Source organism: Oryza sativa, chromosome 7, assembly GCF_034140825.1.
Source record: "Oryza sativa Japonica Group chromosome 7, ASM3414082v1".
NCBI classification, from domain to species: Eukaryota; Viridiplantae; Streptophyta; class Magnoliopsida; order Poales; family Poaceae; genus Oryza; species Oryza sativa.
In genome coordinates, this window is record NC_089041.1 from 27489512 (window position 1) to 27603991 (window position 114480).

The window sequence follows — 114480 nt, forward strand, 5'->3', positions numbered from 1 at the left end:
AGAGGACAGTTCAGATTGTCAGCTGGCAGTACCTTCAACCTCCTTCAAGGCTGAGTCCCTTTCTGCAGCCAGTTCTGCTTTGTCTTTTTTCAAGGCTTCTATTTGCTTCTCCATTTGAGCCATCCTGGTGGCTTGCGCTGTTTGAAATCCAAATGTTTGAGGATCCAGTTATGACAGCATAAATCAATGGAACAGATCTGGAAGATTACCTTTTGATGAACCACTCAGCTCGAAGTTGGAGTCCTGGAGCTGTGCAATTCGCTCCCTTAATTCCTTCTCCGTTTTCTTGGCATGCTCCTTGGCCTCGTGTAGCTGTTCCCTAACGGCTTCAAGAGTTCCCAAATGTGGAACCAGCTTTTCTAAGGTTGCAGTCTTGGCTTCATTACGAAGATGGATTCTCTGCACGGTGGTTCATGGATTAGTTTTGCTAACGAGAAAACAAAGTCATCAAAGGCAGTCACCTAGAAGACTTACATTCACAATGCGAGTGGCTTCTCCAAGTACTTTCTTCAGCTGGCACACTTCCTCATCTTCTTTTTGGCGATTTATAACAATGCCGGAAACTTGAGAGTTCTCGTCCCACCATTTGAGTAAGATAGGAGGACGAGAGTCATTAGCTGCCTTTATGCGGAGAATTTCTTCTTCGTCGCCGCCTAGTGGACCTGATGTATTCCCAAGACATTAGACGAACAAGCTGGAGTTATTCAGAACGGCATCACTTGAGAAGATGAGTTACCTGAGGATGTGCCTGGCTGAGCGCGAGGTGATCCTTGCTCTTTATCTGGAGACCCAATCACTGAGTCATTACCAACTTCTGGTCCTTGAGAAGTTGTCTGCGCTTCAGCTTCAGGAATCTCTTGATTTAGATCTACATCCGACTGGTTTCCAGTCGGGGGCTCTCGGGTTGTTGCAGTTTCAGTTGCTGCCGACTGGTTTCCAGTCGGCGGCTGATCACTCGGATTGGCCTTGTCGTCCGAAGCTTGGGCGCCAGTCGGCTGACTTTCGGCAGTCGGCTGGCTTTCGGCAGTCGGCTCAGCATCTTTGGATAAATTTGGCTCTGTGGCAGCCGGATCAGGTTCTTTTCCAGTTGGATCTATATCGGATGGTTTCCTACAAAGTGTCCTTTCGATATTTAGCATAATTTCTATGAGAGAAGCATGCCGAAATAAAATGGTATCGAGAGGTTTATACCTGGAAGATGTTCTAATCTTTGGCATTTGACGGCCAGCCAGTTTTTTCCTGGGCATGGTATGCTTTGGGAGTTTGTTGGGTGTTCCTTTGTCCCCAGATTTGTTGCTGTCATCGTCTTCGTCGTCATTAAGCACCAGCTTTCTCTTGCGAGGACCTGTCTGCCCAGCCGGTTTGGAGGTTTGAGGTTGTGGGTCTGACCTGATTGTCGGCCCTCCACTTCCCTGAACGGTGTGCTGGCGAGGAGATCGGCGCTGAGCAATTGGGGGATCAGATTTCATCAATACGTATTCCTGAATGAGATGCTTCCACAGTTAGCTAACTCAACATGAAGATGAAATTATGTTTTGACCTTGGGATGAAGATTTCAGATACATACCTGCGGAGGCGGATTGAATGCGTTGTATGGTACAACTGGCAGTTGATGTGAGTAGCTGACGACAATAGCGTTCGAGAATATCTTGTACATCCTCTCCTTCAGGATCTTAAAATCCAAAGAATCTGGGTCTTCACGGTTTGGATCATGCTTGCCGTCAAACTCAAATGCTGTGCGGGATCTTTCTTTGATTGGAGCTAATCGGCACTTAATGAAATGCTGAGTGATTTGCTCTCCCTGTAAGCCTTGCTCTTTGAGTTTCAGCATGCGTTCCATCAGTTCTAAGGCTTGGGCAGCTTCATCTCCCATGGGAAGAGAGTTCCATGTATCTTGGTATACTGGGGGAAGACAGGAGTACTCAGGAAGAGCGGACTCGGGATTTTGAATATAAAACCAGTTGGCGTGCCATCCTTTATTTGAAGTCTTGAAAGGCATAGAGAAATACTTCTGGCTCAGAGTGCCCCTCAGTTGAAATCCAGCCCCACCAACTACGCATGGTTTGTTTTTGTTCGGTTGAGGCTTAAGGAAAAAGATTCGGCGGAAAAGAGCAAAATGAGGTCTAATGCCCAAAAAAGGTTCACAGACATGGACGAAATTTGCAATATGGACTATGGAGTTCGGATTCAAATGATGTAAGCTGATTCCATAGAAATTTAGTATCCCACGGAAGAACTTCGAGGTTGGAAGAGCAAATCCACCATAAAAGAAATGAGAGAAGACCACGACCTTGTGTGTATCAGGGGTCGGAAAAGCCTCACCGCACGCTGGCCGCCACCCGATGATCTCCTTGGCAGGGAGAACGCCGTGCGCCACCATCTCCTTCAGGTTCTCCTCCGTCACGTCGGACGGCGCCCATTGGCCTTCGAAGCTTTCTTTCTCTTCCGCCATCGATTTTCCCCGAATGTACTGATTTGATTCGAGGGATGGCTTGGGAGAGGTGAGGAATTGAGGCGGTGGATCACGGGAAGGATTTTGATCACTTTTTGAAGGTGGATTTGAGTGGAATGGTGAACCCTAATTTGCCGGCGCAGCTCTGTACTGTAGCAAGGAGTGGGGAAAATGGCGAGAGTTCCGGCGGGGAAGACGAAGTGACGCTTGGATCTCGGAATTTATTGTTAAGGGTATCGAAGGTGCAAATGGGCCTAGGCCTGAACAGTACCTCAGCCCAATACTTTTAACAGCGTGGCCCATTGTGTTCCTTAGGGACTTAGGCATTTTTTGCTTTGGCAATTTATGCGCACAATAGTGTTGCCCAATGCTGACAAAATCCTTTTTATGCGGTCATATAATTCTTTGGAATTATTGCAATGCAAATTAAAAGGTGCCCGACAGAAAGGTGTTATACTGCTTTTTGTCAGCTTTTTTAGGCGACAAAAGCTGTCTGGGTTAACTCGGAATGACTTGTTTTTATCATAGTCATTTCCTTGGTATGTTATATACCTATTTCCATTGTGGTAAATAGTCATAGCCTAGGCTATTAGACTTATTTGTTACCATAATTTTTATAATATTTGGTGGGTAATCTTTAGAGTTTTTATTCGGATGCCTGTCAAGTGTGTTCATTCGTGAACCTTTTAGAGTGTAAACCACTCGGGTTCTTTTTATTATGACTAAAAAGCAGTCGGCTAGAGTGCCTCTTTAGGCGCCGTGTATGCTTTTGTCATGTGATGCGCGATTGTGCTATTATTTTGTTCTCAACTATATGTTTAGCTTGTTAACTAATCACATAGTTGGGGGCTACACCTAATTAGGTGCATCTATTCGATGCACCATATTCTTTATCTTTTCGCCCTTTACAGTCTTCGTCTTCGCTACTCGGCAGGCTTTGGCATGACAAGTCTGAAGCACTCGGATTATTATCTTTGAGAAGGCTATGATGGTTGACTGCAAAGGTCTCGGGGGCTACTGTGGAGATTATGGATATCCCATATCTACACGGCGATGATATTTGGGCTGAATATAGGATACCGAATATGGATAGAATATCTTATGTGTGTCCTGAGTTTGTTTCTTAGCTTGTACATCAAGGAAACACCTTGAGACTTAGTCGGTCACGATTGTATTTGATCTGTATCTGTGTATTCCGTTAGGGATATGGATTATCTTTTGTAACCCGGACTCCTTCCCATATATAAGGGGGGTCCGGGCGCCTCTAGGGGCAGATGTTGGATTTTCTCCAAATCATACAATCAATAACACACTCGGCGGATTCATCCCCGGACAGGAGTAGGGTATTACTTCTTTTATAAGAAGGCCTGAACCTGTATAAATCCTTTGTCTCCAAACCCATACACTTTCCTAGCTTGATAGCCACCCCCTTTTATTATTGCCGAAATCTAGTTTCGACACAAGTGTAAAATAGATGATTGAAAAACACATGAATGATTGTTTGATTGAACAATAGGAAAAACACAAGAATTGGATGAGATGATTCAAAGAATTTTTTTTGCGAACTTTCATCCTAAATCTCTATAGGATTACTCATCCCATAGCAGTTTGAAAGGATAATATAAGATCCAATCCCTTGTTTCAAATGACTGTAGGAATTTTTTCACAGGATTATAATCTTACAATTTTTTTAATACTTTTCCTACAAACCAAGGGGTTCCCTGAGGAGGCGGTGCACTGTGCCTTCGACCTTCTTGACTTCACGTTGCTTGGGTTCGATCGGTGGCGGCGCATCACCGATGGTGGCCACAGCCCACAACGCACTAGGACGGAGGAAGAGAACAAGCCTGGGTATTCTGGTCAGCCGCAAAAAAAAAAGATAAAATTTATTTTGTTTTGAGAAGAAATTGTTAGAATAGGTGTCGAATATACTAGTCCTATTTGGTTACAGTTGGACTTAGAGTTGTAATAGGTGTTAGGGGGTGGAGTTAGAGTCGGACTCTGTAACCCGACATAAATAGAGAGGGGGCACCACAATGTAACCATGGTGACTACAATGTAGCGTAGACACGCAGGGAGATGATGGTGGCGTGGCCATGAACTCGTAGCGGCTAGGTGCTATATTGGTTGGGGAGGAGCGCCCATAATCAGAGCCCCGGGGATGTAGGCTTCGGCTGAACCTTGTTAACAAATATCGTGTGTTCCTGTGTCGTCATCTGGCATGTCTTGGGTGGTCAATGATTGAGGTGGTCAATGATTGAAGCGATCGGGAAGGTTAGTGTAACGCTCCACTTTTCGTGAGGCGTTAAAAACTAATTCGGCAAAAATCCTAATTGCGAAAATTTTCGTTCTTTGTGTGCGAGTCTAAGTTGTGCCAAGATCTCAATTCAAATCCGTCCTTGATCCCTCTCGTCACCATCACAAATTTGCCCCCTCGAAATTCCTCTTCCGACTCAAGTCTCCAAATCAAACTCTGAAATTCTATCCCTCTCTTTGAATCATCGCCAAATACTTCCCCAGATCCAAAATATCCAAAACCCCATCTTGAATCCTCCGTCTACTCCTTCCTCTCATCGAGATCCCAATTCCAAAATCTAAGTCAAATTCCAAGTTCAAATTCTCTTCGAATCAATCCCCTCCGAAAAAGTCTATTTTGCCTCCCTCGGATTTTTGTGGGCCGTTTTCTCCCCCGGCCCATCTCCCCTCCCAGCCCATCATCTTAACCCCCCTCGCACGTGCGTTGCACGCATGTGAGCCGAGAGAGAGCTCTCTCGCTCTCTCGTTCTTTCTCTCTCCCGTCTTCGCTCTCTCTCTCTCTGCTCTCTCCCCTCCCGGCGCCGATTCCCGCCGTCGCCGCCCAAAACCCGCCACCGCCTTCGCTCTTTCCCGCGCTCGCCCGCGCGTGGCAGACCGCCCGGTCGCCGCCGCATCAGCCCTGGCCGCCTGCGCCGCACGGCCGCCCATGCCGCCCTGCCGCTCGCCCCCACCCTGTGCGCGCGTGCGTCCAAGACGTGGAGGCAGCACGTCTCTCTGCCTCACGCGCTCTCCTCTCCCTCTCCCACCTCCTTTTTCCCAAACCGGCATGGTAAAGCCCCCCCTTTCCACCGTCCTCCCTCTCTTTTTCCCTCCCAAGCAACGACGCCATGCCTCCACTCCTTGGCCGCTAGCGCTCGGAGGCAGAGACGCAGACGCCAGCGCCAGCTCGCCACCCCCACCTTGACCGCGCCAGCCCGCGCTAATCCTCCCGCTCCCGCGGTTCGATTTTCCGCCGCTCGATCCACCGCCTTCGCCGCCCAACGCATCCACACCGTCACCTCCTTTGCCACCCGTGACCGCCTCTGTCACAACTTGACCGCGAGTCCGCCACCGCCTCTCCTTGATCGCCCGTGCTCGGTTCCTTCCCCTCGAAGCTCCACATCCCGCGCCTATAAAACCACAGCCGAGCCCCTCCCCTCCATCTCTCTCGTTTTCGCCCCCCACCGCGCCATTGTAGCCGAACAACCATCGCCGCCCTGTTGCCGCTCGACTCGATCTCGTCGTCGCCGTCCGCCGCCGAGCACCGGAGGAACCGGTGCGTGCGTGGGCGCGTGACGAGGAGCTCCGGGCGCCACCTCTCCTCTCTTCCTCCCCGGCCGCGCCCACCCGGTGCCGTTCCGTCCCACCGTCGCGACCACCTCACCACGACTCCCTCCGATCCGCCGACGCCGCTTCCTCTTGTCGGTGAGCTCCCCGCCGAACCCTTTCCTCCTACCGCTCGCTATGCCGCGCCCGCCGCCGCACGCCATAGCCTGCCGCACGATGCGCCGCGCGCCTCGCCGTTGCTCTGTTTCCGCCGCCGCGCGCAGTCGCGCGCCGTCGTCGGGCCCCAGCTCGTCGACCACCCTCGCCAACACCGTCCTTGAGCTCCCTAGGACCTCCCCAAACCATTCCCTAGCACCGCCGTCGCCCGGCATGGCCTCACCGCCATTACCGTCCGCTCCCGGAGGCCGCTGCTCGTCGCCGGCCCTCCTCAGTGCTTCTCCGCCCCATCCGACACCGGAAACGGATTCCTTGAACCCCGGAGATGCTCCCACCCCTTTGAATCGAATCCTCGTCGTCTCGTTGTGTTTTCCCCTTTTGCTCGCCGGTGATTGCCGCCGCCGCAATCGACCGCCGTCGGCACCTCTCGAGCCGATTCCTCTCGCCGCCACGCTCCCGGAGATCCCCTTGAGCTCCCCCTGACTGTCCCTAGGCCGCCGGCCTTCTCCTTTGCCTCCGCGCCGTGTCGCCCCTTCCGCCGCCGCATAACGCCACCGCGCGTGCGTCGCCGGTGACCATCGGGTCCCGCGTCACCGCGTGCGCGTCGCAACCCCATACCGGTTCGGCGAAGCCCGAGCCCGCGTGCCCTTCGCTCTTCTCGCGTGCGGCCACGTTGGCGTGTCGGCGAGATTGGCCGCCGCCGCCGGCCGTCGTCGCGCGTCGTCTTCCCGATCCGAGCCGTGGAATGAGTTCCCCTTCTCCTCCTCCTGCCGCCAGTGCTAGCCGCCCCTCCGGCTTGCCGCCGTTCGCCGGATCCCGCCGCACGCCGTGAGCCGTCCGATGAGCCGCCCGGCCTCCTCTCCCTTCCCCATCCGACGTGACGTCCACGTTGGCGCCACCTCAGCCGTCGGCCCCACTTGACCAAGTCAGCCGACGCCCAGTCAGCAGCCGCCCCCTCTCTCTTGCTCTTGGGCTTGGCCCAGTAGCCACCCTCCTCCTCGGCCTGATAAGTAAGAAAACAAAGTCCACATACACTCCCTTTGTCCAAGCCCAGTGTCCATCACCCAAGAGCTAAAAGTCCACAATTACTCCCTCCAATTGCTCCTCTCTCTCTCACCTTCTTATTGGCCCCACGTGTCAATGAGTCAAAGATATTCTTGGGAATATCTTTTTCAATACTCCACACATATTTCTCTTTTCTAGAAATTCAATAAATCATTTCCTATATTCCAAATTCCATAAACCCATCCTCTTAATCCGGAGATTCCAATAATTCGTCCCCTCGAGCCCGTATGTCAGTGGATGTCAATAATATTCTTGAGAATATTATTTCTATAAATTCCATAAACTATTTCTCGTATTCCAGAAAATTCCGACAAATCGTCTCTTTGTCCAGAAAAATTCCTTTAAACTTCCAAAATTCATATCCCTCGATCCGTTCGTCCGATTGCCTCCGTTCCACTTCCAGTAATTCCGTAAAATTGAGATCTATTTAATGGCACTACTAATTAGTCTAAATAGGATCCCTCTTTTGGTCTTTTGCTTAGGTTTTCAGTTGTTTGCGTACAGTTGCGGTTACCGGATTTTCGTCGATCGCGGGTTTTCTTGAAGATTCGTGAAGCTTCGTGAAGACTTTGAGCAAGGCAAGTCACCCTTTGACCAATTGCTCCTCTAATTGGAAAATCATTATTATTTTGTTTGTAACTTGCATTATTAGAATCACACACTTAACTTGCTTGGCCTCGGTTTGCGTGCCAAACCGACGGACCTACCCAGTAGTCGCACTAATTTCCGTAGGTCGTATTACCCTGATTCCTTGTCGCTCCACCCTTGTGGTACCTCGGTATTCGTGCTCTCTGAGCGCGTATACCAAATATCCCACATACACCGTTGCTTGTCGAAAACTTGGGAAATGGGTTTGTGAAGCCTTCAAAACCCGACATGTGGTGTCGGTGTGTTTGAAAATAAAATGAATTGTGAAAACTCGCGATGCGGGGGTTGTGCCTATGTGGCACTGTCCCGTATTCGCATATAAGGACCGATTCCTGTGGGAAACTCATCGAACATAATCAAAGTGCAACCACAAGGTGGAATGGGACACCCTGGCTAAGTAGCTAGTCGGTTCAGGGAAACCTCGCATGCCAATAGTTGGGAACGCCGGGGCGGGGTCGGTTGGAGCCAAACCGGTCTCCTGGTAAGGCAAGAACGCGAAGCTTGCCAGATTACCGATCGAGGTGGTTGGAGTTTGATTTGTGCACGCCTAAAATGGCCTATGTTTATGTGAGGATTTGATCCTTCTATGTGGCATGAGGTATCCCTGGGTCGGCTTGAGAAAGGCTTTGTCGCGAACCTCTGACACCGGCCAGTGTCTGGAGTAAGTTCGTGTCTTGTGGGTAAAGTGTACCCCTCTGCAGAGGTTAACAAACTGTTCGAACAGCCGTGCCCACGGTCATGGGCGGATGTGAGGTGGTTCCCGTTGCGTAGATTTGTTTGCCTGTGCTTTGTGAAAAGTTGTTGTGGTGTGGGAATCGTAACCAGAATCAGCCTATGTGGCAGATGGATGACCTGAGTGGTCAGAAACGAATCTGTGTGATTCGGGATGTCTGCGGGCATCATAGACTAGGCTTCCCGAGTGGAAGCGGATTGTTGTGCTGCTGGGCAGCTGGACTCTGGGAGTCCGAGAAAATGAAAAAAGCTCTGGGAGCCGAGAAGTAATGATCTGACCCGGGAGGTCGGTACGTTACTAAATGAGCTGTTGAAAAGCATCTCATAAAGTCGAATCGAGACGCAAGTCTCTTTTCGCCCAAACATAGAAAGAAATAAATCACTTAGTGATTTCAAAATGTCTTCAAATAAAAGATTTGCAAAACAACCTTGCCTCTCTTCCAAGCTTGCATTAAACACCTAGGTTCCCGTGACTTGCTGAGTACGAAAGTACTCACCCTTGCTCTATATAAATATATATAGTTCCTCCGTCCTGAAGAGAAGATAAAGGGAAGTGAAGATTAGGGTTTCGTCCTGGTTCCCAGCCGTCGCCTGTGGTGTCGGGTGTTAGACCGTTGGTTCTGCTGCTGCTGCTGCTGTTGTTGGTGTTCGCCTCGTCCGTGTCGTCGGTTGCATTCTCGGGCTGTCTGAGCTGCAACCTAAGTTAAGGTAAATAAGTCCTCTATTTATTTTAAGGATTTGCAATGATTCATATTTGTCACCGTGGGTACCAGCACTATGTCCTGGGACTGGTACTGAGATCGCGGTTTCGTAGGAAGCGGTTCGCGCTGTTTTTCCTACGACACGCTCCTATCAGGTGCCGTTGTGCGGCGGTGCCGGATTGGGGTGTGACAGTTAGTCGTCATTCCGCTATATCGACTAACTTTTATAACAAGTGGTATCAGAGCCCAAGGTTTGGAACCGGAATAATTTCCATGGGTCATATGGTTGGTAGGCCAGATAACAAGTCTTCGGGGTCACATGGGTTGATGTGACGGGGGAGATTGTTAGGCCCGAGGCCCAAGTAACAAGTCTTCGGGGTCACATGGGTTGATGTGACGAGGGAGATTGTTAGGCCCGATGTATGACGGGGGAGATTGTTGGGTTTAGTCCCACATCGGTAATTGATGGTAGGGGAGCATGACTTAAAAGGTGGGGGCGGTCCTCACCCATCAGACTAGTCTTTTGGGTTGTGTACGCTCAGGACCTAAAGTTGTGGCTCCGGTTGCGCCTGTGGTGGAGCAGGCCGGCCGGCATTGAGCTAGCGAGCTTGTTAACTACTCCCGCGCTTTTAACTGTGAGCGAGTCTACCATACATCCTTCTCGTACGTCGGCTTCCTGAGCTGTGGAAACCGACAGACCAATCTTGCTGCGGCACTGCTACAGTGCAGTAGACAACGACCACTTGACATTTGTGAGCTGTGGATGTGGTTTACCGCGTCCATCTTCTGTTTCCATACACCGATTGATTGTGCTATTCTCAACTGGGCCTACAAACGTCTTCTCTAGGCGTCATGCTTTTTGTGGAGATTATGGATATCCCATATCTACACGGCGATGATATTTGGGTTGAATATAGGATACCGAATATAGATAGAATATCTTGTGTGTATCTCGGGTTTGTTTCTTAACTTGTACGTAAAGGAAATACCTTGAGATCTAGTCGGTCACGACTGTATTTTATCTGTATCTGCCTATTCCGTTAGGGATATAGATTATCTTTTGTAACACGGACTCCTTCCCATATATAAGGGGGGTCCGGGTGCCTCTAGCGGCGGATGTTGATTTTCTCCAAATCATACAATCAATAACACACTCGGCGGATTCATCCCCGGACAGGAGTAGGGTATTACTTCTTTTATAAGAAGGCCTGAACCTGTATAAATCCTTTGTCTCCAAACCCATACACTTTTCCAGCTTGATAGCCACCCCCTTTTATTATTGCCGAAATCTAGTTTCGACAGTTGGCGCGCCAGGTAGGGGTAGCGTCAAGCTTTTCGCCGATCAGTGCAATGGGTCCCGTCACCGGCATCGACGACCTCGTCTTACCACCCGGGCAGACGTTTCGGTTCGGCAGCCTCGACTTCGTCACCAACAACTTCGGCAAGATCTCTCTCCTTGACTCGGAGTCGGACCAGTCGGGAGAGAGCCGGATCTCAGTCCCGTTTGGATTCCCAAACGCGGCTGAGAGTTACTTCAATACCATCTCAACCGAGTCGGCTTCAAACCACTCGGCTGAGATCGCATCTTCTCCAATGTCACCAGATCAAGATGATGGGGCTTACCCACCGATCCTGATGAAGCTCCCCGACGATTTGACGGCCGTCTCCATCACGACAGCGTCTCCTTCCCGTAGGCCTAGGCGGAAGTCGGCTTCGACACCGATTTCGCCTAGCTTCAGGGAAGTTGGCGTCATCCTCCAACCACTCGGCACGATTTCGACGGATCAGCTAGATGGCGACTACAGCTCTCCCACCGTCGACTCGCGCCCCACCGACATCGTGGAGTACGACGAGTTTAGTTCTCGCTACCACGACCCGGATCTCGACGACTTCGACGGAAGCCTAGATGACAACTACACCCCTCTCTACTTTGGCGTCTTCATGGCCAATAACGAGACGGAGGAGCAACGCCAAGCCCGGGAGACCGAAGCGCGTCGCGAGACTGAGCGCCGCCGACTGGAGGAGGAGCATCAAGCACAAGAACAAGAACGGCTACGGCGTGAGCAGCAGGACCGTGAGCGGACCGCGAAGGAGGCTGAGGATCGACGGCAGCGAGCTTTGGAAGCAGGGCGCCGAGCGCGTGATCTCATCGGCCAACAAGATGTTGAAGGGACACCGGTTTTCCGCACCCCTCAACAGAATGCGGTTGCCGCGATCACCCTCCTCGACACCCTCCTCAGGGAAAACGAGCTCAATCAATCTGATCACGTCGTCAACATCTTGAACCAGACGAAGACCATGATTGCGGCTTCGGTCCCAGTTAACTCCGAAAGCGTCCACACGCCGACTGGTAGCCGAGTCCCCCACTTCCGATCTCATGACTACCGTCATCCAAGCCTCAGCATCACCGGCGCAGGATCCAATCGCAGGAGCAGGGGCCACGACGAGCGGTCTGTTCACTCACCTCCCGATCACCATAGGGAGCGCCGAGTGGAACGGCCTCGCTCACCACCTCGTCGCCGCCCCGTCGATCTTCGCGACACAATCATACAGCGCCGAGCAGCACGAGGCTATCTTCACTCGCCGGACCGCCACGACGACGACCTTGATGGAGTAGCAGCCTTCACCGACGACCTGCGTCGAGTGGATTGGCCAGCCGGCTTCAAGCCGACTGGAATAGAGAAGTACGATGGTACCACTAACCCAGAATAGTGGCTTACCGTCTACGGTCTCGCAATCCGCGCAGCAGGAGGAGACAGCAAGGCCATGGCGAACTATTTACCAGTGGCTTTAGCGGATTCCGCCCGGTCTTGGCTCCATGGATTGCCCCGTGGTACAATTGGATCTTGGGCCGAATTACGCGACCACTTCATCGCCAACTTCCAAGGCACCTTCGAGCGTCCCGGCACACAATACGACCTCTACAACGTTATTCAGAAGTCCGGAGAATCCCTTCGAGATTACATCCGGCGATTTTCTGAACAACGTAACAAGATCTCCGACATCACCGACGACGTCATCATCGCCGCTTTCACCAAAGGGATTCGCCACGAAGAATTGGTCGGCAAGTTCGGGCGCAAGCCTCCCAGGACAGTCAAGCTCATGTTTGAAAAAGCCAACGAGTACGCCAAAGCTGAAGACGCTGTCACCGCATCAAAGCAGTCGGGCCCGAGTTGGAAACCAAAAAAGGATACGCCGGCTCCGGGAGGAGGTGGAAGTAACAATCATAAGGACCGCAAGCGTAAGCCTGCGGAACTTGTTGCAACTGCTAGTCACTCTTCTCGACAGCGTTCGCGCGTCAACACGTTCGACAAGATCATGAACTCCCAATGCCCGCACCATCCTAACTCCAACCACGTGGCCAAAGATTGTTTCGTCTACAAGCAATTCGCGGATCAATACACCAAGACTGCACGAAAGAACTCCGACGAAGAACAAAGCACGTCGAGGAAGAAGGACGACGGCGACGCCCCGACTGGATTTCAAGACCACCGCAAGGAGCTCAACCATATCTTCGGCGGCCCCCTGGCTTATGAGTCTAAACGGAAGCAAAAGTTGACCGAACGGGAGATCAATGCTGTTCATCCCGACACGCCCCAATTTCTTCGATGGTCAGAGATTGCAATCAAGTTTGACCGCTCGGATCATCCTGACCGAGTGGTCCACCCGGGGCGGTACCCCCTGGTACTAGACCCAGTGGTCCGTAATGTCAAGCTTCGCAGAACCCTCATCGACGGTGGCAGCGCACTCAATATCCTCTTCGCCAAGACCTTGGATGATATGCAGATTCCTCGCTCTGAGCTAAAACCAAGCAATGCGCCTTTTCACGGAGTAATTCCAGGATTATCCGCAACTCCACTCGGCCAGATCACTCTCCCGATCACTTTTGGCACTCGGGAAAACTTTCGCACAGAGAATATCAGCTTTGAAGTCGCCGATTTCGAGACAGCATACCATGCCATACTCGGACGCCCGGCGTTAGCCAAATTCATGGCCGTCCCGCACTACACTTACATGATGATGAAGATGCCTGGTCCCCGAGGAGTCCTATCCCTACGGAGCGACATCAAGCAAGCCGTCACATGCGACAAGGAGAGTTGCGACATGGCCCAAACCCGCGAGATGACGTCTGCCCGAGAGGAAATCCGACTGGCTGCAGCCACGGCGAGCGAAGGAGAAGTGCCCGCTACCAAGACTTCAAAAAGTGGAGAAAGCGAAGCCAAGACTAAGAAAATTCCCCTAGATCCTTCTGATCCTACTAAAACTGCTGTAATAGGCGCCGAGTTAGATTGTAAATAGGAAAGCGCGCTCATCACCTTTCTTCAGAACAATAAAGATATCTTTGCGTGGAAACCATCTGATATGCCCGGTATTCCTAGAGAGGTGATTGAGCACTCCTTACATGTCAAAGAAGACGCCAAGCCTATCAAACAGCGACTCCGCCGATTCGCACAAGACAGGAAGGACGCGATCAAGGAGGAATTAACCAAGCTGTTAGCAGCAGGCTTCATCAAAGAAGTCCTTCATCCCGACTGGCTGGCAAACCCGGTTCTAGTTCGGAAGAAAACAGGGCAATGGCGCATGTGTGTTGATTATACTGACCTCAACAAATCCTGCCCTAAAGATCCTTTTGGGTTGCCTCGCATTGACCAGGTAGTCGACTCGACCGCCGGCTGTGAGCTTCTCAGTTTTTTTGGATTGCTACTCGGGGTATCATCAGATCCGACTGAAGGAATCCGACTGCTTGAAGACTTCATTCATCACGCCCTTCGGGGCATACTGCTACGTCACCATGCCGTTCGGACTAAAAAATGCAGGAGCAACTTATCAACGTATGATCCAGAGATGCTTCTCAACACAGATCGGCCGCAACGTTGAAGCCTATGTGGATGATGTAGTTGTCAAGACCAAGCAAAAGGATGATTTGATTTCGGATCTGGAAGAAACCTTCGCGAGCATCCGCGCTTTCAGGATGAAATTAAACCCTGAAAAGTGCACCTTCGGAGTACCGTCAGGGAAGCTGCTTGGTTTTATGGTGTCTCATAGGGGCATCCAAGCCAACCCGGAGAAACCGCCAAGTACCCAGAAAGATGTTCAGAAGCTGACTGGGTGCATGGCGGCGCTCAGCCGATTTGTTTCAAGACTTGGCGAGCGGGGGATGCCCTTCTTTAAGCTGCTGAAGAAAACAGACGACTTCCAGTGGGGACCCGAAGCACAGAAGGCCTTCGAAGATTTCAAGAAACTCCTCACTGAGCCACCAGTCTTAGCCTCACCACACCCGCAAGAGCCGTTGTTGCTGTATGTATCAGCCACCTCCCAGGTTGTGAGCACAGTCTTGGTTGTTGAGCGCGAGGAAGAAGGCCATGTCCAGAAAGTCCAGCGACCGATTTATTTTGTCAGCGAGGTCCTAGCCGACTCCAAAACGAGGTACCCTCAGGTTCAGAAGCTGTTATATGGTATTCTAATTACTACCAGGAAGCTATCTCACTACTTTCAAGGTCACTCGGTAACGGTGGTCACATCATTTCCACTCGGTGATATATTGCACAACCGCGAAGCAAACGGACGGATTGCAAAGTGGGCTTTGGAGTTGATGTCTTTGGACATATCATTCAAGGCCCGAATTTCGATCAAGTCCCAGGCGTTAGCCGATTTTGTCGCCGAATGGACCGAGTGCCAGGAGGATACCCCCGCGGAGAAGATGGAGCACTGGACCATGCATTTTGACGGATCAAAACGACTTTCGGGCACTGGAGCAGGAGTGGTTTTGATTTCCCCAACTGGAGAAAGATTAAGCTATGTGCTTTGGATACATTTTTCGGCATCCCACAACGTCGCCGAGTATGAAGCACTCCTTCATGGACTACGGATTGCAATTTCCCTAGGGATAAAGCGTCTAATAGTTCGAGGTGATTCACAGCTGGTTGTCAACCAGGTTATGAAAGAGTGGTCCTGCCTTGACGACAATATGATGGCATATCGACAAGAGGTACGCAAATTGGAAGATAAGTTCGATGGACTCGAGCTCAGTCATGTTCTTCGACACAATAATGAAGCCGCCGATAGACTTGCCAACTTTGGATCCAAGCGCGAGACGGCACCCTCTGATGTTTTCGTCGAACACCTTTATACGCCGACAGTACCTCAGAAAGATACTACTCAAGTTGCGGGCACTCGTGACGTTGCTATGGTTGAAACCGACTGGCGAGAGCCCCTTATACGATTTTTGACTTCTCAAGAACTTCCCCAAGACAAAGATGAAGCCGAGCGGATTTCAAGGCGGAGCAAACTTTATGTTATGCATGAAGCTGAGTTATACAAGAAAAGCCCTTCGGGAATTCTGCAACGCTGCGTATCTTTAGAGGAAGGGAGACAATTGCTGAAAGACATACATTCTGGGATATGCGGAAACCATGCTGCTGCACGCACCATTGTTGGCAAAGCTTACCGGCAGGGTTTTTTCTGGCCTACTGCAGTGTCCGACGCCGACAAAATTGTGCGCACATGCGAAGGTTGCCAATTTTTCGCCAGACAAATTCATCTACCAGCTCAAGAGTTGCAGACTATCCCGCTGTCTTGGCCGTTTGCGGTTTGGGGGCTCGACATGGTTGGCCCGTTTAAAAAGGCAGTCGGCGGTTACACGCATCTCTTTGTGGCCATTGACAAATTCTCCAAGTGGATTGAAGCTAAACCGGTTGTCACAATCACAGCTGATAACGCTCGAGATTTCTTCATCAACATTGTGCATAGATTTGGAGTGCCCAATCGAATCATCACTGATAATGGCACACAATTCACTGGTGGAGTTTTTAAAGACTTTTGTGAAGACTTCGGAATTAAGATTTGCTATGCTTCAGTGGCACACCCCATGAGCAATGGACAGGTGGAGCGAGCCAATGGCATGATACTCCAAGGGATTAAAGCACGTGTTTTTGACCGGCTAAAACCCTATGCCGGCAAATGGGTGCAACAGCTGCCATCAGTACTTTGGTCTTTGCGAACTACACCCAGTCGGGCCACAGGCCAGTCACCTTTTTTCCTTGTCTATGGGGCAGAGGCAATGTTGCCGAGTGAAGTTGAATTCGAGTCTTTGCGCTTTCGAAATTTCCGTGAAGAACGCTACGAAGAGGACCGAGTGGATGACTTACACCGATTGGAAGAAGTCCGTGAAGCAGCTTTGATTCGGTCGGCTCGATACTTACAAGGGTTGCGGCGTTATCATAATCGCAATGTTCGATCCCGTGCCTTTTTAGTCGGCGACCTGGTTTTGAGGAAAATTCAAACTACACGGGATCGGCACAAGTTATCTCCTTTATGGGAGGGGCCATTTATCATCTCTGAAGTTACCCGACCAGGTTCTTATCGACTCAAGCGCGAAGACGGTACTCTCGTCGACAACTCTTGGAACATTGAGCATCTTCGTCGTTTTTACGCTTAAGTTTATCATTGTACTTCCCTATCTTGACTGTCAACATCAAGTTTTCTTCTTGCCGTTGTCAGTCGGGGGCTATCATCATAATAATGGAGTGTGATTTTTTATCAATTCAATTTGCTTGCTCGGTTTATCATTGCCTTGTTTGGTTTTTTCTACTTAGTCTGCGAGGACTGAAAGTTTTTAATAGCTTCTTTGGGTTTTAGGCTCAACAAAGCTTGATAAAAGCTTTTAAGAAATCAAAGACTTGGCTAGAACTATCAAGCACAGCATAAATACACCAGTATTGTACAAATTGAGCCTCCATTTGCTACATTTATACTCAGTCAGAATCAGTTCTTTCATCATCAGAGTTATTGTTGCTCGGCTGAAGGTCGTTGTTGCGGAATTGATCTACAACATCACTTGCAATCTTGTCAGCCGCACTTTGAGCATTACTGATAAGATCAAGAGCAGCCTCTTCGCTTGTCCCGTCTGCAAAGCCATCAATGGTGTCAATTTCAATTCTCGGGTACAAGGATTTGGTCATCGCCAATGCCATGCTAGCTCCCATACTTCCAGCTTTCTTGATATTCTTGAAGTATACATCCGGTGCAACTCTCAGCTTGTCAAAAATTTCGGTTGCGTCAAGTGCACTTGTGTCGCGACCGGGAAAATTGCCTTTTCCCGAACGCTAGTGTATTAATCCCCGTCCCAGGAAAAGCCGGGGTACACCATACAAACATGATATAAAAGACACATCTTTATTATATCGATAATATTTACATTATTACAAAGGCACTTAAGGCCTGACAATCAAAAATAAACAGCAGCGGACTAGCGGGCCTACGGCTCCATCTTCACAGGCGCTCAACTGGGGTATAAGCCAGGACTCCACCTAAGACATCTTCTCCAAAGCTTCTCTTACTGAAGAGGGGAAGGATTGAGCAAGAATGAGTACAACCACAGTACTCAGCAAGCCACACCGGCAGATGCATGATTAATGCAAGGGGGGTACAAGGGGATAATAATAGGGGTTAGGTTTTGCAGTAAACAGCATTTAAAAGTCACTTAGTTGCCCAAAGCCATTTTGTAAAGACGATCCTAGAGCTACACAGTATTATTAAACAAGGCCGTGAACCCTCACGAACCTGCCTTAACCCAAGGCCTACGATGATTTGGACCGAACTGGCAACCCGACCTGGGTCCCAGCTCGTCCCAAGCCAACCCAGGCCAACCATTCCATATTTTAGTTGTTGAGCAAATTTTAAGAATTAAAACACTGACTTGGGTACATTGCTCGGCTTGCCCATATCCGAGGGCTCGGCTATTCGAATAGATTTACTCTGATCAGAGGTGTACATCTTTACCCACAAGACACATCTTTACTCCGCATTCCATGGCCTTGGAACCCGTCGTAAAGATGTGACATAACCCTTCACCCATCCTAGCCGTGAACAAAAGTACCGACCCAACCCTGCCTACGGCCGGTATCCCGGGACAGGCAGGCCAGGGTTGAGCCCCTAGCAACAAGATCTAGACCGGGTGCGCCACACACATAGGGGTGAGGCCACCCGCGTACTAGTCCAGTGCCATGGCATCTCGACTAACGGGCACCGACCCGTGTAGTCTTCATTTGCCTAGACATCTCGATTACCGAGCCGCAGCTCGCGTAGCCTTCATTTGCCTCAGAGATATCCATCGTCGCAACGACTTCATCCATCTCTATCCGTGTCCTTTTGTTCAGGACTAGACTGAGCACCGAGTTAAGCCTTACCCATTAGACATGTGGTTAGTACGGTAGTGCTTTGCAACAGAGGCCCGAGCTTAATCCTTATAGTGGCCGGGGTGCTACTTCCCATAACTGGCATGCACCCAAACCCCACCGAAAACAGGTTTTGGGGGTTTTGAAAGAGAAAGAGAGGTGTATGTCCAATTCCACCATAATCCAACAATTCCATAGTGTCCAAATGATATGAGAATTCCCAAAGTCTAAAGTTATAAAACCACCTAATGTTGCCTAATTATTCAGCGAAGCATCTACCTAAATTTATACTAGTGGAACCATGAATAGAGTACCCACTAGTTGGGGTTTTTATTTTCCTAGGGTGAACAAGGTAATAATAACAATAGCAATAATAATGTCATAACAAAGGTAAATAGGCATGGCTAAATAAAACAGTGGTAACGCGGGAATTTAAACAAAGCGATAATGCAATAATTTAAATCAAAATAATTTTATAAACTGGGATTCAATATGCTCAAGGGTGATGTGACTTGCCTTGCTCGCTTTCCCAAACGCCGGCTTCAACTTCCACGAAGAGCGGATCTTCCGAAGCTGCAGCGTCTACACGACCAACGGAAAAGAAAAGGCTTTTACTCTAATAAACTCCACACAACAAGCAGGAACAAAGCACAAAAATGGGTTCTTTACTTCTTAAGGAAAAATTAGAGACTTGAACGGTCCAATTCCGAGTTCAAATGGCCAAGATATGGCCATTTGAAGTTTATATGCTCTTTAAATGGATATTTGCGAATTTCTTCATTTAAATTTTAATTAAAAAAATCGGGTTTATTGCGTCAGCCGAGGGAGAGGGCGCGCGGACCGGGTCCACGGGAGTGGGGCCCACGCGTCAGCCCCTCGGTCCACGGTGGACCGGGAGCACGCGGCTGGCGGCGGCCGGCGCTGTGGGTCCCACGCGTCAGCCGCACCCGCGGGCGCGGGCGGCTGACGGCCGGGCCCACTTGGCAGCCGCGAGGGCGCGCCGAAGGCGGCCTCGCCGGCACGGCCGACGGGAGCGGCGCACCCGCGCCCCGATGGTCGCCGCCGGCGACCAACGGCGCGGCGGAGCGGCACCCGAGAGAGAGGAGGGAAGGGGGAAGCGAGGGGGACGGTCTTCGGCTCACCCCGGTCGACGGCGACGACGGGAACGGCGGCCGAAGCGGAAGAAGGCGGCGGCGCGGTTCGGGATGACGATGACGACGGTGCTCCGGCGGTCGGCGGGCGAAACGGAGATGCGGACGGGGTCGACGGGAACGCGGCGAAGCCGATGGAAATGACGCCGAGTCGGAAGGACGTCCGGAGCGACGTCGGCGGCGAACCGAAGGTCGACGGCGACGGCGGAGAGAGAGGAGCACGGCGCGAGCACGAATCCGACGGCGAGAGCGAGCGGCGAGCGGCGGAAACGGAAGAGCGAAGCACGGGGATCGAATATATAGCAACGGGAGGGGGAGAGCGCGGCCGGGGAGAGAGGAAACCGCGCGCGGAGATCTCGGGCGCCATTGAAGACGCCGGCGAACTTCGCGGGATGAATCCGGACGAATCCGAGGGAGAGAGAGAGGGAAAAGAGGGGGAATCGGGAGAGGGAAACGCGGGGAGTAATTCCCCCCTCTTTAATGCGCGCGGGGACGGCGGGATGCGGCGGAATCCGCGGCGGCGGCGGCGCTAGGGCACGGGCGGGCGGCGGGAGCGGCGGGAGGAAGGCGATGACAGGTGGGCCCCACCCGTCAGCGAGGGCGGCGGGCGGGCCCGCCTGTCAGCGGCGCGCGCGCGGGGGAGGCCGATGGGCCGCGGGGGAGAGGAGAGAGAGGGAGGGAGAGTTGGGCCGAGCCGGCCCAAGAAGGGAAGGGGGGGAAAGAAGACTTCTTTTAGGGTTTTTCTTTTTATAAAACCTTTTCAACTTTGTTTATTTCTTCTCAATTATTATTTGTGCTCTGAAAATTCCACTAAAATTTGAGGGCTCCTTTTAGACCAAGGAGAATTTAACAAAAATTCTCCGGGTCACATTTGAATTTTTCTTGTACGTATTTTAAGGTTTGCCAATTTCTTTTCGAATTTTAATTAATTCTATTATTCCTTTTAGAAGATGATTTTTATTTTGGGATGAATTTATCAGGACGTGACAAATCCACCCCCCTTACAAGAATCTCGTCCCCGAGATTCGAGGAGGCTAGCAAGAAGATAGGTTGGGCGGGCTTCTCTTCTTGTCTGACTTCTTCCGTTGCGTCTTGACGAACTTCCAGCAAAACTTTACCACTCGGAACTGCTTGGCTTGACCTCCTGTTGCGGATGGAATCTTCTCTTCACCTGACTTGGACCAGGGTGCACCTTTTGGCTGACTCAGACTAGGTTGCGGTAGTTCTGTGATGCTTCCGTTCCAGAACTTCTCATGATTCATATCTTCGGAGTCAACCTCGGACAAGTTATCAACTTCATGTCATGCGTCGTAACCTGCTTGTCATTACTAGGATACCATGCTTGTTATTTGCTTCTAACTCGCCACCAACTGCCTCATATTAGCTTCCCTGGTCTCCGGGTGATAGCTACTTCTGCTATTTGATGCAAGGGTCAACCACTCTAACTATAAGTTATGCTTCCCAAGAGAACCAATTCATCCCACTTGACATACTTTGACGTCTTCTTCAATGGCTTTATTGCTGGATTTGTTATTGTCTAATCATTACCCTGTCGAATCTGAGGCTTCGTTGTTAGATGTGCTTTTAATCTGACCTCTGTAGATTATCTTCGAACATATCACTTGGTTCATAACTGGGAATAGCTCCCACGAACAAGCAACTCAGATTCACTTTCTTTATGTTCAGTTTACTTTCCGCTATTCTCTTCATGTTGTCATCAGTTAGCACTCAACGTATTCCTTTACACCTTTAACCTTGATGAGTTCTTTCCCGTTGGATCATCTCCCAGGACATGGCGTTGCCTGGTAACCGGTGCTTGCATTTTTCACTCCGTGTAGCATCTGATACCGAGTGGAAGATTTCACTCTTTGCCTTCATAGAAACACTTTTACCTAGGTCATCTTGCTTACTTAATGACAAGGTGACTGTTGCGGGGCAATTACAATCAGGGGTCTTCCTTGAGCGATGCAGAGCATGTTTCTATTTATCAATCACCTTTCGGCCTACTTCTTTCATGCTAGAGAACATCTTTGCCAATCTCTTTTATCAATCATCTTTCGGCTTATCTCTAACAGGTGGTATTCTTTAATGTGGATTGCGGACGCTTCTGGGGACGATGAGGTCCTTTGGCTTGCTGCCTTTCAGTGAAACCTTGATGTGGTGCGTCAAAAGCTGCACTGACTACCTTCAGGGAAATACATTGCCTGCTATCTGTATCTATACCACTAGGGTTTAATTTCCGATGGTCATCTTTAGTGCTTCCTCGAGATGGGGAGCATCCAAATTGTTCTTCTGCCACATCACCTTTGACCTTTTTCTGATACCAGATAAACTAATTACCAACCATCGACTATTATGTTCTCAAATATTGATGTCTCCTGGATCTCCTTATCTGTTGGCAGGTATATCCGATCTTATCAATGTAGAGGCATGGCGGGTACCCTTCGGGGTTTCCTCCAACAATCCTTATCTTGATCTGTAAAAGGCGTATCCGAACTCCTATCCTCAACTACTGTCTCGTTGGCTTTTTAACCCAACACAGTTTAATTGTTTTTCTTTTCCATCCACAGGTTGGCTATTAACTCGAGGTTAGAATATAGTTCCTCTAACACGAGACCCTAGGTCTCCTTTGTCAGTAAACAATTATACACATGATCACATATCCGCATCTTTCAAACGAATCCTCATGGAACTTGTCTGTATTACACATTTCTCCCTCATTACATGAATACGAGGCACTACCTTAAACAAAAAGGGACGGTGCTTAACATCGGTACATTGTATTCTCAATATGAATCATCCATAAGCATAGCAAGCTCACTGTTTATAGACATGAATATGATTGCTGCAAACTTTCGATTACACCATGATAAGTAGCGGACTGAAAACCACAAACATGGCTGCTCATTTTGATTCTGGAGAGATATAGCTGGCATTGTTCCAGTGACTGCATCCTCGATTGGTTCTGTGATGATGTGATAGGACTGCATACTGCTATCATTCACAGGAGAAGCTTCCTTCTGATTGCTGGTTGAAGCGGATGACGGTCTTCTGCTTGGTATCGCCCTCCGGAGGTTGATTGCCCTTGGCTCGGCCTGGAGTAGGTCGGGGAGAGACACAACTTCTTCCATCTACGACAATTCTTTGCTGAGGCTGTCGATGCAGAGAATGGTTGCTAAGATTTATTGCCGAGTCAGGTGCAGCAGGAGGAGCATTGGTGCATTGTTTCTGCTATGGGTTCTGATTAACACGAGGCCTTACGGGTACGGCGTTTGCTCCAGTGACCACAATACGATTGGAATGTCTGCTTCGTGTAAATTGGCGGTAATGTGGAGGTCGATTTTGCCTTGGTTGGGGACAGTTTTTGGAGTAATGCCCTTCTTCACTGCAGTTGTAACAAACAATAACTTTCTTACACTCGGGTTCTTCATCTTGTACTTGATTTCTCAGCTGCTGTATTGGAACTTCCAAAGGTACAACGCAGATACTGGCCTCTGTCTTGTCAGCTGGTGGCTGGGGCTGAAATTGAGCATTGACACCTTGTGTTAGTGCACTCATTGGAATTGGAGTTGTTGCAACGCGGGCTATAGGACTGCTTCGGGATGCATGGATGACAATTCGTTGAGGAGCAAGCTTCTGATTGCAGGGAGTTGCGTGGACTGACGTGCCGGCAGCTATGTTTCTCGGTTTTGGGCACTTGTCGGCGAAATGACCCATTCCTTGACAATTGAAGCAACAGATGTCTTCCCGGACTCGGCATTTTCTTTTCTCATTTCGATTCCTCTGTCCTGGCACTGGAGTTAGGCTGAAACGGTGATCTTGGCGGGGATTTGTATTGCCTTGATGCTTCTCTCCGTTGGAACTGGCGGGTTGGTTGGCCATCTTCTTCGTCAGCAGAAAACTGAATTGACAATCTTTTGGTACATGATCAGTTCCTTCACAAAAGAAACAAGTGATCCTGCTCGTTGGACACCTGTCGGGTGGATGGTCTTCCTTACAATGAACGCATGTAGAGGCACACGAGCTGGCAACATGACCGATTTCTCCACAACGAGAGCATGCCTTAAGTTCTATTTTATTCTGGTTAAAACCTTGGGGAGACTTCTCATCTTCATCATCTGAGGAGACTTGATCTGAATCTTCACTACCAGACACTCTACCTCCATTAGCTAAAAGATGCTCTGTCAACTGTTGTGCACCTCGGAAGGAATTTCTTCTCTGATGTTTTGTCATTCCTGGTGGAGGCCATTCTGTGCTGGTAATGATCATCTTACGGACTTCATCTTCGGTTCGCATTGGTGCTTTTCTTTTCTGCTGAGGACAGTTCCTTGCGTAGTGCCCTTGCTCATCACACATAAAACAGATGATACTTGCTTCTTTTGGGTCAACATGTGGCATGGCATGAGGGGCCTTCTGGGATGTTGGCGGTGCGCTGACTTGTGGTGTGAGTGCTTGGACTGCCTCCAACTGCACTTGAGGTTGCATCTGACTCGGGTTCAAAATTGGCATCCGATGCTGCTGTAGTATCTCTATAAGCAATTGGTTCTGGTTAATCAGGTGTTGGACCACTGCCACACAACTGGTGTCTGGTGCTTCATTCACTCGGGAGCTTGAGGTACCAATGTCCTGACTTCTGACCTTATTGCCTTTCTCATTGTCAGCCATCTGTTGCAAAGGTTTGGAGAGGGAGAGAGGGAAAACAAAGGGGAGAGACAGATTAGAAACTAAGGATAGGACCTTAACAGATCTAAGTCTTTTGCTGTTATGATGTATGTTAGGCTTATTCTGCAAGTTGATTAAGCAAACAACCTAGCATGGTTACATCACACCCCACTGATGCAAACCACGCGCTACACACACAAACAAGGAAACACACGACTAACGACTCTACCCTAGAGGGTGGCTTAGGTTCTGCGACAGGTTCTCCAAGATCTTCACAGCTGGCTTCACTGCTTCCTCCACTTCACTAGCAGATCCTGCAGTCTTCTGGAGCTTCGGCAAACAACTGACGATGTCCTCTTCTTCACTGACCTGACCATCTAGTACTAGTTGAAAATCCGAAGAAGGAAGAACGGAGTAAACCTTTTGCAAATAGCATTAGGGGAAGGAGAAAAAGGAACTTTCGCAAATAATTTTTATTTATAAAATATGTCCTTGGGTTTTATCCACTTGGCTTATCCTACAGTCGAGATGGCTCTGATACCAGCTTGTCGCGACCGGGAAAATTGCCTTTTCCCGAACGCTAGTGTATTAATCCCCGTCCCAGGAAAAGCCGGGGTACACCATACAAACATGATATAAAAGACACATCTTTATTATATCGATAATATTTACATTATTACAAAGGCACTTAAGGCCTGACAATCAAAAATAAACAGCAGCGGACTAGCGGGCCTACGGCTCCATCTTCACAGGCGCTCAACTGGGGTATAAGCCAGGACTCCACCTAAGACATCTTCTCCAAAGCTTCTCTTACTGAAGAGGGGAAGGATTGAGCAAGAATGAGTACAACCACAGTACTCAGCAAGCCACACCGGCAGATGCATGATTAATGCAAGGGGGGTACAAGGGGATAATAATAGGGGTTAGGTTTTGCAGTAAACAGCATTTAAAAGTCACTTAGTTGCCCAAAGCCATTTTGTAAAGACGATCCTAGAGCTACACAGTATTATTAAACAAGGCCGTGAACCCTCACGAACCTGCCTTAACCCAAGGCCTACGATGATTTGGACCGAACTGGCAACCCGACCTGGGTCCCAGCTCGTCCCAAGCCAACCCAGGCCAACCATTCCATATTTTAGTTGTTGAGCAAATTTTAAGAATTAAAACACTGACTTGGGTACATTGCTCGGCTTGCCCATATCCGAGGGCTCGGCTATTCGAATAGATTTACTCTGATCAGAGGTGTACATCTTTACCCACAAGACACATCTTTACTCCGCATTCCATGGCCTTGGAACCCGTCGTAAAGATGTGACATAACCCTTCACCCATCCTAGCCGTGAACAAAAGTACCGACCCAACCCTGCCTACGGCCGGTATCCCGGGACAGGCAGGCCAGGGTTGAGCCCCTAGCAACAAGATCTAGACCGGGTGCGCCACACACATAGGGGTGAGGCCACCCGCGTACTAGTCCAGTGCCATGGCATCTCGACTAACGGGCACCGACCCGTGTAGTCTTCATTTGCCTAGACATCTCGATTACCGAGCCGCAGCTCGCGTAGCCTTCATTTGCCTCAGAGATATCCATCGTCGCAACGACTTCATCCATCTCTATCCGTGTCCTTTTGTTCAGGACTAGACTGAGCACCGAGTTAAGCCTTACCCATTAGACATGTGGTTAGTACGGTAGTGCTTTGCAACAGAGGCCCGAGCTTAATCCTTATAGTGGCCGGGGTGCTACTTCCCATAACTGGCATGCACCCAAACCCCACCGAAAACAGGTTTTGGGGGTTTTGAAAGAGAAAGAGAGGTGTATGTCCAATTCCACCATAATCCAACAATTCCATAGTGTCCAAATGATATGAGAATTCCCAAAGTCTAAAGTTATAAAACCACCTAATGTTGCCTAATTATTCAGCGAAGCATCTACCTAAATTTATACTAGTGGAACCATGAATAGAGTACCCACTAGTTGGGGTTTTTATTTTCCTAGGGTGAACAAGGTAATAATAACAATAGCAATAATAATGTCATAACAAAGGTAAATAGGCATGGCTAAATAAAACAGTGGTAACGCGGGAATTTAAACAAAGCGATAATGCAATAATTTAAATCAAAATAATTTTATAAACTGGGATTCAATATGCTCAAGGGTGATGTGACTTGCCTTGCTCGCTTTCCCAAACGCCGGCTTCAACTTCCACGAAGAGCGGATCTTCCGAAGCTGCAGCGTCTACACGACCAACGGAAAAGAAAAGGCTTTTACTCTAATAAACTCCACACAACAAGCAGGAACAAAGCACAAAAATGGGTTCTTTACTTCTTAAGGAAAAATTAGAGACTTGAACGGTCCAATTCCGAGTTCAAATGGCCAAGATATGGCCATTTGAAGTTTATATGCTCTTTAAATGGATATTTGCGAATTTCTTCATTTAAATTTTAATTAAAAAAATCGGGTTTATTGCGTCAGCCGAGGGAGAGGGCGCGCGGACCGGGTCCACGGGAGTGGGGCCCACGCGTCAGCCCCTCGGTCCACGGTGGACCGGGAGCACGCGGCTGGCGGCGGCCGGCGCTGTGGGTCCCACGCGTCAGCCGCACCCGCGGGCGCGGGCGGCTGACGGCCGGGCCCACTTGGCAGCCGCGAGGGCGCGCCGAAGGCGGCCTCGCCGGCACGGCCGACGGGAGCGGCGCACCCGCGCCCCGATGGTCGCCGCCGGCGACCAACGGCGCGGCGGAGCGGCACCCGAGAGAGAGGAGGGAAGGGGGAAGCGAGGGGGACGGTCTTCGGCTCACCCCGGTCGACGGCGACGACGGGAACGGCGGCCGAAGCGGAAGAAGGCGGCGGCGCGGTTCGGGATGACGATGACGACGGTGCTCCGGCGGTCGGCGGGCGAAACGGAGATGCGGACGGGGTCGACGGGAACGCGGCGAAGCCGATGGAAATGACGCCGAGTCGGAAGGACGTCCGGAGCGACGTCGGCGGCGAACCGAAGGTCGACGGCGACGGCGGAGAGAGAGGAGCACGGCGCGAGCACGAATCCGACGGCGAGAGCGAGCGGCGAGCGGCGGAAACGGAAGAGCGAAGCACGGGGATCGAATATATAGCAACGGGAGGGGGAGAGCGCGGCCGGGGAGAGAGGAAACCGCGCGCGGAGATCTCGGGCGCCATTGAAGACGCCGGCGAACTTCGCGGGATGAATCCGGACGAATCCGAGGGAGAGAGAGAGGGAAAAGAGGGGGAATCGGGAGAGGGAAACGCGGGGAGTAATTCCCCCCTCTTTAATGCGCGCGGGGACGGCGGGATGCGGCGGAATCCGCGGCGGCGGCGGCGCTAGGGCACGGGCGGGCGGCGGGAGCGGCGGGAGGAAGGCGATGACAGGTGGGCCCCACCCGTCAGCGAGGGCGGCGGGCGGGCCCGCCTGTCAGCGGCGCGCGCGCGGGGGAGGCCGATGGGCCGCGGGGGAGAGGAGAGAGAGGGAGGGAGAGTTGGGCCGAGCCGGCCCAAGAAGGGAAGGGGGGGAAAGAAGACTTCTTTTAGGGTTTTTCTTTTTATAAAACCTTTTCAACTTTGTTTATTTCTTCTCAATTATTATTTGTGCTCTGAAAATTCCTCTAAAATTTGAGGGCTCCTTTTAGACCAAGGAGAATTTAACAAAAATTCTCCGGGTCACATTTGAATTTTTCTTGTACGTATTTTAAGGTTTGCCAATTTCTTTTCGAATTTTAATTAATTCTATTATTCCTTTTAGAAGATGATTTTTATTTTGGGATGAATTTATCAGGACGTGACAACTTGGACCATTGTTATTAAGGAACATAGCTTGGACAAGTGGTGTAGCGACATTGGCGACTTCATCTCTTGCTCCTTCAAGCCTCTTAATCTTACCAACCAGGACGTCAAACTGAGCTTGAGATTTGACTTTACGGTCTACAAAACACATTTATGATAAGAATCTGCTGCATTTAAAAGAGAGGAGACCAGATTGTTAGCTGATAGTACCTTCAACCTCTTTCAAGGCCGAGTCCCTTTGCGCAGCTAGTTCTACTTTGTCTCTTTTCAGGGCTTCAATCTGTTTCTCCATTTGAGCCATCCTGGTAGCTTGCGCTGTTTGAAATCCAAATGTTTGAGGATACAGCTATGACAGCATAAATTAATGGGACAGATCTAGAAGATTACCTTTTGATGAACCACTTAGCTCGAAGTTTGAATCCTGGAGCTGGGCAATTCGGTCCCTTAACTCCTTCTCTGTCTTTTTGGCGTACTCCTTGGCCTCATGCAGCTGGTCCCTAACTGCTTCAAGAGTTCCCAAATGAGGAACCAGCCTTTCCAAAGTTGTAGTCTTGGCCTCATTGCGAAGATGGATTCTCTGCATGATGGATCATGGTTCAGTTCTGCTAAAGAGAGAACAAAGTTATTAAAGGCAGTCACCCGGAAGATTTACATTCACAATGCGAGTGGCTTCTCCAAGTGCTTTCTTCAGCTGGCACACTTCCTCATCTTCTTTTTGACGATTTATGACGATGCCGGCAACTTGCGAGTTCTCGTCCCACCATTTGAGCAAGATAGGAGGACGGGAGTCATCAGCCGCCTTTATGCGAGGAATTGCTTCTTCGTCATCGCCTAGTGTTCCTGATGTATTTCCAAGACATTAGACGAGTAAGCTGAAGTTATTTAAATCGGCATCACTTGAGAAGATGTGTTACCTGAGGATGTTCCTGGCTGAACATGAGGTGATCCTTGTTCTTTATTTAGAGACCCAATCATTGAGTCTTTACCAGCCTCTGGTCCTTGGGAAGTTGTCGTCTGCGCTTCAACTTCAGGGATTTCTTCATCGGGACCTACATTCGACTGGTTTCCAGTCGGGGGCTCTTGTGTTGTTGCAGTTTCAGCTGTTGCCGACTGGTCTCCAGTTGGCGGCCGGTCACTCGGATTGGCCTTATCACCCAAAGCATGGGCGCCGGTTGGCTGGCTTTCGGCAGTCGGCTGGCTTTCGGCAGTTGGCTCAGGATCCTTGGATAAATTTGGTTCTGTCACAGTCGGATCAGAATCTTTCCCAGTGGGATCTATGTCGGATGGTTTCCTGCAAAGTGTTCTTTCGATATTCAGTATAATTTCTATGAGAGAAGCATGTCGAAGGGAAATGGTACCGAGAGGTTTATACCTAGAAAATGTTCTAATCTTTGGCATTTGACGGCCAGCCAGTTTTTTCTTGGGCATGGTACGCTTTGGGAGTTTATTAGGCGAGCCCTTGTCCCCAGATTTATCGTCGTCGCCTTCATCGTTGTCGAGCACCAGTTTTCTCTTGCGAGAACCTGTCTGTCCAGTTGGATTGGAGGTTTGAGGTTGCGGATCTGGTCTGATTTTTGGCCCTCCACCTCCCTGAACGGTGTGCTGACGAGGCGACCGGCGCTGAGTGATTGGGGGATCAGATTTCATCAACGCATATTCCTAAATGAGATGCTTCCACGGTTAATTAATTCAACATGAAGACAAGATAATGTTTTAGTCATAGATTGAAGATTTCAGATGCATACCTGCGGAGGCGGATTGAATGCATTATATGGCACAACTGGCAGCTGATGCGAGTAGCTGACGACAATAGCATTTGAGAAAATTTTATACATTCTCTCCTTCATGATTTTAAAGTCCAGAGAGTCTGGTTCTTCACGATTGGGATCATGCTTGCCGTCGAACTCGAACGCTGTACGGGATCTTTCTTTAATTGGTGCCAGTCGGCATTTGATGAAATGCCGAGTAATCTGCTCTCCTTGCAAGCCTTGTTCTTTGAGTTTTAGCATGCGGTCCATCAATTCCAAGGCTTGAGCAGCTTTATCTCCGATAGGAAGAGAGTTCCAAGTATCTTGGTACACCGGAGGAAGACAAGAGTACTCGGGAAGAGCAGGCTCAGGATTCTGAACATAAAACCAGTTCGCATGCCACCCTTTGTTTGAGGTCTTGAAGGGCATAGAGAAATACTTCTGGCTCAGAGTTCCCCTCAACTGAAATCCTGCCCCTCCGACTACACATGGCTTATTCTTGTTCGGTTGGGGCTTGAGAAAAAAGATTCGGCGGAACAGAGCGAAATGGGGTTTAATTCCCAAGAAGGCTTCACAAACATGGACGAAATTGGCGATATGGACTATGGAATTTGGGTTTAGGTGATGCAAACTGATTCCATAGAAACTTAATATCCCGCGGAAAAATTTCGAGGTCGGAAGAGCGAAGCCGCCATAGAAGAAATGAGAGAAGACCACAATCTCGTGTGTATCGGGGGTCGGAAAAATCTCACCGCACGCTGGCCGCCACCCGATGATCTCCTTGGCAGGGAGAACGCCGTGCGCCACCATCTCCTTCAGGTTCTCTTCTGTTACGTCGGACGGCGCCCACTGGCCTTCAAAGCTTTCTTTCTCTTCCGCCATCGATTTTCCCCGAATGCGCTGATTTGATTCGAGGGATGGCTTGGGAGAGGTGAGGAATTGAGGCGGTGGATCACGGGGAGGATTTTGATCACTTTTTGAAGGTGGATTTGAGTGGAATGGTGAACCCTAGTTTGCCGGCGCAGTTCTTTACTGTAGCAGGGAGTGGGGAAAATGGCGAGAGTTCCGGCGGGGAAGACGAAGCGTCGCTTGGATCTCGGGATTTCTTGTTAAGGGTATCGGAGGTGCAAATGGGCCTAGGCCTGAACAGTACCTCAGCCCAATACTCTTAACAGCGTGGCCCATTGTGTTCCTTAGGGACTTGGGCATTTTTTGCTTTGGCAATTTATGCGCACAATAGTGTTGCCCAATGCTGATAAAATCCTTTTTATGCGGTCATATAATTCTTTGGAATTATTGCAATGCAAATTAAAAGGTGCCCGACAGAAAGGCGTCATGCTGCTTTTTGTAAGCTTTTTTAGGCTACAAAAGCTGTCTGGGTTAACTTGGAGTGGCTTGTTTTTACCATAGTCATTTCCCTGGTATGTTATATGCCTGTTTTTATTATGGTAAATAGTCATAGCCTAGGCTATTAGACTTATTTATTACCATAATTTTTATAATACTTGGTGGGTAATCTTTAGAGTTTTTATTCGGATGACTGTCAAGTGTGTTCATTCGTGAACCTTTTAGAGTGTAAACCACTCGGATTCCTTTTATTATGGCTAAAAAGCAGTCGGCTAGGATGCCTCTTTAGGCGCCGCGTATGCTTTTGTCATATGATGCATGATTGTGCTATTATTTTGTTCTCAACTATATGTTTAGTTTGTTAACTAATCACATAGTTGGGGGCTACACCTAATTAGGTGCATCTATTCGATGCACCGTATTCTTTATTGTTTCGCCCTTTACAGTCTTCGTCTTCGCTACTCGGCAGGCCTTGGCATGAATAATTTGAAGCACTCGGATTACTATCTTTGAGAAGGCTATAATGGTTGACTGCAAAGGTCTCGGGGGCTACTGTGGAGATTATGGATATCCCATATCTACACGGCGATGATATTTGGGTTGAATATAGGATACCGAATATAGATAGAATATCTTGTGTGTATCTCGGGTTTGTTTCTTAACTTGTACGTAAAGGAAATACCTTGAGATCTAGTCGGTCACGACTGTATTTTATCTGTATCTGCCTATTCCGTTAGGGATATAGATTATCTTTTGTAACACGGACTCCTTCCCATATATAAGGGGGGTCCGGGTGCCTCTAGCGGCGGATGTTGATTTTCTCCAAATCATACAATCAATAACACACTCGGCGGATTCATCCCCGGACAGGAGTAGGGTATTACTTCTTTTATAAGAAGGCCTGAACCTGTATAAATCCTTTGTCTCCAAACCCATACACTTTTCCAGCTTGATAGCCACCCCCTTTTATTATTGCCGAAATCTAGTTTCGACACTTTTGGTACATATATAGGAGTATCGGCTTTGTTTGGGTTGCTCTACAAATGTGCTGAGGCTATAGCTTGTGGTTCCTGCAGGATCGCTAATTACCTAAGTTAATCAGTATGATGGCCGCCGACGGGCGACGGCAGCGCTGTCCAGGAGCACCGGATACAGGTATCGGAGTCGGGACAAGCTGATCATAAGGCGGTCGCCGCGGCACCGGAGAAGTGGCTGAACTACTTCGTCCGCTTGCTCGCGGTGATCGAAAGCGTGGGCAACGCCTTCGGCACGGTGGCCTTCACCTGGGCCACCGTCGTCCTGCTGGGTGGCTATCCGTCCGTTCTCAAGAGCGATTTTCGTTATGCGACTGCGATATTTTTCCTAGAAGCCACGAGGTATGTATACATGCAAAGTCTCCTGGTCTTGCAATGTTTGGCTGACAAGAATTTGGATAGATGGAATTCCATTTCTATAATACATTGATAATCTTCTGCAATTAGCGTTTTTTTTCCTGTTTGGATGCCACCTGACTTTGCAAGCTTGCACTAGATAGAGAAGCACTCCAACCTAGCAATCATATCAACGGCCTCATCGTTTCGCTTATTCGGTAAATAAGTCAAACAACATATTTACAAATGAAAAATAATTTGTGAATAAAATTTTTATATACATGTTCTTAACGATCTAAAAGACTAAAAAATAAACTTTGATGAAAAACCCCAAAATCAACTTTAAATTTAAGATTAAATATTTAAATTTCGGCTGATAAGCATGAGCGTAAGCGAAAAGATAAGGCTGCAAAGCTGTTCAATAAGGTAGTGTTTGGTTGCTGGGATAGGATGGGATGGGATGGGATGAACCCATTTTTAGGGGTGTTTGGTTCAAGGTTGAGTGGGATGGGTTGGTCCCTAGAGAGGAATATTCCTCTCAGATCCGGGACCAACTGATCCGGCCAAAACTGGCGGACCAACTCATCCCACCTGGGACGAGTGAACGGCGTGAACGAGCGAACACCATCGCACGCTCGCCGCCCTGCTCGCGCGCTCGTCCTCGAGAGACGGCAGCGGGCTAGGCGACGGCGGCGGCGGCGGGCTCGACGACGGCGGCGGCGGCGGCGGTAGACGGCTCGGGCCACGGCGGTGGCGGACGGCTCGGGCGACCGCGGCGGCGGTGGGCTCGGGCGACGTCGACGGCGGTGGGCTCGGCGACAGCGGCGGCGGGGGGCTCGGTGGCAGCGGATCCGGTGGTGGGGAAGGCGGCGGCGGCGGATCCGGCGATAGGGAAGGCGACGGCGGCGGATCCGGCGATGGGGAAGGCGGCGGCGACGGATCTGGAGCCGGGGAACTCGGCGGCGGGCCGACCGTGCGTCGTCGCGCTTCTCCGCCCGCCCGACCGCGATGATGGCCGTGCTCGCCCTCCTCTCCACCGGCCTCTCCCTCTCCCTCTCCCGCGCGGACCTCGTTGCCGTCGTCATCGCCAAGCCGCGGCTGCTCTGCGCGAAGGCTGACACCATCGCCGCCAGCGCTCGGTTGGGTCATCCCGTCTGTCGTCGTCGCGCTCCTCCGCCCGCTCGTCTGTGATGCCGACACCGTCATCTCCTCGGTGCGTGTGACCCAGGCCCCGACCAGCCCAAGCTCATCGACGCCATCAAGGAGGCCGGCGACGACCACGTCCGGAGGTGAGGGCAGAGGCGGCGTCGGCCATGTTTGTTGTAAACGGCGTTATCGGTGGTTGCAAACAGCGCTCATCCCATCCCTCCCTCGTCCCTTCAACCAAACAAAAAACTGGGATCGTCCTATTCTACAAACCAAACACCCGAATGGAATCATCCCAATCCTAAAATCAGGGATGGTTTCATCCCATCCCACCTAGTCCCAGAACCAAACACACGCTAAGATTTCAAGCGTTTCAAACTTGTAGTGTGAAACTAACTTTTGATAATCAAATAATTGGCTCCTATGCGCCTTTTTGTTTTTATGGTATGGTACCTTCTACTACCATGTGTAGTAGTGTAGTAAATTTTAAATCTAACTATATATTTTCATAAGTATATAAAATATTTTATTTGAAGCTTTAGTAAAATATATTTACCAATTCATCTATTTTAATATGGTATATGATACACGAATTTATTGTAATGTTATATATATTATTTCTAATTTTACCCCTATATAATTTCTACTACACTACTACCGGGTGTAGTACAATAAAATCAAATCCATTGAATCTGAAGCGATTAAAGGCTCATAATCATTTGAGGGTACCTTAAAATTCCGTCTTTAAGGCCCTCATTAGATCCCACCTCAAAATTTTACACTCTGCCACATCGAATGTTTGAACACCTGCATGAAGTATTAAATATAGGCTAAAAATAACTAATTGCACAGATTGCGACTAATTTGCGAGACGACTCTTTTAAGCCTAATTGCTCCATGATTTGACAATGTGATGCTACAGTAAACATTTGCTAATGACGGATATAATATCTGATGTGACACGCCCAAACTTTACAATATCTAAACACCCCCTCAATTCCCTTCTGTTTAATGATTAAACAATATGACTACTTTCAGGATATTCACCCGCAACAATAGGCTGGATTATCAACTGTTCTTCCGGACGAGAGGTGCCTTTAGACGACTGGGCTGGAACGGGCTGATGGTAATCGTGTGCTTCTCCATTTCTGTGGAGATTATGGGTACCCTATACCCACACGGCATGGTTATCCGACTAGTTATAGGGGATAACTTATATGTATGGAATATGTAACAGATCATGACTTGGGTATTACGTTTCCTTATATATTACGGAACAGCCTAAAGTCCTGGTTTGATAATATTGTAAAGTAGATTTAGGAAACCGATACCGTATTGGTTAAGGTTTCTATCTTGTAATCCTGCCCCCCACCCTATATAAGGTGGGCAGGAGGCCCTCTAGGGGGCATGAGCACATATTGTCGCGACCGGGAAAATTGCCTTTTCCCGAACGCTAATGTATTAATCCCCGTCCCAGGAAAAGCCGGGGTACACCATACAAACATGATATAAAAGACACATCTTCATTATATCGATAATATTTACATTATTACAAAGGCGCTTCAGGCCTAACAAACAAAAATAAACAGCAGCGGACTAGCGGGCCTACGGCTCCATCTTCACAGGCGCTCAACTGGGGTATAAGCCAGGACTCCACCTAAGACTTCTTTTCCAAAGCTTCTCTTACTGAAGGGGGGAGAAAGATAGAGCAAGAATGAGTACAACCACAGTACTCAGCAAGCCACACCGGAGATGCACAATTAATGCAAGGGAGTACAAGGGGATAATAACATAGAGGTTAAGTTTTGCAGTAAACAGCATTTAAAAGTCACTTAGTTGCCCAAAGCCATTTTATAAAGACGATCCTAGAGCTACACAGTATTATTAATCAAGGCCGTGAACCCTCACGAACCTGCCTTAACCCAAGGCCTACGATGATTCAGACCGAACTGGCAACCCGACCCTGGGTCCCAGCTCGTCCCAAGCCAAACCAGGCCGACCATTCCATATTTTAGTTGTTGAGCAAATTTTAAGAATTATAACACTGACTTGGGTACATTGCTCGGCTTGCCCATAACCGAGGGCGCGGCTATTCGAATAGATTATACTCTGATCAGAGGTGTACATCTTTACCCACAAGACACATCTTCCTCACGTGTAACCACGTGCCACATACCACCACGGTATACGGACGGAAGACGTGACATAGTTTCCAACCCATCCTAGCCATAGACAAGAGTACCGACCCAATCCTGCCTACGGCCGGAACCCCCGGGACAGGCAGGCAAGACTGAGCCCCTAGCAGCAGGGCACCAACCCTCTGCCAATGACATCTCGACTACCGGGCCGCAGCTCGTGTAGCCTTCATTTGCCCTGGAGAATGTCCATCGACCCCCGACTTCATCCATCTCCAATCCGTGTACTTTTGTTTATAACCAGACTGAGCCACAAACTAAGCCTTACCCACTAGACATGTGGAAGTACGGTAGTGCTTTGCAACAGAGGCCCGAGCTTAATCCTTATAGTGGCCGGGGTGCTACTTCCCACAACTGGCATGCACCCAAACCCCACCGAAAACAGGTTTTAGGGGTTTTGAAAGAGGAAGAGAGGTGTATATCCAATTCCACCATAAACCAACAATTCCATAGTGTCCAAATGATATGAGAATTTCCCAAAGTCTATAGTTATAAAACCACCTAATGTTGCCTAATTAATCAGCGAAGCATCTACCTAAATTCATACTAGTGGAACCACGAATAGAGTGTCCACTAGATGGGGTTTTGTTTAATCTAGGGTGAACAAGGTATTAATATCAATAACAATAATAATAAGGTCATAACAAAGGTAAATAGGCATGGCTAAATAAAACAGTGATAACGCGGGAATTTAAATAAAGCGATAATGCATTAATTTAAATCAAAATAATTTTATAAACTGGGATTCAATATGCTCAAGGATGATGTGACTTGCCTTGCTCAGAGAGAACGGCCTTCCGAACCTTCGGCGACGACCACGAACCACGCTTTGGAAACCTCCGGAACGACGAAAGCTACGCGAAGCACACAAGCAAAGCTACAAGCCTATAAAGAAGCAATAACAATACATAAAAAGAAAGCACAGGGTTCTTTAGGTTATAACAAACATTAGGAGACTTGAACGGGTCGATTCGGAGCTCGTATGACCAGGATATGATCATCCGAAGTTTAATGCTGTTATATGGAGATTTGCGGATTATTATAATTAAGCTTTGCAATTATAAAACAGGTGCAAGTGCTAGCCTGGAAAAGACAGGAAGGCTGCGCCGTTGACATGCGGACCCCACATATCAACCTAAAGGACCGCGGTAGACCGAGTACACAGAGGCGGTCCACGGGTCGACGGAAGCGGACCCCGTGTGTCAACCGAGGCGAGTGGCCGACAAACGGACTCCACTAGACACCACACGGGTTGCACACGTGGAAACCACGCGGCTACCGAGCGGGCACACTAACACGGACACTACACGGTCACCACCCGCACACGTGAACGACTACCGACACCGGTACACGGGTACCGGGGTCGACGACCGCACAACGGGTACGGGGCGACACCGAAAGGACGAGGGCGGGGAAGCGAGAGGACGGATCCTTACCACCACGCGGCGAGGCGTGGGAACACCAACGACGAACGGGCGCGGCGGAGACAGACGGGCACAACGGAGACGAACGGCGAGGGGACGGCTTCGGCGGCGATCCTTGGACGAAGGCGAGACGCGGCCGGCACGAGGCTTGACGACGCGGAGCCGAGGACGAACACGAGGACGGGGCTGCAGCGATCTTGACGAAGCGAGGACGACGAACGAGAACGGCTTGACGGAGGGACGAACGCCACGACGACCGGGAACGACGAGAGGACAACGACGACGACGACGACCGGGACCGGCGAGGAGGCGACGAGGACAGCCGGCAGCGGCTGCACGGGGACGAGGATGACGTGGAACACGCCGCTACGATGACGATGACGGAGGCGGCGCCGCGAGGCGACGAGCCGGGCGACCGACGGGACGTCGACGACGAGAACGATCGGAGACGACGATGATGGACCGCGGAGGGGTTTGGATGGAGGGGAAACGATGCCGAGGACGGCCTTGCCGCTGCGATGCCGGAGGTGGTGGAGGTGTGGCCGACCGGTGCACGGGCGAGGAGGGACGGGCGGCCGAACAACTCCGGCGAGGCGGCTGGAGAGGTTCGCGGCGATGTGCGGCGGCTTCCGGGCGAAACCGAGGGGTGGACGAGGTGGAGGGCTACGTCACCGTGCCGAGGGAGGGGACGGCAGCGCCGGCTGACGCATGGGCATGGCGAAAAGGGCAGCCGGGGGAGATGCCGCCGAGGAGGAAGGAGAAGCCGGCGCGGGCGACGGTGTTCCGGCGAAGTTCGGGCGAGGAGGAGGTGATGCCGGGGATGAGAGCGGCGTCGTGGAGCCGAGGAAGGTGGTGGCGACGTCGACCGGCGCTCAGGCAGGGAGATAGAGGCGGCTGGAGGCGGCCGGCGCGGAGGAAATGGAAGGGCGACGGCGGAAACGTAGCTCCGGGGGTCACCTCGCGAGACGGAGGGCAGGCCGGGGTGGAGGAGGTGGCGGCGACGCTGGAAGAGGCGACGGCGCGGCCGGCCGGTGCGCGGGCGAGGCGGCACAGGCGGCTGGAGGCCGGCCGGCAACGTGGGAGAGAGAGGGCGACGGTGGGGAGGTGGCTAGAGACCACGGGAGACCGCGGGAGGGGGCTAAAGCGATAGAACGGAGCGAGGGGGTTGCATTTTATAGCGGAGGGAAGCGAGCCGAGCACGGGAGAGGGCGGAACGGCGACGGGAATGGTGGCCGGCGGCAAAGGAAGGCGGCCGGACTTGGCGCGGCCGTTCCCGGCGATTGGGGGCACCATTCAAGGGGAAATTAAGGGGGAAAGAGAGAGGAGGGAAAGGGGATTAATTCCCCTCAATCAATTTGGGAATCCCATGCTTGAATCGCGCGGATTTGAGGGAGGAATGGCGCTAGGGTTCACGGGAGAGGGAGAGAGGACGGCTGGGCGGGAGGAGGACGATGACTCGCCTGACGCGTGGGCCCCACGCGGTCAGGCGGCGGCTCGGGCAGGGGGGGGGGCTCGGCTGGGCCGGGACACGGCCCAGGTGGGAGAGGAGGGGGAGGCGGCTTGGGCCGAGCAGGCCGGGAGGGGAGAGGGGGGGGAAAGGCAGCCCGGGAGAGAGAGGGAGGAGGGAGTGGGCCGGGAGGGGAGGAGGCCCAAGAGGAGGAGGGAGAGAAGGAGAGGGAGAGAAAGAGAGGGAGGAAAGGAAAACTTCGGCCGCGGGCCGAGGGGAGAGAGGGAGGACTTTGGGCCAGACTTGGCCCAAAGGGAGGAGGATTATTTTTAGATTTTCTTTTTATTAAACTTTGATAATTGTTGTTGTTGTTTAATAATTATTTCCGGTGTTCTGAAAATTCAAGTAAAATTTGAGGGCTCCTTTTAGACCAAGGAGAATTTAACAAAAATTCTCCGGGCCACATTTGAATTTTTCTTGCACGTATTTTAGGGTTTGCCAATTTCTTTTCGAATTTTAATTAATTCTATTATTCCTTTTAGAAAATGATTTTTATTTCGGGATGAATTTATCAGGACGTGACACATATGATCGTCAGATCAATACACACTCGGCGGATTCAAATCCCCAAACAGGAGTAGGGTATTACCTCTCATTGAGAGGGCCTGAACCTGTCTAAATCCTTTGTCTCCACATCCATCCACTTTTAGGTCTCGTGCGCTACCCCGTTTTATTATTGCCGAATTCATGTTTCGACAGTTGGCGCGCCAGGTAGGGGTAAACGCCGAGTTTCCTGACGACGAGTGCGATGGAATCAACTTTATGAGTCGCCGGCTTCGTCTTCGCTTTGGGAGCTCCTTGATTCCTCGCCGCCGACGACTTCAACAAGACGAATCGTCGCTGCTATTCTCTGCCTGATCTTGTTCGCATCAGCACGACGGCAACGACGGGGCAACGACAGTTCGACGGATTTGATGGTCGTCCTCGTCCACCACCAAGCCTACTGGTCCAATCTACCCAACGAGGATGCCATGGTGTTGCAAGATGGATCTACAAACACGAAGCATGCCAAAACCGATCTAATCGGATGCATAGGAGACGGCTGCAGCCACGCCGATGCCTTCCTGCCGTCCTGCGTCGTGCTGATGGACACCAACGCCGCCCGCGACTGCGACCTCCGCCTCCTCCGCTCCGTCTCGGAGTCAGTCGAAGAGATCAATCTCGGCGAGTTTTTTCCTTTTAATCTCCGACTTCGCCAGGTTTTTTCCTTTTCAACTTATTGTTGTTTATTAGATTGATCTCTAAATGTCAGATTAATCTCTCTTGGTATTTTCTGCTGTTTGCATGTAACGCCGCGGCACTACTCTTGCCGACTGGTGTTTCCGTCTGCACGGCTGGCCTATTATGCCGCCGCTGTTGGGCGTCTACGACTTCACCGCCGGCCTGCCTCCGTCGCCGCCGAGTGGTGCCTCCGCCTACACGGCTGGCCTATTATGCCGCCGCTGTTGGGCGTCTACGACTTCACCGCCGGCCTGCCTCCGTCGCCGCCGAGTGGTGCCTCCGCCTACACGGCTGGCCTATTATGCCGCCGCTGTTGGGCGTCTACGACTTCACCGCCGGCCTGCCTCCGTCGCCGCCGAGTGGTGCCTCCGCCTACACGGCTGGCCTATTATGCCGCCGCTGTTGGGCGTCTACGACTTCACCGCCGGCCTGCCTCCGTCGCCGCCGAGTGGTGCCTCCGCCTACACGGCTGGCCTATTATGCCGCCGCTGTTGGGCGTCTACGACTTCACCGCCGGCCTGCCTCCGTCGCCGCCGAGTGGTGCCTCCGCCTATACGGCTGGCCTATTATGCCGCCGCTGTTGGGCGTCTACGACTTCACCGCCGGCCTGCCTCCGTCGCCGCCGAGTGGTGCCTCCGCCTACACGGCTGGCCTATTATGCCGCCGTTGTTGGATGTCTACATCCTCACCGTTGGCTCACCTTCGTTGCCGTCGACTGGTGTTTCCGCTTACGCGGCTGACCTATTATGCCGCCATTAGTGGGCATCTTCGCTTTCACCGTCGACCGCCTTCGTCGCCGCCGACTGGTGTCTTCATTGTTATTGATGGACGACTTTGTTCCCACATTGGCCACTTCTGCCATCACCAAGGGGAATATTACAAAGCTAAGTCATCATTTATTTTATTCTTTATATGATATTTTGCCTTTTCCTCTGCCTCACTACACCAATTGGTCTTCCATTGAGTAGTGAGTCGGGGGCTACAGATGTTATATCATATTTTTTAAACAATTTTCATAATATTTATCTTGATTGCTTGCGACATATTCTGAGTACAAAAGTGCCTATCGAGTTATGGAGTTCCATCTTCCTATGCTTTCCGTTTGGTTTGCCAATGGATAGTTGCCTTTAGGCCGATTCCTAGCACCCGGGGGCTCGTTGGATGGACCGAGTAACGCAAGGTGCTAAGTATTATTCGGAATAAATCAAAAGCATAGAGATAAGATAATTTATTTTCTGCTCTTAATAATTGCAAAAGTACCCGAGTAGTAAACTCCGATCCGTGAAACTTTGTTCCATTAATGACGAACTCATGTCACTCATATGCATGTTTGGGAAGTGCTTAGGCCGACTCCCAGTGCTTGGTGGCTATGACTAGTCGGGCAGAGTGTTTAAACGTAATGAGTCATCTGCTTGGGGAAATCAAAATTAACAAGAGAAGAAATACGTATTTATAAACTGCTTGATTTTTTCTCGAGTATTATATTTATATCAGATACTACTCATCCTATATGTTTGTTCTGCAGGATCCAGATCCAGATATGCATAAAAGGGATTCATGGCTTTAAGCTTATCTCTTACGCTCCAGGAATGGATCAGTCAGAACATCACCACCGGCTCGCCTCGACCGCCGCCGACTGGTGTTTCCGCCTGCACGGCTGGCCTATTATGCCACCGTTGTTGGGCGTCTACGTCTTCACCGACCGGCTTGCCTTCGCCGCCGCCGACTGGTGTTTCCGCCTGCACGGCTGGCCTTTATGCCGCCGTTGTTGGGCGTCTACGTCTTCACCGACCGGCCGCCTCGTCCGCCGCCGACTGGTGCTTCCGCCTGCACGGCTGACTTATTATGCCGCCGTTGTTGGTCGTCTACGTCTTCACCGACCGGCTGCCTCGACCGCCGCCGACTGGTGTTTCCGCCTGCACGGCTGACTTATTATGCCGCCGTTGTTGGGCGTCTACGTCTTCACCGACCGGCTGCCTCGACCGCCGCCGACTGGTGTTTCCGCCTGCACGGCTGACTTATTATGCCGCCGTTGTTGGGCGTCTACGTCTTCACCGACCGGCTGCCTCGACCGCCGCCGACTGGTGTTTCCGCCTGCACGGCTGACTTATTATGCCGCCGTTGTTGGGCGTCTACGTCTTCACCGACCGGCTGCCTCGACCGCCGCCGACTGGTGTTTCCGCCTGCACGGCTGGCCTATTATGCTGCCGTTGTTAGGCGTCTACGTCTTCACCGACCGGCCGCCGCATCCGCCGCTGACTGGTGTCACCGCCTGCACGGCTGGCCTGTTATAACGCCAACTGATGCTATCTTCTTCACGGCTGGCTACATCGCTGTCACTACTAATAGGCATCAGTATCTTCAATACAAGCTGCCTACGTTTGCCATGGCTGCCGACTGGTTTCTTCACTTCCATGGCTGCATGATTCTGCCAGTGTTGATTGGCCTTACCATCTTCATCGCCGGTCGTCTCGTCTGCTGCTGACTAGTGCCCTCGCCTCTACATTTGGTTTATACAGCTACCACTACTGATGGACATCATCGTCTTCCGCCGCCAACTCGTGTTATGCCGCCGCCGACTAGTGCTTTTATCTTCACAACTGCGCGTCTTCACTACCGGTTTGCTTCTGTTGCCGACGACTCGTGTTCACTTCATCACGGCAATGCAACTTTGTCATCATGGTAGAGCGACTTCATCTTTATTATCTTCGGCACTGGCAAACTCTATTGCTGCTACTTCGCAAGTTTTGCTACTTCACCAACCACGACGTCTTTGTGAGCCTCGACATCTCGGCATGCGATGCCATGTTATTTTACTACAACAAGAGGCTCTCCAATATTCAGGATTTCTACTTGGACATCTTCAACACATATCTTCAATCAAGCAATGACTACTCGACGACAAGAAGCTATAATTCTCGACTCTATGTTCAGTTGTTTCCCAACTAACCAAAGAGTCGGGGGCTACACAAATATAAGGCTCAAAATTTGACAAATTTTATATAAGCCAATGAGTCAACTCCAGGAGTCATTATCTTCATCTTTGCTTCGGAACAGACATTCTACTTCAACAACTTCAAATATTTCGGTTTGGACGAGTTGGACAACAACATCAACTCTCCTCCAAGTGAAGCATCTACAACAGCTATAACATTAATTTGATGGATTATTGTCACTGACATCATCACCAGCACCTCTGCTTCATCGACCCTGACATCTCTGCTGTTGCTAATGGATGATTATGTTTTCGCCGACTTATTATTTCACCTTCACGGTTGACCTACTATGCAAATGCTGATGAGCGTCTTTGTCATTATCATTGGTTGCTACACTGCTATTGGCTGGATCACCGACATCGTCATCTTCATCATGTCGGTTGCGTTTGTCGTTGTCAACTACACAACTTTATCGCTGAGCGCCTTCATATTCATTGCTGGCTGACCTGACTGCCGCCGACTGGTTTCTTCGCCTCCATGGCTATGCGACTTCAGTACTTTTGATTGGTATCACTATCTTCACTACCACCAATATTTTTGCCACCTCTGGTGGGCAATATTCTCTCTATATTGGTTATCTTGTCTCTATGCCAACTGCGTCAGCTACCATCAATAGACAATTGTGACTACGACATAAGGACAAGCTATATGCTCAGGGGCTTACTAGTTCAAACACAAGTATTATGTCTCCAATTTGGACTTGTTCCGGATACATGCAACATGAATTTATGATCATGGGTCTATTTTCTATGCTCAAAGACTGGACTATTTATTATTCCCCGTAAGGGTTATCAACCGAATACTTGCGCCAGTCGGGATTCAATTTTTATATCTATTTTGGAGTATCCCATAAGGGATAATCACTCAGATCACATGGTCTATATCACCCGGGAGCATGTTACATGCGTCATCCTTTAAAGGGTATCGAAGGCATATTTTTTGGCCAAGGCCTAATATGTCTGCAGCCCATATTTTCAGGTGTGGCCTGTCATGTTCTTTTAGGGACTTAGGCACTTTTTGCTTAGGCCAAAGTGCGCGTGATCAAGTGCCCAATACCTTAAAATCCTTTTATACCGCAGTTACTCAACTTTTTAGGAGTTGGTACAATGCATCTTAAAAGGTGTCAAACAGTAAAGCTTTATATAGCTGCCCCGCTGACTTTTTAATATAGTCATGGTGCTGTTTGGGTTTTTAAGCAATTGATTGGATACAATATCGTTGCTTTTTGCCACGTAAGTGTGCATTTTTATTGACCAATATTATGGCTTAGGCTGATTATATATTGTGGTCATTTTTCAGGCGGTTGGTAAATCCTTTATGAGTTTATTTACTCGGATTTTATACCACATATGCCATATATTTCCAGGTGTGGTGGAACCATGTGTCTTCTAGGGACTTAAGCACATCTGTTAAAGCAGTGTGCGCATGGGGTATGCCCAATACTTTGGAAATTTCTTTATTCACAACATACAAGCTTTTTTATAGCTGTTTTGCTATGTGAATTTTCAATAATGTAGCCAACTTTAGGTTACACTCATCATATTTTACAAAGCAGTCGGTATATCACTCGGATCATGTTATTCAGGGATTTACACCGCATATGCTACATATTAATATCAAGTCGCTTAGTTAACTATAATTATCGAAGCCACTCGGTTGGTTGGATTATTTATTCCTTGACTATATGCTTGGTTTGTTCACTTAACCGCATAGTCGAGGGCTACACCTATTAGGTGCATCTAGTCGATGCACCTGACTTTATTTTTCAGCCCTCCACAGTCTTCAGATTTGGTAAAAGTACTCGGGAGACCATGGCAAAGATGATTGAAGTACTCGGCTTTGGAGTAATCTGGTTCGAGAGAAGATTATCTTTTCGACTGTGAAGGTCTCAGGGGCTACTGTGGAGATTATGGGTACCCTATACCCACACGGCATGGTTATCCGACTAGTTATAGGGGATAACTTATATGTATGGAATATGTAACAGATCATGACTTGGGTATTACGTTTCCTTATATATTACGGAACAGCCTAAAGTCCTGGTTTGATAATATTGTAAAGTAGATTTAGGAAACCGATACCGTATTGGTTAAGGTTTCTATCTTGTAATCCTGCCCCCCACCCTATATAAGGTGGGCAGGAGGCCCTCTAGGGGGCATGAGCACATATGATCGTCAGATCAATACACACTCGGCGGATTCAAATCCCCAAACAGGAGTAGGGTATTACCTCTCATTGAGAGGGCCTGAACCTGTCTAAATCCTTTGTCTCCACATCCATCCACTTTTAGGTCTCGTGCGCTACCCCGTTTTATTATTGCCGAATTCATGTTTCGACAATTTCTATGGTGTCTACGGTTGTTTGGGAAGTACGCCGGCCACGTATAGTGATTGAAATTATGGTAGTATTGTTTGCTGCTGGCCAGTTTCTATGTGCTGAAGTTCTAGGAATGCGCCTACGCATCAACAGTCGGCTACGCCGTCAGATATCGCTGTGGAGCCTAGTGGTTGCACTCTTTATTACTTGCTTTCTGTGTTTACAGAGAGCACAGGAGCTCATAGCTGGCCATGTGGATATTGTACGGTTTGCTCCTTGTGGTTGTGCTCCTAGTGACTATTAGCAGGCTGCAGTTCCCAATTATAATCAGCCGAGTACAGGGTGATTTGGGTCGCAAATACATATTTTGGCGCCCATTTATCCTACTAGCAGCTCGGAAAGTTCCAAGAAAAAGGTATGAGCAAACCAGTGGCAAATCCAAAAAAGACAAAGGAACTGGTACAATTTTCAATGATGCCAGCAGTGATGGCTCTGATGATGAATTGGGCATCGGAAGTGAAAAGGCTGCCATTGAAACTTCTTCAGATGATGCATCCTCATCAGCTGACTCAGGTGGGAACCTCATTGAAATAGTATCACTGAACATGCTACTTACCAGTATTCTCTCCGATTGCATTTGCACTTTGTTTTGCATATGTTTAACCGTGGAATAAAAAACTATGCCCTCTTTGTTTATCTCTTATACTTCTTCTGGAAAATACCCTGTTCTATGCAAAATGCAAAAGCGATGAATTAAAAGAAAGTTAACGAAGACTTGATTATTGAGAGAACTGATCATACAACAGCTAGTGTTGCAATTTATTTTCGTACGTTCACTTGGAATTCCTGTGTTGATATTTCTTTGGCTAGTATTATGTTCTATGTATCTTCAGAATATCATTTAATATTTGTAATGCTGGTTTAGTGCTATGGTGATTACGATATGGAATGTCAGGAGCAATGTACTCTTTGTTTAGAGCAGACTTTTCATGATATATGCCTTGGGATTCTGATTCAGTGTGATTAATTATGAAATATTTTCTAACAGTGCATCTGATATGCTACCTAGCTTGCTTATGAAAGTGATCTAATTGATGTGACAGGTATTTCATCTGCAGCCCATGATAGTGGCGAGCCTGATGACGATGGCAATGCATCACTGTAAGTTCTCTAATTTACAAAGAGAATGGTCTGGTGTAGGAATTACGTTTCCTTCGATTTTGTTTATGTACTCCCTCCGTCCCAAAAAAAGTGAATCTAGGACTAGATGTGATATATTATAGTACAACGAATCTGGACAAATGTATGGATTCATAGTACTAGGATGTGTCACATCCAGTACTATGTTGGTTTTTTATGTGACAGAGGGAGTAATGTAGATGAGCAGGTACAGATATTGTATGGTACTGAATGTTGATGATCGTCAACAAATTGAAACTTTAGGATTTGCTGCTCCAATGAGGTGCACACTGGTTTAGGATCTTTCGCTATTGTCTCAGTGACATGTGGGCCTACATTGAGTGGCAAATCGTTCTTTGGTGATGCAAATTTCAAAACGTTTTTCACATTATCAATAGCGATTTCCAAAATTTTATAGAATCACCTGATATATCTGTCATGAGAATCACTTAGAAGAACAAGGCTACCTTCTGGTCTTTTGCTCTAGTTGAAGACCGCTGACACGTTTTCTTTTTATTTCTTACCATTTGTTCAGATCACAGAAATCTCGCAAAGGGGGGCTTGGCTCCATCCTCAGAGGCTCTTGTAGTTACAAGAAGGCAAAGCAGAAACAAGCCGTGCAATTGGATGACACCGAGGTTCCTGATAGCCAGCCAATGGACATTTTCTGAGACTGAACTTGATACTTGAAAGAAGAAACACGGACAGCTTTGGTTTTCCATTATTTTCATCCACCTGATAGCATGCCCTGGAGTTTGAGCATTGCATATTAGTATCCCAACCAGCCTTGATACCATGTAGTGGGAAGAAAAATGCACTTGGCTGATTCTCATGTTACCACATGGCTTTTCTGCTCCTTGAACTAAACAAGCGCTGCGATCTCAGCTGGAATGTAATCACTATCTGGTGGATTGTCCTCAATCAGAGATTCCACTGATTTTTTTATGAGGCGGTGTGCAACTCTTCCAAAAAGGATAAATGTAGCATTGGAGCTGGCATCACCGGCGATGAGCACTACTTTATATCTACATGGGTAATATACATGTGTATATTAATGTGTGCAGCACAATTAGTAAGCATGGAAAAATCTGGAATGAGGTGTGGTATGAACCTTGGATCTGGTATTCCTATGTTAGAACAGCTTGAGCATTTGTAGCTAGAACCGTATGGCTTAGAAGTTCTATAGCATAATCGGCATGAATTGTACCACCAGGAATTTTCGCTGCATATCCTCCTAACAGTGACATTGACAATGAAACGTGTACTCTGAAAAAGCAAAGAACAGAAATGATATCACTATTATTGAAAGTGAGAAAATGTGCAGCGATGTATTGAACAAAAAACTGGCAAGGAGGTACCCTGTTCTTGTGAGGATTGAGGGCAAGTATTTCTTGAATAGTTTTTTCCTCTGCAGTGTCCTGGTTGTAACCTGTTGCTGGGTTATCAACCCAGCTCACTGGACGAAAGTTTGCACTGAAGCTACATAGTTATATCACGTTGAAAGTTAACTAACTGTTTCACAAGGAGTGAGAACACATCATGGCAATGGATTATAAACATGAGTTCAAGTAGGCAGCCTCACCTCTCTTTGAGTTCTAGCACTTCAGGAATATCAAGGTTTAGATACCATTTGCACGGCGAACTACCAGTCACTGTAAGACCTGTATAGCATGAACCAAATAAAAGCATAGCGTTAGATGGCTAGAATAAACAACATAGAAGTGAAAATGCGTAGTGAAAACGAACCTAATCCTGTGTAATCTTTGACAAGTGTCCCAACAAAGACAATAACTTGGGCCTGAGTTTGGCCAGCATTGTATACACTATTAGCGTCAAAAGCATCAGCCCTTTCTCCCCAGAGTGTAACAGGCATTGTTGAATTGCTATTGTTTTTCCATGAATAGAAAAAAGGAAACAGTGTGAGTGTAATTTAAGAAAGCAGCGGCGCACTAAGAATCTATGCATGCATAAAAGGAAAAGGTAAAAATTGCAATTAAACATAGGGATATTCAGTCTGAGCAAAGACACCTTGCATCACATATCTGTATTGTTCTTTTTAAGCTATCAGCATTCCTTGACTTCGGCCGCACAACGGTTGGCGAACCAACCTCAGTGATGACACCCATGACATCTGGTTGCATGCCATATAAGCCTAATTAATGATGAGATAGTATGGATTATTGATACAACAAATATAGCTGTGTAGAAGAATCTCATTACCAACATAGAAGATGGTCTTGTCCACTAAATTGGGGATATCACTGAATGGTGTCAATGAAAAAGTTATGCCAGGGAAATCAGCAGCGGGCTCAATGTATTCTTCAAATGTTGTCCATTTACTGAACACAATCATTAGGCTATTGTCGACTGGCCTGTATGTCCTATTCGCATACCTCACAGTAAAGGAGTCAATATAGTAAACCTTTTGTTCCTTAAGCAAAGGCCTCAGGCTGTCAATTGCAGGTGGATAAATCTGAGCGTGAATGCTGTTTCCCTGCATTTTTAAAGTAAATAATGTTATCAAGAGAGTTGGCACTATAGCCTAATAGGCATCGATGAATAAATGTCATAGTCACATCATTACCATCTGATCGAGCAGCACAAGATCAGTGTGGAAAATATTGCCACTGCCGTTGAGATCGCAGAAATCCCATAACCTAGAAACTCTTGCAAGGATCCTTGTGTTTAAGTCTCCACAGGACAGCTGTGAAATGAGCACATGTGCCATCTTGGACCTGCAATGAGCATAGAACTATTTTAGAATGGGTAAAATGGTTGGATAAGATATAACAGTCAAAAGATTGCTTGGCAGGATACTATACATGACAAAAGGCAATATACTATGTACCATACACATAGTCTATAGTACTTGAGGCTGAAAGACATTTATTCCAAAATATATGTACAAATTTGGGTATTACTGTGGTCAAAAATTTCAAGCATCAAGCGGCGGAGCCTGCAATAGTAACACATGCACATTACTCTGCTGAAAATACAACGAAGTGATGAAAAGCAAAAAAAAAAGATATAACGTGCGGGAAATCACCGCTTGGACTGTAGCGCTGAGCACTTCAGAGTAAACTATATTTTTTGTCTGTGTACCACATGATCCATCATCATTTTCAATTAATATTTTTAGCCCTGATCGGCTTGTTACTCTTGAAATAGCAACGTATAATTGCCCATGTGTGAAGACAGGCTTCCTAAGATATACGCCAACCCGCTGGAGTGTTTGACCTTGGCTTTTATTGATGGTCATTGAATAGCAAACTCGAACAGGGAACTGCCTTCTCTGCAGTGTAAAAGGCCATTTCATCTTTGTGGTGCCAAGTGTGATTCGAGGTATGTAAACAGTTTCACCAATGTTTGATCCAGTCAGTATTATACACTGTAAAATTCTGTCTCCTAAAACTGTGACTAATAGCCTTGTTCCATTGCATAACCCAATTGATTGATTAAGATTTCGTAGCAACATTACGACAACACCTTCTTTAAGAACAAGTTTATGCGTTGGAAAGTTAGTAGCATTTATTGAATTCAGAAACTCTGGGGGGTATAACAGATCGAAATCTGGAATTTGCTCAGAGCTTTTTGATATGGTATCACAGCTTAGGTATACTCTAGAATCTCCTGGCACTAAACCAATAATATAATCGTTTATTTCATCAACCGTTGTATTAGTAGGACAAACAATTGCACGAGAAGCCAGATATTCAATGTCTCTGTAGCACGTAAGGAAATCTGAGTAAACCTCATGAACAATAGCAGCTATTTTGTCACCGCTAGTCATAACAAGTAAGTCATCGGGAATTGTGATCCATGCAGGATAATTCTCACCTTCCTTTGCTGTCATAGGTAAAGTGCCATTGCCTATAGCTAAAACCCATTGACTAAAATCATGCAATTCTTTTTTTTGATTGTCTGGTAACATTGGATTGAGTAATCTCATGTTTATATTCAGGCTGAGTAGCGCTACATGTTTCCATAGTTCTGAGTTTGTGATAGATGCATTGATTATAGCCTGACGGGATCCTTTAGGAATAACTGGGAGTATTTGTTTGAAATCACCACCTAGGACAATAGGCTTTCCTCCAAAAGGTACAATAGAATTTGAAGGGCATGTCTCTGATAAAATATCTCGTAACGTTCGATCTAATGCTTCAAAGCATCGCCTATGTGTCATTGGAGCCTCATCCCATATGATCAATGCAGTTTCAGCTAAAAGCTCAGCAAGCATTGTGCCTCGTTTTATATTACAGATGCTTGTTTCATCAATGTCAATTGGTATTTTAAACCGAGAATGAGCTGTCCTACCTCTAGGCAATAGGAGAGATGCTACCCCTGATGAAGCGACAGCAAGAACAATCTTGTTTTGTGATCTAAGTTTCGCAATTATTGTATTCCAGAGAAATGTCTTGCCAGTTCCACCATGACCAGACACAAAAAAGAAACCAGGTTCATTAGCGATAGCACGAGAACAAATAGTGCTAAAAACAGTTATCTGGTCATTATTCAACTGCTGTACGAAAGAGTCTGCATGCATAGCAAGCATAAGTGGGTCAATTGTGATTTCTTCATCGATTAATCTATTAGTACCAAGAACATGTGGAACAGATGATGGATGTGGCAGGTTAAAATCTTTGATATTACCACCGCTATTTGCAAATACAGCAATAAGCTCATGTAGTAGCATGTTAAGCAAGTGGTCATGTGGAATCACACAGTGTGGATTGTCAAGGGCCTTTTTTAGCCTGTTATGTATGTCATCAGTCATGTATAGCCAGTATTTATCAAACAATGAACGAACATCACCAACAGAACAGTAAAGAAGGACTGTCACAAAAAGTTGTCTAAGCTGCGCTGAAGACGCAGTCACTATGGCCTCATCAAAAAGGAGATGCCATTCATTATCTCCTTCAAGAAGCCCTCGTGCCTCACATGCCTCTCTATACGTGCCATAAACAACACCATCGTATGTGCGAACATCAGCATAGCTTTGAGCACCTTTGACAATCATTAACAACATCCTAAGATAGTAAAGCTCGCCCGCAGTTGGATGCACATAATATATTCTGCCAATTTTAGGAGCAGGTGTTCGCTCGTGCCAAGTTTTAGATGATGGCTCCCATGTCCATTCCTTAGGAAACTCACAGTATGTCAATGAATGGGCCTTAGAATTTTTTTTGTTAGTTTCAAACCATTCAGTAAGCATAGACCGTTTTGCACCAGGACTCTCAAGGACTGCCCGTAGGTCAGCTCCCTTCTCGTATCTCACAAAGTTTTTCCCAGGCAGATGGACAACCAATCGCTCAACAGGTGGCACTCTATAATGTATATCAAATTCAAATAATCGATGAAGTGCCTCATAGGTTGAGAGAAATCTTGCATCCATGTATTCTAATATTTCATTGCGTGGAGCAAGGTCATGATTTGGTGATGCATTTTGTGTTTTTCCTGTTGTTTCAAAATAGATCCTAGCTCGGTCATGGCCTTTTGTAATATATTTAAATAAATACTTTATCAAATTTGATTTGTTACACCACTCAACATTTATGTGTGCCTCATATTTTTTCAGTAAAGCCATGTTGTAGGGTACAACTGATCTATTGTCTAAAAGGATCCCATTCTTCATGATAGATCGTCCATCATTTCTTCGTCTATAGATTGTAAACCCAGATTCATCAACAATGGTTTCATCTTGGAAATCTTTAGGATAATGTTTTGAACATTTATCGTTTTTCATACAAGGACACTTCTTGTTCGCATCACTGCAAGGACCATGCATCATAAACTCGCTAACCAATTCATATCCTAGCCGGTCGGTGTCATAGTCAGGTATCTCAGCACAGATAAACCCATCTATTATAGAGGCTGAGACATCGGCAGTGGCAGCAGCAAGCCAAACTAAGCAATGTATGTGTGGAAGGCCACGCTTCTGGAATTCAACAGTGTACAACACTGTAATCATTAAGAACAAAGGTTGATGAGTGCCACACCAATGGCCTTAATACGCTATAAACTAACAAAATTGTGACCATACCTGCAAGAACTTTACCAAAAGTTCTGCCTTCCCTAATATCAGTTATAAATTCATTAACTTTCATGTTAAACACACGCACAATAATATCAGCTCTATCAGATGGTTGTTGGCCAGGCTCAAATCGAATCGCATCTGCAATTTCTTGCCATTTGGAATGACATGTGTATGTGACAAAAAGGTCAGGAGGCCCATAGACACGACATATTGCCATTGCATCTTGATAATTCATGACCATATATCTTCTTCCTCCAGTGAAGCTAGCAGGAAGTATGACACGCTTGCCAACTGAATCTCCATCAGTGACACCTTTATCAATCGCATCAACAATTCCATCTACAGACTCAGAGCGCAACTCTTTTTGATGATCGATGAAGTATTGTAGCCTATTTGTTTCAATAGTAGAAAATATATCAACATCGATTTGATCGCTCAAGCGACCATAGCATGTGAAAGGATTTGGTTCATTTAGTCTGTAATGCATTTCATATCTATAATATTCCGGCATCGTGACATACTTTTTGCCAATTCCATCATAGTTACTGTATTTAATGCCTAAATGGAATCCGCGTTCACCATATGGAAACAACAAAGGATATTGCAATGCCATATAAGATGGATGCAAGGGAGAAATCTGGCACAGGCCACGACCTTTATCGTAGACAAGCACATCAAATTTGTATTCTTTCGCAGAAAAATCACCTACTATAATAGCAGCTATTTCACTGTTCGTTGGTAAATTGTATTGCACATCGTCTTTTGCATTGCAACCTAAAAGGCGAAGTGTCACTTGCTGATTGCCATGCTGAATAACACGTTCTCTAGCATACCTAAAGCTCTGGACAAGAGTATTTTCAGCATCAAGCATCGATGATAGGGCACGAATTATCTCAGGATCTGCTTTATCTGAATTATCACCGTCGTTTTCAAATATATTTAATCGGTTTTGTAATTCATTTTCTGGATCATACACATATAATTGCGCAAATTTGGGAGGTGAGCCACAGGATGGCACAAGAGTACCAATCCTATGGTGCACAACTCCATTGATCTTGAATACATAAGGTGCATTTCCAGTGTTAATCGATTTATCAATAGCTGCACCCATTGAGCTGAAAGCAAACATCGAATTATACGATCGTATTTGCCTCAAAAAATTTTTCGAACGTGCATCACCATTATAGTTCAATAATGATGCTAGTGGCTCAGGAGGGGCACGCAGTTTTGGCAATTGTATGCGTCCTCCTTTGCAACATAGATTGTAAATTATTTTTCTTTTTGAAATAGCAGATGCACTCTTGACCCTCTCCTGGTACCAGAACATGGCACCACAATACGGGCATTCATACGTCGGAGGGCCATAGTATGATCTGTCTGGGTATGATGCTGCCACAAAAGCGCTGGACAATGTCAAAAATAGTCTCGTGTAAAAAAACAATGCATTACGTGCACGTATTCAGAACAGCGGCCGAACCCTTTAGCAATCGGATATACTCCTTGTCTGTCCGGGAGGAACTACCGTTGGCTCGTGCAGTGTGATTTGCTGCGAACAAAGACAGTAAAACAGCCTATGAACCTAAACTGCACGAAAAAAAACAAGCCTACCATCACAGACAACAAAAAGAGCATACCATCCACATTGGCCAAAGGAACGGACGGATCCATCTTTGAACGCAGGAGGGAACGCCTTTGCCTATTTAACTTTGCCAGCTGAGGTGCAAAATCCATCAACGAACATTTCCTCTTGCACCGACTTTCCTGATGGGGCTGCCCTAGCGGAACGATAGCATGTTCTATATGCATTGCACTCTGTTGGGACAGAACATTTGTGGCCCTTCTCTGCCGGCTGGCACGTACCCTACGCACTCTATCCATAGCATGCGTTTCTAACTGCCATCATAATTTTACAGAGGCAAGAAAAGAATGAAGCAAAGAACACGGGCAAAAAAAGTGGCTCAAACCACACAGATACAGTGAACGAACAATATAAAACGACCGAAAGCTCTGGAGCAACCACATGCAGATTTAGACAGCGATGAATGCAGGCAATAGAAACAAAATACTAAACCAATGAACCATAAATAAAGGACAGAAAGATTAATAGCGCGGGAATACCTTTAGCAAGGAATATGCTCGTCGACAGGCAGAATCCACTAAAACGCACCACGAAGCGAACACACAAGCTGTGAACAGAGGCAAGGAAGAAGACGGAACAGAGCTGCAGAGAACGGAGCATGATCAGTGAATAAGAATGTAGGAAGCAAAGCATAACACAAGGCCAATGAAACCAGCAACAACCAAAAGTACCTGCTAGGTCTTAGAAGCAGCCCGCACACGTGCAATGGAAGATGATCAGGAACCTTTAAAGGTCCATTGCAGCCCATGCAGATTGCCTCCCCTAAATGGAACAAAAGGTGCAGGGTCAATGCTACCAAGAACAGCCGCGCAGTCATAAGCAAACAAACAAGAGAGAACAAACATAAAACCCAAATGACAGAACGGACAGGAGAACCACACGCATTGATCCAGGCCTTACCACGCCATAACGAAAAGTTGAACAGGAGCAAAACGAGTGGGAGTTTCTCGAGCAAGGAACAGAACAATGGAGCGAAGAAACCGACGAGAGGAGGAGAAACCGAAGGGAAGAAAGAAAGAGAAACGCAAGTAGTAATATATACAGACAAAGATAGAAGGGGTTCTCCGCCGAGCTGCAGCAAGGAAGCAAACAATCATGTACACCTGCACACCAAACACCCACAAATAGGAACCAAACAAATGGCTAGCTGAGATGACACTGCCCCACCTATCAGCGATATAAGTGCAGCGCACCTAGCTACAACCCAAGAAAACCTGACCAGAGAGACTAACAGCATAGGCTGCAGAAGAAGAAGACTGCATGGACCAAGACGAATGAACCAAGCATCCAAGCGGATTGGACATGGCCCAGGACGCAGAGGAACGGGGCGCATACACCAGGACCACAGCGATGCCTGATATCGACAACCCACGCAAACGCACCAATAGCGGAGAAGCCATCACAGAGTAATCCCACTACAGGCGCGGTCTCCAACAGCATATGGTCCTAGACCGTAACACACAGGTTCAGAATAAAGCAGACCCACCGGCCAGAGAGAAACTGTGCCATGGACACAGCGCACACGCGCACCAAGCGACCAAAGCAATCTGACACAGCAGCTAAGGCAAACAGCATAGACCTGTTCCACGTTAGGTACGAACAGGCAGAGGCCATGCGGCCCACACGGCAGCCACAGGCAATCTGTGGACCATGGCTACCTCAAAAAACAAAGAAATGCACCACGCAACGCATAACACCGGAGAAAACAATGGCAAGGACGCCCACCCTACCCTGCGCGCGGTGCAATGCACCGCACACAAACCAACCAAATGAGGCCACCACACAGGGAACAACACGTGGCGGACGCAACGCAGAGAACCAGCGGACGAGAAAAAGGAAAATGTGGCATGCCAAACGCACCGACGCACGATGGTCATCCAACGGCGGAGAACGCGCGCAACGACCGCGCTCCAAATCCACCCCTGGGCTCCGGCTGGATGACGTGCCAAGCAACGGCAAGGGCCACGACAGCGTAAATCGCCGCCCAGAGCAGCCATTTCCGGCGGGTTTGTATATAGAAGATGCTCGTGCATGCTCGCTGCAATTGTGATGCCGATGTTCATGATTGAGAAAATATATCGATATGCGATAATGTTTGTCGACATAGAAGCCTTGGCCATTGTGTCATTCGGCAACTTACAGATTCCAGCAGCAATCGCGCATGTCGAGCTCGCAGGGTTGCGCCTTAATCCAAAGGGCTACGACGGCCAAGGTGGCACCCCACATCTTGTCCCATCTCTAAAAATCTTCTATGGAATGGTGATTAGCCAGGGAATACCTTACATTGTAGCCGGCATACTGGAGGTCTTCTCGTTCATCCCTCAGAGAGCCCTCATCCGAAATGGTGGATTTACAGGTCAGTGGGGAGTAGAATCTGTCAATCTGTACTACGCATACGCCTACGACAAATACATGGAAGGAGGTTTGTTTGCATCAAAGAGGATCAGCCTCAGCAACTTTGCCATTGATTCTCTAAATTCGGACCTGTCCAAGAATCAGCTGTATGGGATACGGATGATGCATATATTTCTGCAGAGAGATCTGACCAGGGCAAGGCTGCTGGAGAAACTCACCAGTTCAACACAGACGATGGCCAGGTTAATCAGCATGTTGGACTGGAGTAGTAGAAACCATTGTACAGCTATCAGGTTATATGCTGCCAAGGTCACTGCCAAGCTTGCAAAGAACCTCCGAGTTGTAACCGTCCCTGGAACATTGCAGCTTGTATCTACGCTCCTGGATGCTGATGGAAAGCCGAAAAGAGGACACCCACTCCTAGTTGAAGATGATGATCAAGATCATTTTGTTGATATATTAGATAGACAAGATAAAAAAACATGATATAGCTGGTGACCAAGAGCCGACTGAGGACATCGATAACCTGTTGGAAGCACCAACCCGATCAATGCACATCAACGACCAAAGATACATACCTAGAATTTGGCAGAGGATACTGGAGTACTGGTCGATTCCCAAGGAGCAGCCATTGACAGACGATGATCTCCTCCCTGCACTAGGCATGTCAATCATATATAGCCTTGCTGAATGTGATCAAAATAACTGCGTGGAAATCGACAAAGTAACTGACCTGATCCCCAAAATCATTGGATTCACAAGCTTTAGAAGTGCAATGGTAAATTCTGAAGCACAACAGAAGGTTCTCTTAAAGTCATCACTAAAGGTGCTTCAGAGACTCACAAGCATTGAAGGGGAAATTGGCATAACACTGCGGTACAAGATATCAAAACATCCCTTCTTATTGAGAAACCTTGCAGAGATCTTGGGAGACAGCAGCAGCAACAACCAAGAACTGAGGAGGCTCATGGCAGGAATCCTCAGAAACCTTGCAATTGACAAAGACACAAGGCAGGAGATTGGACAAATGAAAATGCTCATTACCAGGCTGATGAAGGCATTCCTCGATTCTAACGGATCATTTAGTTCAAATGTTGATTGCTTGCTGCCAAAGGTCGCTGGGCAAGCACTGGTAATGCTGTCATCAGAAAATTCGCATAACTGCTTCGTTATGTTGAAGGAACTAGATTTCGTTAATAAACTAAAAAATATGATCCTAATCCATGATGATAAATACATATATGTTGCAGCAAGTCTGTTGCGTAATATGTGCTTGCACGCTCAACATGAGCTCACAGAATCAGACCTAAAGGAACTATCTCACACCTTACGAGAGGTGAGCCCTGCTAATACAAACTACGAGTGCAACATAGATGTGTATAGCATGCCATATCATTTTTGCATTCTCTGTCTATTAATTTTTGTCATTTTTGGTAAAAAGAAGGGGGGATTTATTTACCAATGAACTATATAAGTATAACTATAGTTTGTACAGCTATATTTATCATGCTACATGACATTGCTGGTTCCACTACAGGTGTTGGAAAGAATAATAGACGCTGAAGGGGCAGAACTAGAAATCCTCATTGGCCTTAGTTCACAGATATGCAAACTCATTCCTGAAGAATTTGCCCAAGAGCTAGAACACGGGCAGATTAAGCGGAGATTCATTAAGAGGCTAGTGGACGCACTGAATGCAAACATGAAACAAAATGCTCATTGCCCTGGGATCAGGAGGGTGATACTTGAGCAATCCATATACATGATGGAGTGCAATTCTCGCAATGCCAAGTGTTTCAATGAATTCCGGATGATGGATTCAGTGTCGATGGTCGAAGAGACACCCTCAAGGGCTGAGAAGTACATGTTTTTCTTGGGTGACATGGGCTTCATGGAATGCAAGACAGCTCTCTCTGCTCTCGTGGACAGAGCAAAAGAACTGATCAGTCGCCAGTGGCTGCATGACATCAACAGTGCCAACTGAAGAAAGTTGTAAGATGATTTTGCATTTCAGTCAAACGATCATGTCATCATGTATATTGTTAGTACAGGGTAAAAAAGTTATTGTGCATATGACCTTTCTAGAAAGAACATAGATTTTCCTTCGAGATGAGAAAGGCTATTTGTATCTGTGCCTCATTAGTCATTAGTCCTGCACTGTAATCTAGGAGTATTTGCTACTGCCAATTATCATTTGTTGGAGTGGACAATGCTTAATTGATTAAAGATGCTTAAGGTGATTGCAATTCCTACACAATGTATTAGTGTGTTCTAGTCTTGGCATCGATTATTTTCAAAAAAAATGTTGTTTATTCGACTCCTGAAAATTGGGTTTCCTGCCCTGGTAATTAGTCCCATTCAACACAAGATAGTACTCTGTAGTGTTAGCATTGCTTTGGGATCACCTAGGTTAGATCTAGTCGGGTAGAACACTTTGGATAGACGAACAGCAATAGATGGATTAACAAAGAGGGAGTGAGAGGGTTTAGGGATGTGACCGGTCGATGTTGAGGAGGAAGTGCGGCCAGCCATCATCGTTGTCGTCGCGGGCTTGATGCGAACGGCAGCGACGGTGTGCTTGACGGCAACGGTGGTCGTAGCAGTGGGAGTCGTGGTCGACGATGAGGCGTGGCGTGGCGGTGGGGCGTTCCCGTCACTGGCTGCGCCCCCTCTCGATCGGATTAGGGTTTGTGGGGGTGGAGTTGGCGGCGGCGACGAACTTCGTGTCTTGTGCCGCTCCGCCTCCACCCCTCTTTATATGGCGCAGGGTGACGGGGGCCCACCAGCCATTGGGCTGGGTGCCCCCGATCAGGGCGCGGGTCAAGGCCTCCTTGAGCTGTTGGGCTCAAGGGGAGGGAGATCTATCTAACATTCTCCCCCTTGATCTCACTATTTCTTTTAGCCTTTTTCTATTCCATCATAGATTTGCATATAGAGCATGTTTCATCGTCACGGTTAATCACCGATGGATTCGACAGCCACTATACACATCTCTATTCAGAAACAGATACTTTAACTTTTGGGCCCTATAGTCCAGGATTCATAAGGCTTCCCTTAAACCCATGCATGCTGCATGTTCCTTGAACACGTTGGGAGGTAGGCCTTTCGTGAGCGGATCCGCGAGTATCCTTTCTGTTCTAATGTGCTCGAGACTGATTGTTTGATCCTGGACTTTGTCTTTCACAACATAGTACTTTATGTCAATGTGTTTGGCAGCACCACTTGACTGATTGTTGTGAGAGTACATTACTGTGGGTTCGCTATCGCAGTATAACTTTAGTGGTTTCTCAATACTGTCAACCACCTTTAAAACCGGGTATGAATTTCTTTAGCCAGTTCACCTGCCCCGTTGCCTCATAGCATGCTATAAACTCGGCATACATAGTAGACCCTGCAGTGATAGTCTGTTTTGAGCTTTTCCATGAAATAGCTCCTCCTGCCAGGGTGAACACATATCCCGATGTTGACTTTGTATTATCTTTTGCAAAGTCAGAATCAGAATACCTCACTATCTGGAGCGATTCTGATTTTCTGTAAGACAGCATGAGGCCTTTTGTTCCTTGCAAATAACGCAAGACTTTCTATACCAATTTCCAGTGCTCTGGGCCTGGATTACTCTGAAATCTGCCAAGTAACCCGGTAACAAATGCCAAGTCAGGTCGTGTGTACATTTGCGCATCCTGTTGGCTTCCTACAACTGACGCATATGGCTTTGTTTTTCATTTCATTGAGCTCATACTGATTTCTAGGACATTGCGATGCCCCATACTTTTCGCCTTTGACTATAGGAGCAGGTGTAGCACTGCATCTGTACATGTTGAATTTCTTCAACACATTTTCTATATATGCCTTTTGAGAAAGTCCTAATGCATACTTTGTTCTATCTCGGTGAATCTCTATGCCCAAAACATATGAAGCCTCACCGAGATCTTTCATGTCAAAGTTTGAGGACAAGAATTTCTTTGTTTCCTGCAGTAGACTGACATCACTACTAGCCAGTAGAATGTCATCCACATACAGAATTAGGAAAATGAATCTCCCATTCTTAAACTTTGAATAAATACAGTTGTCCTCGATATTCTCTTGAAACCCAAATTTCTTTATTGTCCCATCAAACTTCAAGTACCACTGTCTCAAAGCTTATTCTAATCCATAAATGGATCTCTTTAGACGGCATCCCATATTTTCATTTCCTTTCATGACGAAACCTTTTGGTTGTGCCATGTATACTTTTTCCTCCAAATCTCCATTTAGAAATGTCGTTTTTACATCCATCTGATGTAATTCTAAATCATAATGTGCCACCAGTGCCATTATAATCCCGAAGGAAACTTTACAAGAGACTGGAGAAAATGTCTCATTGTAATCAATCCCTTCTCTTTTGCGTGAAGCCTTTTGCCACAAGTCACGCTTTAAACTTTTCTATATTCCCTCTAGAGTCATATTTGGTTTTGTAGACCCATTTACAGCCTACTGTTTTGGCTCCTTTAGGAATTTTTTCTAAATCCCAGACAACATTTAATTTCATTGATTTAATTTCATCTTTCATGGCTTCCAACCATTCAGATGAGCGGGCGCTTCTTATGGCCTCTTCATATGAGGTGGGATCATTCTGCATATGCGACTCTTCTATATTATAAACTTCATAGTCATCATGGATAGCCGATCTTCTGACTCTTTCAGACCTTCTAGGGGCCTCCTGTTTTGGCACATTATCTGTTTGAGGCTATTGTAGCTCCTCCTCTGGTGTGGCAATAATTTCTGTTGAATCCTGTAGAACAGGTTCCTCACTTTCTTTCATTGTTGCCACAGGAGAGATAACAATAGGTGTTGGTACCGCAACGTCATGCATTGCAAGCACAACATCAGCAGGTAGAGAGGAGAAGGCTCTTGAATCGACTGAGCGGGCTCAGACACCCGCCTCTCGTCAAGATCAATTTCTCGAACTACCGAGCTCCCCCTAATCATTTCGTCTTCCAAGAAGACGGCATGTCCCGTTTCTACAAACTTTGTACAACTGTTTGGACAGTAGAAACAATGACCCTTTGATCTTTCAGAATAGCCAATAAAATGACAGCTTACTGTTTTGGGATCCAATTTCCCAAGATTTGGGTTAAATACTTTGGCCTCTGTAGGACTCCCCCACACACGGAGGATCCATAGCTCATACGGTGTTTTGGGCGCTGATGCATTCTATGCATTGTATGCATTGTTCTAAAACTGAGAACTCCAATGGAGGAAGAATTACATTCTTAACCAGTCTCTCAATTCTCCCCCTCGAAATATGGCCTAAACGACAGTGCCATAATTTCGATGAGACATCAGGAGTTCGCTTTCTTTTCTTGTTTTCTTTTGTCAACGAGGACACAACATTCACATTCTCAAAAAGAGATAACAAATAAAGCTAATCTTGCAACACAGCAAGACCAATACATGCATTATTATACCATAGTTCACATTTGCCATTTCCAAAATGACAATCATATCCATCAAAATACAATTTGGATACACTTATTTCTTTGCAAAGAAGGGACATAAAAAACATCTCGAAGTAAAAGTGTGAAGCCATTCGTGAGCTCTAGGCGAAGATCTCTAACAGCTTCAACTTTTGCTTCAACTCCATTGGCAACTCTAATGGATCTTTCGCTTCTTTGCATAGTCCTCATCGAACGGAATCCCTTTAAACAATTACACACATGAATAGTTGCTCCAGAATCAATCCACCATGTGGATCTAGAATAACCAATCATAATGAGATTCATTTACAAATGTAATAATGTTCTCACCTTTCTTTGCCATGATCACTGTCACGAAGTCAGGACGATCTTTCTTGGAATGTCTTGTCTTCTTGCAGTGGAGACACTGATCCTGTCTCAACTGTGAACTGTTGTTGCTGAGGCAGATGCTGAGGCTGTTTTGCTTTTGAGGAGGGTGACCTGTGGCTCTTTTCCTTGTTATCTTTAACAAGGTTAATTGAGCCACCAATGGTCTCTTTGATTCTTTCCTCCTCTTGCACACAATTAGAGATGAGCTCTTCAATATTCCATTTCTCTGGACTTATTTTGTAGTTGACAACAAGGTTGACAAAGTGCTTTGGCAATGAGGTCATAACCAGATGAACCAGAAAGTCATCTGAGATGCCCAAATCTTTTTGCTTCAACTTGGAAGCCATGTTGCTCATCCTAAGAATGTGGTCTTTTACACCACCTCTATGGTACCTTTCTGTCACAAGCTGCTTTATCAGTTGTGTCGCATAAAACTTTGAAGAACCAGCAAACTGGCTCTTTATACTTTCGAGGTACTTAGAGACGGTGTCATACTCTGGGATTAAGCCCAATATGGTTGGCTCAATCGTGTTCTTTACCGCAGCCAAACATTCCTTGTTGGCTAAGGTCCATTTCGTATGCCCAATGTCATACGACATGATGAGGGAAGCATTTTCCCTCTCTCTCTTTTGCCATTCAGCATCTGACTCTTTTTCACCTCTGAAAAGTTCAGCAGGTTCTATAGGACATGGGGTAGTCAACACCCAGTCCACCTCTCCCAAGATAAAAGCAAGGTCGAGTTCTCTTTTCCATTCTTTGTAGTTATCTCCTTTCAGGGTCGGAATATCTTTAATGTAACCCATCAAGGAGTAGTCACCTGAGATAATCATGTATTGTGAGAACAAAATTAACATTAAAAATATTATGTATTAAGTCTACATCACCGTTGGGCAGAAAATAGACATAACACATAAAGCCATAACTATAACATTGCAATCATCAACGTGGGTCAGAAAATTACAACATCATAGCACATAATTAATGTTCCTAAAATTAAATTCTCCCGTTGGTTCGAAATTTAATTTTAGAAACACTAATTTTCATCAATATCATCTATTTGCAGCGGAAGATCTATATTAAAATCCATAAGAACAGTAACAAAACTATGTTATTTACTCTCTGTAAAAATTCTCCTGTTGGTTCAAATTTAAACAGAGGAAAAACATGTAAAAACAATTCAAAATTCTATTGTAATTTGCATGAAAACATACAAAATACATGTTCAGAAGCATTTCTCACATTTATCTATTCTCTAAACAATTTTCACAATTTACAAATTGCTTAGAAATAAAAACAATCATTAAACATATTGAAAATGATTCTGAATAGGGACATTTATTAAACTTCTTTTCCTTCGCCGAGGGACCTAATATGGACTTTTTTGGCCTTTGCCGGTCGGCCCACGGTCGCCTTTAGGCGCTTGCGGCCATGCCCCCTCCCCCAGGCCGCAACCTAGGCCTGGGCCAGGAAAGCCGCCCCCCGCGCGCGCCCTCTTGGGCTATTTTCGGCCCGGCCGCCGCCGGCCGTCCGATCGCTAGGGTTTCGATCGGACGACCGCGCGGAGAGATCGGGCAAAACAAAACCTGACCCCCAGTCGCCTGCGCCAAAAACCCTAGCTTCTTCTCTTCTCTCTCATGCGACCGCCGAAACCCTAGCACAGCGCCGGCGGCGGCACGGCCCCGGCGGCGGCTTACCGCGCGGCGGCGGAACGGCGACACGGCAGCGCCGTCGCACTCCCCCTCGCCGGTGCGCGCACTCACTCAAGGGTGAGTGCGCTACCGTCGAGCGGCTGTGCCGCGGCGCCCCCTCCTTTTCTCTTCGCTTTCTCTCTCGGGCGGGCTCGGCCGCGCCGAGCGGTGTCGTCGACGCCTCTTTTCTCTTCTCCCCCATCGCGCCACCAGCCCCACCGAGTGAGAGAGAGTAGCGGCGACGAAGGAGATGGCGGCGCCGCCGCGGGCCCCCTCGCCGGCGCGCGCGTGCACCCGCGGGTGCGCGCGCAGCCGTCGAGGGGCTCCTTGGCGGTGCCTCTTTGCCCCTCCCCCCTCCGTTGTCGGCGTCAACGACGGCCGGCGACGAGGTAAGATTAGGGTTAGGGTTTCTCTTTTCAATCCGTTGGATCGTTTGCTTTTCTTTCTTTTGCTTTTCTCTTTGGATTTCCATCCCCGAAAACAAGATCCAAACGCTAGGGTTGCTCTGATACCATTTGTTAGCATTGCTTTGGGATCACCTAGGTTAGATCTAGTCGGGTAGAACACTTTGGATAGACGAACAACAATAGATGGATTAACAAAGAGGGAGTGAGAGGGTTTAGGGATGTGACCGGTCGATGTTGAGGAGGAGGAAGTGCGGCCGGCCATCGTCGTTGTCGTCGCGGGCTTGACGTGGACGGCGGCGATGGTGTGCTTGACGGCGACGGTGGTCGTAGCAGTGGGAGTCGTGGTCGACGATGAGGCGTGGCGCGGCGGTGGGGCGTTCCCATCACTGGCTGCGCCCCCTCTCGATCTGATTAGGGTTTGTGGGGTGGAGTTGGCGGCGGTGACAAACTTCGTGTCTTGTGCCGCTCTGCCTCCACCCCTCTTTATATGGCGCAGGGTGATGGGGGCCCACCAGCCATTGGGCTGGGCGCCCCCGATCAGGGCGTGGGTCAAGGCCTCCTTGAGCCGTTGGGCTCAAGGGGAGGGAGATCTATCTAACATGTAGCAGCCCAGAACTCACCTACTATGGCTAAGAAATTCAGACCATGACAATGCGCAACTTATGGGTTCAGTGTTTCTATCTCTCGTTTTGTCCACCGAGCAAAAACTTTACTCCTAATTAATGGGTGCTCAACTGTTATATAATATAAGTCATGCGCCCATGTCAATGCATTATGCGTGCCATGGCCCATGGTGCCTGAAATTTTGTTGAGCACAGGGTTCTCAAATTCACGCCCCTCGTGTCGAGACCAAAGCTGCGGTGCATTGGGTTTCTGCAACTCACCTTGCAATTAACCAGTAATAAACTAGTAATCGATTCCCTAAGCAGAATAGTCGATTCCAGAATAACCATGATTCTCTCCCTTTTTTTAGTGCGACTACAACCATGACTAGGACTAGAACTGGATCGGGAGGGATGCAAGCAGGGTGGGCAAGCGGGCTTTTTTTGCCCGCTTATCCCACTTCTAGTTCATTTATTCTTCTAAATTTTGAACTACCATGCAAGAAATACACTAGCAAGCGGATTTTTATGTGGGTAGCGGGACTACCCACTTGCATCCCTAGATCGAGTTAGCAAAGCAACGAAAACAAGGGTTTCCTTGCCAAGCAAAGAGGATCCAAGAAGGATTCGGAGGGGGATAAGGGGGGAGAGAGCACCCGTAGAGGAATGGCCTGGATGGGATTCTCCCTCGCCTCGTCGGTTGCTCTTGGTCCGGTCGTAGAGCCTCGCCTGCCGTCAAGCCGGCACCCTAGCGCTTAGCTGATCGCCTCGCCGCCATCGCCGGTCACCTCGCGATTACTCGGTCGAGTTGACTAGTCGAGGGCACCCCTCAGTTTTCTCGGATCGTGCGAAGTGAAGTTAGGAGATCTCGGGAAGTAGATGGGCTGATATGTAATTGGGGCGGTTGGTTTATTTCTGAACAGAAACAGAAATATGTACTTTCTCTGTCTCAAAATATTACTACTACCTAGTATCTTCTGTTCTTAGGTATTGCTATCCAAAATATTAAAAGCTTAGCGATAAACAAATCATGTTGTTACCTAAAAATTCTATCTTAGATAGCAATATTTTGAGATAGAGGTGGTAGTTGGTGTGGAGGAGCCGAGGAGGTAGTTAAGAGTTTCCTTCGCTGGCTCGAGCTACTCTCCGCCAAACAGCCGGATCAGCTGTTTCGCATAGCCTTCGGATGTTACCGGCTCCCGGCCGCTCCGGCACGTGCCAAGCCAAACACTCCGAGTCCACGACATTCGCCCTCTGACCAGTGACGAAGCTACATGTAATCTGTATAGTCAGCTAACCCCATAGGTTTTTGCAAAATAGATAAAAAAAATTGATATTTGTGTTGTAACAATAGAAAACTTAAAAAAATTTATAGCTTTGACCCCGCAGGTTTTTGCTGCTGGCTTCCTCATGCATCAGGCTGTGACCTTGCCAGTTGGCACCCATCGGTCGGGCTAGGGCTGTCAACGAGCCGAGCTCGAGCGAGCTTGCTTGCCTAGGCTCGAGCTTGTGTGACACAGGCTCGAGCCAAGCTCGAATCGAGCCTAGTCCTCCTTCGAGCTTTTAAGCAGGCTCAGCTCGAGCTCGGTTAGGCTCGCGAGCTCGATCAAGTATAAGACAATGTATATTTTGATGGCAAAATTTTGCAAAAAAAAATAATTTTAATTAACAATATTGAAGGAAAAAAAATGAGAATCTAAGATTAATATATGATGCCAAAATACAATTTTCACACGAATATATACTAATTTATCCTCGAGCTACTAACTTATCATATAAAAAGATAAATATTTCACACACAGTTAGGCTCGTGAGAAGCTCGAGCTCGGCTCGACAAAGCTCGCGAGCTTGCAGCTAGGCTCGGGTTCGGCTCGTTAAGATCTCGAGCTGAGCTCGAATCGAGTCTGAGACGAGCCGAGCTCGAGCAACTCGCGAGCCTCGTGCTTTTTTTGACAGCCCTACGTCAGGCCTCCCACAGGGCCGACATCACGTCAGGTCCATGTCGCGCTCCTCGTGTTGCTGAGTTTCCCGGCCCAACTGCCAAACCCGTGTGTCGCGATGAACGCACGTTCACCTCACGTCCTACCTCCAAGCATTCCATCCCGAGTTCGGATGCCTCCGACAGACAAGCTGTGTTTAGATTCAGGGGTGAAAAGTTTTGGCATGTCACATCGGATATACGGATATATATTTGAAGTATTAAACGTAGATTAATAATAAAACAAATTATAGATTCCGTCTATAAACTGCGAGACGAATTTATTAAGCCTAATTAATCCGTCATTAGCAAATGTTTACTGTAACACCATATTATCAAATCATGGAGCAATTAGGTTTAAAAGATTCGTCTCTCAATTCACACGCAATCTGTATAATTAGTTATTTTTTCGTTTATATTTAATACTCCATGCATATGTCCAAACATTCGATATGACAGGGTAAAAAATTTTGCCGGGGGATGTAAACAGGGCCAAGAATTCCTGTCTTTTCGGAGACATTGCCTGATTGACTATGACACATGTGAGTCGCGATGCGCCGGTGACAACCTGGCCAAAAACAACAATAAGGGGAATGAGAAAGAAGGTGAAACCACATCTGCACCTGATAAAAATAACAGGGGAGATGAGGTCATGTCACCCACATCTACCCAATTGATCTCACTAATGTGCCAATAAGCCAATTATTAATTAGAAACTTCGCACTCGTGTCGATTGTAGCTGAATTGACCAGCTTCGTAGAGTCAATGTTGCAGCTTTGAATTTTTTGTCAGGCCGGCAATGGAGCACCGCCCAGGTTTTTCTTTTTCTTTGGACTTCCCAGTGCCCACCATTGTTTAAAATTTTGGAACACAGATTGAGTTGCATCACCGGCGGTGCCCAAGGTCTCTTGTTGAAGCGCGTGGTCCGGAAATGGGGGACATCGCCGGCGAAGAGCATCGAGTCCAGATAGCAGCCAGAGCCAGCTCCGACCGGCAAGACAAGGTCGCGGCGCCGGAAAAATGGGTGAATTGCTTCGTTCGCGTGGTGACACTGATGGAGAGGACGAGCAATGCACTCGGCACGCTGGCTTTCACTTGGGCTACCGTTGTCCTGCTAGGTGGCTACCCTGTGGTGCTCGACTCGCATGGCGATTTTTGGTTCGCGACAGCCATCGTATTCCTAGAAGCCGCAAGGTATATACAGCTACTTATGTACTGCCCATCTACACCTGTTTTTGATTTTTTGTTCTGCAGTCTAAGTTTTCACTTTTCTTTGATTACACAGGATGTTCGGTCGCAACAATAGATTTGATTACCAATTGTTCTTCCGGACAAGAGGTGCTTTCAGTTTCAGATCACTTGGCGGGAACGGACTGATCGCGATCGTATACTTTTCTGCTGCTAAGGTGGCCATTGTTGTTCGGGAGGTGCAGGACGGGGCATTTATGTTGATTATAATCATGGTATTAGTAGTAATACTACTTACGGTTGGCCCATTAGTATCTCGAGGAGCTCGAAGACCACGCACCTGTAGTCTGCTGCTCCGTGTGATATCGCTATGGAGCCCCGTGGTTGCAATCCTATTGATGGGTTCCTCCATATTCCATATGTACGGAGACAGTTTTGTCATGTGGATAGTGTACATAGTGCTCCTTGCGGTTGTGCTCTTGGTGACGGTCAGCAGGCTGCGGTTCTCAATTATTGTCAACCAAGTGCGTCCTGCTTTGGGCAGTAAACACGTATTTTGGCGTCGGTTTATTCTTTTTTTTTTTTTTTTTTTTTTTTTGGCAACCGTCGGTTTATTCTTAACTCGTGCATGCTTGCTGCGATAGTGATGATGCTTTTCATGGTTGATCCAGTCCTTCAACTGTTCAACACGTGATGATCTTGCTCGATTTATGTGGTTTTGCCATACTGTCATCTGGCAACTTGCAGATTCCTGCAGCTATCGTGCGCGAAGAGCTCGCGAGGATGCGCCTTACGCGACATGACTACATCGGTGTTGGTGAGAAGACAAATCTTGGCCAATCTCTTACCATCCTCTACAGCATGGTGCTTGGCCAAGGCATACTTTACATCGTTGCCGGCACGCTGGAGGTCTTCTCGTTCATCCCACTGAGATCCCTCGTTTGCCGTGCTGGATTTACAGGTCAGTGGGGAGTTGAATCTATCAATCTGTACTACGAATATGCCTTCGACAAATACATGGAAGGAGGTGTGTTTGCTCCAAAGAGGATCAACCTCAGCAACTTTGCGATAGATTCTATAAACTCTGACTTGTCCAAGAATCAACTGTACGGGATCCAGATGATGCACACTTTTCTGCAAAGAGATCCGACAAGAGCACAACTCCTGGAGAAACTCACCACTTCAATGCAGACGAAGGCCAGGTTGATCAACATGTTGGACTGGACTAATGGAAACCAACATACAACTATTAGATTATATGCTGCGAAGGTCATGGCCGAGTTCGCAAAGAGCCTCCGAATTGTAACTGTCCCTGAGGCAATGCAGCTTGTATCAACGCTTCTGGATACCGAGGGAAGACCAAAAAGAGGACACCCACTTCTAAATGCAGATGATGATCAAGATCCTTTTGTTGATCCAACAGAAGAAAGACTAGATGCAGCTGGTGATCAAGAGCAAAGACAAGAATTAGTTGCGGACACTGACAACTAGCTGGAAACGCCAACCCAATCAGCACACAGCAACGACCAAGTATCCATACTCAGAAGTTGGCAGAGGATATCAGAGTATTGGTCAATTCCCAAGGAGCAGCCGCTGACAAAGGACGATCTTCTCCCAGCATTGGGCATGTCAATTGTCTACAGTCTTGCTAGTTGTGATCAAAATAACTGTGTGGAAATAGACAAAGTAACTGACCTGATCCCCAAAATCATAGGATTCACAAGCTTCAGAAGTGCAATGGTGAATTCCGTAGCACAACAGAAGGTTCTCGTAAAGTCATCACTGAGGGTGCTGTAGAGGCTCACAAGCATTGAAGGGGAAATTGGCATAGCATTGCGGTACAAGATATCAAAACATCCCTTCCTGTTGGGAAACCTTGCGGAGATCTTGGGAGACAACACTAGCATGCAAGAATTAAGGAAGCTCGTCGCAGGAATCCTCAGAAACCTTGCCATTGACCGAGACACAAGGCAGGAGATTGGGCAAATGCAGGTGCTCATTACCAGGCTGATGAAGGCGTCCCTCAATTCTGATGGACCATCTAGTACAGATGGTGATTGCTTGCTTCCGAAGGTTGCTGGGCAAGCATTGGCAATGCTGGCATCAGAAAATGTGCATAACTGCTTGGTTATGTTGAAGGAACCAGAATTCATTAATAAACTAAAAAATATGATCCTAATCCATGATGGGAAATGTATATATGTGGCTGCGAGCCTGTTGCGTAATCTGTACCTGCATGCTCAAGCTCAACCCGACCTCACAGAATCAAACCAAAATGACCTATCTGATGCCTTTCAAAAGGTGAGCCCTGCTAATCCATACTTCAAGTGTAATATTAGATATGTATAGTATGTTGTATCATTTGTACATTTGTTGTCTATTAATGTTTGTCAAGACATAATTATTTTATAATCAAAATGGACATTTATTTACCACTAAATTGTATAAGTATAATTATAGTTTACAACTATGTTCATCATGCTACATGACATTGCTGGTTCCACTACACAGGTCTTGGAAACAATAACGGATGTTGAAGGGGCAGAATTAGAAATCCTCATTGGTCTTAGTTCACAGATATGCAAAGTCAAACCTGAAGAATTTGTGCAAGAGCTAGAGCACGGACAGATTAAGCGAAGATTCGTGAAGAAGCTAGTGGATGCACTGAATGCGAATATGAAACCAAGTGTTGATTACCCTGGGATCCGGAGGATGATACTTGAGCAAACCATATATATGATGGAGAGCAGTTCTTGCTATGCCAATTGTTTCAATGAATTTCAGATGATGAATGCACTGCTGATGGTAGAAGAGACGCCCTCAAGGGTTGAGAACTACATGATTTTCTTGGGTGATACAGGCTTCATGGAATGCAACACACCTCTCTCTGCTCTCGTGGACAGAGCAAAACAATTGATTGGACATTAGTGGCTGCAAGGCATCAGCAGCGACAAATAAATAAATTGTAAGAGATGAATTCCCATTGACAGTTGCAGTGAATTATTGAACTGTTATTGCAGTTGAAATGCTATGAATTTATAATTTACGCATGTTGTGGCGATGACATAAGGAACAGAGAAAAAAAATGGTGGCATTAGAATCAGAATACCATTCATATTGTTACTTGTTTTTTTTTTTTTGCCGGAATGACCGAAGGAGGTCATTCAATGCAATTAAGATAGGAAGAAAATATTACAAGAAAAGTTTTACATCGACAGCTGGCTGTCGAGGAAGGATGTGCACTAGAGCACACGCCCCGAACCATGTGCCAACCGTCCAAACACACGCTACAGAGAGGGAAGCCAAGCACCGAACCGGCCATCGCTATGCGAGACCGATCGCCACCGGGCCAACAACACCATTATGACACGAAGACTCTAAAACGACGCCCTCACAAGGGTCGCGACGCCGAAAGACGCCGTCGTCATCCGTCCAAAAACTGGACAAGGTTTTCACCCAGAGTTCCTTGCCGAGGGAGGAGGGGTATCTCAACAATGCCCTCAGGATGGTTACCATGCCTGAAGGCGTAGTCACCGTTGGCCCAAAGAAATTAGGCTAAGCTTTCGCTCGAAACCCCTTACCGCCGTGGTCCATCGCCCAATCCGAATCCACCATCTAAACATCGGCGGCACATGGCTTCCACCACACCCGACCGATGCCCCTCCGCGATTAGCTTCCAGTCCTGCCAACGACAAGACTGCCACCACACCGCACCGACGCCCCACCGTCGGCCGACTTCATCGAACCACCATCCCTGAGAGCTGGCCTAGGACCCCTCCATGCCACCACCCGCCGGCCTCCTCGCCAGATCTGGCTGAAGGAGAACCTGGGACTGGGTGGCATTGCTTCGGCATCCTGAGCTTCCCCCGCTGACAAGTGACAACCTGCCGTCTCAATCCAACCTAGAAACTCCCTGCAAAGAAGGGGGGAGCTCCAGAAAGGGCGAGGGTGCCGACCAGCAACGAAGAAGACGACCCACAGCCGCCAGCTCCCTTTGCACTACCATCTGAGCCTACGCCGATGCCGGAAATGCTGCCGCTCCGGCTTCGGAGCCCCCCCACGGTCGCCGCGTCTTGGGCTGCCGGCCACTAGGCGGCCAAGCCGAGCGGCCGTCGCCGAGCCGCCGCTGCCGCACCTCCGCACCGACCTCCGTGCTGCACTTCGGCCACCGCGCCGACGCAGGCTCTACTCCGGCCGATGCGTCGACATCGTGCCACCGACACAGCCGGCGCGCCACCACCACTGGCCGCCGCGCCACCAGCCACCACATGGGCGCAAGCGACACTCCGGCTGCCGCGTCACCGACGTAGCCGGCGCGCTGACAGCCCGAGCCGCCGCCACGCCGGAGCCAGACCGACGCCCAGCCACCGCGTTGCCACCACGGGCCACCGCGCCGCCGCAGTGGCCCTGCCACGGTCGCCACGCCGTCGCTCGAGCTCGCGCCGTCGCCGCACCGACCAGATTCGGGGGTGGGAGGGCCGGATCTACCGCCTCCACACGATGCCCTGCCATCTTCGCCTCCAACCGCTGAGGTTGACGCTGTCGGCTTTGCCCCAACCTCCTCGCGCCAAGGAGGACGCCGCCGAGCTCAACTGGCCTCGCCGCCGCCTTCCCAGCTCGCCGGCGGCACGCCGGCAAGCTCCGGCGGTGGCGAGGTGGAGGAGAGGGCCGGGATGCGGCGGCGCGGGCGGCTAGGGTTTCGCCTCCCGAGCCGCCCACCCGTGTTACTTGTTAGCACGGGGTAAAAAACTGGAATGTGCATATGGCTTTAGAAAGAAACATGATTTTCGTTCGAGATGAGCAAACGTTATTTGTAATTTTACCTCATTAGTACTGTTTGTCTGCTTTTCTACTGATGATTTGTCCAAATATCATCTCTTAAGAGTGACCAATTAATGCATAATAATTGGTTAGATATAGGTGTTTAAGGTGATTGCAGTTCCTATGCCAAGTTCTAGTGCGTCCCGCTTTTGGCATCAAATTTTTTGGTAAAATCTTTGGGTTATTTTTTATACCTGGAAATTATTTGCTATCAATTAATGTGAACTCAACTGAACATCCATGAAATATACAAATCATGCGCCCATGTCAACCGTGCATGCCATGACATCTGACTCTAGTTTAGTACAGGGCCACTAAAGTCATGTACATGGCCCTATTGAGACCAAAACTATGCTGTACTGGAGCTTTCTACTAACTCAGCATTGCGATTGACCTAGTAGTAAACTAGCAACCCAAGAGCACTCCCAAGATTCCAAATCCCTAAGCAGAGCAGTCGATTTCAGTATAACCATCACTCTGTTCTTTCTGTAAGACTAAGAGTGTAAACATCAGTTACCTTGCCAAGAGGAGAGGGGGCACGGAGGAAGAGATGAGGCAAAAGGGTGATCGGATCGGGACCTGTTTGAGGAATGGCCTGGAGGGGATTCGCCGGCTCGCCCTCGCCACGTATGTCGGCTGCTCGTCTCCACCGAAGATCCTCGCCCGCCGCCCCCGCCTGGTGCCGTCGCGCCTAGCTGGTCGCCTTGTCGGCTGCTTTGGTTGCCCGCCGGAGATCGTCGCCCAGCCAGCACCGTCGCGCCTAGCAGCCTGGCAGGTTGCCGGCCGCCTCGCGTTAGTCGATCGAGGCAGCCAGGCCATTGCCGGATCGTGCGTCTGTCGGTGGGATGGACAATGAGGGCTGCTAGAGAACGGTATACCGTTCAACGGTATATCCATTACCTCTCCCCTAGACGAGATGCGTGTGTATCCACTCGACAGGACGTGCCCCCTAGACACACTATAGGGTCTAGTAGCTTGCCTGCCGGCTGGTATGGAGTTGTGCTATGTGTCAATCGCTAGCTAGCTACGGAGTAGAAGCTATGCATATGCGTCAGTATGGGACAGTGTTCCCTGGCTGTAGTCTGCACTAAAATTAATTACTCTTGTATAATGAGTTTGCTTATGGTAAAATAGTTGTTCCGTTATTTTTATTATTAAATAATTTAGATTTTTAAGCCAACCATGCACAATTATTAGTTGGCTAATTGGGCCAACTAATGATTGCTCATTTAATTTAGTTGGATCATATTAGACGAATTGTCAATATTATATCTGGTACCCATAGGTAGGTACCATAGGTACCGGAGCAAAGCTAATATCACGGGTACCAGGTACTTGGTATCTGGTACCCGTGATACCTGGTAGCCTGGACGAGGAGGAGAAGAGAGAGGATAAGGCAGCCGCGTGGTGGAGCATGGAGGCAAGACGACGGTAGCGCGGCACCTGGACCACACGTTTGAGAAAGCTCGCGTCAGCGCACTTCGTAATGTAGTTGTTGGTGGTGATACCTTCTATGCTCGGGCGATGATACTTGTAGGCACTTATGATGATATATGTCTAGTTAAAAGGGATGATAGTGATGATACGTATCAATGTATAGTTATATATACATGTACTAGTGTACATATCCATATGACTGATTTGACTGCTGCATAGGCCTCACGATCATGCATGCATGACTGGTTCACCAGCTATCACCTGCACACATGGACCCCACCCATGTAAGCCTACTTCTACCATGCAGTAGGTGTCACGCCCTAAAAATCCTAATTATATAAATTGTTGTTTAATTGGAATTTTTAGAAATTTAAATTAAAAGCCTACAAGCTAAACCCTAATAATCTAGGAAAATTTTCAACATAAAAATGAGCTAGATAAAATTTTATTAAATACTACACTTGCTCCTCTATTTTCTAGATTTTTCTGGGAATTATTTGAGCAAGGGAAGTATTTTTAATAAATGAAACAACATTTCACAAATTTTTTTTAATTAAAAAGTTCCAAAACTCCTCCTTTAAGCCGTTGGGCTGAGTTTGGCCCAACATGCCCCCTCCCCGCCCGAGCGGCCGAGCCGGCCCATTCGGCCCAGCCGACACCGCCCGCCCTCCCTCACGTGGGACACCGACATGTGGGGCCCACATGTCGGGCCCTTCTCCTACCTCCGGCCGGCCGGCCATGCCAAGCCCGAGCCGCCGCCTTGCGCCCTCAAATCCGCCCCAATCCAGCCGCCCCGAGTCCGATTGTTAGGGGGGTTTTTATCCTCTCATCCTCCTCTATCTTTACCCCCAAAAATCGAAGCAAATCGTTGAGTATCTTGCCCGAATCGAACTCGTTTTCGAGTTTATCTCCAAAACCGAGTTTTGTTTTTCTCGGATCGATTTCTTGCGGGAGGAGTCCGATCTCTTCAATCCAAGGCTTTATATAGGACCCCCTAGTCCTTCTCTTTCGTTTGCCCCATCTCCCGTGCTTTCCCGTGCCTTGTAGCGCCGCCGCCACACCACCCAACCCGCCGCCGCCGCCGGCCATCCTCCGGCCACGCCGCACCGCCGCGTCCGCCGTCGTTGCCGCCTCTCGTTGCCGCCGTTAGGTGCGCACGGGAGCGAGGAAGCTCGGCCGCCCCCTCTCCGCCGTCGCCGGCCGTCGTAGCGCCATCACCGCCGTTCAACCGAGCCGCCGCCGCCTCTTGCGTTGTCGCCGGCCGCCGTCCCTCGTTGTTGGACGCATTGGTGAGTACCATCGGGTTCGCGCCGACGTCCTCTACGCGTAGGTGTCCTCCAAAATCCCGGCCGACCACCCTAGCTCCGGCGAGGTTGCCATCCGAGCCGGCCACCATTGATGACGTCATCATGACATCATCATCTTATCCTTTTCGTTTTTTCTAATAGATTAAATCTTCAGAAAATCGTAACTAAATAACCGTAGATCCGTTTCAGGTGGTTCAAGTTGCTAAATTTTTCTAAAATCAAGATCTACATGTTAAAAATATTCACATGTACTGTTTATGCTTGTTTTTGTACTGTTTTGTTGATTTTTTGTTTAATTGCTTTAGTTTCCGACGTTCCGGAGGAGTGCGTTTCCGTTGAGGAAGGTTCCGAAGAGTTTGCGGAAGCCCAAGACAAGTCACACAGATCCCAAACAACCCTTTGAGCATGTTGAACCCGTTTAAAGCTATTATTTAATTTCAACTATGCATTATTTTCGAATGTCATCGGGTGGTGAACCTTTCCCAATTAATTAATGGCCGAAGATGATCTTATTTTCCTATGGGTTATAATTTGATTAGCATGAACCTTATATGTTGGATTGGTTCAGCTAAATGCTATATGTAAGTTTGCTTAGCCATGTTTAGAAACATTAGCTAACTAAAGGGATTAATTATAAATTATGTTACTTTATTGTTTTAATTATGGTTACATTAAATGGTAGCTCACGATGGTTAATCGTGTGATGTTAATTGATTGATAATTAAAACCTGGTTAAGGTGGGTTGTGAGCATATGGTTTTGATGGTTGTGCTCATGACAATTAAGGACCGGTTCGCGAGCTACTGTTGTGAAACATTTATCGTGCCAACCACAAGCCAGCGTGGGCAACGGCTTTATCTTTTGTATAGCATGATTCATTATAGTGCGCCAGACTGAGAAGCGGCGAGAAGTCCACGGGGGTCGCTGGGGAGTCCATGCCTTGTTTATAAGGGGGTGATTATGATCCAGGAAAGGTGCGCTGTAATGGATTATGTTGTGCAAGGGGTATTGTCACAACTCCTTTCCGAGGTACCGTGGTGGTATTGAGGCACATGGTGACATGATGTGGGGTTGTGTCTTGTGGGTACAGTGGTACACCTCTGATCAGAGTAAAACTATTCGAATAGCCGTACCCGCGGTTATGGGTGAGTTGAGCAATGTTTTTCGTGATTAGTTTCACACTACTCATCAATGTTAATAATGTGATAATTAATTTGACTCCTGGTTTGGAATGGATAATTCCTGGTTTGGAGGTTTGATCTGTACGACCGGGGTTGGTTGTTCAGGTTTGGTTGGGCCTGAGTGGCATGGGTGTGCTGTTCAGTGTTGATTAATATTGATGATTAATTACTCTATTGTTTTACTACTCTTAAATCTTTGCTAAATGCTGTTTTTGCAAATGAGCCTATATTATGCCATCCTTTGGTATCCTTGTGCACTTGCATACTTGCTGTGTAGCTTGTTGAGTATGTCATATGCTCATTCTTGCAATATTCAATCATCAGAAGAGGAGTATTTCAGCGAAGGTGATGATCTGTGTCGCGACCGGGAAAATTGCCTTTTCCCGAACGCTAGTGTATTAATCCCCGTCCCAGGAAAAGCCGGGGTACACCACACAAACATGATATAAAAGACACATCTTTATTATATCGATAATATTTACATTATTACAAAGGCACTTCAGGCCTGACAAGCAAAAATAAACAGCAGCGGACTAGCGGCCTACGGCTCCATCTTCACAGGCGCTCAACTGGGGTATAAGCCAAGACTCCACCTAAGACTTCTTCTCCAAAGCTTCTCTTACTGAAGGGGGGAGAAAGATAGAGCAAGAATGAGTACAACCACAGTACTCAGCAAGCCACACCGGAGGTGCATGATTAATGCAAGGGAAGTACAAGGGAATAATAATATAGGGATTAAGTTTTGCAGTAAACCGCATTTAAAAATCACTTAGTTGCCCAAAGCCATTTTGTAAAGACGATCCTAGAGCTACACAGTGTTATTAAACAAGGCCGTGAACCCTCACGAACCTGCCTTAACCCAAGGCCTACGATGATTTGGACCGAACTGGCAACCCGACCCTGGGTCCCAGCTCGTCCCAAGCCAACCCAGGCCAACCATTCCATATTTTAGTTGTTGAGCAAATTTTAAGAATTAAAACACTGACTTGGGTACATTGCTCGGCTTGCCCATATCCGAGGGCTCGGCTATTCGAATAGATTTACTCTGATCAGAGGTGTACATCTTTACCCACAAGACACATCTTTACTCCGCATTCCATGGCCTTGGAACCCGTCGTAAAGATGTGACATAGTTTCCAACCCATCCTAGCCTTAGACAAGAGTACCGACCCAATCCTACCTACGGCCGGGATACCCGGGACAGGCAGGCAGAACTGAGCCCCTAGCATTGGGCACCAACCCTCCGCCGTATGACATCTCGACTACCGGGCCGCAGCTCGTGTAGCCTTCATTTGCCCTGGAGAATGTCCATCGACGCCCGACTTCATCCATCTCCAATCCGTGTACTTTTGTTTATGACTAGACTGAGCCACAAACTAAGCCTTACCCATTAGACATGTGGAAGTACGGTAGTGCTTTGCAACAGAGGCCCGAGCTTTAGTCCTTATAGTGGCCGGGGTGCTACTTCCCCTAACTGGCATGCACCCAAACCCCACCGAAAACAGGTTTTAGGGGTTTTGAAAGAGAAAGAGAGGTGTATGTCCAATTCCACCATAATCCAACAATTCCATAGTGTCCAAATGATATGAGAATTCCCAAAGTCTAAAATTATAAAACCACCTAATGTTGCCTAATTAAACAGCGAAGCATCTACCTAAATTTATACTAGTGGAACCATGAATAGAGTACCCACTAGTTAGGGTTTTATTTATTCTAGGGTGAACAAGGTAATAATAATAACAATAACAATAATAAGGTCATAACAAAGGTAATTGGGCATGGCTAGATAAAACAGTGATAACGCGGGAATTTAAATAAAGCGGTAATGCAATAATTTAAATCAACATAATTTTACAAACTGGGATTCAATATGTTCAAGGATGATGTGACTTGCCTTGCTCAGAGAGAACGGCTTTCCGAACCTTCGGCGACGACCACGAACCACGCTTCGGGAACCTCCGGAACGACGAAAGCTACGCGAAGCACACAAGCAAAGCTACAAGCCTATAAAGAAGCAATAACAACACATAAAAAGAAAGCACAGGGTTCTTTAGGTTATAACAAACATTAGGAGACTTGAACGGGTCGATTCAGAGTTCGTATGACCAAGATATGATCATCCGAAGTTTAATGCTGTTATATGGAGATTTGCGGATTATTGTAATTAGGTTTTGCAACTATAAAACATGTGTAAGCGCTAGCCTGGAAAAGACAGGAAGGCTGCGCCGTTGACATGCGGACCCCACATGTCAACCTAAAGGACCGCGGTAGACCGAGTGCACAGAGACGGTCCACGGGTCGACGGAAGCGGATCCCGTGTGTCAACCGAGGCGAGTGGCCAACAAACGGACTCCACTAGACACCACACGGCCTGCACACGTGGAAACCACGCGGCTACCGAGCGGGCACACTAACACGGACACTACACGGTCACCACCCGCACACGTGAACGACTACCGACACCGGTACACGGGTACCGGGGCCGACAACCGCACAACGGGCACGGGCGACACCGAAAGGACGAGGACGGGGCAGCGAGGGAGAGGGAACCTTACCACCACGCGACGAGGCGTGGGAACGACAACGACGAACGGGCGCGGCGGAGACAGACGGGCACAACGGAGACGAACGGCGAGGGGACGGCTTCGGCGGCGATCCTTGGGCGAAGGCGAGCTGCGGCCGGCACGAGGCTTGACGACGCGGAGCCGAGGACGAACACGAGGACGGGGCTGCAGCGGCTCGCTTGACGAACGCGGACGACGGACGAGAACGGCTCGACGGAGGGACGAACGCCACGACGACCGGGAACGACGAGAGGACGACGACGACGACGACGACCGGGACCGGCGAGGAGGCGACGAGGACAGCCGGCAGCGGCTGCACGGGGACGAGGACGACGAGGACCACGCCGCTACGATGCCGACGACGGAGGCGGCGCCGCGAGACGACGAGCCGGGCGAGAGGGAACGGGATGATGACGACGAACACCGGCGGGGTTCGGTCGAAGGGGAGGCGAGGCCGAGGACGACGTCGCGACTGCGATGCCGAAGATGGTGGTGGAGGTGGCCGACCGGTACACGGCGAGGAGGGACGGGCGGCCGAACAACTCCGGCGAGGCGGACGGAGAGGTTCGCGGCGACGTTCCGGCGAAACCGAGGGCAGGCCGGGGTGGAGGGCGATGCGGCGTCGCCGAGGGAGGAGACGGCGACGTCGGCCGACGCTCTGGCGCGGCGACCGGGGCAGCCGGAGGAGATGTCGACGAGGAGGAAGGTGAGGCCGGCGCGGGCGACGGCGTTCCGGCGAAATTCGGGCGAGGAGGAGGTGATGCCGGGGAAGAAGGCGATGCCGCGGTGTCGAAGGAGGAGACGGCGGCGTCGATCGGCGCACCGGCGATGAACAGCAGCCGGCTGGAGGGAGTACAGTGGCACCAATGCCACTGGTTGCCGGCGGGGGCACCGTTCCGGCGAGTTTCCGGCGAGGAGACGGTAAGGCCGGTGAAGGGGACGGTGTTGCAGAGCCGAGGGAGGCGACGGCACGGCCGGACGATGCTCCGGTGAGGAGGGAGAGGTGGCTGGAGGCCGGCCGGCGTCGGAGAGGGAGAAGGAGAAGGCGGGGAGAGGTGATACGACCACGGGGAGGCTCGGGAAGGGGCTAAAACGATAGAACGAAGGATGAGGATCCCATTTTATAGGATGGGGGAGAGAGCCGGCCACGGGAGGAGCGGGAACGGCGACGGGAATGGCGGCCGGCGGCAAAGGAAGGCGGCCGGACTTGGCGCGGCCGTTCCCGGCGATTGGGGGCACCATTCAAGGGGAAATTAAGGGGGAATTGAAGAGGAGGGAAAGGGGATTAATTCCCCCTAATTAATTTTGGAATTAACCGAGTGAATCAAGCGGATTTGAGGGAGGATTGGCGCTAGGGTTCGCACGGGGAGAGGGAAGCCGGGCGGCGGCTGGAGGAAGAAGGCGACGGCGGCCTGACGCGTGGGCCCCACGCGGGGCGCGCGGTCAGCGCGCGCACGTGCGCGCTCGGGCGGGAGGGCGCCGCTCGAGTTGGGCCGGGCGGCCGGCCCAGGAGGGGGGGGGGAGGGGTAGGCGGCTTGGGCTGGGCGGCTGGGCCGAGGCAGGCCGGGAGGAAGGAGGGGGGGAAGGGAGCTGGGCCGAGAGGGGAGGAGGCCCAAGAGGAGGGAGAGAAGGAGAGGGAGAGAAAGAGAGGGAGGAGGGAAGGACTTCGGGCTGGGCTTGGCCCAAAGGAGGAAGAGGAGGGATTTTTAGTTTTTCTTTTTAATAAACTTTGATCAAGGTTGTTGTTGCTTAATAATTATTTCCGGTGCTCTGAAAATTCAAGTAAAATTTGAGGGCTCTTTTTAGACCAAGGAGAATTTAACAAAAATTCTCCGGGCCACATTGGAATTTTTCTTGCACGTATTTTAGTGTTTGCCAATTTCTTTTCGAATTTTAATTAATTCTATTATTCCTTTTAGCGAATGAATTTTATTTCGGGATGAATTTATCAGGACGTGACAAATCCACCCCCCTTACAAGAATCTCGTCCCCGAGATTCGAGGAGGCTAGCAAGAAGATAGGTTGGGCGGTCTTCTCTTCTTGTCTGACTTCTTCCGCTCCGTCTTCTATAACAAACTTGCCTAGCAAAACTTCTCCACTCTGGACTGCTTGGCTCAATCTCCTGTTGCAGATGGAATCTTCTCTTCACCTGACTTTTCCCTGGTTGTACCTCTAGTTGACTTCGACTGGATTATGGCACTTGAAGATGGGACTTTCGTTCCAGAACTTCTCATAATTCATATCTTTGGCGTCAACCTCATACAAGTTACCCACTTCATGTCATGCGTCGAGATCAGCTCGTCATTACTAAGATACCATGCTTGTCATCATTTAGCATTCAAAGTATTCCTTTACACATTCAGCCCTGACGTATTCTTTTTAGATTTCTCTTATCAATCACCTTTCGACCTACTTCTTGGTTCGATAATAAACACCTTTGCTGGTATCTTCTATCAATCACCTCTTAAACTTTGTCCACCAGGTACTCTTCACTCCGAGAGTTGTGGATGCTTCTGGTGACGATGAGGTCCTTTGGCTTGCTGCCTTTCAGTGAAACCTTGAAGTGTTTTGCCGAAAGCTATACTAACTGTCGTTGCCTTTGATCCGAAAAGGACTCATCTGTAACCCTTAGTCCAAACAAATGTCTCTTTGGTTAATCACTTGATTTTTCTTTTCCATCCTCAGGTTGGTTATTAGCTCGAGGTTAGAATATAGTTCCTCTGGCGCGATACCCTAGGTCTCCTTTGTCAGTAAACAATTATACACATGATCACATATCCGCATCTTCCAAAAGAATCCTCTTAGAACTTGTTTTTATTACCAATTTCTCCCATATTACATGAATACAAGGCACTGTCTTAAACAAAAAGGGAAGGTGCTTAACATCGGTACATTGTTTCCTCTATGGGTTAGAATTAATATGAGGCCTCACAGGTACGGCGTTTGCTCCAGTGACCACAAGACGAGTGACCTGTCTTCTTCTTGCATAATGGCCGGAGTGATGGCGCAGGTTACGCTTCGGCTGTGGACAATCTCTAGAGAAATGACCTGGTTCTTTGCAGTTGTAACAAATCAACGTCTTCTTTGCTGAGTTGTCCGTCTGGGAACGATCGTTCTGATTAGGAGTTGGAATTGGTGGTTGGAAATCCTTGCTAACATCGGCATCAGTGGTGCCATTATTGCTATCACCATTGGAGTCTTTCTCAGTGTCGAAATTGCTAAGGTTGTCATTCTGGGTGCCTTCATTGATACTATCGTCGATATCTTGGTGAATGATGTTGACATTGTACGCTTGATCTAAGTGGTCATGAATGGGGCAAGAACCATGGTTGTTGGTGGTATCATCAGCATTAGTATTGCTATTGTTGTTGTCTGCATTGCGTTCATCTTCTTGGGGCAGGAACTCTGGATACACAACAGAAGATCCGGTGATCTGAAGTGGCTCAGTGCGCTGTCTTTGGTTACCACCTGGAAATACTGGGTTGTTAACCATCCTTCTCTTGCAATTCGTCATCCGATTATGCTCACTTTCGAGTTGCATGGCTTTGTCCACAAGTTTCTCAAAATCTTCATAATCCTCTAGAAGTAGTTGCACTGCGAGCTCATCTTTTAACCCCTGGAGAAACTTCTCTTGTTTGTCTTCGCCCGTTTCCACATCTTCTGGTGCATAGTGAGCCAAACGATAGAACCCGTGCAGGTACTCTGCGACGGTCAAATCTCCTTGCTTCAGGTAGCGAAACTCTCGTTTTCTTAGTGTGATCATTCCCGAGGGAACATGTGATCTCCTGAATACAGATGAAAACTCGTTCCAGGTGGTGGTATGTCCTTCTGGCTGTGATGCTTCGTAGTTATCCCACCACTCTGAAGCCGGTCCAACCAGCTGATGAGTTGCGAAGCCAACCCGCTCCTGGTCGGTGCACTGAATCAACCCTAGCTTCTTCTCGATGGTGCGCAACCACTCACTGGCTTCCATAGGATCGACGGCAATGGCAAAGGTTGGAGGCTCAGTTTTGAGAAATTCTGATAACTTGCACTGTTGCTGGACTGTAGGCACTTGAACGTTGGTTGCCCCTGCTGGGTTGTTCCAATTCTGTAATAGTTGAAAGGCTGTTGCCAACATGTTGGTTTGGTTAACCACAACTTGGATTAGCTCTGGTGAGGTTGCGTTGGTGCTTCTCTCATTCCCATTGGCTTGGGTTCTTGAGTCATCGGATCCATCATTCCCATAGCCTTGGTTACCAGGATTATCCATCTGTCACAAGGTAGAGGTTGAGAGGGGAAGCATACAAGGAAAGAATAGACCAGAACTAGGGACAAGACCTTAAAGGAACTAACTCTTTTCAATGATGTGTTGTTTGTTTCACTTATTCTGCAAGTTGATTAAGCAAACAACCTAGCATGGTTACATCACAACCCACTGATGCAAACCACGCGCTACACACACAAGCAAGGAAACACACGACAAACGAAACACTAGAGGGTGGCTTAGGTTCTGCGACGGGTTCTCGAAGATCTTCACTCCTGCTTCACATCTGGCTTCACTGCTTCCTCCACTTCGCTAGCGGATCCTGCAGTCTTCCGGAGCTTCGGCAAACAACTGGCGATGTCCTCTTCTTCACTGACCTGACCATCTAGTACTAGTTGAAATCCGAAGAAGGAAGAAGGGAGTAAACCTTTTGCAAATAGCATTAGGGGAAGGAGAAAAAGGAACTTTCGCAAATAATTTTTATTTATAAAATATGTCCTTGGGTTTTATCCACTTGGCTTATCCTACAGTCGAGATGGCTCTGATACCAGCTTGTCGCGACCGGGAAAATTGCCTTTTCCCGAACGCTAGTGTATTAATCCCCGTCCCAGGAAAAGCCGGGGTACACCACACAAACATGATATAAAAGACACATCTTTATTATATCGATAATATTTACATTATTACAAAGGCACTTCAGGCCTGACAAGCAAAAATAAACAGCAGCGGACTAGCGGCCTACGGCTCCATCTTCACAGGCGCTCAACTGGGGTATAAGCCAAGACTCCACCTAAGACTTCTTCTCCAAAGCTTCTCTTACTGAAGGGGGGAGAAAGATAGAGCAAGAATGAGTACAACCACAGTACTCAGCAAGCCACACCGGAGGTGCATGATTAATGCAAGGGAAGTACAAGGGAATAATAATATAGGGATTAAGTTTTGCAGTAAACCGCATTTAAAAATCACTTAGTTGCCCAAAGCCATTTTGTAAAGACGATCCTAGAGCTACACAGTGTTATTAAACAAGGCCGTGAACCCTCACGAACCTGCCTTAACCCAAGGCCTACGATGATTTGGACCGAACTGGCAACCCGACCCTGGGTCCCAGCTCGTCCCAAGCCAACCCAGGCCAACCATTCCATATTTTAGTTGTTGAGCAAATTTTAAGAATTAAAACACTGACTTGGGTACATTGCTCGGCTTGCCCATATCCGAGGGCTCGGCTATTCGAATAGATTTACTCTGATCAGAGGTGTACATCTTTACCCACAAGACACATCTTTACTCCGCATTCCATGGCCTTGGAACCCGTCGTAAAGATGTGACATAGTTTCCAACCCATCCTAGCCTTAGACAAGAGTACCGACCCAATCCTACCTACGGCCGGGATACCCGGGACAGGCAGGCAGAACTGAGCCCCTAGCATTGGGCACCAACCCTCCGCCGTATGACATCTCGACTACCGGGCCGCAGCTCGTGTAGCCTTCATTTGCCCTGGAGAATGTCCATCGACGCCCGACTTCATCCATCTCCAATCCGTGTACTTTTGTTTATGACTAGACTGAGCCACAAACTAAGCCTTACCCATTAGACATGTGGAAGTACGGTAGTGCTTTGCAACAGAGGCCCGAGCTTTAGTCCTTATAGTGGCCGGGGTGCTACTTCCCCTAACTGGCATGCACCCAAACCCCACCGAAAACAGGTTTTAGGGGTTTTGAAAGAGAAAGAGAGGTGTATGTCCAATTCCACCATAATCCAACAATTCCATAGTGTCCAAATGATATGAGAATTCCCAAAGTCTAAAATTATAAAACCACCTAATGTTGCCTAATTAAACAGCGAAGCATCTACCTAAATTTATACTAGTGGAACCATGAATAGAGTACCCACTAGTTAGGGTTTTATTTATTCTAGGGTGAACAAGGTAATAATAATAACAATAACAATAATAAGGTCATAACAAAGGTAATTGGGCATGGCTAGATAAAACAGTGATAACGCGGGAATTTAAATAAAGCGGTAATGCAATAATTTAAATCAACATAATTTTACAAACTGGGATTCAATATGTTCAAGGATGATGTGACTTGCCTTGCTCAGAGAGAACGGCTTTCCGAACCTTCGGCGACGACCACGAACCACGCTTCGGGAACCTCCGGAACGACGAAAGCTACGCGAAGCACACAAGCAAAGCTACAAGCCTATAAAGAAGCAATAACAACACATAAAAAGAAAGCACAGGGTTCTTTAGGTTATAACAAACATTAGGAGACTTGAACGGGTCGATTCAGAGTTCGTATGACCAAGATATGATCATCCGAAGTTTAATGCTGTTATATGGAGATTTGCGGATTATTGTAATTAGGTTTTGCAACTATAAAACATGTGTAAGCGCTAGCCTGGAAAAGACAGGAAGGCTGCGCCGTTGACATGCGGACCCCACATGTCAACCTAAAGGACCGCGGTAGACCGAGTGCACAGAGACGGTCCACGGGTCGACGGAAGCGGATCCCGTGTGTCAACCGAGGCGAGTGGCCAACAAACGGACTCCACTAGACACCACACGGCCTGCACACGTGGAAACCACGCGGCTACCGAGCGGGCACACTAACACGGACACTACACGGTCACCACCCGCACACGTGAACGACTACCGACACCGGTACACGGGTACCGGGGCCGACAACCGCACAACGGGCACGGGCGACACCGAAAGGACGAGGACGGGGCAGCGAGGGAGAGGGAACCTTACCACCACGCGACGAGGCGTGGGAACGACAACGACGAACGGGCGCGGCGGAGACAGACGGGCACAACGGAGACGAACGGCGAGGGGACGGCTTCGGCGGCGATCCTTGGGCGAAGGCGAGCTGCGGCCGGCACGAGGCTTGACGACGCGGAGCCGAGGACGAACACGAGGACGGGGCTGCAGCGGCTCGCTTGACGAACGCGGACGACGGACGAGAACGGCTCGACGGAGGGACGAACGCCACGACGACCGGGAACGACGAGAGGACGACGACGACGACGACGACCGGGACCGGCGAGGAGGCGACGAGGACAGCCGGCAGCGGCTGCACGGGGACGAGGACGACGAGGACCACGCCGCTACGATGCCGACGACGGAGGCGGCGCCGCGAGACGACGAGCCGGGCGAGAGGGAACGGGATGATGACGACGAACACCGGCGGGGTTCGGTCGAAGGGGAGGCGAGGCCGAGGACGACGTCGCGACTGCGATGCCGAAGATGGTGGTGGAGGTGGCCGACCGGTACACGGCGAGGAGGGACGGGCGGCCGAACAACTCCGGCGAGGCGGACGGAGAGGTTCGCGGCGACGTTCCGGCGAAACCGAGGGCAGGCCGGGGTGGAGGGCGATGCGGCGTCGCCGAGGGAGGAGACGGCGACGTCGGCCGACGCTCTGGCGCGGCGACCGGGGCAGCCGGAGGAGATGTCGACGAGGAGGAAGGTGAGGCCGGCGCGGGCGACGGCGTTCCGGCGAAATTCGGGCGAGGAGGAGGTGATGCCGGGGAAGAAGGCGATGCCGCGGTGTCGAAGGAGGAGACGGCGGCGTCGATCGGCGCACCGGCGATGAACAGCAGCCGGCTGGAGGGAGTACAGTGGCACCAATGCCACTGGTTGCCGGCGGGGGCACCGTTCCGGCGAGTTTCCGGCGAGGAGACGGTAAGGCCGGTGAAGGGGACGGTGTTGCAGAGCCGAGGGAGGCGACGGCACGGCCGGACGATGCTCCGGTGAGGAGGGAGAGGTGGCTGGAGGCCGGCCGGCGTCGGAGAGGGAGAAGGAGAAGGCGGGGAGAGGTGATACGACCACGGGGAGGCTCGGGAAGGGGCTAAAACGATAGAACGAAGGATGAGGATCCCATTTTATAGGATGGGGGAGAGAGCCGGCCACGGGAGGAGCGGGAACGGCGACGGGAATGGCGGCCGGCGGCAAAGGAAGGCGGCCGGACTTGGCGCGGCCGTTCCCGGCGATTGGGGGCACCATTCAAGGGGAAATTAAGGGGGAATTGAAGAGGAGGGAAAGGGGATTAATTCCCCCTAATTAATTTTGGAATTAACCGAGTGAATCAAGCGGATTTGAGGGAGGATTGGCGCTAGGGTTCGCACGGGGAGAGGGAAGCCGGGCGGCGGCTGGAGGAAGAAGGCGACGGCGGCCTGACGCGTGGGCCCCACGCGGGGCGCGCGGTCAGCGCGCGCACGTGCGCGCTCGGGCGGGAGGGCGCCGCTCGAGTTGGGCCGGGCGGCCGGCCCAGGAGGGGGGGGGGGAGGGGTAGGCGGCTTGGGCTGGGCGGCTGGGCCGAGGCAGGCCGGGAGGAAGGAGGGGGGGAAGGGAGCTGGGCCGAGAGGGGAGGAGGCCCAAGAGGAGGGAGAGAAGGAGAGGGAGAGAAAGAGAGGGAGGAGGGAAGGACTTCGGGCTGGGCTTGGCCCAAAGGAGGAAGAGGAGGGATTTTTAGTTTTTCTTTTTAATAAACTTTGATCAAGGTTGTTGTTGCTTAATAATTATTTCCGGTGCTCTGAAAATTCAAGTAAAATTTGAGGGCTCTTTTTAGACCAAGGAGAATTTAACAAAAATTCTCCGGGCCACATTGGAATTTTTCTTGCACGTATTTTAGTGTTTGCCAATTTCTTTTCGAATTTTAATTAATTCTATTATTCCTTTTAGCGAATGAATTTTATTTCGGGATGAATTTATCAGGACGTGACAATCTGAAGGATTGAGCTTGTTCTGGTTAAGATGCCTGTGGAGTGGAGTCGCCATAGCTGTTCCGTAGTTTGTTATAGTTTTATTTTTTTTTCCGCTGCGTAGAAGGTTATTCTTTGAGAGGAACTATCTACCTCTGTAATAATTTGTTTGCAAATATTAAATAGTTATTTATTTGTACTCTATTATCAATTTGTTATTGTGTGCCTCGGTTGATTCCTGGACGAGGGTTTAACACACATGTAAGCGCTTGGAATTTTGGATAGAAATTCCGGGCGTGACAAGTTGGTATCAGAGCCACCTTGACCTTAGGATAAGCCAAATGGTAAACCTTAAGTAGCCTTCAAAATATTTTGAAAAAAATAGAACTGTTCTTCTCTATTCTCTTATAAATTAATTAAGTTGGCAGCACATGCAAGGTTATGCACAAAATTAATTTAATTCATTTTCTTTTCTTTTAAAAGCAAAAAGTTGTTCTTTTCAAAATGTTTCTTATTTCACTTTATTAAATTTCGTTGATTAGTCGGCACTGTACATCTATTATGGTATTGATACAATCATGATAGCACTAGTACTACTCATCCTTTTTATGGTGACACTGTACCGTGCTTATAATAGATCATAAGTATTTTAGTTTTACTTTAGTTATTTGTCAAAAAAAAAATTATTTGTCTCTGTCCAAAAAGTTAAATGCTAAAAATATATTTATATAATGGCTTAGTACGTGTCTTTTCTTTTATTTTTCTTCCTCTTTGGTCAAATCAGTTAAGTCTAGATGGTGCAGCTAACTTAAAAAAAAATATGCATTAATTCCTCTCTTCTATGTTTCTTTAGATGCCGCCCCATTCACCGAGAAATTTGATCAAGGTGTTAGGATTCGTCAGGGAGCTGAGGTTGATGGCTTTTGAGGTAGGCTATGAAGTTGCTCCTGAGTATCGCCGGATTTCCCATGACCCCAACGAGGAGAAGTGTCGTGTTCGTGTGACGTTGGCTAGTGATCGTGAAGACCTTCCGTCCATTAAGTTCGAAGCTGGAGGAAGATCGTACAGCCATGCTTGTCAAGAAGCAGCTTTGGTGGCCATTGGAGAGTTGCGTCAACGTTTTGAAGAAGAGTTGGATTCATCAGCTTTCTAGTATCATCCTCACAAGCCTCATGGTCAAGACTATGGAACCTATACCTGTCCTGATGGTGAAGAGAGTGCCACTCTGATGCATGCGGTGCATATGCTTAGTGCTATGGATGCAGTAAGTGTGGAGCGAGACAAAGCAGCTCATGACAGGGAAAACTGGAATCGAGGCAAGATTTGCAAGTTGGAGAGCAAGGTGTACCGTCTCCAGAAGGAATTAGCTGAACTTAAAGGAGAAACGCCGCCGCCAACCCCCAAGCTTCGCCTCACCGCAAGAAAGAGAACCTGTCCGCCACCTCGTCTCTAGTTAGCTTCGAAGATTCGCGTGATGGGTGAAGTTGTGCCCGATCGTGCTGAACCTGTCATCGACATCGTAAGTGATGAGGAAGAAGAGGAAGACCCTGAAGAAAGAGAGCCAGCTACTCCAGAGGAAGAAGATCCATCGCTTCGTTCCGACGCAAGGCGGGATTAGTCGCTTAGTTAGGTCGTTGCCGTAGTTCGCTGTGTTAGATTGCTTGTTTAAGTTTGCTTGTGAGTGTGTGGGTTTTAGTTGTTGCTTACATCATTGGTGGGATGTAACAGCATGAGTCTAGTTCTTTTGCTTGTCAGAGTGTAAGATAGTTGGTGAGATAGTGTTAATGCAACTTAAATGTAAGCATACACAGTTAAGAGCAATATAAAATTTAAATTAATTAAATAACTCCGTTCTGAGGGTGTCTCTCTGTCGTTCTTTCCTGTTGTCTCTGCTTATCGTCAGATGGTGAACACGCGCACCGGAAGTGGAAGTGGAGCTGCTAACAATGGAGGAGATCCCACGCTAGCTCAGATTCTGGCCCAACAAACACAACTGATCAATCTGTTAGTGCAGCAGGCACAGAATCAGCAGGCAAACAATCAGAACCAGAATCCACCCCCACCTCCCCAAAACAAGCTGGCAGATTTCTTACGTGTGAGACCCCCTACCTTTTCAAGCACCACCAATCCAGTAGAAGCAGGAGATTGGCTGCATGCGGTGGAGAAGAAGTTGGATTTGATCCAGTGTACTGAGCAGGAGAAAGTTTCTTTTGCTTCGCATCAATTGCATGGTCCTGCTGCTGAATGGTGGGATCATTTTCGCCAAGGCAGGGCTGAAGGAGAGCCTATTACTTGGCAGGAATTCACGGCCGCTTTCAAGAAGACACACATACCAACGGGTGTTGTAGCTCTAAAGAAGAGAGAATTTAGAGCACTCAACCAGGGATCTCGTTCGGTCACCGAGTACCTCCACGATTTCAACCGTTTAGCTCGTTATGCTCCGGAAGATATTCGCACCGATGAAGAGCGTCAGGAGAAGTTCTTAGAGGGACTAAATGATGAGTTGTCTTATGCCTTGATGTCTACGGATTTCCGGGATTTCCAGCAGCTGGTGGACAAGGCGATTCGTCAGGAAGACAAGTATAACCGGATGGAGCAGAAGAAGCGCAGGGCTGCCCAATTCAAGGCACAACAGGGCAGTAACCAGAGGCCGCGTCTCGTTACGGGACCTCAAGCTCCATCGTACCCTCAAGGAGGATCTTCATCAGTTGTCCGCCCCCAACGCCAGTTCTACGACAACAATACTGGTAATCGTGGCAATGACAACCGCAACATGGTTGCTCGTCCTGCAGCAACTCCAGCTCAGAACCAGCCCGTCAGGAAGGAACAGGGAAGCAAGCCAGGGGTGTGCTTCAATTATGGTGATCCAGGACATTATGCTGATAAGTGTCCTAAGCCTCGGCGCGTGAAGAACGCTCCAGCCCCGAACAACTCCAATGCTCCAGCACCGAAGGCACGTGTTAATCATGTTGCAGCAGCAGAAGCTCAGAATGCACCAGATGTGGTTTTGGGTACGTTTCCTGTTAACTCTATACCCGCATCTGTGCTTTTTGATTCCGGTGCTACACATTCCTTTTTGTCTAAAAGTTTTGCGAGCAATCATGGGATGGAAGTTATTAGTCTTGGGAGACCTTTACTAGTTAATACCCCAGGCAATCAAGTATCTTCGACACAGTATTGTCCTTCCGCTACTATAGAAATAGAAGAAGTTCCTTTCCCATCCTCGCTTATCTTGCTAGAATCCAAAGATCTAGATGTTATCTTAGGGATGGACTGGTTATCTCGTCACAGAGGAGTTATAGATTGTGCTAACCGTAAGGTGACTTTAACCAGTAGCAATGGGGAAACCGTTTCTTTCTTTGTGTCCTCTCCTAAATATCATGGTGTGTTTTTAAACCAAGTTGCTCTACAAGAGATCCCCATAGTACAAGACTACCCAGACGTGTTTCCCGAGGATTTGCTAGGTATGCCACCTAAGAGAGACATAGAGTTTCGGATAGACTTGGTACCTGGAACCAACCCTATCCATAAGAGACCATACAGAATGGCAGCTAATGAGTTAGCTGAGGTGAAGAGACAGGTGGATGATTTGCTTCAGAAAGGATACATCAGACCCAGTACCTCGCCATGGGGAGCACCAGTCATCTTTGTGGAGAAGAAAGATCATACTCAGAGAATGTGCGTGGATTATCGAGCGTTGAATGAGGTTACTATCAAGAATAAGTACCCTCTACCCAGAATTGATGACCTGTTTGATCAACTGGAAGGTGCTACAGTTTTCTCCAAGATAGATCTCCGTTCTGGATATCATCAACTTCGAATCCGTGAGGAAGATATACCAAAGACCGCCTTCACAACTCGGTATGGTTTGTTCGAATGTACCGTTATGTCATTTGGACTCACTAATGCCCCAGCCTTTTTCATGAATCTGATGAACAAGGTGTTTATGGAATATCTAGATAAGTTTGTCGTGGTGTTTATTGATGACATTCTTATTTACTCCAAGACGAAAGAAGAACATGAAGAGCATCTTCGTCTAGCTTTAGAGAAACTACGTGAGCATCAGCTTTATGCCAAGTTCAGTAAATGTGAATTTTGGTTGTCCGAAGTGAAGTTTCTTGGTCATGTCATCTCATCTGGAGGAGTGGCAGTAGATCCAAGCAATGTGGAGTCAGTGTTAAGTTGGAAGCAACCCAAGACGGTTTCAGAAATTCGTAGTTTCCTTGGACTTGCGGGGTATTACCGCAGGTTTATTGAGAACTTTTCAAAGATCGCCAGACCAATGACTCGTCTGCTTCAGAAGGAAGTGAAGTACAAGTGGACAGAGGATTGTGAACAAAGTTTCCAAGAACTGAAGAAAAGGCTAGTGACTGCGCCGGTGTTAATTTTGCCTGATTCGAGGAAAGGTTTCCAAGTGTATTGTGATGCATCCCGACTCGGTTTGGGTTGTGTGTTGATGCAAGAAGGAAAGGTGGTTGCCTATGCATCTAGGCAATTACGTCCTCATGAGAATAACTACCCAACGCATGACCTAGAGTTGGCAGCTGTGGTGCATGCATTGAAGATTTGGCGTCATTATCTTTTCGGTAACCGTACAGAGATGTATACGGATCATAAAAGTTTGAAGTACATTTTCACTCAACCTGATTTGAACATGCGTCAGCGAAGATGGTTAGAGTTGATTAAAGATTATGATATGGAAATCCACTATCACCCAGGGAAAGCAAATGTTGTAGCCGATGCTCTTAGCAGGAAAAGCTACTGTAATATGTCAGAAGGTCGACATTTACCTTGGGAGTTATGCCAAGAATTTGAGAAGTTAAACTTGGATATAGTCAGCAAAGGTTTTGTGGCTACTTTAGAAGCTCAACCTACTCTGTTTGATCAAGTTAGAGAAGCTCAAGTGAATGATCCTGATATCCAAGAAATAAAAAAGAACATGAGAAGAGGAAAAGCCATCGGTTATGTAGTAGATGAGCAAGGAACTGTGTGGTTAGGAGAAAGAATTTGCGTCCCAGATAATAAGGAGTTGAAGGATACTATCATGAAAGAAGCTCATGAAACTTTGTATTCCATTCACCCTGGAAGCACTAAGATGTACCAAGACCTAAAGCAACAATTCTGGTGGGCCAGTATGCGACGTGAGATAGCAGAATATGTGGCTCTATGTGATGTATGTCAGCGGGTCAAGGCAGAACATCAGAAGCCAGCCGGTCTGTTACAACCGTTGAAGATTCCAGAGTGGAAGTGGGAAGAAATAGGAATGGATTTTATAACCGGTCTACCCAGAACGTCGGCAGGACATGATTCTATTTGGGTAGTAGTTGATAGGTTGACAAAAGTCGCTCACTTCATACCGGTCAAAACAACCTACACGGGGAATAAGCTTGCAGAGTTATACATGGCCAGAGTGGTATGTTTGCATGGCGTTCCTAAGAAGATAGTGTCAGATAGAGGTAGCCAGTTTACTTCGAAGTTTTGGCAGAAATTACAAGTAGAGATGGGTACCCGTTTGAATTTCAGTACCGCTTATCACCCTCAAACAGATTGTCACGCCCGGAAATTCACTAGTAATTTCCGAACTTATTTGTGCATAAAATCCTCGTCTAGGAATCAGCCGAGGTACACAAACTGACAATTTAATATACAGATTCATCAAATTAACTAAAACGATAAATACTTACTTATGAGGCACTTAGTCCTCATCATGAAGAAAACTGCAGCGGAAAATAAAATCTAGCGAAGCTCCGGCTCCACTCCCACAGGCAGCTCAACTGGGGTATAAGCCAAACGTCTTCTCCTTCGAGATCCTTTTTCTTCAACTGAGGTTGATTGATTATTGCAAGGTGAGCATATGACATACTCAGCAAGCCACACAGCAAATATGCAAGTGCACAAGGATACCAAAGGATGGCATAATATCGGCTCATTTGCAAAAGCAGCATTTAGCAAAACATTTAAGGGAAGTAAAACAGTGGAGTAATTAATCAGAAATTTTAACCAACACTGAACAGCACACCCATGCTGCACAGGCCCAACCATTCTGAACAACCATACCCGGCTGAACAGATCTAACTCCAAACCAGGAGCTAAGCAAATTATTACCAGTTATAACATCTAAAATTATGGTGAGAGGTGTGGGACTAATCACGAAAAACATTGCTCAACTCGCCCATAACCGCGGGCACGGCTATTCGAATAGTTTTACTCTGGCCAGAGGTGTACCACTGTACCCACAAGACACAGCCCCACATCATGTCACCATGTGCCTCAGTACCACCACGGTACCTCGGAAAGGGGCTGTGACAGTACCCCTTGCATAACACAATCCACCGCAGCGCACCATTCCTGGATCATAATCACCCCCTTATAAAACAAGGCATGGACTCCCCAGCGACCCCCGTGGGCTTATCTCCGCCACTTCTCAGTCTGGTGCCCCGCAATGAACCATGCTATACAAAAGATAAAGCCGTTGCCCACGCTGGCTTGTGGTTGGCACGGTTAATGTTTCACAACAGTAGCTCGCGAACCGGTCCTTAATTGTCATGAGCACGACTCTCAAAACCATGTGCTCACAACCCACCATTATCAAGTTTTAGTTGGCAAGTAATTAATTAACCAATCACGATTGACCATCGTGAGCTACCATTAAATATAACCATAAGTGATAGTGAAACATTAGTTATCCCAAATGTGTGCTAATGTTTCTAAGCATGGCTAAGCAATCATATCTAATATCTAGTTGAACCAATATATATATAAAGCTCAACTAGTCCAATTATAATAACCCAAGGTATCAAGGAATAAAGTAATCAAGAACAAAAGGGCCATAACAAAGAATAGGTTAATTCCACCCAATGACATTCGAAAATAAATGCACAGTTGAAATAAATAGAGAATTTAAATATAGGATCAACATGCTCAAAGGATTGTGTTTAGGATCTGTGTGACTTGCCTTGCAATAATCGGTCTTCAATTAATCTTCTTGAATACTTCCGGCGCACTCGCGAACCTTCGCAACGACGGAAACGACAAACTATCACGCAAAACGAGGAAAAAGACTAATAAAAACCAAATAAACAATACATAAAAAGTAAACAAACATGTAGATCATGATTTTAGATGAATTTAGAGACTTGAACGGCCTCATTCTGATTTCATATGAATTTATTATGAATTTTACAAGATTAAATCTATTTAAAGCCCATTTAAAAAGAATTAAATAAATTTAATTCAATTTATGGACAATTTTAATATGTAGATCTTTATTTTATACAACTTTTGCAACTTGAACCACATTAAACTGAGTTAAGATGAATTAGTTATGAATTTTTAAAGATTAAATCAGATTAAAACCTTTATATGGATTTTAATTGAATTATGACGCAATAATGAATTATTTTTGAAAAGGAAAAGAAGGATTATTGCGTCAGCGGCTAGGGTTTCGGTGGACCGGGCGCACGGGCGGCGGTTCACGCGAACGGACGACCGAGATCAACCCTATCCAAAACGGACGGCCGAGATTGATCGGTCCACGACCGGCTCACGGCGGACGACCCCGATGACGTCAGCGATGACGTCACCCCGGCGGCGGCGGCTCGGCGACTCGGGCTCACATGCTCGCCGGCGAACGGCGGCGCGACGACGCGAACGGAGGGCACCAACGGGTAGAGGGCGACGCGGCGAACTCACCGGTGACCAAAGGAACGGCGGAAGACCAACGGACGGCGGCAGCGACGAGGAGGAAGCGGCGAAGCTCTTCGGGTCGACAACGGCGACGGCGCTCCGGCGGTCTTCGGCGGCGGCGAAGCGGCGGACGGGGACGGCGGCGACTTGGCGATCCCGACGGTGGCCTTCCCGAGTGACGACGACGACCGTAGCGACGGCGGCGCATGGCTGGACGAACGGCAGCGACGGCGGCGCAAAAGCTCCCGAGGCTAGGGCGCTACACACGACGGCGGGCGAAGGCGAGGGAGGCGACGGGTAGAGGAGAGCTTGGGGGTCCTTATAAAGGGGCTAGCGAGCGGCGACGGAGGCCCACGGCGACCGGCGGCGAGAAGGAAACTTTAGGGTTTGGGAGAGAGAGGAATCCGATTCGATCTCGATTCCATCGAGTTTCCAAACCGAATTGACCGGAGATTCCAAAAGAGAAAAGGAAGAGGAGATCGAGAAGATCATTTCCCCTCTAAAGATTTCACCGGAGAAGGAAAGAATCGAGCGGATTTGGAAGGAGAAGGCGGCGGCGGCGCACTAGGGTTTGCGGGCGGCGGCGGCCGAAGGAGGAAGACGAAACCGACAAGTGGGGCCCACCTGTCAGCGGCTGAGAGAGAGAGGAGAGCGGCGGCTCGGCGAACTGGGCCGGCTGGGCCGAGGGAAAGAGAGAGAGAGGGGTTTTGGGCCGGCTTTCGGCCCAAAGCCAAAAGAAGACTTTTTAAAACCTTTTTCAATTAAATTATTTCTTAAATGCAATTCCATTTATTAAAAATACTTCCTTAGCTCAAATAAATCCCAGAAAAATCTAGGAATTATAGAATTGAGCAAAGTATTTAATGAAATTTTATCTGGCCCCTTTTTATATTGAGATTTTGCAAATTAAAATTAGATCTTCTCTTTTAGACTTTTAAAATCATTTCTAATAATTCCTTTTAAACAACAATTTATAATTTAAGGATTTTTAAACAAGAAAAGCTCTTAACAATTATACTTAGATCATTAATGATCAAATAATTACTGAACTGTTCTTTGTATTATTTAAGAATTGAGCTCTGAAAAATCCGAGAAAATTTCAGAGAGTTGACTTAACCATGGAGAATTTAACCAAAATTAAATCCATCCATGCTTTAGATTTAAGAAATTTTATTTCCCACATTTAACTTCACTTGTAAATTAAAGAACATTTAATATAAATTCTATTAATAATTTATTAAATAATTTATAAATCCTGAAACGAAAATCAGGATGTGACAAACTACCCCCCTTACAAAGAATCTCGTCCCGAGATTCGGAACGGCTAGAAAGAAAAAGGGAATAGGTAAACTGCAGTCTATCTTATTCCATAACTCCGATAATTATTCTAAGGCTTTGAAGAAAACTACTGCTGCCTTGAAACTGGTGGCTGAGTTGTAACACTTGAAGACACAACTCTTGAAGACGCAACTGGCACTGCATTGGCTCCTGTGACAACAATGTTGTTGACCTGACCTTGCGGCTGCTGATGCTTTGGCTTCGGACACTCTCTAGCAAAGTGGCCTGGCTTGTAACAGTTGAAACATACCTGCTGCTTCCTTCCACTACTGTTATTCTCCTGAGACTGATCCTGCTGAACTGGCACCGGCTGATTAGCTTGCTCGATGTTAACTTCATTGCTTTCATTAGTCTCTGATTTGATCTCACCACCGATGTTCAACTGTTGCGACTGTCCTTGACCAGCGGAAGAAGATTCACCAATTTGGAGTGGCTTGATACACTGCCTCTGGCTACTACCTTGTGCCTCCTGGAATACAGTCATTCTCCTTTTACGGTTATCCATCCTGTTCTTCTTGTCTTCAAGTCGAATTGCTTTGTCAACCAACTCCTGAAAATCCTCATAGTCATGAGAGATCAACATAACTGATAGCTCATCCTTTAAGCCTTCCAAAAACTTCTCCTGCCTTTCCTCGTCAGTACGCACATCTTCTGGAGCATAGCGAGCTAGACGATTGAACTCATGAAGATATTCCGTCACGGTACGATCCTTTTGCTTAAGTGCCCGGAACTCACGCTTCTTCAAAGCAACAACACCTGCAGGTATGTGTGTCTTCTTGAATGCTTCCGTGAACTCCGCCCAAGTGATTGGTTGTCCTTCTGCTTTGTTCATCCGGAAATGATCCCACCATTCTGATGCAGGTCCTTGCAACTGATGTGAAGCGAAAACAACTTTCTCCTGATCCGTGCACTGGAGCAGTTCCAACTTCTTCTCAATAGTGTGCAACCAATCACCTGCTTCCACTGGGTTGGTAGTGCTAGAAAAGGTAGGTGGCCTCACACGAAGAAAATCAGTTAACTTGTTCTGCGGCGGTGGAGCATTGTTGTTCCCTTGGTTGAGCTGGTTCTGCATCTGCTGTATCATCATGTTCATTAACTGAGTCTGTTGAGCCAGAACTTGAGCAAGAGTTGGGTTCCCTTCATTGTTATTGTTTCCACTTCCATTAGCACGAGTGTTCACCATCTGTTGCAGATTAGAGAAGATAGGAGGAGAGGGGTTACGCTAAAGTTAAGACCTTAACCAGGTTAACACTGATCTGATGTGTGTAGACCATTATATTGTTCAAGTTGATTAAGCAAGCAACCTAGTATAGTTACACACTCATCATTGAACCACACCAATGACGGGAATGCAACCATACCTACACACAAGCAAACAACAAACGTTCTATCCTACTAACTATTCTTCAAAGACACTTTGGCGGCATAGGTTCTAAGGTAGGATCCAAACTTCATTCCATCTTGACCACTTGGCCCTTCAGATCGACCATCACCTTCTTATTTATCGATCCACTTGACTTAACCTCCATAAGTTGACCACATTGGCGTCTTCAAGTTTCAACAACTAGTTTCAGAACCACTTAAGTTGAAAGAGAGAGGGGAGTAGACAATGAAACAATTTGCAAAGAATTCTAGATAAGGAAGAAAGGAGAAATTTTCACAAATCATGTTTTCGGAAAATTAGTCCTTAAGGTTTGACCATTTGGCTTATCCTACAGTCGAGATGGCTCTGATACCAACTTGTCACGCCCGGAAATTCACTAGTAATTTCCGAACTTATTTGTGCATAAAATCCTCGTCCAGGAATCAGCCGAGGTACACAAACTGACAATTTAATATACAGATTCATCAAATTAACTAAAACGATAAATACTTACTTATGAGGCACTTAGTCCTCATCATGAAGAAAACTGCAGCGGAAAATAAAATCTAGCGAAGCTCCGGCTCCACTCCCACAGGCAGCTCAACTGGGGTATAAGCCAAACGTCTTCTCCTTCGAGATCCTTTTTCTTCAACTGAGGTTGATTGATTATTGCAAGGTGAGCATATGACATACTCAGCAAGCCACACAGCAAATATGCAAGTGCACAAGGATACCAAAGGATGGCATAATATCGGCTCATTTGCAAAAGCAGCATTTAGCAAAACATTTAAGGGAAGTAAAACAGTGGAGTAATTAATCAGAAATTTTAACCAACACTGAACAGCACACCCATGCTGCACAGGCCCAACCATTCTGAACAACCATACCCGGCTGAACAGATCTAACTCCAAACCAGGAGCTAAGCAAATTATTACCAGTTATAACATCTAAAATTATGGTGAGAGGTGTGGGACTAATCACGAAAAACATTGCTCAACTCGCCCATAACCGCGGGCACGGCTATTCGAATAGTTTTACTCTGGCCAGAGGTGTACCACTGTACCCACAAGACACAGCCCCACATCATGTCACCATGTGCCTCAGTACCACCACGGTACCTCGGAAAGGGGCTGTGACAGTACCCCTTGCATAACACAATCCACCGCAGCGCACCATTCCTGGATCATAATCACCCCCTTATAAAACAAGGCATGGACTCCCCAGCGACCCCCGTGGGCTTATCTCCGCCACTTCTCAGTCTGGTGCCCCGCAATGAACCATGCTATACAAAAGATAAAGCCGTTGCCCACGCTGGCTTGTGGTTGGCACGGTTAATGTTTCACAACAGTAGCTCGCGAACCGGTCCTTAATTGTCATGAGCACGACTCTCAAAACCATGTGCTCACAACCCACCATTATCAAGTTTTAGTTGGCAAGTAATTAATTAACCAATCACGATTGACCATCGTGAGCTACCATTAAATATAACCATAAGTGATAGTGAAACATTAGTTATCCCAAATGTGTGCTAATGTTTCTAAGCATGGCTAAGCAATCATATCTAATATCTAGTTGAACCAATATATATATAAAGCTCAACTAGTCCAATTATAATAACCCAAGGTATCAAGGAATAAAGTAATCAAGAACAAAAGGGCCATAACAAAGAATAGGTTAATTCCACCCAATGACATTCGAAAATAAATGCACAGTTGAAATAAATAGAGAATTTAAATATAGGATCAACATGCTCAAAGGATTGTGTTTAGGATCTGTGTGACTTGCCTTGCAATAATCGGTCTTCAATTAATCTTCTTGAATACTTCCGGCGCACTCGCGAACCTTCGCAACGACGGAAACGACAAACTATCACGCAAAACAAGGAAAAAGACTAATAAAAACCAAATAAACAATACATAAAAAGTAAACAAACATGTAGATCATGATTTTAGATGAATTTAGAGACTTGAACGGCCTCATTCTGATTTCATATGAATTTATTATGAATTTTACAAGATTAAATCTATTTAAAGCCCATTTAAAAAGAATTAAATAAATTTAATTCAATTTATGGACAATTTTAATATGTAGATCTTTATTTTATACAACTTTTGCAACTTGAACCACATTAAACTGAGTTAAGATGAATTAGTTATGAATTTTTAAAGATTAAATCAGATTAAAACCTTTATATGGATTTTAATCGAATTATGACGCAATAATGAATTATTTTTGAAAAGGAAAAGAAGGATTATTGCGTCAGCGGCTAGGGTTTCGGTGGACCGGGCGCACGGGCGGCGGTTCACGCGAACGGACGACCGAGATCAACCCTATCCAAAACGGACGGCCGAGATTGATCGGTCCACGACCGGCTCACGGCGGACGACCCCGATGACGTCAGCGATGACGTCACCCCGGCGGCGGCGGCTCGGCGACTCGGGCTCACATGCTCGCCGGCGAACGGCGGCGCGACGACGCGAACGGAGGGCACCAATGGGTAGAGGGCGACGCGGCGAACTCACCGGTGACCAAAGGAACGGCGGAAGACCAACGGACGGCGGCAGCGACGAGGAGGAAGCGGCGAAGCTCTTCGGGTCGACGACGGCGACGGCGCTCCGGCGGTCTTCGGCGGCGGCGAAGCGGCGGACGGGGACGGCGGCGACTTGGCGATCCCGACGGTGGCCTTCCCGAGTGACGACGACGACCGTAGCGACGGCGGCGCACGGCTGGACGAACGGCAGCGACGGCGGCGCAAAAGCTCCCGAGGCTAGGGCGCTACACACGACGGCGGGCGAAGGCGAGGGAGGCGACGGGTAGAGGAGAGCTTGGGGGTCCTTATAAAGGGGCTAGCGAGCGGCGACGGAGGCCCACGGCGACCGGCGGCGAGAAGGAAACTTTAGGGTTTGGGAGAGAGAGGAATCCGATTCGATCTCGATTCCATCGAGTTTCCAAACCGAATTGACCGGAGATTCCAAAAGAGAAAAGGAAGAGGAGATCGAGAAGATCATTTCCCCTCTAAAGATTTCACCGGAGAAGGAAAGAATCGAGCGGATTTGGAAGGAGAAGGCGGCGGCGGCGCGCTAGGGTTTGCGGGCGGCGGCGGCCGAAGGAGGAAGACGAAACCGACAAGTGGGGCCCACCTGTCAGCGGCTGAGAGAGAGAGGAGAGCGGCGGCTCGGCGAACTGGGCCGGCTGGGCCGAGGGAAAGAGAGAGAGAGGGGTTTTGGGCCGGCTTTCGGCCCAAAGCCAAAAGAAGACTTTTTAAAACCTTTTTCAATTAAATTATTTCTTAAATGCAATTCCATTTATTAAAAATACTTCCTTAGCTCAAATAAATCCCAGAAAAATCTAGGAATTATAGAATTGAGCAAAGTATTTAATGAAATTTTATCAGGCCCCTTTTTATATTGAGATTTTGCAAATTAAAATTAGATCTTCTCTTTTAGACTTTTAAAATCATTTCTAATAATTCCTTTTAAACAACAATTTATAATTTAAGGATTTTTAAACAAGAAAAGCTCTTAACAATTATACTTAGATCATTAATGATCAAATAATTACTGAACTGTTCTTTGTATTATTTAAGAATTGAGCTCTGAAAAATCCGAGAAAATTTCAGAGAGTTGACTTAACCATGGAGAATTTAACCAAAATTAAATCCATCCATGCTTTAGATTTAAGAAATTTTATTTCCCACATTTAACTTCACTTGTAAATTAAAGAACATTTAATATAAATTCTATTAATAATTTATTAAATAATTTATAAATCCTGAAACGAAAATCAGGATGTGACACAGATGGTCAGACGGAAAGAGTAAACCAAATTTTAGAAGATATGTTGAGAGCCTGTGTTCTAGATTTTGGTGGAAGTTGGGATAAGAATTTGCCGTACGCGGAATTCTCATATAACAACAGTTATCAAGCTAGTTTGCAAATGGCTCCGTATGAAGCATTATATGGCCGAAAGTGCCGTACGCCGCTCCTTTGGGATCAAACCGGTGAACGTCAAGTTTTTGGGACAGACATACTGCGAGAGGCAGAAGAAAAAGTGAAGATTATCCAAGAAAGGTTGCGCGTTGCTCAGTCACGTCAGAAGAGCTATGCCGACAATCGTCGCAGAGATTTGGCTTTCGAAGAAGGAGATTATGTATACCTTCGGGTTACGCCGTTACGAGGTGTTCATCGTTTTCAAACCAAAGGGAAATTGGCACCGCGTTTCGTGGGACCTTTTAAGATTGTGAGTCGAAGAGGTGAGGTAGCTTATCAGTTAGAGTTGTCTCCGTCAATGGCGGGAATACATGACGTGTTCCACGTGTCTCAGTTGAAGAAGTGTTTACGTGTACCTACGGAGGAAGCAGATCCTGATCGTATAGAGCTTCAAGAAGATTTAACTTATGTTGAGAAGCCAGTCAGAATCTTGGAAGTAAGCGAGAGGAATACCAGGAATCGCGTTATACGGTTCTGCAAGGTTCAGTGGAGCAATCATTCAGAAGAAGAATCAACTTGGGAACGAGAAGATGAATTGAAGTCAGCTCATCCGCATCTCTTTGCCAGTTCTTCTGAATCTCGAGGACGAGATTCCGTTTAAGGGGGGTAGGTTTGTCACGCCCTAAAAATCCTAATTATATAAATTGTTGTTTAATTGGAATTTTTAGAAATTTAAATTAAAAGCCGACAAGCTAAACCCTAATAATCTAGGAAAATTTTCAACATAAAAATGAGCTAGATAAAATTTTATTAAATACTACACTTGCTCCTCTATTTTCTAGATTTTTCTGGGAATTATTTGAGCAAGGGAAGTATTTTTAATAAATTAAACAACATTTCACAAATTTTTTTTAATTAAAAAGTTCCAAAACTCCTCCTTTAAGCCGTTGGGCCGAGTTTGGCCCAACATGCCCCCTCCCCGCCCAAGCGGCCGAGCCGGCCCATTCGGCCCAGCCGACACCGCCCGCCCTCCCTCACGTGGGACACCGACATGTGGGGCCCACATGTCGGGCCCTTCTCCTACCTCCGGCCGGCCGGCCATGCCAAGCCCGAGCCGCCGCCTTGCGCCCTCAAATCCGCCCCAATCCAGCCGCCCCGAGTCCGATTGTTAGGGGGGTTTTTATCCTCTCATCCTCCTCTATCTTTACCCCCAAAAATCGGAGCAAATCGTTGAGTATCTTGCCCGAATCGAACTCGTTTTCGAGTTTATCTCCAAAACCGAGTTTTGTTTTTCTCGGATCGATTTCTTGCGGGAGGAGTCCGATCTCTTCAATCCAAGGCTTTATATAGGACCCCCTAGTCCTTCTCTTTCGTTTGCCCCCTCTCCCGTGCTTTCCCGTGCCTTGTAGCGCCGCCGCCACACCACCCAACCCGCCGCCGCCGCCGGCCATCCTCTGGCCACGCCGCGCCGCCGCGTCCGCCGTCGTTGCCGCCTCTCGTTGCCGCCGTTAGGTGCGCACGGGAGCGAGGAAGCTCGGCCGCCCCCTCTCCGCCGTCGCCGGCCGTCGTAGCGCCATCACCGCCGTTCAACCGAGCCGCCGCCGTCTCTTGCGTTGTCGCCGGCCGCCGTCCCTCGTTGTTGGACGCATTGGTGAGTACCATCGGGTTCGCCCCGACGTCCTCTACGCGTAGGTGTCCTCCAAAATCCCGGCCGACCACCCTAGCTCCGGCGAGGTTGCCATCCGAGCCGGCCACCATTGATGACGTCATCATGACATCATCATCTTATTCTTTTCCTTTTTTCTAATAGATTAAATCTTCAGAAAATCGTAACTAAATAACCGTAGATCCGTTTCAGGTGGTTCAAGTTGCTAAATTTTTTTAAAATCAAGATCTACATGTTAAAAATATTCACATGTACTGTTTATGCTTGTTTTTGTACTGTTTTGTTGATTTTTTGTTTAATTGCTTTAGTTTCCGACGTTCCGGAGGAGAGCGTTTCCGTTGAGGAAGGTTCCGAAGAGTTTGCGGAAGCCCAAGGCAAGTCACACAGATCCCAAACAACCCTTTGAGCATGTTGAACCCGTTTAAAGCTATTATTTAATTTCAACTATGCATTATTTTCGAATGTCATCGGGTGGTGAACCTTTCCCAATTAATTAATGGCCGAAGATGATCTTATTTTCCTATGGGTTATAATTTGATTAGCATGAACCTTATATGTTGGATTGGTTCAGCTAAATGCTATATGTAAGTTTGCTTAGCCATGCTTAGAAACATTAGCTAACTAAAGGGATTAATTATAAACTATGTTACTTTATTGTTTTAATTATGGTTACATTAAATGGTAGCTCACGATGGTTAATCGTGTGATGTTAATTGATTGATAATTAAAACCTGGTTAAGGTGGGTTGTGAGCATATGGTTTTGATGGTTGTGCTCATGACAATTAAGGACCGGTTCGCGAGCTACTGTTGTGAAACATTTATCGTGCCAACCACAAGCCAGCGTGGGCAACGGCTTTATCTTTTGTATAGCATGATTCATTATAGTGCGCCAGACTGAGAAGCGGCGAGAAGTCCACGGGGGTCGCTGGGGAGTCCATGCCTTGTTTATAAGGGGGTGATTATGATCCAGGAAAGGTGCGCTGTAATGGATTATGTTGTGCAAGAGGTATTGTCACAACTCCTTTCCGAGGTACCGTGGTGGTATTGAGGCACATGGTGACATGATGTGGGGTTGTGTCTTGTGGGTACAGTGGTACACCTCTGATCAGAGTAAAACTATTCGAATAGCCGTACCCGCGGTTATGGGTGAGTTGAGCAATGTTTTTCGTGATTAGTTTCACACTACTCATCAATGTTAATAATGTGATAATTAATTTGACTCCTGGTTTGGAATGGATAATTCCTGGTTTGGAGGTTTGATCTGTACGACCGGGGTTGGTTGTTCAGGTTTGGTTGGGCCTGAGTGGCATGGGTGTGCTGTTCAGTGTTGATTAATATTGATGATTAATTACTCTATTATTTTACTACTCTTAAATCTTTGCTAAATGCTGTTTTTGCAAATGAGCCTATATTATGCCATCCCTTGGTATCCTTGTGCACTTGCATACTTGCTGTGTGGCTTGTTGAGTATGTCATATGCTCATTCTTGCAATATTTAATCATCAGAAGAGGAGTATTTCAGCGAAGGTGATGATCTGAAGGATTGAGCTTGTTCTGGTTAAGATGCCTGTGGAGTGGAGTCGCCATAGCTGTTCCGTAGTTTGTTATAGTTTTATTTTTTTTTCCGCTGCGTAGAAGGTTATTCTTTGAGAGGAACTATCTACCTCTGTAATAATTTGTTTGCGAATATTAAATAGTTATTTATTTGTACTCTATTATGTAACATACCCGAAATTTTAGGACTTAAAATTTCTTGTCAAAATAGTTAGAGGTTAACTTCTCCAATTTTGAGAGCCAAAATTTCCGTTTTAATTTAGGTGATGACCAACTTAAACCATTGCATGATTAAAATTTGAGAACAAAATAAAATCTTTTCATTCCCAACATTAGACTAGAAATGTCACCAAGCATACATGTACATAATGCATGCCTAGGCTCGAGTTCTTTGTGCATTTGGAGTTTTGGTCTTGCATTCCATAATAGATCCCATGAGCATAATCTAAAAGAATTACTTCACTAAACAAACCTATAGTTAATCTTGAGTGATAACATGTGGACTTAATATTAAACTCAAATATCATCTTCTCAGTCTAAAACAAGTTTAATGTAATCCCTATAATAATATTAGATGCAATTATGAAGTGGGAACACATATACAAACAAAGGTCAACTTAATTCTCTAAAATATTTTGTGCAAGATAAAATCATGGAAAAATTTATGTGGACAATGATTAGCACAAACTTATCCTCTGTAATTTGGTAACATGTTAACACTCAAGTTGATATCTCAAATTAATCGGTTGAAGCAGACAACTAAAAGAAATCAAATTAAATTTAATTGGCTAAAACCATATTTCATCCAAAAGTACATTGAACTGCACATAAGTGAACATGGGAAATGATTTATTCAAACACTAGATTAGTTATCATGAATAAATGTAATTTTTCTAGAATTTTCCTCCTCTGTTTAAGCCTCCTAAAAATTCAATCTAGCTTTCTAATAGCCCATCTTTGTTTAATTTCTGTGAGCAGTCTACCCATTATTTTTGAGTGCAACCAAAGAAAATGGAATCTAGGTGTAATCATTTACCTCCAGTAAATTCAACACTAGATAATTTGGTCCACACATTAAGTTATGAAGCTACAAAGTTAGAGGAGAAAATAATTCCGAAAATTAATCTAAAAATCAAGTTTACCAGTCTTCTACCCATATCTCTCTCCCTGGCCTAGTTTCCATCGAGTTGGCCCCACTTGTCAGTGCCTTAGGCTAGGTTCAGCCCTGTCCAACACTTCCTCCTTCTACACCTCTCTCTTGCCTAGTGGGACCCCATTGTCAGCCTCACATCCCTCTCCACACGGGCCCACGACTCAGACCCCGCGCGCCACGCGTGTGAGCACGCGTTGAGCGCGGAAGAGGGCGAGCTCCTCCTCCCCATCTCCGCCGGCGACCGTACTTAACCCGACCGGCCGACCAACTCTCACTCTCTCTCGCCCCTGTCTCGTTTCGCGGAAGAACCGAGGTACCCCGCCTCGGATTCGCCGGGAACGGGGGTGCCAACTCCGGCGCCGGTGAGAGAAGTCCTCGACGCCGTCGCAATCCGGTGAGCTCCATTTCCGTTCAATAAGCATTCTGTAATTCCCTCTCAATGCCGTCTCTAACGCCACCAAGAACGCCTCTTTTAGTGCAGCCAATCTCCGGGAACGCGACCGCGTCAACTCGGAACACCGTCGCGCTCTGGCCGCCGACGCCATTCCTTTCTTTCTCCTTCTCTGGTGAGCTTCGGCGCAATCTTTTTCGCCTAGAGCTACCTTGTGCTGATCTAAACCGAAGCATGCACCCTCTATATGCAGTAGAAGCCCGGGAGTACACCGTCGACGACGACCGTAGCAGTTGCGCCGTCGCCGAACCAGTACACCGTCGCTAAGACTTCGCCGAGCCGCGTTTGATTCTTGGTGAGCCTCCTAGTAGTCCCTAGAGTCCTTATCATACGCATGCACGATTAAATCGAGCCTCAAAACCCACGTGCATGTGCAAGCCGAGCTTAGCCACCGCCTCTAACACCCTAACAGCCGCTATAGAGCACCAAATCTTGCCAGAAAGCCACCAATAGGTTCGCACGGTTGTTCTCTACACTTTTTGTTTTGGGAGCTTAAGCTGAATCGCCGTTGTTCGCCACTGGTGATGCTGTGAAGCTCGCGGCTGTGCTGCTGCTCTGCTCTGTCCAGAGCAAGGGCATGGCTTTTGAAATTTAAAGACTCCCAGGGATGTATTAACAACTGGAACAGTCACTTACAAGTAGGACCAGTAATAATCTGTAAATAAACTAAAACTCAAGCATCGTTTTGCATACAAACCTAAAACTAGGGGACTGCGGGATCTATTTCCCGAGAAACCAGGGGTTTTTGCGAAAAATGTTAGTAACTGACATATGGGCCTAGGACTGCGGGTTGATTCCTAGAAACCTCAAGGGCCTTTGTGCATATTGGTCCCTCACAGCCATGTGGACCCATCCTTTAAAATCTGAAGAAAAATTAGGAAAATGCCCAAACAATTATATGTTTAGCAGAAAAATGCACAAAGTTGTAAAATCTATATAAAATCAAATATAGCTCATTTTGAAGTGATTCCAGTTGCTGTAGATTCTTGAAGTTATGAAATTTATTCCAGGAATATAAAACTTGACACTTACTGTACAAATAATGTCTCTAAGATTTATCTAAGATAAGTCATACATAAAACATGTACAAACTTATAAAATGCATAGAAAATTCATTTCAACTCATTTTGAAACAAAATCAAATTCTACAGATTCATCATCATACAGTCTCTGATTAGGTGAAATAAAAGTAATTACTTACTTTGCATCAAATGCCTCTAAAACTATAATCTCTATAATGATTAATTTTAGATAAGCTAAACTTTAGAAATTGATGTAGAACCCAATTTAGCTTCAATTTGAGTAAACTTAAGTTCTGTAGGATCATTAAAACATGTATTTCCAAGTTATGAAATAATATTATATACTTACTGTGTAGTAAAAGTCTCTAAATATTCATATAAGGATTTACTAACATAGAGCAGCCATTAATTTGTAAAAACTTGTAGAAAATTCATTTTTAGTCCAAATGAAATGAACAAAGTTTCTATAGAACCAGCAAATAGTTATCTTCAACATAGTAAAATAAAATTTGGCACCTTCTGTAGAGAACATTGATCAAAACCTTAACTTAGTGAAATAAGAATTTAAACACATAGTGTTGTTTAAGTAATACATAAACATGTATAAGTATATATATACACTTTAGGTCTAATTAAACCTAAATAAAAACTTGATTGACCAGTGAAGCCATAGTTCCATCCTCATCCACTAAAATTAGAAGAACTTAGCTCATATAACAATTTCTAGGTTAATATAATATATTGCTAGTTTAGATTAGAGCATCTCTAGTTTATAAAATATGAACCATACTAGTAAAGATCATAAACATGTGAACTAAAAATGTTTTAGTTAACCAAATTATTCCTTTTATTCAACTTAAACAGGAAGTAGCATGTTCTGAACCTATCACTCAAAAGTCATGAACATATAAAACACTATATGCCTAAAACATGTTGTAACTTGTAAAATCTATAAGAAAATCATTATAACTCCAAAAATTGTGAAACCAAATGTGTTAGTCTTAGAAAACACAACTTCACACTCCTATGAAGTCTAATCTAGTAAAAATCACTTTACAAAAGTATTTCATAACACTACCTAAGACTATACTACTATAAACCGATAAAACTTCTAAAATTCATAACTCCCAAATGGAATAAAATAAAATAGGAATTATTTCACCTAAATTCATTTTAGATCAGTACCAACCCACTGTGCATAAATCATGCATTTTAGAGCATTTTGGATTTTCAGCTCTTTCGGTGTTTAATTGCATATCGTGTCCTTTATCTAGATAATTGCATAATCGGTGAAGAAGTGGATTAGGTGCTAACAATTCTCTGATCAAGGCAAGTTTTCTCCTCCCATCCTTTGAACACATTGAATCCCATGATTTGAGGAATGAAAATATTTGTTTGCAAAGTTGCATGTGAACTTAGACTATATCGGTATTTGAAATTGGGTTAAGGTAGTTATGACTTATTTGCTGCATATTCCACCTTGAATAATTGATCCTCTTGCTGTTTGAACCCCTAGAAATGGTTAGAGTACACTCTTTGTGCTCAAATGGGTTTATATATGCTCTATGTGCAACTACTTGCTCAGCCATGCTTAGAAATATGCAAATGCTCATTCCATCTATAATTAAAATGTGAATTTTTATACATGAACCCTTGCTGGAATAAAATGAATATGATGGGTATTTACGAACTAAAATGTGTAAAATGTGATTTTATACTTGGGCGGCAAGTGGTGTGCATATGGTATTAGTTGCATACCGATAGGGGAAGTGTTTGCCCAAGTCCATAAGGACCGAACTTGTGTCACCCATTTAAAGTTATCCGTACATCCACATGTGCTAGTATGGGATGGCCTAAGCTGATTAATCTATTTAGGACTAGCCTTGCATTCTGGTAGGCCGGTGTGTATGAGTTAGTCGATAATTCTGAGGAATTAGTCGATGATTCAGAGGAACTTCCTATTTGCCCCGACGTGGTAGTTTAGGTGACTAAGTCTGTCCAATACAACGGTATTGTGCCACGTGGTGGGTTCCCGTCGTGTCCGCCACCACGGCGTTAAGTTTAAGGCGTGGGCCCGCCACTTAACGGTTCTAGGTATATTCCAAGTATGCCTAGGATGGAGGAACACGTATCGTGCTGGTGCAAGGCTAGATTCTAAGTAGTGTAAAGGCTTCGTTATGACCTCTAGATCACATTCAACATGAAGAGTGTGATGGAGTCTTGCAAACTCAAAACAAACTAGAGAGTTCATATCATGTGGGTAAAGCTGTACAAACTCTGCAGAGTTCTTTAAACTAATCGATTAGCCGTGCTCACGGTCATGAGAGCTTTGGTGATGTGTCATGAGTATAGACTATGTTTTAAAAATGTGATCTTGTGACATTGGTTTGAAATTGATAAATGTGTTGAGTTGTGTATGTGGTGATACATTATGACTTATTGTTAAGTATGGCAATAAGAGATTGTTTATGATGGAATTATGAAGAAGTTAATAATGAAACTTAAAACTTGTCTTTGTTAATTGAAGCATCAACTCTTTTACAAAAGAATTGCGAAACAAAACTTGCTTTATGCTGAAAATGAACTACATATTGCCTTCCTTTGAATATATGCCTTACATGTAGTATGGTAGGATTGACTTGTGCTTGCCAGTACATTAACTTGTTTAATGTACTGACTCTTGCTGTTGATATAACCCTTTGTTTGCAGGTTTAGTCTTAGTCTTTGAGTGATGCGGGTTCCGATTGCTTCTTCTAGGATGAGAACTTAATGGGGTAAACCCCTAGTCGGTGTGCTTGTGATTGGGTAGTCAAGCTTCCGCTGTTCTCTATTAAGTCTATTTGGCCGGTCGGCCTATGTAATTATTAAGTTGTTGTAAGTCTTAAGTTCTTTCATCTTAGTTGTGTTTGCTATGTATAATCATGCTTAAGATGAAAGTGTGGATCTAGTGCACATCCTGGGAACTAGATTCACATGAGTATGAGTTAGGAATATTTGAGAGGTTGTAGATCTTTAGCCATTTTTGTCAAGTCTCCTGAATGTGTAACACATCTGGTCGCCGCCTTCGAGTGGTTTGACGGGCACATCTCAGGCTGAAGTTGACTGGCAGGCTAAGGGCCCAGCAATGTCTCCAATATTCCTCTCTCGAGGTGTCGGATGTTTCATTATGCTTGTTTGATGACTTGAATTATTCACTTCATCTCTCAAATATAATGGAAGGTCCGGAGAGCCTACGACATATTATCAATTTGTTATTGTGTGCCTCGGTTGATTCCTGGACGAGGGTTTAACACACATGTAAGCGCTTGGAATTTTGGATAGAAATTCCGGGCGTGACAGTAGGCAAGAGGAGTTAACTGCTCCTTGGGCCAACCATTATGCACGCATGCACATAGTCACCAGCTATCAACCTATCACCTGGCCCTACTGACGCATATGTAAAAGACGCGCATGGGTCTATATACTTTCATGAGAGAGCTGATGGGGGTGAGATGGTAACGGTTCGGGCACATTAAGTTTGTCCCGTGACCGTCGCACCACCACATGATGCCGTTAGGTAGTTTTTGTGATGGATAATAGATATAGATGGGCTAAATCGGTTTTTTTTTCCGTAGAAAAGAAATATACTCCATATTTGGGCCGGTTGAAATTTGGGAATGCAAAGTAACGGATGAAGACTCCAACATTTCAAACGGACATACTTGATCATTTTTATATAAAACTACTTACGTATTTTATATTGGGATCATGAGATTTTTTTAAGGACTGTTTTCTCAAGGAAGAGTGGTTTTCTATGATGTTTTTTTATGAGAGGGAGCGGTTTTTGACGAAAAAAGGAAAATGATTGTCTTTTAAAGTAGTTAAGAAATACACTGGCTTCTTTAAAAATATATAGTTCAAGATAAATATAATTATTTAACCCTTTTTTAGAGAAACATCAATAACCTGCTGGAAACACCAACCCGATCAATGCACATCAACGACCAAAGATACATACCTAGAATTTGGTAGAGGATACCGGCGTACTGGTCGATTCCAAAGGAGCAGCCATTGACAGACAATGATCTCCTCCCTGCACTAGGCATGTCAATCATTTATAGCCTTGCTGGTTGTGATCAAAATAACTGCGTGGAAATAGACAGAGTAACTGACCTGATCCCCAAAATCATTGGATTCACAAGCTTCAAAAGTGCAATGGTAAATTCCGAAGCACAACAGAAGGTTCTGTTAATGTCATCGTTGAAGGTGCTGCAGAGGCTCACAAGCATTGAAGGGGAAATTGGCATAACACTGAGGTACAAGATATCAAAACATTCCTTCTTATTGAGAAACCTTGCAGAGATCTTGGGAGATAGCAGCAGCAATCAAAGAACTAAGGAGGATCCTTTTACAATGGGTCCTCCTGTTGGATTACGGTCGTCTACGGTCCCCAGTCCGATGCGGACAAGGTGCTATTCCTTCAGGAGCTGTGCGATATCAGAAGTATGCGTAATGGGCCATGGGTAGTTGTTGGCGATTTTAATCTAATCTACCAAGATAGGGACAAAAACAACGCCAACCTCAACCATCGGATGATGAGTCGTTTCCGTCGGACTATCAACGATCTAGCTCTCCACAAGCTCCACCTGAATGGACGTGCTTTTACCTGGTCGAATGGGTGGGAGAACCCAACCCTGGAGTGACTTGAAGCCGACTGGGAAAAACTCTTCCCTCAATGCTTCCTCAAGGCTCTGCCTTCCTTGATCTCGGATCATTGCCCTCTACTCCTTTCAACCTTGCCGGCCCATCCGTCGAAGGGGAGATTTCACTTCGAAAATTTTTGGTGCAAATTGAATGGATTCTCTGATGTGGTGCAGCAATCTTGGTCGGAATCGTGTACCATCATCGATCCCATTTCCAGGCTTGACTCCAAGCTCAAGTCGGTTGGTTGTGCCCTAAAAAGCTGGAGTGATCGGAAGGTGGGGAATGTTAAGCTACAGCTAGAAATGATTAGAGAACTCATTGGGAAACTTGATCGAGCGGAGGAAGTGCGCGGTCTCTCGGCACAAGAAAGATTCCTGCACCGAGGACTAAAGAAGAGGTATTTGGCGTACTCTTCCTTAGAACGGACAATGGCTAGGCACAGATCGTGCATCACTTGGTTGCAAGAAGGAGATGCGAACACGAAGTTCTTTCATCAGCAAGCAGCTTGGCGTCGTCGGTGAAACTTTGTTCAGCAATTGGAATTCGACTCAGAGGTCGCAACTGCCCCGGAAGAGAAGGCGTAACTTGCACAGTCCTTCTTCTCCGAAGTTCTTAGCTCAGTCAGTCCGCGTGAGTTCTCGCTCGAATTGAGCTTCCTTGAGCAGCCGGGGCAGCCGTTATCCGATTTGGAGGACCCTTTCACTGACGAAAAGGTGTGGCAAGCGGTCAAGGAAATTCCTTGCGACAAAGCGCCGGGACCAGACGGGTTCACCGGGCAGTTCTACCATTGCTGCTGGGACATCATCAAAGTGGATGTTCTAGCTGCTCTCCAACAGCTCCATCGTATGGATGGTTCGAGTTTGGAGAAGGTGAACAAGGCATTCATTATGCTACTGCCAAAGCGCCCAGATGCCAGGAACTTGCGGGATTTTCGCCCAATTAGCTTGGTTCACAGCTTCGTTAAGCTTTTCACGAAGATCCTCTCACGCCACCTAGCTCCCAAGCTAGATTCTCAGGTTGCCAATAATCAAAGTGCGTTCATCAAGAAGAGATGTATTCAGGACAACTTCATGCTAGTGCGGCAGTCGGCGAAGCGGT

General features: G+C 47.2%; 4 protein-coding genes, 3 long non-coding RNA genes and 2 pseudogenes across 7 annotated transcripts in view; 3 read left to right on the plus strand and 6 right to left on the minus strand.

The window, feature by feature from the left end:
- LOC136357361 (uncharacterized) overlaps positions 1 to 63 on the minus strand; it is a 500-nt gene extending 437 nt beyond the window's left edge. The window contains exon 1 of the long non-coding RNA XR_010742680.1: positions 33 to 63. This is a non-coding gene — a long non-coding RNA (uncharacterized lncRNA). The remainder of the gene's footprint in view (positions 1 to 32) is intronic.
- An 11179-nt stretch (positions 64 to 11242) lies between these two features.
- Positions 11243 to 58576, plus strand: LOC4344128 (uncharacterized; annotated as a pseudogene).
- On the plus strand, positions 45777 to 47288 carry LOC136357373 (uncharacterized). Its single transcript, XR_010742707.1, has 3 exons — positions 45777 to 45958; positions 46489 to 46546; positions 47100 to 47288. It is a non-coding gene; the product is annotated as an uncharacterized lncRNA (long non-coding RNA).
- On the minus strand, positions 47427 to 49292 carry LOC136357272 (uncharacterized). Its single transcript, XM_066312314.1, has 8 exons — positions 49149 to 49292; positions 48785 to 49058; positions 48593 to 48695; positions 48311 to 48447; positions 48147 to 48225; positions 47923 to 48043; positions 47676 to 47830; positions 47427 to 47589 (listed from the first exon to the last, which is right to left on the minus strand). Exons 1-8 carry the CDS (start codon positions 49290 to 49292, stop codon positions 47427 to 47429), a joined length of 1176 nt encoding a protein of 391 aa, XP_066168411.1.
- A 3831-nt stretch (positions 58577 to 62407) lies between the features above and the next one.
- On the minus strand, positions 62408 to 64307 carry LOC107281650 (uncharacterized). Its single transcript, XM_015790589.2, has 2 exons — positions 64178 to 64307; positions 62408 to 63234 (listed from the first exon to the last, which is right to left on the minus strand). Exons 1-2 carry the CDS (start codon positions 64305 to 64307, stop codon positions 62408 to 62410), a joined length of 957 nt encoding a protein of 318 aa, XP_015646075.2.
- Positions 64308 to 68023: 3716 nt separating this feature from the next.
- On the plus strand, positions 68024 to 71169 carry LOC107278070 (uncharacterized; annotated as a pseudogene).
- Positions 71170 to 71397: 228 nt separating this feature from the next.
- On the minus strand, positions 71398 to 73965 carry LOC112939732 (uncharacterized). The gene is made up of 2 exons (XR_010742708.1): positions 73681 to 73965; positions 71398 to 73587 (listed from the first exon to the last, which is right to left on the minus strand). It is a non-coding gene; the product is annotated as an uncharacterized lncRNA (long non-coding RNA).
- Positions 73966 to 78798: 4833 nt separating this feature from the next.
- Positions 78799 to 80953, minus strand: LOC136357374 (uncharacterized). Its single transcript, XM_066312609.1, has 2 exons — positions 79581 to 80953; positions 78799 to 79029 (listed from the first exon to the last, which is right to left on the minus strand). The coding sequence occupies exons 1-2, from the start codon at positions 80829 to 80831 to the stop codon at positions 78925 to 78927; spliced, it is 1356 nt and encodes a 451-aa protein (XP_066168706.1). The 5' UTR covers positions 80832 to 80953; the 3' UTR covers positions 78799 to 78924.
- A 4850-nt stretch (positions 80954 to 85803) lies between these two features.
- Positions 85804 to 87960, minus strand: LOC136357179 (uncharacterized). The gene is made up of 2 exons (XM_066312141.1): positions 86588 to 87960; positions 85804 to 86036 (listed from the first exon to the last, which is right to left on the minus strand). Exons 1-2 carry the CDS (start codon positions 87836 to 87838, stop codon positions 85932 to 85934), a joined length of 1356 nt encoding a protein of 451 aa, XP_066168238.1. The 5' UTR covers positions 87839 to 87960; the 3' UTR covers positions 85804 to 85931.
- Between the last annotated feature and the right edge of the window lie 26520 nt (positions 87961 to 114480).

What these genes read in the sequence shown, in the direction of transcription:
- LOC136357272 (XM_066312314.1), bottom strand. Translation starts at nt 49,292, where the DNA reads ATGGCACATGTGCTCATTTCACAGCTGTCCTGTGGAGACTTAAACACA. An exon ending in TTGTGCTGCTCGATCAGATG is followed by an intron (nt 49,059 to 49,148) that starts GTAATGATGTGA and finishes TTAAAAATGCAG; the next exon opens with GGAAACAGCATTCACGCTCA. An exon ending in ATACAGATATGTGATGCAAG is followed by an intron (nt 48,448 to 48,592) that starts GTGTCTTTGCTC and finishes GAAAAACAATAG; the next exon opens with CAATTCAACAATGCCTGTTA.
- LOC107281650 (XM_015790589.2), bottom strand. Translation starts at nt 64,307, where the DNA reads ATGGGGGAGAAGAGAAAAGAGGCGTCGACGACACCGCTCGGCGCGGCC. An exon ending in GGTAGCGCACTCACCCTTGA is followed by an intron (nt 63,235 to 64,177) that starts GTGAGTGCGCGC and finishes TGATTATCTCAG; the next exon opens with GTGACTACTCCTTGATGGGT.
- LOC136357374 (XM_066312609.1), bottom strand. Translation starts at nt 80,831, where the DNA reads ATGGTGCCCCCAATCGCCGGGAACGGCCGCGCCAAGTCCGGCCGCCTT. An exon ending in CCACGCCTCGTCGCGTGGTG is followed by an intron (nt 79,030 to 79,580) that starts GTAAGGTTCCCT and finishes GCTTCTTTATAG; the next exon opens with GCTTGTAGCTTTGCTTGTGT.
- LOC136357179 (XM_066312141.1), bottom strand. Translation starts at nt 87,838, where the DNA reads ATGGTGCCCCCAATCGCCGGGAACGGCCGCGCCAAGTCCGGCCGCCTT. An exon ending in CCACGCCTCGTCGCGTGGTG is followed by an intron (nt 86,037 to 86,587) that starts GTAAGGTTCCCT and finishes GCTTCTTTATAG; the next exon opens with GCTTGTAGCTTTGCTTGTGT.